This window comes from Pagrus pagrus (genome assembly GCF_965226575.1).
Source record: "Pagrus pagrus genome assembly, chromosome: 19".
NCBI classification, from domain to species: Eukaryota; Metazoa; Chordata; class Actinopteri; order Spariformes; family Sparidae; genus Pagrus; species Pagrus pagrus.
In genome coordinates, this window is record NC_140203.1 from 9,416,253 (window position 1) to 9,548,579 (window position 132,327).

The 132,327-nt window shown below is 40.5% G+C and overlaps 4 protein-coding genes across 6 annotated transcripts; all 4 read right to left on the reverse strand.

Annotated features, from left to right (window-relative positions):
* Positions 1-372: 372 nt before the first annotated feature.
* LOC311275246 (carboxyl-terminal PDZ ligand of neuronal nitric oxide synthase protein) lies at positions 373-51,616 on the reverse strand. 2 transcript variants are annotated; one of them, XM_084383606.1, is made up of 11 exons: positions 51,074-51,616; positions 48,956-49,027; positions 25,833-25,925; positions 25,556-25,614; positions 23,716-23,824; positions 22,139-22,280; positions 20,812-20,972; positions 17,029-17,184; positions 15,011-15,215; positions 12,770-13,091; positions 373-2,630 (listed from the first exon to the last, which is right to left on the reverse strand). In XM_084383606.1, the coding sequence occupies exons 1-11, from the start codon at positions 51,176-51,178 to the stop codon at positions 2,072-2,074; spliced, it is 1,983 nt and encodes a 660-aa protein (XP_084239732.1). In that variant the 5' UTR covers positions 51,179-51,616; the 3' UTR covers positions 373-2,071. The 2 variants fall into 2 exon arrangements, with proteins under 2 accessions (XP_084239732.1, XP_084239733.1); XM_084383607.1 differs by lacking the exon at positions 373-2,630 and adding an exon at positions 6,276-6,407.
* Positions 51,617-56,901: 5,285 nt separating this feature from the next.
* Positions 56,902-65,499, reverse strand: cacfd1 (calcium channel flower domain containing 1). 2 transcript variants are annotated; one of them, XM_084384121.1, is made up of 5 exons: positions 64,899-65,499; positions 62,302-62,374; positions 61,124-61,249; positions 60,786-60,893; positions 56,902-59,342 (listed from the first exon to the last, which is right to left on the reverse strand). In XM_084384121.1, exons 1-5 carry the CDS (start codon positions 65,005-65,007, stop codon positions 59,252-59,254), a joined length of 507 nt encoding a protein of 168 aa, XP_084240247.1. In that variant the 5' UTR covers positions 65,008-65,499; the 3' UTR covers positions 56,902-59,251. The 2 variants fall into 2 exon arrangements, with proteins under 2 accessions (XP_084240247.1, XP_084240248.1); XM_084384122.1 differs by lacking the exon at positions 56,902-59,342 and adding an exon at positions 60,344-60,573.
* An 827-nt stretch (positions 65,500-66,326) lies between these two features.
* ptcd2 (pentatricopeptide repeat domain 2) lies at positions 66,327-69,886 on the reverse strand. Its single transcript, XM_084382652.1, has 10 exons — positions 69,742-69,886; positions 69,351-69,443; positions 69,131-69,260; positions 68,813-68,930; positions 68,642-68,720; positions 68,458-68,549; positions 67,468-67,581; positions 67,297-67,371; positions 67,098-67,211; positions 66,327-66,776 (listed from the first exon to the last, which is right to left on the reverse strand). Exons 1-10 carry the CDS (start codon positions 69,869-69,871, stop codon positions 66,561-66,563), a joined length of 1,161 nt encoding a protein of 386 aa, XP_084238778.1. The 5' UTR covers positions 69,872-69,886; the 3' UTR covers positions 66,327-66,560.
* A 6,321-nt stretch (positions 69,887-76,207) lies between these two features.
* map1b (microtubule-associated protein 1B) lies at positions 76,208-98,527 on the reverse strand. Its single transcript, XM_084339693.1, has 7 exons — positions 97,668-98,527; positions 95,296-95,397; positions 86,897-86,979; positions 85,462-85,602; positions 79,910-85,112; positions 79,583-79,821; positions 76,208-78,632 (listed from the first exon to the last, which is right to left on the reverse strand). The coding sequence occupies exons 1-7, from the start codon at positions 97,849-97,851 to the stop codon at positions 78,477-78,479; spliced, it is 6,108 nt and encodes a 2,035-aa protein (XP_084195819.1). The 5' UTR covers positions 97,852-98,527; the 3' UTR covers positions 76,208-78,476.
* Positions 98,528-132,327: the final 33,800 nt, after the last annotated feature.

Genomic DNA, 132,327 nt, shown 5'->3' on the forward strand with positions numbered 1-132,327 from the left:
CCTGTGGTTGCATTGTTACTCAGCGGTTTAAACCCAGCTGTGAGCTGCTTGTTATGATTTTCCACTGCTTCACCTGTTTGAACACTACATGCGAATGCCACTTAAAGTGCATCCACGTCAGTCAGTGGATGAAATTATGTGTACAGAGCTGCAGCGATGGGAAATTACAGAGAAGGCGTGTATCAACAAAAGACGCATGCAGCGACAGGGTCATTTAAGCAGTAAAGTGAGCCACGGCTCCTTTGAATGACTACATACACAAACCATTTTCGTGTGCAGTCGCCCATAATCAAGAGACTGGTCTTGTCGTTTTCTGCATGTAACACAAACACACTCTGGATAAGAAAATGTAGAAAAGAAGACAGTTAAGTGTTGAAGTTCTTCAGCTATTCCTCTTTATTTTTTTCTTCCACACGTTATTGCTGTCATACCTCCCTGCCACGCGTGATGCTGAGAAAAGCCTCGTCTCCGGGTGTTAAAAGCTCCGCCCGTGGGCATTTCACACCTGCACCTTATCACCACCCCTCTCCTCACACCTCGGCTGCTTTTCCTCTCGCTTCCATTTACTGTTACTTCTACCTGTCAACTGTTACACCGGTAACCTTTATTATTAAACCAGTAATGTATGACATGCTGCAAGTGTCTTTTCCTGGTTTTAATGGCTGCATTACATTAAAGTGGTGTACATTTTCTGAACTTATCAGAATGCTCTACTTGTTCTAATACTTCCCTTTAACCAGTAAGTCATTACTGTATATCCATGTTACTGATGATTATTGATCAAAAATCAGGTTTGGGTTAATATTCTGTGATACCATCAAGGTATTTGGTATTGTAATATCTTATCTTGAAAGCTTCATATTCAGTTCTAGGGCGGCAACAAAAAATTTTTTTCATTGTCGATTTAATCATTTTCTCCACTGACTTGTCACTGGATGTGACAGAGACACCATTCACATTACAACATGACACTGTACCATCACTTTAAGGTGAAAAAAAGAGATGGATGACACTAAAACAATATTCCCAATGTTTAGATTAAGCTCCATGTATATACAATGTCGATCTGTCCCGAGAGCTCGAAATGAAACCCATTTGCTGGTTATTCAAGATTTCAGACAGATCGTAGAAAATCCATCTGCCAAGCGTTCCAAATCCCCCAATTATCTTTCCATTGAGTTCATTTTATAACAGACTACCCACTCAGACAGGTGCAATCCAAAGCTTTTACTGCCATCGGCTCATTGTGTCGACTTTGCTCTCTTCCATTACCTTTTCTCAAAACTAACATATTTTAGGTCAATGTGGTAATTCCTTTACTTTGAGGGATTACAGCCGTGCTATCAACTGAATCAATGCAATTTGCCAGCGCTGCTTTAAGACCTACAAGTCTGAAAAACCCAAATACAAGTAGCACAAAACGTTCTATAACCCACTCAGCCGTGCTAATAAAAAACATACTACACGGCCACAAATGGATGTGCACACACCCAAACTACATCTGCTCATTTTCGTTCTCCTGTTTTCCTTTATCTGACTTTCTTGTTCTTTTCTCTCCACTCATCATCCAGTCAGGTGCTTTACAGACTGCGAGGCTCTTCCCAACATCACCAACGTTTGCATGATCATCGTGAATAAAACCTGCAGAAATTCATATATCCCACAGTAGTTTTGCGCCACAGTGAAGCATCATACAAAACAACGTGTAATGTCGACTACTAGCAAAAATAAAATGTGTTCCCTCGCTGGCTTTGAGTTCTACGGTAAATTACGCGTGACCTTAACAGTGCAAGAACTGCTACATGTATTCTGCTTAACATTCTAGTCACTACAAAGTAAATTAGATCATTAATTTCATTACAAAAATACTAAATCTGGCTAATAATTTATACGATAGATTATTCTTCAGTAACTATTCTATGTCTGTATTGTGTCACAAGTGGACGAGATAATTAAAGGTCCTGAAATGGAGCCCAGTGCAAACATAGGAGGGTCTGACAGGAAGTATTGCATTAAAAAGCTGATTGAAGGACATGGTGAAAGGTCTCCAGGGGCCCGTCAGCTCATCCCCCTAACTCCGCTGTGGGACGTTAGGGTCCTCCTGGCTGCTCTCCAGCAGCTCATCCTCAGAGAAACTGATGTGAAGGCAGGTATCATTCATGGGAGAGGAGAAGGGCAGTGGGTGCTCAAAGGTGTCCGAATGTGAGACGAGGGCGAGGGGCTCGGCGGGAAACGACTTGGAGGGAGAGAGAATCGCCTCGCATCTCTCCTCCAGGGGACTGTCACAGCCGCTGGAGGCCGTTAGAAACGTCCCGCGGTCCCCAAAGAGGTCGTCGTCATCGCGCAGCGGCGACAGCAGGGACTTGGTCTCGGAGCGCACGCCAGAGTCCTCGCTGGCCGAGCAGGAGCTGCTCTCGCCGTTGCTGAGCGAGTGGAAGTCGGCCGACGACAAGGAGCTGGGGGTGATGTCTGGGAACGAGAGGCTGCTGCTGCGGCTGGGGGCCACGTCGTTAGAGCCGGTGACCTCTGACACAGCTGGGACGTCCGACCCCGGAGACAAGGTCCTGCTGGCCCGCTTGCGGTTCATGGAGGGCGGAGGGGGGTCGAGTTTGGGGATCGTCTGTTTATACCTGCCAGGGAGAGAACAGAGGCACTGGTTAGCGACAAAAAGCCTTTATTTGTTTATTTTATCCCCTTCACCAGCTTTTATTGATAAAAAGATGTGCTGTGCATCCATGAGGACATTTTCATTGTCATTTCAATTTGCTAATTCAGATTCAGCACGATCATCTCTCTGTACCAAGCAGGTGTATGAGAATAAGCCTCAAGCCGGTTTTCCTCTCCATCAGTCACATTATACCCCATTAACCTGAGCGTACTATGACGCTAGCCGTTACTAGACGAGACAGTAACTCCCTCTCTTTCTCTGGCTGCCTGGGGTCTGGGGACTTATCTACATCCCACAGCTACCCTGCTGAGAAAATACAGAGACGGGGAAAGAAAAGAAAGCCGAAGAAAAAAGAGTGGGGGGTAAAGAGGCGAGGAGAGAGCTGCAGGCTTCCCCCCCCCTCCCCGTACACGCACCAGAAATAGCTCCACTGCAGTGTCTCTGATTGTACCACAGAAATGCACCAGAGCGCACAACCACACACAGTCATTCTCTGAAAATGAGTCCTCCTGACACACACCCGCTAACGAGCCTCGCTTCCTCCCCGACTCCTCCCACCTGCACTGTACTGGTGGCTGCTAACTTCGTTCCCCTGTGAAATCCGGTCTGTGGCTGAATCTGGTCTGGGTAATGAACTTGCTGATGTATTTACTGTCTCTGCTTTCATACAAGGTCGGTGTTGCTGCTACAGTAATGACAGACCTCTGGTAATGGTGCAGGGAAACCATCTCCAGACTTAATTATCCACTGTTTCCCCTGCTAACAAATGGAGACGCAAATACAGCGATGTTTGGTTAAGCTCAATATAAACTCAAAAGATACCGATGTCACGAGGGGTATCATCAGCTTTTATTGTTGTAGTGCGATGGCAAAAGGGATGGTGGTGTGGTTGGTTAGTCACTGAAATATCTCAATAACTATTGAAGGGATTGCCTTGATTTTTTATAAATACAATCATGGTTACCACCGGATGAAGCAAACTGACTTTGGCGTTTAGCTGACTTTACTTTAAGCAAGCCGGATGCTGGAATTGGAAAATATTGGATAGATTGACATAAAACCTGGTATTTATGCTGCGTTCCAGACAACTCATAATTACTTTACACTTCAGTGGGACAAGATGGTGGTCTCTGTGTTTTAAGTCATTGGTGCTTGGAGCTCACACAGTGAAACTGGACATACAGTGTTTTCCAGATCAATACGAAGATGTCAACCACATCCATCCCCACCTTGTTGCTACTACTACATGTACCCTGACACTAATACAAAAAATGCACTACGTTTATGTATATAAATAACTGTATATATGTGATATGTCTGTGTAGCATGAAGGAGTCACAAACTTTTATTTTGTTATGCAACCCTGTGATTTTTAACGACAAATAAATCACTTTGAATAATTTTCCATGTCCATGTTTATTTTATCATTGGTTGGCATTAATTCTGTTTTGATGGACTTGGCTGCCACAAGAGATGTATATTTGCTGATTTTATCTTTCTTTGTCGTTTTACGGCCTATCATACTGGGAGAAATGTTTATTTATTCCTCTGGTGGATACCGATGAGGTACCAATATTATTGTGCGTCCCCATTAAATATCTTCTTAAACTGCAATCTGGTTGCCTGGGTTTATCTCTAAGTTGCTATGCTGTAAATCTGTGTGTATCTTCTAGTGTTGTCCCTGCTCCCATTTACAGCCTTGCAAACAACAAATCTTTGTGTGGGAAGAAGGTTTTGTTTAATTTGAGGAAATTACATCAGTAATGTGACAAAGTGACAGAGTGGCCCACATGGTGCTAAAATTAAACCCTTGGCTACTTGAAAACGGTCCAGTTTCAAGTTGGATTCGGCTCTGGTTTCTTGCGTTGTTAGTTTTGAATGTGAATGTTTGTGCTGCCAAGTTTTGAAGATGAATCTGCAGCTGGATCAAGGAGCTGTCTGCCTCCCTGGACTCGTTATCATACCGTTGACTCAGCGCTCCTCTTCTCTGTCCCCGTCTCCTCCCGCTGTGTCTTTTCTTCCCATTTTTCTACCTCTTGCTTTATTATTTCACCTTTAACTCACCATTCATCGCTCTAGACTCATTCAGCCTACCTGCTGTTGTCTATGACAAACCTTTGTGCCAAATTTTAACCTTCAAAGAGCAAAATGTTCTTCAGACCTGTACAATAATAGATATTAGATGACTCCAGGTGACTAGAAAAGGCTGATTTTACGTTGCCTAGAGCCCACATTTATTCCTATCTGAATCTATCCGAGGTTGATCACATATACAGTATTTCCTATGACTGCTTAAGAAGATTTAGAAGATTTCTATCCTTCTATAGTATAGTTCATACCCCTTTCGTTGTCCTTATAGTTGTGGTGTGGACTCCGCCATCCACTTGAGTTAAAAAAGACTTTTAAAACTATCTATGTAGTTATCGTTACTGTTATAGTTATTGCTCTTGGTGTGGACAACCTTTAATCAGGTTTGTTGAATACAATTCTATTCTGATCTGATGTAGGAATTCAATAACCTTTTATTTTATTTCAAGACTAATTTTGTTAAATAAGCCAAAAATAATATATCAGTTGGTTGATAATATCAGCCGATAACAGCCCCTCAGATATATTGTTATCAGCGTATATGTCCCCTGATATGCGCCGACATCAGACCTTTTTAATTTAGTCATTATAGAGCAGATTAAGATGCTCGGGGTAATTTCTGATTAGTAAATTCTGAGCGAAGTTTACTGTTCAAGTGACATTTTATACAATAAAGTTTACTGTTAAACTGTAAAATTAAATATTCTGACCCCAGTAGTATTTCATAACTACGATTAAGGGATCATTGCAAAAAATGTAGTGGCCAATATATTGAGATCGTAACTTTAAACTTTCTAATATCAGTATTGGCTCCAAACAGTATAGTATGTGGGACTCTGCTGCTCTGCCGAGGCTGGGCTTATTAACATTCTCCACTTGGAGGGCAGTGATTTGGTGACATGCACGTGACAAAAACCCACAAACACTCGCACAAACATAAATATAAACGTCAGTGTAACACAGTGAGTATAAGACAGGTACATCAAGATGTACTTTTCTTTTGCCGCTGCTCTGACAGCTTTACCGTTCAGGTGGAACCTGGGCTGACAAGATAATACCAGATCTTGACAAGAACATTTGGTCTATTTCGGAAAAAGCACCCTGGACAAAACAAGTCCAGCAAAAGGGTGGAAAAGAAAGCACAGACAGCGCTACCATGCATAAGACGTGTGCGACTACTGATCAGCTTGATGCTAATGTGGTTATGAATTTGCAGGACCACATCCGCATGTAAATGGAGGTCATTATGCAGTCATTAGCAGAGAAATCACTGGTGAGACCGACACACGAGCCACCCACACTGTTCACCCACCACATGCCTCGTCCCATGCTTGTGCCACAGACACTGGTTCTACATGCTGGTAGTCATGAATAATACTCACATAAAGGGAGGAGAAGGGGCAGAGAGGAGAAGAAGAGGAGGAGGAAGAGGAGAGGAAGGGGGCAGTGGCAGAGAGCACCCCAGGCTCCCAGGGAGAGGCAGGCTGGTGCAGCAAACGATGAGAGGGACGGGGATGAGGGACGGGACGATGGAACGCATGAGCTCGTTGGGTGTTAATCTGGGGTTCAGTTTGTTTGTTTGAGCAGACTGACTGGGGAAATGAGGGATGGTTAGAGGAGGAAGAGGAAGAGCAGCAGAGGGTCCTCACACCTGTACCAAAGAGAGGCAACAGTTAGACTACAGCCGATCAGGGAGCTACTGTAAAGCTGCATTCTGTTGAATTTGAACATTTCCAACTTCGGAGCAGCCAGTTGTAAGACAGCAATGTAACTGTGAGAGGAGCTGCTGGTTTCAGAAATGTTTCACCCAATTCAAAATTGTTCTTTTATTGATAACCTCAACGTTACCAAAATGGAAACACGAAGGACGTCGGAGTCTACGTTACGGTCACCAAAAAATTTTGTTTTGTGAACTCACAATGACCTTGACTTTTGACCACCAAAATCTAATCGGTTCATCCTTGGGTCCAATTGGATGTTATTTGCCAAATTTGAAGAAATTCTCCCAAGGTGTTCTTGAGTTATCGCATTTCCAAGAATGGGACGGATGGACATGGAAGGACGGACAACCCAAAATATAAAGCCTCTGGTCACGGCTATCGTTGGCATGGAGGCAAAAAAAGCCAGCTGTAAGCAAAAATCAAAGCAGTAGCAGATTCAAAATGTAATCTATTTCTCACCTTGTGTTTATTTTTGGGGCTGATGCCGACATTATATATAAACATATCTGAATGATATATATAGGTCAATATACTACAAATTACCCTAACCTTTTAAAAGAGGAAAACAAATATCGGCTGATTATTTCATTTCTTTCATATACTGGTTGGGCTATATTTTCAATAGTCAACCCACTGTGCAGGACAGAGGCTTTTGACAAGCTTTCCTAAAATCTGGCTTTTATCCATGAAACAGTGAAGGCTGTCTTCACTGAGATGTGTTTTGTTGGAAAGCAAGACTGGTAACAGCACCTGAAATAACTAGCACTGAACACACCGTGCATCACAACGATACAGGTCAGCAGGTAGTTGGTTAGTTTGTCACATTTTCCACACTCGGAGATTGCAAAAAAGAACAAAACACTCCTGTGGTGGGTTACCAGCAAAAGCAGTTTCTTCTGAATCAACCAAAGGGCAAAGCACATGTTCATAGCTAAAGGGCAGGACAGAAATGTTTATTTTTTTAAAGTAACTGGATGTTATATAAAAAATTGTTGAAGTGTTTCACATTGTACCACAGAAAATATTTGTCCCACATTTGGTTTGTTGGGATCTGGTCACCCTACTGTTCTACCACCCCCGCAGGTTGGTCCTGCCTACATTAGTTAACCCTTTACTGGTTGTATTTGACATGTTTTTGATGAGAATTTATCATTTTTATTTGATGAAAAATATCTCCTGGGATTATTTGACTAGTCGACGTCTCTTTGGGTGTATTCAAAGACTACTAAAATGCAGTGAATGCCCTTATGAATAAAAAAAAACACTGTATTTTTGCATAATTGTTAATCTTTTGTCCCGATGATTCAGCTGGGGGAGTTTGATACCTATCAAGGCCACTGAACTGTGACTGAGCGAACTCTGTCTATTGACAGAATTAATGGGACTTTTACAAATTATCAGAGGTAACTGAACATACAGAAACAATGTGATGGGTTAAAAAGCTTTGCAAGTTACTGTTATTTTACCCTAAAATGAAGGCCAAACAATGGGTATCCTGGAGTCAGAACCACCACTGTGATGGTTTAAAGTTTTCACTTTTTGTTTCACAATTAAAGGTCACATGAAAATCAATATAGAGACCAAAACAGCAAAGGTGTTTTAGAAGTTAAAACGAACGCCCACTGTGTCGGTAATACAGATGACTCATAGGCACAGCATGTTTTTTTTGCATCACCATTCACCAAAGAGGACCGAAGCACATTTTAGCAACACTTTCTGATTTCAAAAACACCCAGTAGGAGCTCTGCAGATCAACAGGTGGAGACAAAAGGGAAACATTTCCAACTTCCTATTTAGTCACGTCTCTGAAAGGAATGGTTCCCAGTCAAATCCAGTACACAGTAGGAGGTTTAAACTCAAAGAAGGGACTCTGTGGCTTTTTAAAAGCGTCTTTCTCTAGTAAAGAAATGAACACGCAACACCAATCTGAGAGTGTGTGGGATGATTGTGTGGGATGTTTAAGCATGTAGGTGGCGAAGAGAGTCTTCAAGAGTGTGACGGGAACCGCTAAGTGTCTGCAAAACTTTAAGCAATTATATTCGAAAGAGCATCTGTCAGATATTACTCAGTGACTTCCCGGCTCTTCTGATATCACATTCAGCCTCACGTGAGTCGGAGAACACAAATGAATCTCTGAAGAAGACTTTCTATCTCTGAACAACAAGTGTGTAAATCCAGCTGACAGGATCGGCTGCAGCCAAACGCCTGCAAACATCGTCCATTACAGTCTGATCACATCTCTGAAATGAAATTAGTGGCCAACGAGGCTGCTGGTGCAGCGTAGAGGACGGTGCTAATGATGAAGAGGGAAAGAAGAAAAATGACAGAGGTGGAGGGAAGATCTCCAGGTCAGGCCAGGAGATGTGATTATGCAACATATACGGTCAGAGTGTGAAAGAGGGGAGTCTATACCATGCCAGAGGAAAGCATGACTCACTTGTGATTCACGTATAGTTGAGTGTTCATATAAGCTCGTCGCCATGTGTGTGTTTGCGCTCTGTGTGGGCATGATGCATGGCTTGAGGGATCTCAATGTTCGTCTGGAGATATCTCAACAGCGAGCAGATAGATTGTTACGAAACTATGTACAGATATTCATGTTACCCACATGATGTATACTAATGACTTCTGTGATTTCCTCAGTTTTCCTGTAATGCCACCACCAGGTTTTCATTTGCAGTTTTGAGTGAAATTTCTCAACAACTATTGAATGGACTGCCCTGAAATTTGGTTTGCACATTTATGTCCCCCTCAGGATGAATTCTAGTAACGTTGGTTGTCCTTCACGGGGCTCTATGTAACAATTTGAAGCAATTTACATGTATTACTCGCTTTTTTCTTGACCATATGTGAGCGGATTGTAACGTGACGTGGCTGTTGACTCTTGTTTTCGTGTTTTTCAGATGAAGAGGTGGATGACTCGAAAAGTTGCAAATAACAGGGTGCAATGTTTTGCCCACTAAGTGTATTTTAAGAATACTATTACATCCTGTTTTGATCCTACTTCCACTTCTCTCTTTGTTGTGTAAAGTGTGACTCACTACATGCTCATATATAATGTTGGTATGCCAACATACCATATGCAGTGATCATACAGTACTCGAGTCAGTGGGCCAGCTGGAGAGCACGCATGGATATGATCCATGTTGGGAGATAACGCCTGCGTGATTTAAAGCTAAATTGCCGTTATAATGTACAGTACAAGTGAACAGATTCCATTGCTCTGCATGACCAGGCCTGGACCCAGGGGGAGGTTGGCTTTAGGCAGGACGAAGAAAAAGAGGAGGAAGAGGAGAGACGGGAAGAGAGAGGGTGGCGGAGGAGTATCCGTCTGCTAGTTTGCAGGACATAAAATAAAGCCACTCAGGCTGTAAACATTGATTCGCCGTGGAAATCCAGAAAACAAAAGCAAATGGAGGCAGTAAAATTTGCCGTGCGATGGGGGGAGGGCTGGTATAGGAGTCCGACTGCGCCAGAGGTAATGCAAAGGAGTTTGGCGGGGGAACACAATAACACAGAGGAGCTGAAGTTTCCATCTCTTTTTTTCTTTATTTTTCCTGTGCTTCAGTACTCGTTTGCATAGTCGCTGCCCATTTCTCTGTTGCAGCAATAACCCGACTTTTCATTATTTTATATGCCATTTGAGTATAAACCCCAGCATAAGATTTTATGATATCTATTTACATAAAGATGATGTCACTCAGGAGAGGAGCCAAACAAAACAGCAATAAAAGAGGGGGAGGATGGCAGAAAGGGGAAAGTCACTTTCAAGAAGAAGAGCACAATGAGTCTGGGGTGGTATATTTCGACATCTTTTCTCAAGCCTTTGAGACAGACAATAGAAAAGCCCAGGAGGAAGAGAGGCAGACAGAAAAAGAGATGCCGCTTGTTACATAATTACAAATACAGAGAAGAGAAGGGGGGTTTCAGTCCGGCGTACTGCCAGATGAAACTAACGTTCAGATGGAAACGTACAGTAACAGATGCCTCTCTTTGGAAAAGATCTGAAGTTTAGTGTTTCCTTAATTTTTTTTCCCCCCACATGTTCAAGCAAAAGAGGGAAAAAAAATGGCATATGTCGTGGGTAGAGTTTCAGGTTGTGAAGGGATGGGAGCTGGGATTGGCTGGGAGTCTGTGCTGCAGGAAACCACAGGATGTGAGTCTGGCTGGAGGGAGCTCAGACGAGCGCACACAAAACAAAGCAGACGTTCCGAACAACAGAATGCACGAGCACGCCAAATACACACTTCCAACGACTTTTTTCTCCTCGTCTGTTTTGAAAACAACTTTAACACTCCTCTGGGCATTTCACCATGGATCACTTTCAGGGAGAGAAGCAGCAGGAGGGGAGACAATTTAAGAGAGAGGATGAGAGAGTGAAGGAAGGGGATAAAAGGAAAACGACTAAAGAGTTTGTCCTGCTCAAGAGCTCTGCTTGATCTCATGTATGGAGTGTTTTATTGTATTTTTTTTTTTTTTTACTATAGCTGGTCTTTGTGATGGCTTTAAGGAGATTAAAAGCTCATTAAAAAGCTCATTAAAAAGTAATTACATGCCGTGGCTCCATGTATGCATTCAAGGTAAGAGCTGCTTGTGTACCACTGAGCTGCATGAAGAGCATTCAGACTCTAAGTCAAGAAGTGCAAAAGAGCACTCCACGAGGTAAAATGTGCGAGACGGCGAGAAATAGAAGCTCAAACATCTCTGGAAAGCAAAAACACATTCATCATAAATTATTCCAAAAGAAAATGATTCCGTTTAGTGTCTTGACTCGCTCGCTCCTCCAGTTATTTCATGGAACAGAAACACCGAGTTAAAGCTGACGTGTTTTTTCTTAAATCTCATTCTCTCTCACAGGCGTCTCTGAGTCCCTCTTTCAAACTCAAACCTGATCCCTTCTTTGTTTGTCTAACCCGAACCCTTTTCTCCCTGTGTTCTGTAATCCCCTGATTACAGTCACACTTTCATTAGCTGGAGGCTGTTTCTGCTGAGTTGAGCTGTTCTCCCCTAATAACACTAAAAGCTAAAAGGCTGTGTATGTCGCTGTGCAGCCCTGTTACTTCAAACACAAACTGACTTGGTACAACATCAGGAATGTGTATGCACGTTAAAGGAATAGTGGGAAATATTTGCTTTTCTGGCAGAGAGTTAGACGAGAAGAGCGATATCACGCTTCTGTGTACCCATTAAGTGTGAAGCTGTAGCAAGCTTAGCTTAGCATTGGAATCAGGGGGAAAGAGCCAGCACAGCTCTGTATTCAGTTAACAAAAAAGTGTTACTAATCGACACGTTTTAAGTGACAATTCGCTGTTTTACGGGCCGTGATGTGTAAAACTATTTCTCGGCTCGGATCATTACCTTCCTCGTTGCCGCTGGCCGCCTGGCTACTGCTGCTCAGAGGCAAGAAATAGTCTGGCAGAATAACCCAGTAAGACGCTGATTTGCCTTTTTAAAAAAAAAAAGTTTTTTAAGTTTTGGTTCAGAATAAACAAACAAGATATCTTATTTTATTTTGTTACCTTTCAACAGAGCCGGGCTAGCTGTTTTTCACCTGTTTCCGGAGGGTTTCAAACTGTGAGGCGTGACAACACGGACGGGTGTCAGGACAGTCAGAGGTGCTGTGTTTGGCCTGTTGATTAGTCATGCTTACCAACATTTGGAGCTACATAACAATGATGGACATGGAGATAATGATATCCTGGAAAAGTCTAAGTCACACTGAATCTAAAAAAATATGTGTTTCATGTTTTCTCTACTGAGTGAGACCACAGAGAGAGTAAGGATGCTGCATCAGAGCCGATGTAGCACATTTTTAAATTAACTAAAGTTATTTGCAATAGGACACAAATAACACAGACACAGATAGTATCGGCCCTGATAATTGATAATATACATATTATTAGTTTTCGTGGTGACTTATGCGCCCACTCATCTGCTTAGAAATCACAGAAAACAGACTCTACGTAGAATTGCAGGACTTGCCTAAGAATAATCACGTTTTTAAGTTTTATTCGGGATCAATGTAATCGAGTACTAGTTGTCTGTACATCCATGGGTGCAACACGAACAGGAACTGCTAATGACTAATTCGGCATATTTTTAATGGTGCCAATCTGCCAAAAATGTAAACAAATACAGGCTAAAAATATGGGGCCCACAGTTCACCATCTGACTCCATGGCAACATTATACTTCCTGGTCTGTAAATCTGTCGATATAGAGACCGAATGCTGAGGCATGAGAGTGGCAACTCTCAGTCAGAAAGCAAGTGAGTGTATCGCATTATTTCTTACTTTTCATCCATGCTGGCAGAGTTCCTCAACGTGAACGGGACAATCTCATTGCACGAGTTCTCCTTGTGGTCCGCCATCCCGTTGGCCCTGATGAAGGGGTCCAGGTCTCCGTTGACTGAGGCGTCTGGTTTGGTGCTGTTCTCCAGGTTGAGCAGGTTCAGGTAGGACTCGGCGCAATCCACTTGGGAGGGGGAGAGGGGTGAGGTTTGGACTGGCCATGCGGGTGTGGAGGTGATGAGCTGGTCCAGGGTCTGGTTGAGTTGATTCTTCAGATTCAGAGACAGAGACTTTGCTGATGGAGAAACTGACGACTCAGAGCCACCTGGAATCGAAAACACAAAAAATAAGTCAAGAAGATTTGAACACAACCTGTTGGCTTTTTCTTTGTTTCCGTTTTCTAAAATCTCTCTGAGTGTTGATTCTCATTACAGAAAGGAGGAGCTGGCACTGTGCCAGAGCAGCACTTAGGTCCACCATGTCTCAGATTAGCAAGATTAGCATTTTCAATCAGAGGGACTAACATGATTAATACAAGCATGAAACATGATGTGTCATTTTCAACAACTACAAATAAACTACAACACAAATCCCACACAGCTCTGTCCACTCTGTGTGTGTGTGTGTGTGTGTGTGTGTGTGTGTCTGTGTGAGGTTATTCATTATTATTTTGGCAAAACTGACCGCTCTAAATACAAAACACCCTCCGCCAAAAATCCTCTCTTGGGACAAAGTGTGAGTGTGAGTGTGAGTGTGTGTGAGCGAGAACCAAAATAAAGGCTGTAAACACTGTAAAATGCTCACAGAGTCTGTGAGTATGAGATAATGCTGACAGAACGCCTTCAAATCCACTCTGATTACATAATCTGTTATTACTTTATTATGGAGATGCTATTGTGTATAAAATCTGTTGTTTACACACATTGTGTTACACAGAGTAAACGTGCCGTCGATGCAGGGCCCTCTGCTTATGTAAAAGTGTTAAATTAATTGGGAGTAATCCCATTCTGGAATAATTTCTGTAACTGACACAACTACAGCTGCAAATTCACTTTCATGTACACTCAGGGTTCATTTTATTAGGTACACCTGTAAAATCTAAAGCAGTCCACTGCAACTGCTCATTGATTCTACCTTTACAAAAGGTACTGTCTAACAACTTAATTTAACTATATATTAATAATTTTACCATAAATATTTATGTATCTATATCTTTAATATTTTTCTTCTGATTCAGTCCTAAAATATGAGTACCTGGAGCTCCTTTTAATGTAGCTCCGAACCCGTTTCTGTGTAAATGTGTTTTAATGTGTCCTGGCTTGAGTGTGATATGTTGTGCTTTCATTTCTTCATTCTTTTGCAGATTACACTTAAAAGGTAGAAAATAAAGTATTTTCTGTTTATATATTTGTATGGGTCATGTTAGCTGTGTGGATTTATGGATTGTAACTACAGTCTGTTGGTTCAGAACCAGGCTGAAAAAATATCTCAAAGATTATTGGATGGGTTTTTGTGCAGATATTCATGGTGCCCAGAGGATGAACCCTACAGACTTTGGTGATCCCTGACTGTTCCTCGAATGTCAGGTCAGAAGTTGGAAACTTTTACAAGGAAATTCTGGCCTCTAACTCTGACTGGAAAGCATCATTTGGTCTCATCCGGACAATAACATCTGAAAGTAGCTACATGAACTGAAAAGTGTGATTGTTTATGCTTTTGTAAAATTAAGATTCTATCAAAATGACCAGAAAACATGTTTGAGCATTAACTCGCACTCTTTCCTTGTCATCATTAAAATGTCTGGGATTTTGCCTAGTCCTAATTAGATGTGACTAGTCCTTTGATGCTGTGATCTGGACATCTTCAACATTTAAACATCCCGTCATGATCACCTACAAGAAAACCTTAAATTAGTTTTGCACCCGGAGAGAGGAGTAAGTTCTCTCCTCGGCACAGATCAAAGCAAAAAGCTCAATTACAGGACACCCAGGTGGCACATAGGGAAAACTTGTGTTCACCTGCGGATGGGGTTCAATTGCCTGCAGCTGTGTTTCTGTCCTATCAAACACACCTGACCATGTTTCCAGGCAGGAAGCCAGTGAGGGATCATGGCTTGTGTCATGAATGACTGGAACATCTCCTTGCCAACAGGGGAGTGAGCGCTGACAAGGACTGCAGCACACGGGGAACCTGACCTGACATGAGATCATCTGAGGGATTACACTGTTCCCACCAGTCACTTACTGTGCCCGTTAGCTTGAGGCTCCTGTTGTGGCTGCTCTGCTAGTGTTGTTTTTGGGGAGCGGGCCTCCAGCTCTTTCAGCTGCTGCACGAGCAGTGCCAGGTGCTGCAGCAAGTCCCTGTTCTGCAGCAGCAGCTGGTGGACACGGGCCTGGGCCTCCAAACGAGCAGCGGTCTCTGCTGCCATCTGATCCTTCAGCAGCTGCACCTGGAGTGGAAACAAAGGGCAAGGTGTGTTTGTTTGTGTGTCAACATTTCTGATTCGACTCATATGCAAAACATAGATACATTAAAGTGCGTCGTTGAATTCCCTTTTTTTTCTGTCTCATGCCTCAAAGTGATGATGGGATGACTATTTAGGTAGATAATAAACTTCCAGGTTGATTTTTGCTACTGCAGGACTATCAACTGGATCAGACATGAAATACTAAAGTAAAATATTTATTTCTGTTGCTCAGATGCTGCTATAAACATAAGGCTTGATCATCACACTTGAGATGCTTTGTTGCAAATGCATTTTTGTCTCAGCACCACTTCCGTTTAATAATGCTGCTCTGACTGTCCTTCCATTACTGTGTTGGTGCTGCCCCCTAGTTGTACAGCAGCAGTAAAAGACATACAGTACAGAGACAACATTGTGGTCTCATGAGGTTAATAACACAGATTACTGGGACTGTACCGTGAATAACAGACTGACACTTGAATCAGCGAGCCATGATATGGTTGCAAAAATGAAGTTCACCTCCAAAAGGTCTCTATTCTACAGAACAAATCTTTTGATCCATTATCTAAGTCTAATCTAAATTGTTCTCTGACCTGTGTTCATGACTTAATAACAGGTGAAGAAAAGGTTTCGCCAGGATAATTCAAGTACCTTTTTTTTTTCAAAACAGAAAGAAACCTACATCCTACACCATGTTCTTAATAGGGTTTTGTTTTGTTTTGTTTTTTTCCACCAAATGCAAAAACTTCTCTCCATTTTTTTCACAGATGAAAAAAAAAGTACAACCTGTCAGAACTTCATGACAAAACTACATCAAAAATGTAATGTTTGTCTCATTTTTACCCCCGGTCTCCTAGCTGACTGAAATAGATACGAAGCTTTGTAACAGACTGAATAAGCCAAATAATAGTTAATAATTCATGCCATGCTGGATGAGCTAAATCCACAAAGTGAGTCAGGATCTGGCAGGCTCAGGCTCCTGAGACTGAAGTCAGAGTAAAAATAAATGGTACATGCAACTGGCTTTTACAGACAACAGGTGACCATCAGGTTTAATTTATACAATATTGATTATTTGGTTCCCTTTTCCACAAGAGAGATTGATTTGAAAATTGCCTAAGGGAACTTAATTATATATACAGTATATAATAAATGTTTGTGTATTTATAGTGTAACCAAACTGACTGGAGCCGAAACAATTACTCATTTAGTGGAATGTGTAAATATGTAGTAACAATAGTGAGTAAATGCCACAAATTGTCAGTAACTTCTTGAGTTTTAAGTTCTGACATGACTAGATTTGCTTCTTGTCTTTGTCATACATCATTGCAAATTAAACATCCTTAAGTTTCAGACTTGTGGTGAAACAAAAACAACAAGTGTTCCAACGTCCTCTTAAAATCAAGTTCAAGGACCCAACGCAGCATAGTTTCCGATGCGGATCAAAATGACTTACTGTTACAACACTCAGTATTTGTATAATGAGACTAGCAGGCTTTACAGAACCTCAAAGACAACAATAACAGAGACGGAGAGGCTTGAACGTCTGAACTTCTTCTCTGTGTTACCGTGATGGCACATGCAGAAAAAAACATCTCTTCTGACACAAAATAAAACATTTCAAGCACTTTCAAAAACCCATGTGTATTTATGTATATTTTTAAGGATTTCAAGGACTCAAAATCTTAAATCTGAGCTTGTATTGTAGTTGTAACACAGTAGGGGGTTCAACTGTAGTCATAATGTGTCTTCAGTACAACCTGCACACTGTGTATGATCTCCTGTGTCCTCTTCCTACCTGTGCGACGGCCACCTGTGTGTGCTGCTGCTGCTGCTGCAGCTGCTGCTGGAGGAGCTGCAGGTAGTGCTGTGATGCCAGTGGAGTGAGAGAGCAAGGGCTGCTGGGAGAAACGCCTTGGGATGTCACAGTGAAGAGGGACCTCCGATCCAAGTCCTGACAAACACACGGATAAACAATAAACAACATTATATTAATTGAAGGAAAATAGTAGGAAAAACAACATACTTTAAGCCTGTACCCACAAAAACCATCAAAAACACAATGGACTTCAATGCTGGCCCACACTGCTGCAGGTTTTCAGCCTTTCTACATAATCGGCGCTATTTTTAGACCTCAGACACCAGATGAATGCAATTAACGAACCAGTAGGATGGAAACCACCCAGTCCTCCGCGTCCATGAGACCAGGACTGTGACCCACTGATCTGGAGCCCCCGGAGCCCGACTGTAGCTCCTCACTAGAGCTCAAATCATCTCCAAGCTCATTATCACACCATACCAATCTTTCCCCTCTGTCTCCATTTATCTCTCACAGCCTCCATTTCTCAGTGGATTTTGAGGTGAATTTGCAGAGAAATGTTTCCTGGAGAAGCAGGAACAGCTTTTCACTTCATCCCCTTCTCTCATATTGGAGGGACTGACCAAGACAGATGGATTTTGGGTGCTTAAGTTGTACATAAACACAAAAAATTCATGTTTGTATAACTGCACTACTTGTCATGTAAAATGACTTGGCACAGTGCTACACAGTTTAATGTAACTCCTACATCACACCGCTAGAGGGCGAAGTAGTACACTGTAAGTTCAGCACATTCAAAGGGAGGCTGGCTTCTGCCTCAGGGACACTTTAGAAATAAGTGTGAAAAGAAAGTGCAATTTAATTTGGCACTCTTAATTTCTATTTCGGATCATTATCAACAATTGCTGCAAGTTATAAACACTGCAAAACACACGCTAAACTAGACGAAAATGGAACATGGTACCGAGGATAATTTGCATCGGTTCCCGTTGCATGCAGATTTTCCATATTGCCGCAACACATTTTTGCCTCACACTGGTGGGGAGCTAAATGTTGCTTTTACAAAAGCAATTAAAAGTTGTTAAATTAGGCTTTACTCTCCTTTTACAGACAACACAAACAAAGCAACGAGCAGATTACAGGCTCTGGAAAACTTCACCATAAAAAGAAAACAAAAACATTTGTCCTTGTTATGAAGTGTTTATCACTCAAAAACTCAGATAAACAGCTTCATTAGGACTGTGTGTGTGTGTGTGTGTGTGTGTGTGTGTGTGGTTTGATCTGATTTAATTGACAGGAGCCTGAAAACAAAAACAAACAAGCCACCAACTGTCACCAGACTTCAACTTGAATGTTGCTCAACCGTAATTGGTGCAGGGATCTATGTGACATCACCTTTTTCAAACAGACCCCCACCCGCCGAGAGGAGCTGAGACGGAAAGCAAACACACACATGTGAAACAACTCAAACTGTTCTAATCTTTGTGCTAATATACTTTAGGTTCGAATTGTTAATATAGTAAAAAGCAGAGCGAGGAAAATAGGTTTTAAGGTCCTTTAATTGGTTTGAAAAATTGTCGATTCAACACCTCAGATGGTTTTAGAGGTGTTTCTGTTATTTTGTCCACTCTTCTTGTGGAGTCTATATTGTTTGGCCCTTATTTTTCCCCCCGGTATCCTGATCACTCATTGTTCCTACCTCCATCTCTCTTTTCCCTCCCGCGCTCCTTGCTTATCTCCATAGAGCAGATGTTGGTGAACCCCTCTGTGGGATTATGGTGGCGTTTCTCAGAAATCAAAGGGAACGGACTGGGTTTTGGGATTAGGTGTCCCCCTTTTCAGAGCCAGCAGGAATATTCAGGTTTCCCCACTCTCTCCCTCTTTCTCTCCCTCTTTTAGCAGCATGAACACAGCTGTACCACACTCGCTCTGGTGACAAATTCAAAGGAACACATCCTGACACACCAAAGCCTGCATGTTTGCATCTACTCATCCTGTCACAAAATATAATAGATGATCTTCAGCTCCTAACTTCACGAGGAATTAAAGTATGCCAAATCTCAAACGTGGAGAAACAAAAATGTGGTCTTTGTACCTCATGCAAGAGTGACCAGGTTATTTCCTCCCTAGTCTCCGCTGCCAACTCAGAGCTGCAGATCAATGATCTGGTCAGGTACTGCAGTAGATGACAGAGCACTATACTCTACTTCCTTAGTTCAATGAGCCATTTGGCAGCACTATGCCTAGATAATAGCATCAAACACCACTAAAGCAAAAGCAGTGAATCAAGGCAGAGGATAAGTCCCGCAGCTATGAAGCCAGAAGCAGTCTGGAGTAAAGAAAGCTGTAATCTGTGTCAGTCATAAAGAGGAGAATTCACTCCAACTGTGACGGAAACGACCTGTCGTGAGAATGTGGTGTTCATGATGCGAGTTTGTGAATGTGAGGCTGCCCTTGACATGACAGAAAATACAGGAGTGCTTACTGAACACAAAGGCTGTCGGCTGAAGCCTTGGTGTGTGCTGATTTGGTCAAACTGAACTTATTAAAAAGTACAGTTTACAAAGTACAGCCAATCGTGGGCCGTGAACTTTTGGTATTGTACAGTGTCTCTGCGGGGGTGAGCTAGTTTGTAATACCACATGAATCACAAACTGCTCGTGTTGCCAACTTGGCAATTTTACCTCCAGATTTAGCAGTTTTTATGACTCTTTTTTAAAAGTGTCCCTAGCAACAAATCTCACATTTTCTCGCAACATTTTTTGGCAGACCTCACCTCCTCACCTTTAAAGACGGTCCCTATGATTTCTCAATAAATGTGCACTCCTGCTTGCTCATAAAGTCTGTGACTCTGTAAGAGGCAGCATGTTCAGACAACTAATCATTAGTCAGACACAAGTGATTTTAGCTTGACTTCATATTTTCATTTCTTTTTACTACCTTTCATTAAAAAATGGTTGCTATGACTGCCAAAAATCACACAGGCATTTGATCAGTTGAGGTACCAACGCTGTTGCTTTGCTCTGTCCCATGATTTGAGTAATGTAAGGAACGCCCTCCTTTCCATAATGCAGGATGAACACATCACCAAGTTTGTGAGAGCTGCCCATGACTCAGCAGCTGCTGAAACAGAAGTAATGTCTATAGATGTGTAGGTAACACGTCAGCATTGTGCACGGTGGGAAATACGTAAGAATTTCCACGCGTTCACCCGGGTCTTACGTTTAGATCAAAGCCGAGCTGAGCCGAGATGATAAAAACCTGTGTCTACCACAGAGTCCATTGACCCGGGTGTAAATGCCGAGTGTGCACATTCCCACGGCACACAAAGTGGAAAAGAGGTATTAGCAGCATGATGAGTCCTCACAATTTCTGAATGTTGTAAAGGGACAGACAGCTTTAGTCTTACTGGTAAATAACTAAAAAAAAAAAAATGCACTGTATCAGCATTCATAAGCTGTGGGGCCATGACAACAGTGCTAGCTTTGTGATGTCAAACAACCGCAGCCAACAAGAAACACAAATCCACAAAAACTTAATGTCCAAAAAATGTTCAATCCTCTTAATGAACAAGAGGAGAGGAGGTGAGCAGGATTCATGTCTGCAGTTTGACTTTTAAACATCTCCATTACTTGACCTTTGAAATACTACAGAGAACAACTGTAGACAGTAATCATATATCAACCACCGTGCAATGTACTCGCAATCTTCTCTTCTGTGTGTGTGTGTGTGTGTGTGTGTGTGTATCCTGCAGTCTCTTACTATAATGGTCTGTCCGGGCTTCACCACGTTCAGCTCAGCCAGACTCTGCAGGATTTCACTGACTGCCTTTTCACACAGCGAGGTGCCGGTTGAAGGATCTTCTCCTCCTCGTTTTCCGTCCTCCTCTTCCTCCCCTTGCTCTGCTCCTGTCAGTTTACGACCTGTGAGTGAACACACAAAGATAAGATGCAAAACGTTTCCATTAACTCTGGGGTTCATGTTTGTTAACTTACTGCGCAAGAGTCTTTAAAAGGCGTGCAAACATGGCTGCCTTCATTTCCACAACTAAACCATAAATTAGTGCTATTTTAAGCACATGCACAGTGTTTTCTCCTCTGTCTGTCACACAACTGTAGCTCAGTGCCACAAAACTATTCATTCAATGTGCAAATTGCACTCATTACTGGTAACACTGGCAATCACCCTCCTGCATTGTCTTATGACGTGACGGTTGTAATTACAGGGATGTTGCCCTCCGTCACGTATGAAATAATCGCAGCATGAGGCCTCAGAGAACACACAAATCCAGATTATCTTGGTGTTGTCCCTTCAATCTGTTCACATTTCAGTGTAACCGGACATCTGTGTCGTCGCTGTTTGATCACTGTGATTAATTAATGAGCTAGTGATGTTTGATGGTTTGATTTAGTCCATAAAGAGGTGTGTAATCAAACTAAACGGGCGAGGTCGAGCTTCAGGAGAGAGACATGGACAATGAAGGCTCATAAACATCATGTTTTCCAAAATAATTCTCTGTGAAGAATTGGTATCATTATTCTTCAGTAAAAATGCAACTTAATGTAACATCAACACCCCACATTAACCAAAATAAATGAATAAATAAATAAAGTGCTTGAAAATGCTACTTATGACCAACTGAAGTGAAAAAAGAATAGAGAGAATACCTTTTAAAAATCTAGCATGAAAAAGTTAGCAAAGAAGTTTGATTGTGTGTTGTGTTTCTTCTGTTTGGCTGATGAATAGTTGTTGGCTCTCTAACAGTTGGAAGACTCACACAGGCAGCAGGTGTTTGCTAAACAGAAACTTAACTGTACAAACAGACTCTGGCTCACAAAGTTTGCTGAAAATAAAGCCAAATAATCTGTTCACAGGGACTTTTCAGGAGTTTGTTCCTAACTTTAAATACCTTTTTAAAAATAATGTAGTATTTTGTTTACTTTTTACACACTCATGTACCCTAACCCACGAAAATTAGCCACAATATAATAACCCAAAATGTGTATTTGTCTGCGTGTGTTTGAAAGGCCTCTCCAAAGGCAACACTGTGCATAGCAGATAACAGTAAATCCCGTCAGGAAAGCCTCACCTTGGCTGCTCGGCTCCTCTGTGGACTTGTCACTCTCTCCGTCGGCCTGTCCGTCTGCATCCTGCTCAGCATGCTGCAGACTGAGCTTATGGCACACCTCAAAGGCCTGACCCACCGTCCGCACAATACGCATGGCCTGCGTCTGACAGGGAGAGAGAGCAGGGAGTGGAGAGGTTGAGATAAAAAGGTCAGTGTTTAGAAGAGGAGCGAGGAGGTGCACTTAACAGTTAGCAGAGCCCTTCAGGCTTTTCACTCCGTCAAACACCACCGCACGTAATTTCACTGATCACTTCCTCCTGTCTGCTTTAAGACAGTGAAATCACCTGCTGTAGTCTTCGAGCAGACTGAAAATAATCACACCCTCAGTCATCCTTTACATGCAGATGAATACTTCTGTTTCAGAGACTAATAATAAGGCTTCTGCGGAACAATTCCCATTAAGACCGACTGATAATAACAGGCCTCCGAGCCAAGACGGCAGAACAACAGAGCAGCTTAGACTGAGGAAAGGTAAAGAGATGCTTGTCTCAAAAATGCAGCTTGTCCTTGGGTGCAGCTATTCTGTATTCACTGCAGGTTATGGATCTGCAGTGGTAAGCCACAGGATATTAAATAAGCTGCCCGCTGGAAATTGAATTTAAGATAAAATTTTAAACCAAATTGATTGACTGAGCTGACATTAACGGGAAATTAATTCCTAAAGAAAAAAGAAAAAAAAGAAAAACACAGAATACAAAAAACCCTCAGTCATAGCTGGCTGGACACAGTAAAATGAAGCAAGTCACAACCAAGTCTGAAGGACTGTATGTCCCACAGTTTACAAAACACTTGCTGTGTACAGCTGGAGGATTTACACAAGGGAGCAATGACATCAGCAATTTGAGTGGTCAGATGCACGGGTTATTCTAAATACGAGAAAATGAGAAACACGTCTCATCGCTGCATTAGAGTTAAGATGAAGCTGCTGTATCTCTTCTTCCTCTTTGATGGGTTTGTCCCTTATCATTGCTGATTGACAGGTCCATTTCCAGTTCTTTAAACTGGAGCTCTCACAGGTGATGATACACAGGGCAGCACTGAAGCTGTGCCATGAAGCCTCTTCCCCATAAAAGTGCTATGTAATGATACAATCCCTGTATCTGTGGTTAGATGTCGAGGGAATAATTGAACATTTTGGGAAATATGCTTATTAATCTTCTCCCCAAGACAGAGATGAGAGGATTGATGCCACTCTCAGGCCCGTCTATTAAATACGAAGTCACAGCAGGGAGATGCTTTGCTTAACTTAGCAGAAAGACTGGAAGCAGGACGAAACAGCTGTAAGCTTCTGTTTCCAGTCTTATGCTAAGCTAAGTTAGTAATCCGCTTGTTTATAATTAATGGACAGACATGAATGGTATTGATCTTCTAGTCAAATTCTTGGCAGGAGAGCAAATTGTCCAAAACTTTGAAGAATTTCTTTAAAGGATAACTTCACCCAAAAATGAAAAGTCAGTCATTATCTACATCATTGTCATTATTATTTTATCTGTGTATGTCTACAGAGGTGTATGTGTTCGTGTGGACTTTTGTTTTACCTTCTTCTTTGACTTGAAGACATTACATCTGAAGGAATTACTGGAACCATCTCTGGCGATGTAGCTGAAGATCTTTAAGTCTTGGGAGTCATGAGACACGTAGAAAATCCTGAAAAACATGACACCAATTACGCAAAATTACAAAAACAGCAAAATGTAAAAAGTTAATTCATTTTTCATTACTTTATCCAGACATTTTGTTACCATCACTGTCCTCTAATTATATCAAAACCCAATATAAAAATCGGCAACCGAGGACCAACCTGGTGCTGATATAAATCAAATGGTAATATACAGTGTAACACTTAATACATGGCACCACGACGCTGTATACTCCTTCTGTCTTATACTGTACAAGTATGCCATCCCGTCTGCTTCTGCTCTCGCCAACAACCCTGCAACGCTCTGCAGTAAACTGGCAGAGCCAATGGTCGGCCCTGCATCTCAATCTGTAGCTCCACTGCTATAAAACATCGCAACTGGAAGGAAGGCAAAGAAAATATGACCATCTACTACTGGAAGTCACATGATACAGAGTGGACTATATATCCACTCTGCATCAAGACATGGACACAGAAACACACACAAGGAGAATTATATTTAACACACACAGGCCCTCGATGAGGCGTGACTTTGCTAAATGAGACCCTCACACAGAAATATGCATAAATCATAAACACATACACAAACACACACACATACGCATGCATGCACGAACGCACGCACGCACACACACACACACAAACTCGAAATGGTTAGATGTTGAACGTTAAGACACTTTTAAGTGGCCGCCCACTCCTTTCCATCTCTGAGATTTCCATTTCCATGCAGATGTTGCCTCACAAGCTATAATTGCTTATCTTAGCCAGCTCCAAAAAAAAAGAACAACAAAAGAAAATCACATTCAATCATTCCTCAGTCCTCCAAACCAAAAATCGTGCGAGTGTTCAGAAGTGACTGACAGCTTCACCGGCCCGTTGCTGATTGGTTGACAGGCTGCATCATCACGTAAACATTTAGGGTGGGATGAATTAATTAATTTTCTTTGGGCACAAACAAACTTAAACTTTGCTAGTCAGATGGTTTTAATTCCAGATAACTGTGAATATAATCTGAGAGTTCCTCCCCTGGAAAAAAAAATGGCATCCCTTGAAAGTATAGAAACATATGCTCTACCAACTACAGGCACAAGCTATAGATTATTCATTAAGCTGTCGTATGAACGTAGCTGCATTTGGCACATATATTCAAGCACATTAGTCCTGCATGGTAAAGAACATGGGATGGCCTATAAAGAGGCAAGCCTCAGCTTCATCCTCAGAGGCCAAGCGGAAGGATCTAATTTCCACTGAGAGAGACATACAGTATGTGTTATCTGCAGTATGCTCACAGTAATTACTCCTGTGAAAGCTAACAAGAACATGCCGAGTGCAAAGCACAGACTGGAACTTATATCAGACAGTTTAATCCCCTGGTTGTAAAAAGCAAGTGGCAAAGATAGCAAGACTTTTCATTTGTTCACATACATTATTACGCTGGTGTTACCAATTACGGCGGACGTTTCACAGGAAAAACTGCTCACTATCTATAGAGCGCTGTATAGTTACTGCTAATGCAATCTGAACACTTCTACTGCTGCAGCTTCACATTAGCAGCATTTAACTGGTGAAACGCGAGTTGACCTTTACTATGAAGTGATCACAGGAAACAGAAAGAGTGAGCTTAGCCGCTATCGTTCATCAAAAATGGTCGACAAAACAAGACAATGGTCATTTTAGGCATTTGTTGAACATATCAAATTGACATTAAAACACTGAATTAACTGAGAGGTGTGACTGACCTGTATATGGGATCTTGCATGATCATCATCTTGCTCTCGTCCCATGTCCATTCTTTTCTCTGTGTAAGAGACAAATGGTTGTGATTACACACTGATAAAGCATCTTATAATAAAGAAGTTATACCTTTATCATTACTTAAATGCTAAAACTGATTCTCTTTTGAATTCAACTTTAAGCTGACATTCGTTTCTGGTGCTTACTTTCTAAAAAGGAAAGCGATACCTTTATATATAGTTATATATTCTTTCTTTTGACAGTGTGTCTGCAGTGACCTACCTTCTGTTTCTTCCTCAGCATCACCTTGACTCCATCCACAGACACCACAATGCTGACCTTCTTCTTCTTGATGTTCTTGGCCTTGAATTCATACTAGGAAAACAGAAAAGAAACAGCAGATGAGAACAGCAGTATTATATATTAATAGTATCTCAAACTTCCTGTATGAAATAATAACATCTGTAAAACATTCAGATGATTTGATCGCAGCCGATTACACATAACTGAACAAAAAACGGCTTATAAATCAATCATAATCTTAAAGGAGCTTGGAAACCATTTATTTTATCGTGGCATTGATTTGACAAAATGCGAGGGCTGCAACTGATGATCATTTTCACCATCGATTAATCTGCTCAACACTCATCATCACACAAGACAAACAAAACCAAGAGATCTAAACACTGGAGAGACATTCTCAAGACATTTTGCCTTTAGAAGTTAACATTAAACACTGTGCTGCTGCACATTTGGCTTGCTTTCAGAATTAAGGGCATACGTAGGAACAATCTGTCAGCATTAAAAAATGATCTGCAGCGCACTTTAATCCATCAGCATCTTTAATAGCTTGGCAGCTCACAATAGGAGCACTGATAAAGTCTGATGAATATTTGTAGCCGAGCCAACTATGAAGACCTCCTCTGTAGCTCTCGGATGCCAGTGAAATGAGAGAGGACACTTAAAAAAGCTTGATGAACGACAAAGTTTTACCTTGAATGTAATGAGAAGCAACTTCCCAAAGGTCAAAATAGCAAATTAATTAACATTTAAGTAAAAAAAACCCAGGATGTAGGCTTGACTCCACTCTGTTTGCTGAGTGGTACACAACAGCTGTGTCTGCACTGAGCGACTAACGTGTTTCCATCTCGTCAGCTGGCCGGGCTCTCTGCTCAGGAACTTAGCAAGTCTGGCCTGTCGACTCACATCAGTGTCACTTTTAAACATGATGCAGAGTTCAGCCCTTGTTAGCTACCAGCTATCAGGGCTACAGTAGGACTGCGAGGCCAGAGCCATTTATCGTGTTGCAAAATGCAGTGGTTTGACCCCTGAGCTATGAAGCTGACTTCAAACTGTGGCCTGTACGAGGTCAAATAAGAAGCAACGTGGAAAACAGCTTTCTGGCTTATCACAGAAAACATAATAATAGTTAGCTAAACAGCAGCTGGACAATGAGTTGAAACTCACTATAAAGCTCTAAATCTAAGCGTAGCTGCAGATTCAGGTGATATTTTTCTGTAGGATGATCATTTCAGGCAAAACCTTTTTCTAATCGTCACAATGTTTTCATTGCATTGACTGTTGTGGTTGTTGTCTTTTCAAACATTGTTTGTATTAAAATATATATTATATTTCATTTTCATTTGTTTTCAAGTTATATTCTGCACTAAATCTAACCCGAAAACCTCATCCGGTCCCTCGCCCAAGTCCAGACAAACCCTTTTGCCATATTTTTCTTTAAAAAAAAAAATAAGTAAAAGTTTTGATTATTTTCCGTGGCTTTCCCCAGAAAGCCATACATATCCAGTCTGCAAGAATGACGAGGTTAAGGGAAGAAAAAATACGTTGTTTAAAAGCAAATGGTAAAATGATTGCCACTATGGAGACGAGGGCGAGGGTAAGAATACAAAGACGGGAACATACAGTGGAGGAGGTGAGCAGATAGGAGGAGACAGAAGGAGAGGAGGTGAGGAGACAGCTGTTGTTATGTAAGGACCTCCTGCAAACTGTGACCTTTTCATGCGGCTGCACAATGCTGCCATGGAACAATTAGCTGAGCATTGTGAACAAGTCAAGGCTGACCACACGTGATTTTGAGATAGTTTGGCTTTTATTTGTCTCGTGTGAACATAGGATATGTCCCAACTGTCTGTGAATGTGTAGCACAGACTGCCAGTCACGACTTAAATGATGCAATTTTTGTCACATTGGTTTCCATACCTTCTCCGCTGCTAATTTTCTGCTTGTGTCTATTTGAAATGCCCTGCTCTCCCTGCCCTGGATCCATGGTGATTAAAGTTTCAGTCGCTAATTATACAGAACTGAGTCCTGAGAGAGCTGATTAAATGGAGAATAGGTTTAGAGAGTGAGGGGAGGAAACACACCACAGAGACGGAGCGAGACGCGAGCCAGGGTTTAGAGAGCAGGAATGAAGGACTGCTCTTGCAGCAAAAGGGAAGTGGCATGGTGGTGAGATGAAAGCAATGTCTTCAAGTGTGAAACCAAAAACCAGGCGATGAACGTCATTTATCTCAACTGCAGTGTGCTTAAGAACCAAAGTGCAAAATCCACTGATATTCAGGGTACAGTATTTGCTCTGAGGCAATTGGAAAAAAAGGTGACTGAGCAGAATGATGATTTTCAAACTGCCAAATATGGAAACCCGACACAAAGAAGAGGCAGTAAAAGGTTATCAGACGAGATTAAAATATGACTGAATGATTTAAGTCACAATATTTCCATTTCAATATTTACAATAGGTAAGATTTTTTTCTTTACCCTTCAATCAACTGGTACATAAAGAGAAGAGGGAAGCGTTCCCTGCCTTTACCTCAAATAAGCTGGTGAATAAATCAAAAATGTCTTTTACTCTTCAATCCCTTATCTATCCCTCTCCCATAGCTATGAGATACGCCCCAGAGTTGGTGAGCTTTTGGTTCATAGATATCATGTCTGAGACTTTCCATACATTGATAAAAACAGAAACTGTCAAACTGCTGCCTTCAATGCATCTGAAGAATTTCACAAAACACATCTTTCTTCATTTTTGTGTCATTACAGCGGAAAATTTGAGTGTATGGTTGTGACAGTGTGTAATCAATGATCCCTACGTAATCACCCATTACTTACTATGGGATAATATGGGTTTTACTCAGTGTTCTAATTTGCTCTATTGACTTTATTTAATTGGTGCTCCAAAACAGGAAAAATGCATCCGGAAAAAAATATATATATATTTTTTAATATATATTAATGTTGTTTATCCAAAATTGTGCAGGAAGACTCATTGGGATTATCTTGACTGTGTGTTAAAACGTGGTTACGTTTGCCATATTCGTCCAAAAAAACACATATCTTCTTGGATTTGAAGATGAATTGTTTGCATGTTCAGTTGCTTTGTTGTCTTTTTCTTCTCTATCTTTTTGCTGTTTTTGTCATCATTAATCCTGAGCACTACAATCAAAACAGATCAATTTCTTCCATATTTCCCCATCAAGTGTTTTACATTTTCCAAATGCTAATACAAGAACTGCAACTATTAATAGTCGATCAACAGAAAATGTATTGACAAATACTTTAATAATGAATGATCAAGAGTTTTTGCCATTTTCTTAAGCAAAAATGCAAAATATTCTATAGTTGCACCTTCTACATTGTGAGGATTTGCTTGTTTTTACCAGCTTTATGTTTTTTTATGATGATTTTTATTGTAGCTGTTTAACTGTAAATATCTAGTTTAGTATGTATCTAGTTTTTTTTTTTTTTATCATTATTTTCTGACATTTTATACCAAATAAAGAAGTGATTGACCAAGATTAGGTCTTAATAGGCTTAATCAATAATGAAAATAATAGTATAGTTAGTTATTAGCAGCCATGGCTTATATAGGCTAATCAATAATGCTCAGGGCAGGGATTGGTCCAAGGTGTGTATGTATGCATGTGTGTGTGTGTGTGTGTGTGTGTGTGTGTGTGTGTGTGTGTGTGTGTGTGTGTGTGTGTGTAACATCAGTGGATCAATCAAGAAGACTGTGTAACTAGTTAGCTTATTCAAAAATACTGCTAAATTAAACATAGCTTAAACTTATGGCTAAATTAATCTTGTTTAGCCAGCAAACATTTATACACAGAACTGCACGAACAATTGCATGTGTTACTCATTCATATAGGCTACTATACTGCATACTGCTTCAGAACCATCAAATCAACTCTTGTAACAATAGCTATAAAAAAATAAAGCACTTTAAATGGCAAGCCGAGGCTAACAAAGTTAGCTAGCTATGAGCCCAAATGCTCACAGCCTGACCCAAAGTTTTAGGGCGCCGGATCCAAAAACTTGCTGGCAACACCAATGAGAGAGGGTATAAAGAAAAAAAACCAACACAAGCACTTTCCATAAATAGATGAGCTACACACTACGAAGGCTACAACACACAACCTTTCTCAATACCTTTGCTAACACATCAGTGTCATAAAACACACAGCTCCTGTATAATTCAGTTTATGCCAGGATTCTGGTGAAGCAAAATGGGATTTTGCAACTTCATTCAAAATATGAAATTTTAATATTTTCTTTGCTTAAGTGCCAAGTGTTGTGAAATATTCACGCTTTTAATGCACTTGCATTGTTATGGTTTTCCTGTTACCGACAACAGGACAAAACAATTAAAAGCTTGTGACACGCGTTCCCTGAGGCCTCAACATGTCCGGTTAGAAAACTTTCAGTACAGCATGAAAATATTTCTGAGACTACAGATTCTGACACTTTCTGAATTATGCTAGAGAAATTAAGGAGGGCACAGTTGAAGGAATAACACATGAGCTCTCGTGTATGACTCATATGTGGATTGAGCGGGCGTGCAGAGGATACGAGCTTTAAGTTCTCAGAAGCACTCTTCAAAGATTTGTCTTAGCACCTTAAAACTGTGACTCTGATTCTGACTGCGAGTGTTGCAGGGCTACAGCAGCGTTCAAGCTTAAAGCAAACCCTAGTGAGAGCAGTTATTCCAAATCTCTCTCCGTCTGGATGTGTGCATTTAAGCCTTCAGACTCATCAGTCTTTCCAGACAGCGGAACAAATTTCAGCCTGCGTTCTTCTCTGCAATCTATTATGAAAGTGTCAGACAGAATAGTGACGGCTGTTGCTGTGTGCGACAAAATGAAGGAAGGGAAAGCCGGCTCTCGGGAGAATTTCTGAACCCAGTTCAATAAATTTTGCTGCTTTAATACAGACGTGCAACATATTACAGCATCAGACCAGAGGAGACAAGAGGCCATTCACTTTTTATTAGCAATAACAGAGGAAGCCAAGATAATAGAATGTGATGTGACAGTTTCTTTTAGTGGCATGAATAACTAACAAAGCTCAACCATAATGACATAACATCTTCCAAATCAGCTCTAAGCTTCTTTGAGACCTCAATTTATGATTATCAGATTAATTGTGATGGCTGTGGAATAAGAGTTGGCTTAAATCTATGTTTTATCTCAACAACTAGTGGATTGATTACCATTAAATTATTTCATGCATGGTCCCCACAGGATGAATCCTTCTAGATTTAATGATCCTCTGACTTTTCCTCTAGCACCACCGTGAGGTTTAACATTTGTGGTTTCAAGTTAAATGTCTCAACAACTATGAGATGGATTGTAATATAATCTTTTACACACATTCGTGTTCTCCTCAGGATTAATTGTACTAATTTCCCTTAACCTTTCATAGCACCATCATCAGGTCAAAACTGTAATTTGTTAAAAACTTTATTCCCAAATATCAGCAAAATTGCAATTACACTTACATGGTCAACATGGAGATGATTAGCCATTAGATCGTTGACATTTTACCAACTAAACATCTCTTAATCGTCTCTATAAACAAACTTCATCAGGGTTGCATGACCTTCACCACCACTCAGCTTCTTACTCCAGTATACTATACACACTTTTCTATAAATTGCTCAATATACAAGTTAGAATTTGAATAGTTTGCAAATAAAGTCTGCATGTAAAGGTGGGCTAGTGACTTGATGAGTCTCCATGTTCAATGTAATGATATTTAATGTCCCCAACAACATCTGTAGTCTCATTCAGCCATTCATTGTTAGGGACCATGTTTTTAAAGACACGTAAAGGCTTTGTAATTCACATGAGGGGGATTTACTGATGTAGTTTATGTCATAAAACAAAACACCTTTTGCAGAAAACTCATTCAAAACACCCACTGACTTCAAGACGAGGGAATTGGAAGTACAAGTACTGGTTTTAGGACTCATTCCTGTGGCACTGACAAACCAAACAATTTTAAAATCATGATTCCAAGATAAATTAAGACCTAACCCCGTCCACATACCATGATGGATAAAGAGGCCTGAGTCTCAGAGCAAACTGTAGAGGACGACCGTTTGGTTATTAAGGGTGTCTCCAATGTTATAACGCTGTCGTCCTCCTTCCTGTAGAGACTGTAGTTCTAGGAACAGAGCTCTGAGTCATTATATGGAAGCAGCTGATACTGTAAATAAACCTTCTGGGCTCTGAAAGGTACCTGTCAACAAGCTCCTAATGAAAGTCCTTCAGTTAATGTCATTTGGTTCATGCTTGAAAGTCTGACTTGAGAGAATCTTAAAGGGAAAGGTTAGAAAAGGTCACTTTTTTTTTCTCCTCCTGCTTTTCATGGATATTTTTAGAGTGAATTAATGTGCAGGATTAGGTTTTGCAAACCAAATCATGGAATAAGAAATTATGGGCAACCCCCCACTCCCGTTGGCTGATCCTGAAAAGCAGAGGAATGTGGGGTGCATTGTGGGTCATTGATGCTCCCCTGTAGTACCATTGATTCCATACAGGAGTACACAATAGGCCCTATAGATCGCAACCTAGCAACCCCTTCATTACAATTCTCAGGATTTGGGGAGTTCCAAGGAATTTCACGTCTTTTTTCCCCGATCGGGTACACAAAGAGACGACTGTTGGGAGCAGAACTGAGCTGAGAAACACAACAGCTGTCCAAGCAGCCTGGCATTTAATGTGAAAAGACACTTCTTGGAAATCAAAGTAGCAGGAAACAATTTGAAATAAAATTAGCACATTTCTTTTCTGTTATACTCCAACTGTGAGTGCTAATTTTTCACTTGTTTTGGCAACCAGGCAGCTGCTTCTCACAATGTCCCATTAATTTAACAAAGAGTCTTGAGCTTTAATCACTGCTGCTCAACTAGCCTCTCACCCTGCGAGCGGTATTTTTCAGACAGGCCTCTCAGCCTCGCAGCCAAACGGGGAGGACGGAGTGACTCCCCTGACGCTGGAGAGGCCCAAACCTCCGGAGCGAACTGGCACGTCTCATCATTAGTCAGCAGCACTGTGATAAGGGAGCAATTACCTCAACAGTCGCCACGGACGACGACCTTGGCCTAGATCTGCGACGGACTGGAGATTGTGTTTGTGCACGCTGGTAGTGTTATGTGTAAAATAAAAAAGAAAGAAAGAATAAGATATGAGAGCTGGATAGCCAGACACATTTTTTGAGTGTGTGTCTTCTTGAATTTAGATGCTTGCTGGTGCCTGTCTCTGCCCACACGAGCGCTTTCCGCCTGAGTGCAGATATTATCGATTGGACTCCCGGGCTCAAGTCTGTTGGCAGCCTCCAGTGAGCAGCAGCAGCAGTCTGGTCCTCAGGAGACAGGGTGCTAAGAGGAATCAGCCCGCTCACAGGGCTGCTTAACGAAGGCTTCTGCATGACAGCACGGTTACACGCAAGACTGCAATTTACTGCAAGGGTATAGAACAACTGAGGCTTTTATTGTGAAATACACTTTTTCCAGTAGTTTCTAGTTTTGATTGAAGAGCTTGGTTTTTGTTGTCATATTTTGTGGGTTTTTTTCTAGCTTGTTTATTCTTGATTTCAGTGGTAAACTCCTGGAAGATAAATAAGCAACCACAGCTGGCACTGACACTGCACCAGCTCCATCTGGGAGCTGCAGCTGTGACTCTTTATATAAATGACTTTCATTACTTTGCACCGCAAGTGTGTTTATAGTGGCTGACAGACAATATTGATCAATCCTGGCTCGTGTTAATACGTCTGGACAGAGGCATTGAAGGAATCAGAGCCGACGATCTCTGGGCAGCCATTACACCAGACCATGTGGTACACTTAATTGATCATCGTTAGGTCCTTCAAACTCAAATTAAAGCAGCAAGGTCAGACAGAAACGTTGCCACGGATGAAAACTCGTGGGATGAGTCAACCCGTTCCTTTGGAGAAGAATCAACTCCACTTGAAGCGGGCTTGTCAGAGGAAAACAGCTAAGGCCCCAGAGCGGGCCCGGGCAGGCACTCCTTGAGTGTTGGCGCCCTTGCAGTGAGAATGGACCCACGCCTGAGTGACTCACTGACAGGCACAGTGAAAGGACAGCCAGTCCCAGAGCGCTGACGGCGGCTACTCAGGGTTAGTCACATGGGACGTAGAGGAAATACAAAGGAACAACCTGAGCATGCCAAACACTCAGGCAGAAGGTGCTCAAGGATACACTCAAAGTATGAACATCCACATGTGCACTCAGGAAGAAACCACAATAATTATATATATATATATATATATGTGCTGTCCCAGAATGTTAACATTATTTCACAACTTACAAAAATTCAAAGTGATGTAACACTGACTTATAATCTCATCTGTGACGTCGATATGTTTCAAATGCATAAGTACACCTGCAGCCTCCAGCCTGACACAGAAAATATCATCGTAATCCTCTTCAAAATTATTCCACTTGAAGACAGCGTCTCCTTCAGAAGTAAATCTGAGTCACAAGAAGCTCCAGTGAAATTAACAACAATGAGCCACAAATTGTGAGTAGATTTGCCAGGAAGCAAGATTTTAAATCATCTCAGAAAATGACTCAGTTTCAATGAATACAATAATTAGCATTAGGATAATTATTATGATGTGTATTATCATTAGTTAAAACAATCCTAAAAGAGTTTGTTGAACAAATGCTTTTTATAATCTCACAAAATAACAAGTCCTGACAGACATGAACCTTGATAGAAACTTGAAATCAAGTCATTTGGTCCGAGTTTCAAGTCCTAAGTCATTTGGTCCGAATCTAAAGTAAATCCAAAGTCATTTGGTCCGAATCTAAAGCAAGTCCCAAGTCATTTGGTCCGAATCTAAAGCAAGTCCCAAGTCATTTGGTCAGAGTCTCAAGTAAGTCCCAAGTCATTTGGTCCGAATCTAAAGCAAGTCCCAAGTCATTTGGTCAGAGTCTCAAGTAAGTCCCAAGTCATTTGGTCCGAATCTAAAGCAAGTCCCAAGTCATTTGGTCAGAGTCTCAAGTAAGTCCCAAGTCATTTGGTCCGAATCTAAAGCAAGTCCCAAGTCATTTGGTCAGAGTCTAAGGTAAGTCCCAAGTCATTTGGTCCGAATCTAAAGTAAGTCCCAAGTCATTTGGTCGAGTCTCAAGTCCCAAGTCATTTGGTCAGAGTCTAAGGTAAGTCCCAAGTCATTTGGTCAGAGTCTAAAGTAAGTCCTAAGTCATTTGGTCCGAATCTAAAGTAAGTCCCAAGTCATTTGGTCTGAGTCTCAAGTCCCAAGTCATTTGGTCCGAGTCTCAAGTCCCAAGTCATTTGGTCAGAGTCTAAGGTAAGTCCCAAGTCATTTGGTCAGAGTCTAAAGTAAGTCCTAAGTCATTTGGTCAGAGTCTAAAGAAAGTCCCAAGTCATTTGGTCAGAGTCTCAAGTCCCAAGTCATTTGGTCCAGTCTCAAGTCCCAAGTCATTTGGTCTGAGTCTCAAGTCCCAAGTCATTTGGTCCGAGTCTCAAGTCCCAAGTCATTTGGTCAGAGTCTAAGGTAAGTCCCAAGTCATTTGGTCAGAGTCTAAAGTAAGTCCTAAGTCATTTGGTCAGAGTCTAAAGAAAGTCCCAAGTCATTTGGTCAGAGTCTAAACTCAATTCAAGCTAAGTCAAGTCTCTTCACCTCCCAAAGATTCTGCAGTCTTACCTGCAGTTTTCGATCTTTATAAAGAGAGAAGACAAGGAAATAGTTCCTGTCTAATAATCATTTTATTGGCCGATGTATGTAGCTGGTTCAAAAAGTATGACAATGAATTGTGTTTGTAACATAATTGATAATCACTGAAATAATATTTTAAAACACTTAACTTAAAACATCAAAAGAACAAAGACAAGTCACCCAAGTCCTCCTGTCTCAAGTTAAGTCAAGTCCCAAGTTTTTAACCTCCAAGTCCAAACTGAGTCTCGCGTCATTTATTTTCTGTCAAGTCAAGTTACAAGTCATCAAAACAGTGAGTCCAAGCCCACATCACAACGACTTAAGGGTCATATCAGTCCACAGCAGTGATGCACGCCTCTGTTTTCTAAAGCTTGTAAATAGCTGTATATCATTTATAAAGTGCTTCACTGGCTCAACAAGCGAGGCTGTCTGGGAATCATTTAGTATTCATCCAGCCAAGAGTATAAAGTATACAATATAAAGTCTTTTTGGCGGCGGTTCGTGTGTCTCGCACATTTTTTTTCAAAGACCAATCAAAACAAACTGTTGTCTAGATGCGAACATGCTGGCAAGTAAATTTTAAAAAGCATTCTGCAGCAAGAGGTTAACACAGGGACCGTGGTGATTAAGAGATGCTGAGCGTGCCTCTGTCCGATGCAGTCGTCTGGCAAAGCAGCAGTCAGAGTAATAGGATTACTGAGACGAACGCTGTCAGATCACAAACCTGAAAATCCCAGCACCCAGTGCAGGGGGGGCCACACATCACCGATCTACATGCAAATACTTTAAAAATAGTCCAAAAATACTGTGTTTATGTTACTTTATAGTCAACATGTGGAGTAGTAGTGAGGGCAGAAGCAGAGTCTACACTTTGAGGGTTTTGAATAGAGACATGTTTAACATCCAGCTAATAAATAAAGCCTTACATCAGTCTAAAAATTATCATATTTTCCAAATGTCTTATATCAGGAGAAATTACCCTTCAGTGCATAAAACACAAAGAGAATTATAATAACCTAGACTAACCTGGATATATTACGTACATACATATCTGTTGCCAACCTGTAGCTCTACATGTCCACCATCACAAACACAAATGTGAATGGACAGGACACTGGGGAGCCTACAGCTGGTGTGAGGGGTGAAAATAAACCAGGGAAAACAAGAAAGTAGGTGACTAACCATTTACTAAAACAATGTAAGGTCTGAGGCCAAATACAACTGCCTGATTAACCACATGTTAACCCTGTTTCAGGGGGTTAAACGTGGGGTGCCATCTGTGCCTCACATGCAAACATGCCCCTCGGAAGAGGCTTTAGGAGTGTGTGAGAGCTTTGAAAGCTCAGTCATGAGTAGCCCAAATCCTTGTCTGAGAGGACCGAGACAGCTCGTCATGCAGGCGACAACAGAAGGTTGTGCAAAGTGTGTCACTACACTGCACTCATTGATGACAGCCACCTCCTCTCTACTCCCAGTTTTCCCACTCGCTGACTTGTTCCTTCCAGTTGTCAAGGTAAATATGCATTCACACCCAGGAGAAGTGCTAAAATCATGGCACACCTACAAAATATGTGGAAAAAAGGCAAAGTTAGCTTTTTTCATTTGTTGGCCCTGTATCACTGAGGCTCTTTGAGTCACAGTGAGCAATGCACCGCAGCAGATTAGAGGTAATCATATAGATCAAAAGCTTTTCGTGCAGAATCAAAGGAGATGAGCAGTTGTTAGTATGGAGTCAAGATCAGTGTGCTATTTTCGTGATAACACCCAAAACCAAGATGTAAGGGTCTACAGTCGTAACTGCTCTGTGGGGCTTAACTTGCTAATATAAACACGCTAACACGCTCATAACGACAATGTTAGCATGTTAACATTTGCTGATCAGCAACAACAAGTACAGCTGAGGCTGACGAGAATGTAATTAGTTTTGCAGGTATAAAGGTTAAAGGGTAACTCCACCAATTCTACAAATTAACATGTGTTAACAAGTCTTGGGGAGAGCTACTGCATATGTGAAAACAAGTAGTATAAGAGAGTTTTGTGGCTCCAGAGGAAACTGCATTAAATTGGATACATTTCTTCCAGTGATGTCACTCACTGGCTAAGTTGCATTGTGGGTAATGTAGGAGCCAGATTTTGAAAAGGAAGAAGAATTCCTGGAATAAAAAATGGGGATATCTCTGGTTCCACTATAAGGATTTTGATCAATTACTGTCCACAGTGAGTCCAACATTATTATAGGAGGCGCCTATTATGCAACTGTGTGACATCACGAGAGGCAATTTATAAGATCACATGCAGCTTCCTCACATATGCAGTAGTGCTCCCCAAGACCTGTAAACACACTTTAATGTGTAACATCGATGGTGTCATTGAAGCCTGTTTCAACTACATTTCAGTTTCTTATTTGGAAAGTGAAACCTAGGATGTGACAGGAGGGTTTTAAGTTTTGCTACATATTCAGGACATTTAGTTCATGGATGTTGACCAAACCTTCAAGGATGTTTCGCTTGTAATAATAGAGTCCAAACGTTACAAGTTTGGTGACAGAGATCTCTTTGTTTCATAGCAACTGTAACTGTGACCAAATATTGTTTAATAAGGTTAGTTCAGTAATACTTTTAGCTGGGATAATGGAACAACACAGTCCTGTATTAGTTTGATGAATCTCATGTAGGTGATGGCACAGGGAGAAAGAAACAAGCAGGCAGACAGAGATCTGAGGAGCACAGGCTTCATCTTAACCCCCGAATGCACACAGAAAGTGAGAGAGCAGACACTAAAATCCAAGTGGGATCAAATTATTCAAAGGAAGCACAAGAAAAAAGTACAAAGTTTGGGAAATTGAGACTCTGTTCCAAAAATATGCTAATGCCTCCAGTGCATATGATTAGACAGCTTATGGGCTGTCTCCTCCCTCATTATCTATTCAGGTTTTCTGCCCTGATGGCTCGATGCAAGTGGAGATAACAATGAATGCTGAGAAACAGTTTCCCAAACTTTCAGTGCAGAGCAGTGTGTTATATAAACAATACTTAAGTTAATCAAACAGCACACATTCCTCCTGTGTCTGACTTTATTTGATCTGTTAAAAACCTACACCGCCTCTGTGATTGACGTTAATGACAGGAGTTTGACAGGCAGGGACATGGTCCTCTGTGAGACCGAGACGTTGTTAATCTGAGTGACAGTCTCATTAGCCTTGTCATTTGGACAGCAGAGAGTTTGTTATCTTGTTAGCGTCTGAGAGGACGGCAGAGTTCTGAGGATGAGCAGCAGCAGTTTATTCACATCATTTATCCAATTAGAGTCTAACGGGGCAACCGTTGTGTCCCTAATGGACCAAAGCAAAAAACACAATATTATTGACAAGTCTTGGATTCCTAAAAACATCCGTGAACCTTTAGTGGAATTTTACAGATAAAATGAGTGTTTCAACAGAAAGACAAAGTGATAAATTGTAGATAATGAGTGTAGTGATCCACTTCTTTACTATCAACAGTTTTGATTATCGCATTCACAAGTATGGGACTGATGGACAAATGGACAACCCGAGACATAGTGGTTCACAAAAATTTGAAAAAAATGCTTATCAAAAATTTCTAGAGCTCAAAGTGACGTCTTCGGATTGCTTCTTTTGTCGAACCAACAGTCCAAACACTCTTCATCTACTATCATAAATGAAAAGCAACAAATCCTTTTTAAAGAGGCTGGAACCATTTTTTCTCACGTTACAATCAATGATGCTGGATGGCAGCCTGCATGTAGGATTCCCAATCATGCAACAGTCGACCAACATCCACCTGAGGTCGAGAGGAGACTCAGCTGACGTGGGTTGACCCATTCATTCAGTCTGAACAGGATATAAGCCTGTCTCCACATGGAAAACACAATATTGCTTCATTAAGGGTTTTAAAGTAATCCGAAATAGTCAGCAGAAAGACGTTACGGCTACAAACGCGTTGTGTAGGTAGCTAAAAAGAGGTTTTGACAGCAGAAGTCAGTAGCGATTTAGCATCAACTTGATCTCAGAGCTTTTAAACCTCAACAGCTTCCTGCGTGTTTAAACCAACACAGACTTGAGGAGCACGAGGAGTAAATGTAGCAACAATGATGAAGGCAGTGAAACAAAAAGAGAATCAGAGTGTAGGGAGGAGGTTGAACGGTAGGAGCAGGAGAATGAGACCTTGGGGCTTTCTGTGTAGCACGCTGGAACAAGATGAGAGAAGAAGTGAGATGAATGCGTACACACATATACACAACTGCACACACACACACACACACACACATACACATACACACACACGACTCCAAATAACATTTAGAAGTAGGGCAGCCTATCTGCCAGCTCAAAAGCCTGCAGCGCTTTCCTCAATCATTATCCAACAAACGATACCATAATACAATAGGCCTAGTTTATCTGCCTACTCATGCTAAGAAAGAAGGCTTCCGGGCAGAGAAGCACAACTTGCACACATGAAACTTGTTTATTTTAAGAGAGTTTCTGGCAAGATGTTCACTTTAATTTGTGTGAATATGATTAAAAAAACACTTTAGCCTAGTGTTTTTCAAAATTGAATACCAACCTAATAGTGTTAACTCTACAGATAAGGCGACATAGATGCTTTTCCTGTGCAACTATCGTCACATATATTCAGAGTTAATTCCTCCAAAGTTTGAGCCCATCCTTAACCTGAAGGCGAGATGAGAAAGACGTGTTTTGGCGACAGAGCTGGTTGCCAGGGAGACCTGAGGAGCGGCCTGACATTTGTGGTTAATTCAGATCTGCGGCATAATAGCGAGAGGGAGCGAGGGCTCAACAGTATCATTCATCAAAAGACGAACTGAGGCAAACCATGCAATTGAAATTCTAATCTAATTCAAATCTAATCGTTCTGTTGGGACGATCGGGATGACCGAGCCGACTTTGTACATCAACAGAGATCAGATCAGAGAATTACTTTGACCAAATGTAGACACAGTGACCTGCAAGAGGAAGAGAGAAAGTGAAAGAAGACACAAATATGTGTGGTTCTTACAGCAGCACGTGAAGCACTGACGTCATGTAGCCAGGAGCAGATGCAGATGATGATAAAGAGTTTCACCTGCACTACAAAAGAAATACACTTCAACTAGAATAAAAGTCCTCAGCCTTGATAGCATCTCTGTGAGGATGTACTCAGGACCATGTTCACCATCTTAGTTTAGCGTGTTAGCATGCACGTACAGTGTTGTCGTTTTTCCTGGTTTTTAAGGCTAAATTAAAGTAAAGTGATTTAATTTTCTGAACTTACCTGACCGAGATTTCAAGAAAAACATTGCACATCCCAATATAGCCTCAAAACATTGCAATATTATTTTAATAATATTGGAATTAATCAGATTGTAAGTCTTATTTTTTCCACCCTTTGTGTATATACAGGACGTTTTGACCTATACAACTCTCAGACAGTACTCTATGCTAATCCAAGGGCAAACATGCACCCTGATGCAAATGTGCTCACATGACTGCATGCAGGTGCAGGCACACACCAACAGCACACCCACATGTGCCCAGATCCTGGTCTGTTGACTTTAGTTGTGTTTGTCCTTCAGATTAACCACAGGCGGATTTGCAGCAGGCAGCAGCAACAACAGTAGCGAGCAGGTTTTGTAACCGTTCTGATGAGTTTCTGGTTATGAGCTCCACAGGGACCTTTACACTGTAATGAACTATAAGCTTGGACTTGCTGACATAATGCATTTCTTCCAAAATAGAGTAAAAATAATACTGCCTTTATGTAGCTGACCTGGTTAAAAATGCCAACCTTGATAAGTCTGTGCAACGTTTGTATTTTCAATTCCAATCTGTCTTTTTTTTGTTTTTTGTTGAAACAACTGAGTCATACAAATCTATTTTAGAAAGTAATGATTTTCAAGTCTTGAAATGTTACAGACAAGACACTCCTCATGCTTCTATCCAGTATATACAGCAAACCAAAAAAACACGACTCCCACAACGTTGCATGCCGAGGCTGCAGAGAGCCACAGTCAGGAGAAGTCTGCAGAAAATGTGCCTCCAGGCTCTTCAGCAGGATTGAGTTCATGGCTTTAGAAAATGTCTTTTCCTTTAGGATGGGGCTTGTTTTGGGTGAGTGTGGGGAGATCAGGGTGCATAAGACTTGACTAATTGTAGCGCTGAAAGACATGGCAGCGCCTTAGGGCAGATGAAGAAAGCCTGTGTGGTTTGTGTATGCGTGCGACATGATGCTGGTTGTGGAGGCAGGGACCACTCACCACCTGTCTGTCCATCCATGTGAGCAACGACCTGCTGTCCCTTCAGTACACTTATCCAGACACACACTCTCACACAAAACTGTTGAGGAAAAAAAATGCCCCACAAAAAATTTGCAAAATAAATTAATACAATTTTGACTACACCAGGCCGTTGCACACCATGTCTGTTTTATCACACTACGGTGGCTCTGAACAGTCAAACTACCCTCTAAAACCCTTTAACAGATGCAAAATAAGGCAGAAAATCGAACCTGTTCAGAAAAAAATTATGAAGGCAGAAAGTTTTGCAGTCGTTGTGTAAACATGATAGACACAAAATTGGGTCGTATTTATTTTCAATCGTGGCAATTTTGGATGAAAAATCAGACTTGGTGTGCGTCCTTTGTGGAGGAACCTGTTCATTTCAATGGAATCACTGCAACCAGCGCATTTGTCTCGTGGGGACAAAGTAAATTAAAGTTGGGCTTTTTTGTATCAATTTTGGACAACTTTATTTAAAAATAGCAAGCTGTCTTGACAGCATCCATGCAGTGCAGTGTATAATCAGGAGTTTGCTAACTACACAAAATTATAGCCTACTAAGGCCAAAATGAAGGAAGCCATGTTTCACAATTCACTTTTTTTAGCTTTGAGACTGGACCAGTCCAATCAAATATCGGTACCGGGTTCCAATCCTGTACTGTTCTGGTGTGTTTACATCCCCATAGTGCTAAAACCGGTGGAGCTGGTGGCCGAGGACGCCCGGGGCAAGTAAACGCTGAGCTCGAGTGAGAGTAATGCCTCATGCAATCGTCCGCCCAGGGAAGTGAAAAATAAATGTGTCTAAAGCAATGTTACCTGAAAATAAACTGTGCGCTGTGTCGCTGAAACGGAGCTCGTGTGTTCGCCAGGACTGATGAGAAATATCTGACATAATTTAGATAGCTGAGATTAACAGCTGGTGGTGCTAATTTTATAAGCGGGCACATTAAAACATTGCAGAGGAAGAGGGCACGATAAGATAACCTGGACTAATTAAATGAGAGCCAGTCAAACCTCCAATGGTGAAAACACACAATGGAAATACGCCATTTGTGTTTGCTTCTTGTTATAATCTGCTGAACGTTACAGTCTCCATAACGCTGGAAACCCCAGGTGGATGGAAATGGATCTTATGTGACCAAATCAGACTCCTGATGAATTTCACTGTGACACTTTCACATGTGACCGAGCCTTTACAGAGCACATCATGCAGAAGTGCACTTTTACACACTGATCACCGATTGTGACTTGTTTTCAAGTGACTGTTAATCAAGAAGAATGAGACACCCGTTCTCTCTGGGTTTGCATACACAAAGGGTGACTGCACCCTTTCAAAGATGAAAGAACATCTAATCTGGTTCACATATAGGTCACCTACTATGCTCTTGTACATCTGCCATTAAGAAAGCATGAATACAAAGTGAAAACAATGCCCCCCAATATGTGTCATGTCTCCCTAAGTACAGCATATGCCTCAGTGCAGACGCAGAACAACACCCAACCGCCCCCTCTGTGCTATAGATCTGTAACCCCCCTGGAGTTAAGCTGTGCTCTCATTTCTCTTTTGGTTTTCTGGGACATGCAGGGTGCCTTATTGTTATGCAAAAATGTGATTAACTGATGATTAAGAATTGTTTATCGGGTCCTGACTCCTGTTCAGTTTTCCTCGTGTTCATGGTGTTTGATCGTCGTGTGTTCACGTCTAACTTTGGAGCGAAATCCCTCATTTGTGTATTTCACGCACAGTCATGCATAGTCACATGTGACGTTATCACTATTCTCTCAGTGTTGTGTGTGTTCTGCAGCCTTCAGGCATGGGTAAGTAATTGTTATGGCTAGCTGCCAAATTCTGACAATACAGAAGGAAGTGAAAGAGAGAGAGAGAAACAGATAGCTAGAGGAAGTGAAATATGGAGATTTCTGTTACTCTGTGGAAGTTATTTATTTCGGCTGCTGCCAAATTAGTTAACTGCTGCCACAGGGTCATATGGCCAACTGACAGCTGCTCACATGACCATAGAGAAGTTATTTAAGTGTTTTTATTACATATGTTTTGCTATATCTCAACTGTACCCAAGAATCAAGCCCAACAATAACTAAAAAGTCATTCTGTAGGTATTTTTGAGTTTGTAATTTCCTGGAAAATGATTAAATGTTGAGGTAGCATACTCATTTTTTGTCCAATAAACACTTTCTTCATTTTTATGATGCCGCTATAGGTGTGTAAAGGTGTGTTTCGGGGGGGGCAGTTCTCATGGACTATTGTACAAAACCACACCAATTTTATTCACTGATTTGGGTGAAACTAGTCCAGTACCTTAAATGGCAAGCGACTTCACGCACATACAACTTAACATCCATACAGGTATAGTAGTATCAGACTGGTGCTCGGTATCGATGCACAAAGTTCAGTTATCAGAATTGTTATGTTGAGTTTTCTGTTCAAGTTTTAAGCGTAGAGAAGGAAAAGGGCACAAAGTGAAACTTTAGTAAAAGTGTACAGTGTAAAAGTTTCTGCTGCAATCTCTGACAGGTCTGGAGTGCCTGTTTTCCCACTACATCCCTCTTGACTGTCAGAGTCATGGCAGCTTAACATGCTCTTAGAAGTTTTGACACAGACTCAGCGGACCCTCGCTGAAATGTAGGAACCGAACCAAAAAACACGAGGTTTGTTTCTTTCTTGCACAGAGATTTTCTCATGAGATGTTTAAGACAGACAGAGGGACAAATGCAGAAAGAAGGGAGCCATGTAATTTCCAGCGAGACTCTTGGCAGTCTGAAGAAGGAGGCTGCATCCTGACGGACATGTGAGGGAGGCTTAAAATCCCATTAGGGCCGATCAAAATTCAAAGGGATGCATGCATAGCCTGCCCTCAGCCTAAAATCTATTCCTGTCAGCACTGAGTAGATGGCAGAGATGGGCTAAATTGAGACAGTCTATTCTGGTAGGAAGAGAGTGAGGGGATGAAAAGAAAACAGCAGTGGTGGGAGGGAGAGGAGGGGGTAAGAGAGAGGGTAACGGCAGAAGAGAGAATAGCCTTAAATTTGTTTTCTTTTGTAGAGAGACAGTGGCCTTTTGTAAATTGTTTCCCAAAAAAATTCCAGTATATACACACGTCCTTTTCTGAGGCAGTGAGCTGTGGACGGCTACACCAAATCTCTCCATTTGGGAAGCGGCAACGCCAGCCTTTGTCATTCCTCGTTAATCAATTGCGGAGGCTGTTAGAATGCAAGGGGGCTATCTATTATGGAGCACTGGGGCTCACACACACACATTAATACATACAAATACGCGTGTGAACGCATACCACTGGGGTGGTTTCTATGCCACTGGTCAAACTGAATGAAACAAATTCTTATAAACCAACACAGTGGGACCAGTCAGCCATAATGGGAGAAGGTTTAACAAAAACAAAACCCTGAAAAGATCCACAGGGTACAAAACTGTCTCCTTTCACTTTCTCGCGGTGGGAATGGCAGGTGTGTGTGTTTGTCAAACGGCTGAGGATGGCTCCTCTGCTCTGTCAGAACCCAGCCTCACTGCTTGTTTAGAGATGATCAGGCCGTGTTGCTCTCTCTTCTCATGTTTGCTCCTGTTTCCTCACATCGACTGAGACTAAAGAGATTAGCTGAGGGAGATGAAACGACTATGGCTCTGCCAGCCACCAACCCCTCTCGCTTCCAGGACTTCCTCTCAAGTCTTTCTCCCACTGCCATCAGTTCATTCCTCACTCTCTTTAATCACACTCAACTCCGCCGAGTCTGTGCGCGGTCCCTCGGCTAAAGGGCTGCTCTTTTAAATTAAAGACAAGGCTTTCGGCTTTTGTGAGGAGAGATGAGGAGAAAGTCAGGAAGGCCAGTCAATATTCATCTACACAAAGCTAATTACATTTGACTTGGCAACCGACCCTGAACGCACGCGCCTGCCCTCTAAAAATGCTCATGTGTTTGCATTCACACAGTGTAGGCACAGTGTGAGAGGGTTCAACCCAAAAAAGAAGTTCTTGGCTGAAAAATACAGTCGTTGCTTTCGCATGTGTTTGGAACAAATGGGACGAAACAGCATGTGCAAGAACACATCCAGAACACATTTCCAAAGACCGTGTAACGATTGAAAGAAGAAAAACACAATCTTCCTTTTTACCAATGAAAAGTTGGACTCAAAAAGAGTAAAACCCTTGAATACTTTTTAACGGCTAATGTTAGCTTGCTTTAGTTAGCAGACTTCAGACCTATATTGCTGTTGTGTAACTGATATTACTGAGATAGTTCACTGACTGTCCACTGTTTCGCTACAAACTAGCATTTCTCAGAATATATCTTTGTTTTTCTTGCTTGAGGTCACATTCCTTTTTTAAATTCAGTGTAAAATCAAAAAGTAAAACATAAAAGACCAAATACAAAGTTCATGTCTTTCTGTTAAATATGAGGATGCTGGCTTGCCATGGTTAGCATAGATTAGCACAAAACTGGAATTGGGGGGGATACAGTCATCATTCTGGCTGAAACATTTTTTTAAAAAAATCAACAATTAGCATATCTACTGGCAGGTTAAATCTCGTTTGTTTAATCAATACAAAACCTGGCAGAAAAAACAACTATTTGTGGTTTTACTGGAGGTTATGCATGGGACTATTTCTTAGCTGGGTGCACTGACTTGTCAATGAGACAATGAACTAAGCGTATTTCCCAACAGGTTGTACTATTCCTTTAAAGTAAGGGAAGCTAAAGGTAAAGGAGGGAAGCTCCAAAGACATGGGGGCAGCATATCACCAGAGTAACCGACAACTTTGCTAGCTATGACTGACTGTAGGTAGCTTTCGTTAGCTAATAACCTCATGGCTCAGTACGCCGAGGAGCCGGTGGCCCTGGAGTTTGCCTGGACTCAGATCACAAGAGGAGTCACCATGGGTGACGGGGCACAGGTCAACTGGATTTGGCAGCCTGATGTGAGGATGAACACGGCTGGATACCGAACTGGGACTGAACACAGCCTCCAAGACCGACCGAGGTCAGTTTGACAACAGGGGATACAGTACGGAGGCGATTTACATTGACCAAGACTATGTCTTTGGGGACGACAAAACGCGGAAGGGGGTGACGCGAGAGTTGGACATCAGAAGCAAGTGAAAACGGCGTGTAGAGGTGGAATATTTTCACATGTTAATGTCAGCAGACGCTTCACAGTATACAGACGTCTGTTGAATATATTGGTTTCTTTTTTGAGTGCTCCTCTAAGCCCCTGCGCGACCAGAACTTCCTACTGATGCCTTTAAAGCAACTGACTCAAGAAAATAAAGGGAAAATCATTTTTCACACGCTCCTGCGACTGCAATATGTGTCCACAGCGGCTGCTGCTCAGTAAAAGTCATCTGGTCTTGCTTTAAAGATTAAACTGCAAAGATGACATGACAGAAAACCAGAGTCATCCACCGGTCAGTGTAATAACACGAGACTATAAATAGAGACATCTCTGTACTCACTGTCAGCAGAGATGACATTAAACACACATGACAGATGAATAAATAAGAGGTTGTTTTTTATAGATTGGTCAGTCCTATCAGCCCGACTCTCTTGTTTACATCAGTCACAGGGGACTCTATAGAGCAGATATACTTTACAATAGGCCGAGAGTTTCAACTTTAATACACTAACTCATTTATTATTCATTCAAGGCTTTCTTCGGCCCTCGAGGGAACACAATATACAGAGACAAACAAACCCAACATGCACTGTATGTATGCATCCACGTGTGAGCGCACACTCATAGCGCTAATGAAGTACTGTGTGTATTTTTAAATGGGAGCATGGTATAAACAGATGCTGGTATTTGATGTGAAAACAACTAGGTCTTTTTCTTCAGAGAGATAATCTTTTTTCTTGTAGCAATCAGAAGCATCTTCCCGTCCTGCCTGCCTGTACTTGCTGTGTTACGCTGTGCCTCAGCCTGCTGTGTATCACCCAGATGATCATGTTTACTTTACAAGCTTATTTATATGTCAGTTTGGGAATCTCAGGGAATAACAGCCGCTATCTGCACACTCAGCCCATTCACACACAGACTCAAAAAACTGTCAGGCTTTGTCTCTGCTCCATAGACCTACTTTTTGCAGATTTGCCTGAAATATCTCCTATGAACAGGGGGGTTCCTCTGATTTCACACACACACACAGTTTCACACTTAAAGCAACAGCTCGGCCACCTACAAACCCACTATTTTACACTACAGGAGAAAAAACAAAGCAAGAGTCTCGGATTCCCCCCAAAAAAAGTTTGAACCTTGTGCCTCACGATTCATGTATTTTTCAGAGGCTACATGCACATTAGTGCTCTTTAGTAGCTCAAAAAATGAAATCACACATTTCTTCTCTGCACATTCACTCGGCTGGGCTTAAGAGGCTTGTCGTGTCTGAACCAAGCTCGTCTAGTGAGTCACATTTAAATAACAGAACCACCCCGGCTGCCTGATACGGCTTCTGGAGGAAAATGCTGGCCTACCGGGACAATGAGAGGGAAAAATGATTACATGATCCCCACAGTAACGCCACTGATATAGCTTCATGGGAAAAAAAACTCCACCGAGCCTGACTATGATATAATATGTGTGAAAAACAAGGAGGAAACGGGTCGACAGAGAGAAAAATTAGGCTCGTGAACTCAAAAAGATTCTAATAAACTATCAGTTCAACACAAGGACTTTAATCAAGGATGTGATAACACACACACACACACACACACACACACACACACACACACACACACACACACTGTGCCCTTCAGCCTCTCAAACACATCTAGGAAGGGCTATTCAGCAAAGAAAGCCACACAATCAAGCCTTCTCTTATTGCTTTTTCCTTTCGACAAAACTCATCCCTGCCTCGCTTTTTCTCAGAAGTCGTGCTCTCTCCCGTCCATCCAGTGAATGACTCACTATTACCTCAATAAAAATGTCATCTGACAGCCACACATTCTTTGTATTGTGTGTGTGATTACTGTGCTATGCTTAAGATTCAGTCCTCCATCATGGACCAATCCGCACAGGACTGAAGAGGAGTGTGCAAGCGTGTGTGATTCTGGTCTTAAAACACTTCATGCCATCTTACCCTGATTCTCCTCATGGCCGCCACGATCTCCATCCGACTGTTGGGCCGGGGCACGTCGAGACTCCCCACGTACTGTAGTAAACAATCAGAGTCAGAGACGTTATCCCACACGCCACAGATGCACAGTTAATTTGCCGTGATGGTACATAACAAACTCAGTGATAGCATGTGTTAAATCGATTGCTATTATCACTTAACTATTCAAATTCAGCTGCTCCTACAGTGAGGTCCAGATGGTAATTTTTTTAGGCTTTTATAACAACAAAAGCTGCCTACTTACTGTCTCCAACATGAACCGAATCTCTCACAATAGTGGAAAAAGGCTTTAAATATTTGCCATTGCAGAGAACCTGATAAAGCAAATATTTTGATTGAGCTTGTCCTTCTTAAGAAACTCTTTGTGGCTTGCATATATTCAGGTGTGCTACTGTGTAATTAGGGAGCTCCAGGGAACATGGTTGCTTCTGCGGTTGTTATTTTGAATCCTGTTAATTTTCTAAGGGCATAAATGAGCAACACTGACATTAATCCATCTTTTTATTTCATTGTTGGCTTTAGGATTGGGCAATATAGAGTGTTATAAGTGTTGTCTTCTCCTGCTTTTAAGGGCTGCATTACAGTAAGGTGATGTAATTTTCTGACCTTAACGTCTGTTGTACTTGTTCTAATACTTGCCTTAAAAGGTGCAATATGTAAGAATTTTGGTTTAAAACATTCACAAAAAGTGTAAAGAAACAACAGTTCTGACATTATGTCAAAGACATCTACAGTATGTGTTGTTTTGCAGAGATGCCTCCTTGAGTTAGCATGCAAATCAGCTAGTCTCTAGACAGTTTGTACCTCAAGGGGTAACAGTCCAATAGTAAACAACACCAACACTCCTCAGGTGGCCAATTCTTACATATTGCACGTCTAACCCACATAGTCATTATCTCCCCATCACTGTTGATCATTTATCAAAAATCTCATTGTGTTAGTATTTTGTGAAAGCACCAACATGCACCACTGCAATATCGTAGCAAGGTATTTACTCAAAGATATCGTGGCATTTGAGGAGATTTCAAAATATCTTGTATTGTGATGAAGCCTAAAAATATTGCAATTAGGGTGGTTGCAACTTCACCCTAGAAGGACTGAAAACAGGTTGTTTCTTTTGCATTTATGTAGTTTTGGAAAGGGAATTTTAATTGTTAGAGAAAGATCTTCATTAAACAAACTAAATAAACATCTCTCTTCGTGTTCATGACTGAATAAACTGAATAAACAAACTCACCTTAAAAAGGACAACACAATTTCTTTTTACTTTGTTTATATGTGGCGGACCCTGCCACCTGTCTAGCTTCAAACAGTGATCTGGGGACCTTATTTTCCTCTGAGAACAGCTTGTTTATTCATACCTCAGTAATAGTGTAAACATTCAAATTCTGAGTTTGAATTTCTTCTCCAAAACTACACAGTGCCCCTTTAAACATATCATTTCAGAACATAATACATCCTGACAGACTTGAATCTTATTATAAACGTGAAATATACATATTTTTTCAGTAACAGTGACACAGTAGAATTCAATACCCTAGTTAAGTGAACGTATATGGTACGATTACAGTCAATAATCACACTTTAAAGCGGTATATTGCTACAATGCAGCCCTAAATGGAATAAAGGAATATTAAGAGAGGAAGACAGGCTGAGGTGGGATTGCTACCCAATAAAATATAACATATAAGCAGCCTTGTTGTTGAACTTTGGACAAGACACTCTCTGCTTTAACCCTTTGTGCCACTGTGCACTGTTTCCTGCTGTGACCTCTGCCTGTGTGAATTATCTCAAAATAAAGTTGGTGTGAACACAGCCCGTGAATTCCGTCGAGCTGCCTCCCTGAGAGCTTAATAATTCAACGACTTGTGGAGGGAAAACCTGAAAATACACTCAGTTCGGCTCACTTTTGAGCCACAGTGAAAGCACATGTGTGCGTGTGGCCGCTGCCGTGCGTTCAAACTTCATGGATGGATCCGGTGCACCTGCCGCCGCGCTCCAACACAACACACAACACACAACACACACACCGCGGGCTGAAACAGCGGCAAAACACGCAGGAAGCACATCATTTCACTTCACCTTGGCTTGGAAATGAATCCCATGCTGGTACGCCTCTTCGTTGTGGAGCGGCACCCTCGAGTCCGCCACATCGTCCACCAGGTTGTACCTGTTCCTCGCGGGCATCACGCGGGCTCCAGCCGACGACCCCCCCTCCTCCTCCTCCGCCGTCACTGTTTAACAACTAACCCGGTGTGAGACGCTACAATCCCGCGTGAGAGTACCGCACGGCTCCAGGAGTGACTTCCCGGTGGAAACGCAGTCCATTGTTGTTGCTTTGAGCTCCAAAAAAGGTCCCGTCCTCCTCCACAGAGGGACAGATTTGGGCGCCCCCACCTCTTCCTCCTCCTCCTCCTCCTCCTCTCCCTTCTTTTATTTCTTTCCCGTGACAATACACACCGAGGGACACTTCAGGATTTCCTTCCTGGAAACGCTTCTCGTGAAATAACAGCGTGCAGGATGTGTGTTTTCCAAAGCCACGGGGTGGGGGGTCCGGCGTTTCCTCTGCGCAGGTGATGTTGCTCTCTGTGGGTGATTTTTTTGAATCCCGTCCTGTTGGTGGTGCACCCGTCTCCCTCTCCTTCTCCCTCTCCCTCCCCTCTGTCTCCCTCCCTCCACAAAGCACAAAGCAAACCCTCATTGGAGCAAAGTTCCCAAGCATGATGCAACCAGGAGCTGAGAGGAGAGGCCCTCCACCCCCCACTCCCCCACTCAGGAGATGAAAATTTCATACACCAGGGAGACCAGAGTGGTTTGTCTGTGGGGGAGAAACTCTACAGAGAAATAAAGGAGGAGGAATTATTCACAATAGAGGCTTAAAGGTGCTCTATGTAGTTGGTTTTTTTTAATTAACTGATTTTTTTATGCCGAAACAAATTAAATGAACAAACTGTCTTTGTTTTCATGATTGAATAAACTTAATATAACCTCATTAATATTCTAAATATAAAAAAAATTAACTTTAACTACACATGTGATCAGTTTATAGGAAAAAATGAATTGTTAAAGATTTAAAGACCCAAAATAATTGTTGCAGCATTCTCATAAACAACTGAAGCAGATGGGGACTTGATTTAAAACATTTAACACATGACCCCCAAGATCCCAAACTGATTTGAAAATACATTATTTTATTTTTTTAAGCTGAAATCTTCACTGTAGCTGAGAAGCTAAAAGCGTCAGCTCGCAACTCGTCTGAAGTGGGTGCGCAAGCTCGACCCCTGTCAAGGGTGTAAATAACATCTTTTCAAGTCTTTTTGGGATCTCTGGTATTCGACATACTTTGACTATGCCGGAAAAGCTGTAAAGAGCCGTTAACGGTTTAAAACAAGTCCCCATCTGCTTCAGTTGTTTAGGAGAATGCTGCAACAACGCTGTTCTGCTGTGAAGCTCCAGAAATGTTTTGTGGGCTGCAAAACTTCAGCTGACTTTCCATCAGCATGAGAGTAAGTAGATAATGACTGACTTTTCATTTGTGGATGAACTTATCCTTTAAGTCCACATAGGATCATAAGATCAAGAGTTATAAGATACGATGCATTGTTAAAGGCTACATAAAGCAGTTAAAGTGAATTCACCTCGACCACCTACAACATTTAAGCCCTGCGTACATGTATTATCATATAGCATTCCCTAAATTAAACAACGTATTTTCACTTTCAGACTGCGACTGACTTTGTTTCCTATTACCTCATTCTGCTGCAGGCTATGAGACTTAAGCTGTTTTACTCAATATAAATCTTTCGCGTTGCATTATGCTGATCAAACAGCTAAGACTCATCACACAAGCCTCATTTGGTTGTTTGCATCATCCTTGGAGTTTCCTCACAGGAGCCCAAACGAGTCTATTAGTAGATAACAAGAGCCCAGTCACTGAACAGCCATTATTACCTGCATGACAAATAGCTTTAATGACATTTCTGTTTGGACAATAAATTGCTGTTTGTTTGTCATATAGTGGAAATGATGGAGTGCTGATAGTCATGATCTCCAGCCTTTATTAAGCTTCCACCTCTAACCATGTTTCTCTTATATTATACTTCTGGTATTAGCAGTAAACCTATAATGCATGTGCAGGCAAATAATAAGTCTGCAAGTGGTCCCCCGGTGTACTACCAGTAGAAGTACTGTCTTACATAATCAATTAAATACACAGTTAAATGATTAAGACTAAGACATAGCTGAAATAATGTAATGGCGCCCTCTGTTGATTACTCACTATAAGTCACTGAAGTTAATATGCAATTTTGACCATATTTCCAGATATATTTTTAGAATTATTAGTACATATAAAAGAAAGGTCTTCATCTATAGCTGCTACCGTTACATTTCACAGGCAGAAGATACTCATATGGACTAATCCTTGAAAATAAAATGAATTACAGACTATTAAAAATGAGAAAAACGCAGTTGGGTACAATTAAATCCCACAAAACTGCGCTAAAAGGGCAAAATATTAAGATTTAAAAATGATAAGCTTTATGGGTGAGAGAAGCTGCATCACATGGGAAGAATAATGCTGACTTAATGTGTTTTTAATTGAATGTTGAACATTAAAGAGGTCATATATGGTTTGGGGGTTTCGCCTGTCCTATTTTTTGTGTTGTGTTGCATTTTTGTGCATGTAAGAGGTCTGCAAGGTGAAAAAGTCAAAAGTCCATATCAAACGATGTTACTCTCTCCCAGAGAAAACACTGTTCCTGCACTGCCTGGTTTGGAGTTGAGCCTTTAATTCCATAACTTAAGTGCGTCATTATGTAACAGGCGTTATATAAATATATATATTTATTATAAAATATATACACTCAGGCAGTCAGCAGACATACAGATGCTACTGCTGTAGCAGTGTTATTTTAGATCACACTACCTTGCTTGGCATTGCTTGCCCTACTCTGCCTCTGATTGGCTACATCCTGCCCATTAAGTAACGTGCATGCGTAACTCTCACCAAAGATTGAACAGAGGCGAGGTGTCTCACCTGTAGCTAAAACGGAGTGTTCTAGACACAGTGTAAAAAGGGATGCTGCAGCAGTGCACCCTATGATAAAGATAATGTGTTTTTTGAAAATTAAAGCATGTAAACTTATTCTACTAGGACCCCCAAATAAAAGTATGAACCTGAAAATTTGCAAAACACAACTTCTTTAACTTGATTCATTCATTAAACAGGCAGGAAAACAGTAAAAACATCCTTAAAAAATACTTTTAAACATCCTATCCACATGTGAGGTAATATTGTAATGTTTAATACTACCCACTGTGATGTAGACAATGCAGTCTGTTTGACTTGTGTGCAGTGCATCACTGAACAAACTGCAGCCATCCACATAAAACAATCCAAGTGAGACGAGTGTAACAGGCAGGGAGTGGTTTATTTGTTGACATGCCCACATGGAAAAGAGCTCAAGATTTTCCTTAAATGTCATACTGCTGTGTTCCAGGTTGCAAGTCCAATAGACATAGGGAGTCTGACAAAGTGTCATCAAAGAAAAGTGGCCGCCATGTGAATATGGGCTATAAAAAAAAAGTTAAACTGGAAACCACCTCACCCTGCTGAAGGCAAAAACGTTCAGTGAATAAAGTATTTGAGATGACTCAACCACACACCATCCATTTTATCCACTTTTCTGCACATAAAAATGCATACAGTCGAAGGGTTAACTCCCCACTTCAGCTTTGATTAATGGTACCAGACAGTTCCCTGTCTCTTTTTGGAAAATGTGACAAATGATAAAAGACGGGCTGTCAGTCATCCATTAGCAATGCCTAGCAAGAGATTCCCACCTGGCTGCATCAGTGGTGTGTCACATTCATCTCTACATCGGTGAAGTCGGACGGATTTCAGTCTCGCCATCTGATTTTTACAGCAATCATAGCAATATGCCACATGTATCATATGTCAGTCCATTTGTAAAATACATCAATGACAGGTATGTTGAGCCAACAAAGAAAGTGACAGGCATAGAGCCACTTTTACTGGAATATGACCAGAAATGGTGAGTAAAAAAAGATGTTCACTAAAAGAATTAACCTCATCTTACATGTAAACACTGTAAACAACCCATCACAAACCAAAAGGAAGCATCGCAGTATACAAACAAACATGAAAAACATGAGCCCTCGGGTAACCTGGATTTCTGTGATGAGACTGACGTGTTATGAAGAATTCTTCAGCACTCACGGCCTGAAATCCTCTTTCATATGTTGCTCTTTGATCATTAATAAAAGAAAAAATGAAAGAAAATTCTCGACACCCAGAAGTATAAACCTTTAAGAAGATTGTGAAGGTGCTAAGACTTCTCAAATGTTAGACTTACCTTACAGAAGTTGATATTTCTGTATGCAGTTCCAATAACGCTTACACAACCTTCTTCTATATATAAAGGAGTTGATCCTCTGTAAATACAGGCAATTTTACTACACCGAATATTTATCTGTACATGACTCGGCCCTGTATGTATCAGCATCAGGTGTAACTACTCAAACCTAAAAGGTGTCTGTCCTATGCATGATATCAGTAAAGGAATGACTTTAATATCAAGTCTTTTCTTTTGTTGTCTCAGTCCAAAACGCACCATTCCTTAGCAGTTTACATTTGATTAGTCTCATATCCAAAGCAAGAAGCAAGGCTATAGCCAAAGTAATATTTGTTTAATAGAAACGGGAGTACTACTTGTATCCTCTGAACTACAAATTAATTAAATGCTTTATTTGAATTTGCCCAAATAGCAATCCAGTTCCATTAATCACAGGTCTGGTTTCAAGAGCCATTCATGTCACAGACACTGTTTGATGAACAGGGGGGGAGACAGAATAATGAAAGCATCTCATTGAAAAGGACTGCCTCTGAAGCAGCCTCATCGCAATTACAAACACTGTGGGTCACATTAGGTTGAATACCAATTAGTGTTATTTATGAGCTAAAAGGGAGATCTATCAATCATCGCTTGATTTGTGAGTTTTTCAAAGCAAACACAAGACAGATATCCAAAAAGACGATCAGTGCACAAATCACAGGTGCACTGGTTTAAAAAACCCCATTGACTCCACTTGCTTTGTGTAACTTGGATGTTTGCAAGAGAATTCTGTAAAAGTAACAGTATTTGCTATTATTCATAGATTCTGGATGTATTTTTCTGTGATGGAGAAGGAATAGACATATATTCAACACTTCAAACTAGTTAAAAACTTTTTTATTTTCTTCGGAAAATCGTGCCAGACAAGATTATTTTTAGATATAAAACATATCGTAAGAGGATTTAAATTGTCACGGTAACCGTCATAAAAGGTATTGTCTGAAAAAAGACTTTCCTTTTGTAATATCATATCATAATATTACATCAGATGTTTGTTTGTTTTTTTTACGTTAAAAGCTCCCATTAATACACATGCCTACAGTATTTGATTAATATCCCACTCTGAGTCACAGTAGTCACAAGTGATATAAGCTTTAATGACTCCCAACTTAATCTGGGTGTGCATGTTTCGCGTTACATGCTTGCAATGCCCCTTGTTCCCCAGCTTAATATCCTTTTAATGTGATACATTAAGGAGACATTTCAAGGGGTTTTATGTTCTGGGCAAAGATTGTTTCCCTGGGTTAATACGTTGAAATTACCACCTACAGCTTACAGTCTGCTGATATTATACTCCTTGAAACCTACGCACTAAAATTGCTGGCAAGACAGTATTTATGTTTTCACAAGTGAAAATTGTGGCCTGCTGGTGGCCTGAGCACAAAAGTCTGAGGATAATTAAGGTCAGAAGAATTTTTAACCACGGGGGTGTTGGAGGAAAAGTGAGGGAGGCTGGCTGGCCCAACAAAACATAAGAAGCAAACACCATGGTAGTAGTAGCAAGTTTGTTTAATTCACTTTATGATAACAGGATCAGGATTCACATCAAAACACACATTATACACATATCCCTTACAGCGAAATATGCTCCGTACACCTGCAGATGTGAAATCATTCAAATCAAAAGGAGTCTTGGATGCAAGTCACTGCAATTAAATAAAGACGGATGGCTGTGAACGAGGAAAGAGGTGGTTTTGTGTTTCTACATCTTATGAAAACTGTAGTGTAAGAGTGTGTAGTGTCAGACTGTAGCATACTGCTGGTGTGTGTGTAGTGTTTTGTCACTCATGAATGCTGGCTGAGCATGTTTTCAATGTTTTACACATGCTTACTGTACGCAAGTTACCATAAATCTAGGATCTACGCATGAACTACTAACGCTTTGCATTGGTAAGTATGATACCTGAGAGCTGGTGGTAATGTGTCAATAATCCAGCAGCGAGTAATAGACTTAAGATAGATACGGCTGTAAGAGGTACGTGTAAACAATTATTCCCAAAGCATCCTCATTACACATGACACAACAGCGGCAACGCAACAAAACAACGCGAAAGGTACATTGCTGACCACTGCATACCTCATTTGAGTGACGAAGGCAAACCACGGCTCTGATCATTGTGTGGGATACAGACCAATTAGTCCCTGAATCAAGACACTTCCCCTCATTAAATAAATTTTATCAACATCAATAATTTAATGGGTTTTTGGTAGAGTGTACTAATTATGACTAATAATAAATACAACAGATATTCAGTAACGGATTCCCAAAAAAAATAGTACATGTTTTAAAAAGGAGAACAAATAAGCTCACATTCCAGTTTTACATTACACAATCTGCAGCCACAACCTGGCTACTGGCTACTTGATCACGACAAACCAAATGTAAACAAGCTGTCCAATGCACTGAAATCTTTTAATTAAGTTCCCTATATACCAGAGTCTGTGCTACCAAAAGTTTAGTGCAGGAATGCCACAACTGAGCTTAAAACCAACTGAAATAAAAAAAATGAATATATGAAAGCATTAAACAAAAATAAAGAAACTGTCTTTATCTTTGGGTATACCAGATACATTCCCCCAATGTTCAAAATATTTATAATGCCTTTCTTTGTATGTTTAAAATGCATTCAGGCTGAAATTCAGAGTTGTGTGTAACACTTTAAAACCATAATGACTCTTCTTGTTTTGAGGGATGCTCAATACTCAATACTGAAAGTTTGGTTGATTCAGATTAAAATCTTTAGTTGAAGTCTAAACATGAAATCAAACTGCCTCACTTTCCTCATCATGTACTTGCTTAAATCTAACCTAAAACTTCTAAAATCGTCAACACAAATATTACTGTCCTATTGTAGCCTGCTGATATGCAGATACTTTCAAGTGGCCCAATAAAATACAACTCAAACAAAGGGAAAAACTTGAGGAAACATTTGAGGTTATTTACAGATTTGTGATAACTGTCAAGTTGAATAATTTCATTTTCAGGCAGTTTCTTTTAATACAATTGGTAATCTAGTCCTGGTCAACACAAATAAAATGCTCAAATAGAAAAAACAAAACTTCTGTCATCAAATCCAAAGCTCAGTCTGTAAGAACCTAATAAGACCCCTAATTTTGAATGGAAATTTAACTTTTCTAGCACTAGTTTTCACGGTTACCTTGACTTTTAATGCAAAAATTGAGATTTTCTCGTCACATACATTCAATGCTAAAGGTAAGTTGGTTGAATTGGAAACCCCACTGCCTGTGATGATAATGAGCTTACAGCTGCAGAAGAGCTACAATATTAGGGTGTCAATGTCATCATTTCACTTATCCCTATCCGCTCTCTAAATCAGACAACTCTGAATCACAGCCTCAAAGTCGAACCGAATAACCTAAAGTCACTGACGTACATTTAGCAATCACAATCATTTCTATTCGGATTTCCTGAAAGGCTCTTGGGCAACAAACAAAGATGCACCTCACATTTTTCGTGCAAAAACAAGGTTTACAACTGACAACAGCAACAAACAACAAAGGGAAAAATACAATAAATATAACTCGTGAGTAAAATCATAAAACAAAATGTATAATCTGAGGTATCGATTCACAATGAGAGACCCCATTTACACGCCAGGTACCAAATAATGGACTGAACCCAACACCAATCTGTTTGGATACTATCAGGTCAGGACAACAAGAATGCAGCAGCTCAAGAAAATTAATAAACCAAATACCATTGTTATGTAGTGATAGAAGTGGGAGAGAGGAAAGCACGGAGTGAAGAGGTACGATGGATGGAGTACAGGGAGAAAAATGTATCTGTAAGAACTAAAGAAGAGAGAGTGGGAAGGCAAGTGCCTCACTCTGGAGCCCCATTCGTCGTTCCCGTCATCCTCTCCTCATCGCCCTGTTTCTGATGCTGCAGTCTGGCATAAGTCACCGCGTCTCCCCTGAGAGAGAAAGAAAAGGAAGGAAGGATGCGAGAGAAGGAGGGTAATAAAAGGTTATGACAGGGGAGAGGTGGATGGCAACAAAGGAAAAGCGGGTGTGACAAGAGAAGACGAAAATGTTAGTTGCGAGGTTATTACACGGCGCACCTTGTCACAAGTTAATTTACATGAATAAATAGGCTCATTAGGGTTGTTAGGAAGCATAAAATAAAATCGTATTAACTGATTAGAATGTGGAACACCACAGGGCTAGAACAGCGACGGCGGATTTTGGCATTGGAAATAAAGTTTGGGATTGAAATTAAAACATGAACTGAAAAAGGAAACACTGGATGTTTGCACTTGTATTTGGAAGAATTACAGTGGCACCGACACAAATATGGTGAAATACTGACGCCGTAAAAAACCTGTTACTGTAAAGTGCCAGACATGAAGAAAAGACAAAAGATTGGCATTGAAAATCACATCAAAATACAAAAAATATCAAAATTAAATAAAACATTTCATATTTTCATAAAGTCTGTGTGCAACTTACTCAAATTGCAATGTTAAAATGCCAACGTTTTTGTATTTTGATGAGATTTTCAGTGAAACAGTCAGTATTTTTTCAATGTTTCAACAACTTTGTGTCAGTGGAACTTTTTCAGTACCAAATATTTGTTTCAGTGCCTATATCACTTCAATGTTTCAATGCCAAATTTCACTGTCACTGTTCTAGTCCCATAGAGTACTGCATTTAATATGAGAGCCTTTTAAATGTGACATTTTAGTGATTTTGGACACAAGACAGTATTGTATGGGACTTGAGCGGTGACAGTGTATTTTGGCATTGAAAACATGTATTTCCATAAGTTGTATTGGCACGGAAATGTATATAAACTGAGAAAACTGAAAAATAAAAGAAGAAGAATCGTTTCAAATAATGTTGATTTTTTTAATGGATTTTCAATGCAGTGCAATCTTTACATTTTTTTCTTCATGTGTCTTTTTTAAGTGACAGATTTTTAACACTGTCAGTATTTTTTCAATGTCACTGGTTTTCAGTTTCAACTTTGTGTCAGTGTAACTTTTTCCAGTGCTGAATACTTGTTTTTAGTGCCAATACAGTTCTTTCAGACACAAATGTTTCAATGCTAATATTTTCTTTTTCAGTTCAGGTTTTGTTTTCAATGCCAAAATTCACTGTCACTGTTCTATTCCCATAGCATACTCTTTAATTTAATATGAGAGCCTGTTTTAATGACATTTTAGAAGAGTGTTTTTTATGAGTGAGACATCAAGAGATATGAGTAATTACAAAAAATCCATACTGTACAGCTTTTACTCAAAAAGACAGTCAGAATAATTCCATTTTATAAAATAGCTGATATTTTCTCCGATTCATCTTAAAAGCTTTGATAAGTTACTTCATTACATGTAGCAAACTACTAACAAACATCTTACTTTTTGCCTAAAGACGCAAGGCCGTACAGGACTCCTGTAGCAAAGGCGATGGCGTTTCCAAACAACGTTGTAAAGGAGAAACTCAAGAAAACGGGGAACAGAGCCATCCTGAAAATAAGCAACCGAAGGGACATCCAACAAGGGACAAAAAACAAAAGTCAGTAAATCATATTAAATACATGCTGTAGATAAAAGAAATACTTTTCCCAAAAGTATGTCCAACAGCTTATGCAATGTTAATAACTATCAGAAATTCACATTCCAAAAACTTAATTTTTTATACAGTGAGGTACAGTCTCCAATGACATACACCATGTACAATGCATAGTTGTACTTACCCACAGTAGAAGATGGCTTTCTGCCAAGGCTTGAATTTGTCTGCTCGGGCTGCTATTGCATTAGCAAACTCTATGAACTGGCAACAAAATGGGACTTCGCATAGAAACAGCACGAAGGCATTCAACCTTGAGACACCAGGAGAGGACACAAACACAGCAGTGAATCATCTTGTGCATTTCGATCTCAAATACTCTACAGCTGTGGCTTAAATGATGGAGGTCTGGAGGAATTTAAATACAACAGCAGAGAGGCAAAGAAGCATTATTCTGTCATTGTCATTATTCAGGGTATACAAAATGGGTTGGAGCACTCGCATGTTTACCGTCGTGGAAACATCAAGAAAGTTTCCACAGTGAGATGGTTAGTAGAATTTGGGCTGCAAGTAATGATTGTTTTAATTATCAACTATTATTATTAATTATTATCATATATTGTCTTCAAATGTCACGTTTTGTCAAATTAACAGTCTGAAACCCCAACATGTTCAGTTCACTATCACATCAGACAAAGAAAAGCAGTAAACCCTTGGACTGAGAGGCTGGAACCAATCAATAATTGGCACAAATACAGCTGAGTTTCCTGTATGTGCTTTAGTCCTCAAATTCTGAGCAAATCTGTGCAGTCTTTGCCACAACATGTTCATGGTAGGAATAACTTTACACCTCTGTCATTTGAGCAGTAGGTGTGGCCCCATGGCTACATGAGACTGCTGCTCACTATCGACATAAGATACAAACAGAGGAAAGCAAATTAACAGGTAATACAGGTGTATAATGCATGATACATAGTTCAAAAACTGTAAACCTGCACAGTAAAGCTCCAAGAGATCATTCATGTTTATGATAGTTTGTATGTGAATAGAACCAGCTGTCAGTAACCAGCCATACTGCTGCAGAAAAATGTTTGTCTTATTGAATAGATTAAATGATCATCAGGATGTTTTGTAACAATAATCTCACGTGTGAAGTATTCTGACAGCTACAGTAAATGGACTTAAATAAATAAAGTTGAGGAAACAGAGCACTTCGTATAATAAATATATGTTTTAGTATGTTTATTTATTTGTTTTTCTCCTGTATATCAACACAGCATATAAAAATAACTCGTCTTATGGAATGTGAATAATCAAATTTATACATGCTACATTAAAGTAAGCGTAACGGTGGTAAACACTTACACCATCCATACTCCTGCAGCGATGTTTAAAGGGTTCACAGTGACACAGTTCCACACTCCTGAGACGGCGCAGGCTGCATGAATTGGACAAGACAAAAGCGGGGGGCCGTTATTAAGATATGACACATGACAGATCACACCATTATACAGAAAGTATTAGCTATTGGTATTTTATTTCAGATTTTTATCCCTGAAGGAATATTAGATCTTAAAATGATGGATGTGGCTGTTAAGAGATGAAAACTACATACAAGCTTTCATTTATATACTGCTTGGGTGGCACTGCCTGTACACTATTAACACCACGAGAAAATCAGCAATGCGGAACATATGGAGCACGTACAGCATGTGGAGGCAAAGGCACGACAAGAAGAGAAATGTCCAGAGCCACAGCAGCACACCACTTTTAAATAATTTGGCTTTATATAACCTTTGTTTCAAATAAAGTAATTTGGAAACTTCTTAAAAACAGTGAATAGGATGTCGGAATCCAGCTCTACTATCTAGATGTAAGAGCTATAATGAAACATGGTTAGGCTGAAAATTAATTACCAATATCAAATTTGACACACTAATTACAACTGTGTCAAAATGAAAGCAGGCTACATTTTTCATGTAATTTGTTTCAGACAGATTATTTTAATGATAATTCAGAGTATTTTCAATAAAGAGATTTTTTTTCTTTAAAAGCTTATGCCATGGTTATGACTTGTCTTAATTGTTCTATTACTTTTTCACTGAGCTCCACAATCAGGGCAAACTGGCGCTGCCTAAATCCAATGTCTGACTATATTGTCTAAAATATGTGTAGGCTGATAAATGAGAGGGGTATATTAACACCCATAAATTAATTGGTAGGTACACCACTGGCTGTGCATTCACAGGTTGTGAGAAATCTGTGAAAAATACATGTCAACGTTCTACATACAGAAATCTTTGGTAGGCTCCGAGATAAAGTGTGATATAGGGCAACATCAAGCACTGCAGAATTGTGTCAGCTTAAGCAATTAACACAACAGCAGTACATCACCTAATGGTGTCAGTGCTAGAAGTAAAAAAAAAAGAGCCAATTATCAGTTTTATTTAAAGGCACATAAAGCAATAAACAACAGAAGATGTGATGTGAGGTGTATCTGCTGTTGTGAATTTATCGCTTATAAACACAATGAGGTCACATTGGTCCTCTGTGTGTGTGTGTGTGTGTGTGTGTGTGTGTGTGTGTGTGTGTGTGTGTGTGTGTGTGTAATCTGTAATTCTGGCAACATGAAGCCACAACCTGCCGAACCTGCAGCTACTGAAAACAAAGTCATACTGATACTGGAATTTCTGACTTTGATACAATACAATAAAAAATATTGATATTCAATACCTTGTTCAATGCTTGAGCTGTCACCAACCTCTTGAAATTCCTTTATAGATTAGATTTTGGTATGTTTGTCCTTTAGAAACTCTAAATTTGTTACGTTAATGTCTGTCGTCAGTACTGCTCTGTAGCTTCGCTTGCTTATGTGCATGCTTGTATCCTTTGCCTTTTCTTGCTCATTTGTCTCAAATGCGGCCAAACCGCACTCCTGTCCTTTACTGACATCCCAAACTGCAGTTGCCATCTTTAATGAGCTAACACTGCAAGCTAACTGGAGTGAATGATAAGAAGAGAAAGCAAGAAGGCACAGCAGGTACCGGTGTATTGATACGGCAGGAAATTAATATTAAAACCGTTTCAAATTTAGAGCTCTTGAAAATATCGATATATCGAAGTTAGAAATTACAGTATAGTGACAGTGCCATTTGAATGATTCAGCATGGATATGTATCGATGAATGGATATTTCTGTCTACACTAGTCTATCCACATACTATATTTGAGAGCCAGGACTTTAAAGCAGATTCAGGCCAGAGGTCCGGATAGAATAAGGGGTAAGTAAGTTTGGCCCAGACGAGCCCACGCTGTCACAAACAGTGGAATAACCGTGTAGCACATCCTGCCCCTTTAGACCATCCAGCCTCCTTAATAATACAGAGCCCATTGAATATGCAGTGCTCCAGGTTGTTAATGTGATACAGGCACTGTGACTCTGGTGTCACTGAGAAGGAGACAAGGACAGAGGGCTGCAATGCTGCTGGAAAACTGCAAAGCCAGCAGTAAAAAATCACTTCTGTCTCACACTTAACTCCTCAGGGAAGAGTCAACATACTTGTTGTGAGCTGTGTGTGCTCACATCATACAGTTAATTTAGGAATAATAAGGTGTTATGGAATGAGCAAGCCTTGCAAACAGGCGGTGCCCAGCAGTGGCTGCTGCAGTGAGGGGACAATAGGCTGTGACAAAGCTTTTGTCTGGGCTAGCTCAGCATTTTAAGTATACATGTTTGATTGTTGTTGTTTTTCCCCCCCCAATATAGTGATCTGAAGCCCTTTCTGTCGTGTACTTCTATTAGTAATACAAAGCTAAAGAGTCCACATAATAAACGGTATCAAGACATTACATTTGCTGCTGTGGTAAATAGTAAATAGCTGTAGCAAGATGTGGGTTCGTGTGGGCTCATCATTTATTAAGTTATCAAGCCACGGAAGAAACAAGACTTTGACAACTACTTACATATTCCTCCCAAGACCCCAGCTATTTTGCAGATCCATCGGTACCACCATGTCATGCCATCATCCTCCGGAGTGGCTTTAGTGGACGGTGCAGTCTCCTCAGAGCTCATTGTTTTTGTGTAGCGACGTTAGCTAAAGCCAGTATTTACAGCTGTCAGCCCGAGACCACCTAAACAAAAGCCAAGTTAACTTAGCTAACTCAAACTAACCGCTCACTCGCTTTTTACAACGACACAGCGGCTCCTATCAGTAAAACTAGCTGTAACTTCTACTTATATGTATTTTTAAAAATCTCTTCTGTTCGTGTTTGGGCGAGCTGACTGATGTTACCAGCGGCTTTTCTCACAGCTTCACCCCGTCAGTTACAACCAGCTAACCGGGCTAGCTGATGCTAAGAAGCACCGCCACCAGCTGCCGCTAGGAGCGTCTATCACCGCCGCATCCGCCCGAAACTCCCCCCTGTAAGCCTATAAATGACTTAAAACAATCCCGGGCTCACTTTCCTACTGTCTTATTCCTGTCCACTAACGTTATAGCTACCCGGCTTGTTTGAGTTGAAGCAGCCGCCCTGTTGTTCCTCTACCTGGCTGCTGCTCAGTCGATGTAAGCGGTGCATTGTGGGAGGGCTCTGGTATGCGTCATGGTTTGTTTACATGCTGCTCAGATGATCAAGATTTTAGGATTGTGATGAATATTTTACTATATATTTGTGATTATCTATAAAGAAAAAAAAGAAGATAATAAAATGTACCCAAAATTCCTACCTGAGTGAAGATAAAGGAAAGATATGGTGCTAAAATAGTGCAACAAAAGCACAAGTTAGAGTTTATTATAGCATTTAGGTCTTCTTTGGATCTATGCGCTTATAATGAGGATCTTTAAATAAATATAAATGTAAAGGGGTTTATTACCTATTAAGTAACACTTGGTACACTGACCTTAATTTGAAGTATTACCCATTTCCGGTTAATGATGTTATAGAAAAACGTAGTAAATTTGATCAGAAAAGTCAAACATATACCTAAATACCTCAGATTAAATTATTCTAGTTAAACCATTAAGATGTTAGAAAAAAAGTTTTATACTGTAGACTGCTGAAGCCTCATGTTAGTTTAAGATAAACATCAGGACATATTTTTTATACAAAACAAGTATTGAATTTTGACCCCCACCACCTACATTGAAAGTGACCTTTTAATGGCCATGAACCGGAGGAATGATTACAGCAAGCATAACTTGTTTCAATGTTCATATGGATAGCTAACCATTGTTTCAAGGCAGTCTTGAACATTTTGAAAACCTGATTCATCCCCATATATGAAAGCAAAACAAATAAAGCACATTCATAATTAAATATCAGATTCATCTTTAATCACTCATTCACACATATGTACAACACATTCTTCCCAAGTCAATTAGTACATAACTGTCTCAGCAGCTTTCTCTTGAAGTGTGTGCTGCACAAACATGACCGGAGACCTCAACATTTTCACAAGGGAGACAAAAAAGGGACAAATCTGTAGAGAGAGACTGTCTTTGTTTTAGGAGAGGTAGATAAAGCAATCGTGATGAAGTCAGCTCTAGGCAGAGTGAGTGTGTTTGACTGGTTCTGTTCAGCCTTAATGTCAGACCCTTTAGTTGAGGCGACGGCACTCAGCTTCTCTCACTCCGACAGCAGAGTGGATTGTATTGGCTTGAGGGTCCTTCGGCTGATCCTCCTCTCCTCCATTATTGGCTTCCTCTTCCCTGTTGGTGTGCGGCAGAGCATATCATCGAGGGTTAGCTGGGTCACCTGATCGGATTGCTCGAGCAAAGTCAGTACCTGCTCCACTTTCTTCATGTGCGGTCCGCCTTCTCTCCGCAAGCGCAGCAAATCCACCTGAAACAAGTCGCAAGACACCGCTGTGGAAACTGTCTCTCTGTAGCTTGTATTAACTTTTTTAAGGAAATATTTCCAGTCCCAGTGAAGGATCAGACCATTTTATTTTTATGTTAGGTTTTCCCTTTATTCTGTTCATAGGAAAACAGTAAAACATTTTATAAAAATATCTCCAGAACAAAAGCACTAATATTAATAGCAAGATTAAGTTTAAACATTTGCCTAGCGCATCTTGAGCTAACCTGTGTCTTATGGTGTTATTTTTTTAAACCTATAAGTTGTATTAATGTCGTTGCTCTGACAGTCCAATGTTTGACTTACCACCTCTTGAGAAAATTCAGGCTTCTTTACAAAAGAAGGGCTTTTAGGCAACATGGCTGCAGACAGGATGGAAACGGCATCTGTCACTGCTCCTGACATCGCTAGTAATAAAACCTAAATCACAATAAAATAAATACATTAACACTGAATGACGACTTCAAGACATTATGTATACACACCTTACATGATGCAACCTTACCTTCAAATTTAGGCATAATCTGCTGTCAATACTCATTATTTGTGAATACAACGACTGTGCCTTTTCAATGTCATTCTGGAACAAATACAAAACAGGTGATTCATGATATTTTAATATTTTCCACATCTTTCTGCATGAATGAAAGGAACAGAAGGAGAAGATATAACTCACGTGTCGAAGTGCTAAAGCTACAGCAAAGCAGTAAGCATGTCTGGGGATGACGTGCCCTTTGGTCTGTCTGTCCTCTATCAGAGCAGTGCAGATCTTGTAGGACTCTGTAGTGTTCTGAAAACAATAAAAACACAACCCTGACTGACTGTGAAGAGTTTTTAGGTATTAAAACATAATCTCGCCATAAATTTAACTATTGGGACTGTAATAAAATTAGGGCTGCACGATATGGAAAAAAATCATAGGGATTATTTTCACAGATAATGCTCTAGAAAGGCAAAGTCCCATCCCTTCCAATGTGCCCCATGGGACCTTATTTTGGAAAGAATTGTACTGTATTCAATGGTGAGAAACACATTTTTGATCCTGTTTGAATTGTGCAATGAATTACACATTTTTGTCAATTAAAAATGTAATTTTGCAAGTAAAGAAAGTTGCAGTTTGTTGTAAAGATCGTAAAATGATGTTTAGTTCTGTGTAAAACTGCTCGATGAACTACATCGTCTCAATATACGTCATCAGTACCAGCGTGGCTATCACTTTGTCTCAGAAAAAGTACTTAAAAAGGTGAAAATCACAACAACTTTGGACATAGATAACTGCAGTTATGTGAGAGAAAGGTAGTCAGTTTTGTGAGCTCGCTAATATGAGGTGCAAGACTTTAAGGTTTCTCTTATGGGTTGGGCAGGGCTTCGCCTCTATTTTAAGATAAGATTCACAATTGATGATGACCCTTTTTGCATCACAATTTTCATTTGTACTGAAAAAACTATTACGCTTACAATGATTTGTGCTTTCTTAGGGTCTGTGCCAAACAAACAAGTTTTCTTACATTTAGTGAATAAGATTTCTAGGCCAGAGCATCTCTGCAGCAATACAGTACTTCATTGTAATCTTTCTTTGTCTCGCTTGGGCATATTGCAGTTTCAATAATATTTCAATAACTGTGCATCCCTAAATAAAATAACCTTCAATTAATTTGAACATTACCAGTTTATAGCAGGTGCCGATCGCCAGTGTCATTGTGTCTTTATTAAATGGTACACCTTGGCTCCTCATGGTTCTTAGTACCTCCAGGGCCCCTGCAATAGCCAAGGTTTGGAATATTACATACATGTGATAATAATTTCAGAAATAAAAAGAAACACTGTTCAAAGTTTAATCTGTCACTTACTTTCATAAGAGCCTTTTGTGAATAACATGTCTATGGCGATGTTGAAGGAGGTTGCATCCTTGAAAAATCCTCTCATATTCTGTGACAACAAATATGAGAAAAGAATCAATCCTATCTTTTTTTTTCCCTCTTGTGGCACTTTGTCAATAGTCAGTGTTTTGGTTGACTTACCTGATCTGTAAGTGTAGCAGCAGCCAAGTCCTCCAGACCCAGCTCATAGCACAGTCTCATAAATAGAGGACCAAATTTGAACTCTCCATGTGCCAAGTTTCTGTTCTCTGCATGATACCTTGAGAGTGCAAATAAAATAAGTATCTATATATAATTCAGATACTTGAGGACAGTCAAAATGATAGTGGATGGGATGTAATCTCCTTCTATCTAATGTTTGTGACAGAAAATGCAAAGAATGAACAGAAAATATGTACATTTGTTAGTGCTAAAACAAACAGTGCTTTACAAAATTGGCAATAAAAGGATGAACTTCACCTATAAATGGCATCTCTGGCTATCATCATGTCATCTGCAGACTGGCACAAGTGAAGCAGAAGCTTCAGCTCATCTCTCAATATCAGCTCATTCATTTGCATCTTCTCACTGAAGAGCTCAATATAATTTCCTGTAAAATGAGGGGAAACAATGAGCTCTTATGCACCAACACACATGACAGAAAAATTCAGCTTGGAGACAGTAGTGAGAACTACATTACCTTTGTATCCAGTGACAAGGTGAGCCACAGCCAGCTTCCTTTTCTGGAAGTTTTGTAGTTTGATAACATCCTCTGACAACAGGTGCCTCTTAGCTGCAGAGAAAGCAGTTTTAATAATTCAGATTAATATAAACATGCAGTGGTGTTGTGTGGTAAAACTAATGGTGGGACAGTTTCAGGGCAAGCAAACATTAAAAATCACCTCTATTTTAAGGAAAGCTCAAAGACCCTTGTATCATCATTTAGCATAGCTTGCTATCTTACGATGCCATAATGTAGGTTATTTACATGGGGCTGCTGTACGTTAGCTTCTCTGCCTGTAAAGCAGCGAGTTTTAATGGTCACTTGTGTATCCGACAGGACACAAGTTGGCGAGTTTTATTCGTCTTACCTCCTACACAGCCTTCAATCCAGCCTGGCTGTACAACACTACAAAACACACTTTTGGAGGACTCACGAACCAGCGACCGACAACATTTACCGAGCCTGGCCAGCGCCATATTGCCCACTGACTGTACCATAAAAAACGACAACAAAGGGGATGCTATCGGAGATGTTATAGCGTTTTAAACTACCAAATGCTGCCTGAAATGGCCCAATATTAATTTGAATAAACCAGTACCCAATAATAATTTTGATTTGAGTTTGACATCGTTCGTAGCTATTTGTTTCAATTTGTTTTTTATTTTGTAATGCGCAATTAGCAGTTGGTATCATCCAATATGGCGGCGCCCTGTGATCCGGTGTTGTATCGAGCTCATGGATCTATAATATAACCTCCTTAGAGCCTCCTTTCATATTGAACAGAGAGAAACAGTATCTGACAGTAACTCTACAAGCTGTCAGGATGCGTTCCCCCTGTTGTAAATGGTCAAATTTAAAGATATCAGCCTGAAAATCACAGGACTTGTCTGTTGTGGGGAAAGAAGTCAGCAGTATGAATTTGAAAGATGTGTGAGCCTCCTTTCATATTGAACAGAGAGAAACAGTATCTGACAGCAATACTCCAAGCTGTCAGGATGTATTCCCCCTGTTGTAAATGGTCAAATTTAATGATATCAGCCTGAAAATCACAGGACTTGTCTGTTGTGGGGAAAGAAGTCAGCAGTATGAATTTGAAAGATGTGTGAGCATCTTTCATATTGAACAGAGAGAAACAGTATCTGACAGCAATACTCCAAGCTGTCAGGATGTGTTCCCCCTGTTGTAAATGGTCAAATTTAAGGATATCAGCCTGAAAATCACAGGACTTGTCTGTTGTGGGGAAATGAGTTAGCGGTATGAATTTGAAAGATGTGTGAGCCTCCTTTCATATTGAACAGAGGGGGAACATGTCTGACAGTAATACTCCAAGCTGTCAGGATGCGTTCCCCCTGTTGTAAATGGTCAAATTTAATGAGATCAGCCTGAAAATCACAGGACTTGTCTGTTGTGGGGAAAGAAGTCAACAGTATGAATTTGAAAGATGTGTGAGCATCTTTCATATTGAACAGAGGGGGAACAGTATCTGAGAGTAATACTCCAAGCTGTCAGGATGCGTTCCCCCTGTTGTAAATGGTCAAATTTAATGGTATCAGCCTGAAAATCACAGGACTTGTCTGTTGTGGGGAAATCAGTCAGTAGTATGAATATGAAAGATGTGTGAGCCTCCTTTCATATTGAACAGAGAGAAACAGTATCTGACAGTATTACTCCAAGCTGTCAGGATGCGTTCCCCCTGTTGTAAATGGTCAAATTTAATGATATCAGCCTGAAAATCACAGGACTTGTCTGTTGTGGGGAAAGAAGTCAGCAGTATGAATTTGAAAGATGTGTGAGCATCTGTCATATTGAACAGAGGGGGAACAGTATCTGACAGCAATACTCCAAGCTGTCAAGATGCGTTCCCCCTGTTGTAAATGGTCAAATTTAAAGATATCAGCCTGAAAATCACATGACTTGTCTGTTGTGGGGAAATAAGTCAGCAGTATGAATTTGAAAGATGTGTGAGCATCTTTCATATTGAACGGAGAGAAACAGTATCTGACAGTAATACTCCAAGCTGTCAGGATGCGTTCCCCCTGTTGTAAATGGTCAAATTTAATGATATCAGCCTGAAAATCACTGGACTTGTCTGTTGTGGGGAAATAAGTCAGCAGTATGAATTTGAAAGATGTGTGAGCCTCCTTTCATATTGAAAAGAGGGGGAACAGTATCTGACAGTAATACTCCAAGCTGTCAGGATGCGTTCCCCCTGTTGTAAATGGTCAAATTTAATGATATCAGCCTGAAAATCACAGGACTTATCTGTTGTGGGGAACTCAGTCAGTAGTATGAATATGAAAGATGTGTGAGCCTCCTTTCATATTGAACAGAGGGAACAGTATCTGACAGTATTACTACAAGCTGTCAGGATGCGTTCCCCCTGTTGTAAATGGTCAAATTTAAGGATATCAGCCTGAAAATCACAGGACTTGTCTGTTGTGGGGAAATGAGTTAGTGGTATGAATTTGAAAGATGTGTGAGCATCTTTCATATTGAACAGAGGGGGAACAGTATCTGACAGTAATACTCCAAGCTGTCAGGATGTGCTTTACCTGCTATAATGGAGCTGGATTTAAGACAAATATGATAAAATAGCGATTTATATTTAGCCTATAAATGAATGAGCATTCTTCCAAAAGTCCATAACATTCAAAATGAAAAGTCTCTCACAAATATAATATTTTTTATTGATAGAAATAACAGTAGTTGGTTGTGTTAATAAAGACATAAAAACACAAACATATGTGCTGTTGTCCCAGTTTAAAAATATAACTAGACAGTCATGAAATTTGGATTTCACTTCTACAATTCAACATCTTCAGATAAAACTCGCTAACAAAAGTCAGTTTTGAACCTCAGCTCTCTCCACAGCGCCTCTGTAGCACGAGCACAACAGCTCGGGGGCGAGCTTTTTGTGAACGCGCGCTTCCTTCGCCCTTCGTGCCATTTCGGAAGGGGGCGGGACGAGCGGAAACGCATCTCGACGAGGAAACCGAGCTCGATACAACACCGGCCCAGCAGTACAGCACAGTACTTTTTAATACCATGTAATTTATGTTACCCTCGTGTATTTCGTCTCTGTCGCACGAAGTTGTGGTGTTTTTTTGAGGATCATGTTGTCTTCGCAAGAAATGGGACAAACATTTTATTAACAGACCAACGCCAGCAGTTTAAAAGGTGTTCATATTTTAACCTCCAGGTGGTGCTGTTGCACTGCACTAAAATGACGTCTGATGACGCTCATGCACATATACGCAGTTTTGGGCTTTTAGTAGTATAGTTTGTCGTGAATACAGCTATAATACAATGCATACTATTAGTTTAGTGATATGAATTAACTTTAAATGTATAATAACTAATTATACCCATTGAAATGAGGTAATAATAGGAAAGGGCACTCTGTAGGCTATTTTAACAATCCATTAATTTGACTTTAATTTTGAAAAACGCATGTTTTTCAGGGTTGTCAAGTTAACTTCAAAAGTGCAAATGAAGTACTCTATAGGGAAATAGCTTCATATGTGCTCTCAAATGTACTTTATTTACAGTATGTGCCTCAGTAAAAGTCCCAAGAGTCTGGTCTTAACTTGGCAAACCTTACCTTTGGTTTGGAATAATTCACTCAAACACCACATACAAAACATGTTTTATGAAAATTGAGTAAAAGAGTTCATGTATCTCAAGAGACTTCTAGGGTTAAAGACAAAGAGTCTTTATTTTTATCACACATCATACGATCTACAGCATGCTGAAACTGGTACTCCCATCCCGAGGGAGCACTGAGCATCCGATGTACAGTACAGTGCCCTGGGACCAACTCAAGATCGAAGCCAGTGCCTTGTTCTTGTTCACTGACTGGAGAATTAACCTAATGTACATGTTTTGATGTTGTTTGGGGGGCGGACTCATCATCAAAGTAACCGAGATAAACCCACACAAGCAGGGGGAGAACATGCCACCACCACACAGAAAGGCCCTGCCCTAGCCAGGATTTGATTCCAGGACTTTCTTGCTGTGGGGAAACAGTGCAAGGTTTAATTAAAATTAGTTATTTTCTCTTTTGAATATATCTGACAGCTGTGGTTTGGCAAATAATTATAATCCAACTCCCCCCTGAATTTATACAATTTTGGGTAAAAGGCTGTTGAAACCGTTCAGAATTTCTTGCACAATGATTACTTTTGGTCCAAATGTTATGTTGGAAAAATTGAAAACTACAAGTAGTTCTATCATTTCGGATAAACCTCTGCTCTACTTGAGTATAGGAGGCCTCGGTGAACACCAAACCCTTGCTCTAGTTAGTGTACCCATTGACCTCCACAGCATTACATAACCGAGGACTTCAATCCTTACAAAGGCCTGCTGCAGAACTGTGAATATCACAAAGGCACACAATGTATGTGTAAATTTCATCATAAAAATCTAATGTTCTTCACACAGGATTTAATGATGAGATGTGAATTTCCACTGCAGCCATTCGGTAGATTTCTGCAGAAACATAACTGCTAAACTTGCTGCCATTTTGAGAAGTGAGCTGAATGTAAGTTGTAAAAAAAAAAAGAAAAGAAAAAGCATTACAATGATTGAGGTGCTTCTTAAATTAACTCCTAAGATAGACTATCTCGCACAGAGAAAATAGGGCTGGGACAGGGAGGTTCCCCACTGTTGCCTTGGCAACAAGATCTCAGCCCATCCAGCTGAGATTGCTTGCTCAGCCAATCAGACACAGGGTCTTGGATAATTTATGGTATCCTGCAAGGTGTATGAGTCTCTGTGGGCTTCCCTCTATCTCTCACTCTGCATATGTATGTGTTTGCATGCATTTTAAAACAGGCTTTCCCACATTCAGCTCATCTACAGCTACAGGTTGAGGGTTTAGTGCAGAGGCAGCTATTGTTAAGGTGTTCAAATACTGCATAATCAAAAGGGAAATGCAGCTCTGTTTGTAGTGCGGTCTATTTCGGTACACAGACTTTGATTTCCCGGACAGCCAGGTTCCACTGACAGACAGCAGCTCTTACATCGTCTTTGATTTATCCCTGTGTGCACTTCCCTTTGGTTTTGGAAAGCGCCCGGGGTGTCCCATCATCATTAATAAATGTCCCCACTGAAAGAGTTTTGGCACAGAATAAAAAAAACAGCTGGTACTGATTAGTGTGTCAGGCTGAGTGCCACAGTTGTAAAGTCACTGTCCTTGAAAGAGAATTAAATAGGTTAGCTTCCAGTGGTGGAAAGTAACGTAGTACATTTACTAAATTGAGGTACTTTACATGAGTATGTCCATTTTATGTGACTTTATACTCCAAGGACAGACTTGTACTTGTGGAGTATTTTTCACAGAAAGATATCAGTATTTTACTGAAGTAAAGGATCTGAATACTTCCTCCTCTGCTTTCATCTATAGCAAGACTTGTGATTAGCATTTATATGCATGGTGCCTGTTCACTCAGTGGCTGACTTTGTACTGAATCATAAATGCTTGTAGCTGCATGTTAGCTTTTGATAAATGGTAGGAAAGCTTTCTCATTTGCATAACTCCTGTATAATAATGTAGTACTACACAGACAGGCGTATAAAGCTTTCCATTTACTGGAGTGCAGTATATTTTCTGGAAAAGCACTGAGAGACATCAGACATGTGCACTCATGGTCCCCCCACTGTTCAACAAAGGATGTTGAATTGTGGAGACATGTCCTCTTATCCTGCTCTGCTCTCAGTCAGTCAGTATCCCCAGGGCATCTGATCTAAGAGGTCATTCAGTTCACCACACACCACACTCTGTGATGTTATATTCTCATATATATATTTATATATGTTATTTTGTTATGCTGTAAAGCTTCATATATTTTATTAATTGACATGTTTTTTAAATCACTTTTTTTTTAATTGAAAGCAGTTTTTACAGTTGAAAGCAGCACATCATGTTCTTAGGTTCAAGCTACAGATGCATATCATGGTACCCACAACGAAGGATATGCATGTTAGACATAACTGTATGGTCATATTCATATTGTAAGTTGATTCATAGGCGATGAGTTGTGGCTGCCCAGTATTCCTTCACAGCTAGGATGAAATACATCTGTACACAATACAATAAAAAAATAATCTAACTTGCAAAATCAGGCAAATACCTTTTCTGTGGAGAACAGGGTCAAAGCACATGTTACATCTCTTAAGATTAAACCAGAAGAAAAAATTAGCACCAGTCTCCGTTTCTGCTGTATCTCTATGAGGGAACATAAAATTTGTAGTCTATCTTGTCATCAAAACAAAAGTAAAGATTGCAAATGAATTGCATTTATTTGAATCATTTATTGTTAAACAACATTTTAAACATTGATCTAAATGAGCTAACAGTTTAGGCAGACCTCTGGTTTTCAGTAAGCTTATTCCCTAGGTGGAGGGCATAGAAAATAAAAGCTGCAAATCTCTGTTGAGTCCATTTGTAGCCAAGCTAGCGTCGAGAGCAAAAGTCAGAATTCTGAGAAAAAAAGTCAGATCTCAATCAAATTTCTCAGAGTGGTCACCATATGACTTCAGAATACAAAATGCCCCTTGTTCTCTTTTCTGCAGTGACCTCAAGTGAATCATTCCCTGATTAAAAGCATGAAGAAACTTCTTGCTGAAGGATCTGAGCTTCCTCGAGAAGAATAGTCAGACTGAGCCTTCTCGAAAACAACCTCAGTGTTTAGGGGTATTTAAATAAGATGAGGTGGCCAGTAAAATTGATAAGCAGCTGTAAACTCTTGGTCTTGTTTTATGTGAGTAGAATTGTAATTTATTATGTCTCTATAATAAATTAATACATTAAAAAAAGACAAAAACACAATTCCTTATTTTTCACAATAGATTTTATTGTGGTCGTTTTTGTGTTTGTTCTTTAGTAGTGGTTCCTCTTCTTACATCAGATTCGCCATATGGTTAGAGGAAATATTGCACACAAACATCAGAAAGCACTAAGGAATACTTTCACTTGAAACTAATTGCTATAGGTTACATATGAGTTTGGGGAAAGGGGAGCAGAGAGGATGCAAGATCACAAGACAAATATACCACACAGCTGCAGACAAACATTATTAAAGTTCTCCCAAGAGAAAGATAAGGAGAAAAAGGCAGAGATAAATAGAAAGAGAGAGAAGTAGAGGGAGTGTAGAGAAAGAGGACAGAGAAAAGAGAAATGTCGGTTCAAGAGAAATGTCGGTTCAAGAGAAATGTCGGTTCAAGAGAAATGTCGGTTCAAGAGAAATGTCTGTTCGAAGTTTGTAGGCTTGTTGTTGGTCGTGGTGTTGGTTTGAGGTTCCCCCTGCAGGAAAACTGGTCTGTAGTGATATCATGAACACCTGACATCGCTCAGAAATATCTGGTGAGCTCGGTGAGTCGAGTGAAGAATAGCCCCAAGTACCAAAGCCTGTAATTATCTGGTTGTGTTTTGTTGGATGTTTCTCCAGAAGCTGGCCTGTCAGCGTTGACCTGTGGCCTCTGTACTGTTAGTTTGGTTTGTGTCATGTTTGTGTTTAAAGTGTCGAGTTTTTGTTTTACATACTTTCATCTAAAACGCACAAGTCACTCACTCTCACCTCTGTGTGCTGCCTCTCTCAAGACTACGCCGCTACCGGAAGCTGTTTCCTTTTCATCCTGGCTTTAGAGTTGAAACTCTTCTGTCACATGAAATGTTCAGCCTCCCAAAATGCTCACGTCAACCTGAAAAATCTACACTGTGCTGCACCCACAATCAAGTCTCATATCGATACAGTGCCATTGGAAATCGCTGGAGTTACTGTAGTGTACAATGGCATGGCACAACTTGCAAAAATCATAAAATGCTCCTTTATTTAGCCCTGTTGTTCTTAATGCAAGTCTGAGCAAAATCCCCTTAAAAAAAAAAAAAACAAGAGAAAATTCTAAAGTATCGTAACTCATGCACATCTTCCAACCACTCCATCGGCCACAAAGTTATTTATAATTATAGTACAATGCTTTAGAAAAACAAGACATTTTAAGGTTTATGAAAATATCCTGCCTCACCAGCTTTTACACTGGGAAAAGTCTAACTTCCCCATAGCACAATGATTACATAAAAAACAGGTATACGAAATAAGATCTGGTTTTCTCCTTTTGAAATAACTTAAAATCTGTAAATAAAACTAAAACCTCTAAAAGGCGTCAACATTGTTAGTGGGAAATGATTTTACAGAACATTCTGAGGCAACTTCCTGTTGCCTAATGTAAAAGGCTATCTGGACAATCAAGCAGAATAAATTAAATGTAACATAATAAATAAATATTCACACATCAGCAGCAACATAAACCAGATTGGAAATACCCCAAACATCCATTTAAAATCAAATAAAATCCAGGAACAGTTTCACAACGGCTGGGGCACTTGGTCTCGCCCGCAATGAATATGAAGTCAGACATTATATTAATGCTAATTAATGTTGAGCATCCTTTCAAGTTTATTTATATTTGCCATCATTCAACTTATGTAATCATTTAACAGTCTTTCTTAGGACAGACCCTCTGATGTGTAGAGTTACCTGCCTACTCATCTGCTAGTTGCACCAGTTCTTTTACATTCATTTAGACTCCCTAAGGCAATAACAGAAAACATCTTGTTTTATCCTTTGGTGTGGATAACAACCATTATTCATGAATATATCATACGCAGGGAAGATTTGTTCCTTGATGGCAGTTAAATTGATTAAAAGTTCTCATGCATTTTGATCTGGGGATGCAGAAGAAACTCAATACATCAACAACAATTATTATTATTATTTGATCTGTACTAGAGTTAATTGGACAATAATGGCTTGGCTGGTTTTTGGTTTCTGATTTCTGATTTCCTCCCAGTTACAATCCACTTACACCCCAAATCAAGGGTGTTTTACTTTAAATCTAAAACATTGTCCTTTGCCCCACAAAGCTAATTTGTAGTCCTCATTGCAGATTTTTTTAAGGTTTAGTACACAAGAATTATCATTTTAGCATATAAGTGTTTAAGTGTCTGCTTAGGTTTTATGCTACGTGAATTTGTGATCTTGCTCACATAATGATCCCTCCCATTATCAGTCACTAGGCCTCATGACGTCTTGCTGAACAGGCCTACATCTCAATCTTACAAGCTGGGAAGGACTCATCCTGCATAACAACAGTGCTGCTGCTGGCCAGGACCATGATGTTGAGCTCCTGCTGCTTGTCGTGGGTCTCCTGGTACCACTCCCTCATCACATCTGTGTCGTGGGTTGGAATCAGAGTGACCTAACACCAGAGAGGAGGGAAGTTTCATTTACCAAAATTGATCTTGTCTTTCTGTCTCTTCTTCCCTTCTCATGTTTGCATGTAGAAATCTGTAGTATTTCTGACACGGTTCAACAGAAAGATTGAAAAACTGAAAGATATGTTTAGTATAGTGTAGTAAGACACTTAGTGGTGGGGACGTTGAAGTCATGCGACCACAATGTAGTCAGTTTATTTTACTACTGGTGATTGCATTTACGCAACGTTAACTTGCATTACTAGAATTACCGCCTTGTGATTGTGTGCCTACGCGGACCAGTCAAGTTGCTGTTCCTGAGCCATGGCATTAAATAATGGGAAGACATTTTTTGCAGAATATTATGATGTCTCAGTGAAGCTGAATTTTGACCTTTTGGATATACATTTTCATCATTTCATCATTTTATCCAATTAGACATACAGTATGTGTACAATTTTATCATAATTATCATTTGAATTGTGAGTCATTTTCAACTTGGCCACCAAAATGTAATAAACTAATCCCTGAATCCAAGTGGACATTCCTCCGAAATTTGAAGAAATTCCCTCTCAATTCTGAGATACTGTGTACACGAGAATGGGACGCCATGACCTCTTGACCACCAAAATCTAATCAGTTTATCTTCGAGTCCCAGTGTATGCTTGTGCCAAATCTGAATAAAATTCCCTTAAAATGTTCTTAAGATATCGTGTTAATAAGAATGGGACGGACAGATGACGGATGAATGGATGGATGAACAAAAGGAAAACATAATGCCACGGCTATCACCAGCACAGGGGCTTAAAGATATGCATTTCTCTTGTTTGAACATTGTAGAAACATTCAGGATAATGAAAGTACACGACTCAACAAAATATATAACAAAGGACGAGCCACTTAAGACATCTCATTGTAGAAATGTTAAATTATATCTTAAACACTTGAGACTCACCTGCATGTTGTTGCCCCACTGGGCCTTTCCTTCCAGCAGAGAATCGAGGACAGCCCGACTGGGCTCCTGAGCTGTCAGATCATTGCCACTGACCACGTAGTAGGAGGAGCGCACCCGCTTAAAGAACTCAGCATCCACATTCTTGGCACTGCAGTGATTTGGGATATAAACCAAATCCATGTACATGGGAGGACAGTTCGGCAAAGATGCCCCGCCTGATACCTTTCCACTGCCAGTACCTGAAAGAGGCAAAAATATACCTTCCTCTTAGATCACCTTTCAAAAATATGTGTAGTGTTTGTGTAACTATAAGTAAATACTTCTCACCTGATGTGGCACTTTTTACACCCCTGGATGCAGAGGTATTGGTTGCATTTTTGGCATCTTTCCCTTCTCCGACAGTCTTCTTTGGAGAGGCAGTCTTTGAGTCCTTCAATTTCGATAGACCAGTCTTCCTGGCTGGTGAGGAAGACTTTTTCACAAGCTTTTTCTTCTTGGGCTTTTCTCCATCTGTATTGGCATTGTGGAGGTTTTCCTCAGCCTTGAGGGCCTCTGGGTCCACCATGCAGACATCATGGTGGCCTGAGGATGGAGCAGAGTCCCTGAGTGCAACCGGGGGAGGATCAGCATGCCTGTATGTCAGGGTTCTGTCAGTAGGGAGAGTCTCAGAGTCGTCTTCAGAGTCAATGTTGGCATCTGCTGTAATAGAGGGGCACTCCTCTGTGCCAGGTGGAACATCTGAGTCTGTCTGGGAGGGGGCAGATTCACTGATGGATGTGGGTGGGGTCTCCTCACATTGCTTGGCAGAAAGCTTACCTCCTGGGGGTGGGGGCCCTCCTCCTGACTTGGCCAGAGGCTTCTCCTCATTCAAGGCATTTTCTTCACTGATGAAGTACTCTAGAGGGTTAGGGTTGATGAAAGATGGGGATAGTTCTGTCTTGGGGTGACGGTACTCACATGAGGTGACTAGGCAGAGGTCGACATCTGTCTTTGATGGAGCAGAGGGGCTCCTCTTAGTGGAGTCTGGGTCCCTGGAGCCACAGGCAGAGTTGTAATTACATGGATCAGAGGAGAGAGGTAGATATGATGGAAAGGGAACTTTAGGGCTCACAGGGGATTTTGCCTCAAGTGTAGAATCCTCACATTTAAAGGGGTTGGTCTCTTTCATTGGGGAAAAGGTCTCTTTCATTGGGGAAAAGGTCTCTTCTTTTGGAAAGGTAAAAGAGGATGATGGTGAAGCAGCTTTTGGAGGTGAGGGTGACTTGTCGTATTTCTGCTGTGCGTCAGATTTATCAGAAATGCTCTCTGCAGATGGTGAATTTGGGCTGCCGCTGTCTTTAGCCGGAGGACTTCCTAGCACTGGGGATGGCTCATTGTAATGGGGCGAGTGGGTTAGAGATGATGCCTTTGGTGTAACTGGAGACTTTTCTGTCTGCTCAGCCCCGGCTTGTGGCAACTCTGTCATTTGGCATGGGGTTGTAACAGAGGGAGTGGACTGGGATGCATCTGATGGGGTTGCAGATGCAGCAAGGACTGAGTCACTCTCATCAAAAATAAAAGGCTTATCCGTTGCAGAGTTTTGTTCATCAGATTTTTTTCCATCTGAAGGGCTGTAGTCAACCTCAGTCGGGCCATTCTCTGTGGCACGTGAGCTGCTTCCTAGAGAAGGGTGATCTGGGGATTGCCTACTAAAGTCCAGGGCTAAGGAGTGGTCAGGGGACTCCTGACCAAATTCTATGGACATGGTGGAGTGCTCTGGGGATTTTGAGTCCTGCATGTGTGTTCGGCTTTTAGTTTTTGGTGAGGTGTCCGGGGAGATAGACATGGGCCTTGGGCTGTCTTCCTTGGATGGAGATCCCTCGGCCTCTTGGAAGGTGGTTGGGGTCTGAACCACGGAGACAGACAAAGAGTCGTCGACTTCTGTTGAGTGAGGAGACCCTACCTCAGCATGAAGTGAAGGAGAGTCAGTGGTCGGTTCTGGTAAGGAGCTGGTGGCCAGAGAAGCGGTGGATGCTGAAGCTAAATGTGAGAATGTATCTTCTGCTACCACTTCCTCAAGAGGGGTTCCTGACTTGTCTGATGTGGTACCCTCTGAAATGGACATTTTGCTCTCCTCTTTAAAAGCTGTGAAAGGATTAGTGTCTGATTCATTCTTGGTTGTTGGTGCTGAGGACAAGACTGAATGGCTGTTTTCTTCAGTTTTCTTAAGATCGATATCAAAGGGTGACTTTTCCGTCTTCGTTGGGGAATCAGTTGGAGGTGGGCTTTTTGGGGAGGACATTACCTTCTCCACAGGGGAGGAACGGTCTGGTTCTGGCTCGTAAGGCTCTGGAGTAACTCTATTGGACAAATCCTCTTTATCACTTGTGACCTCCACAATTATTGGACCCTGTGCTTTGTCTTCGGACATTGGTGGTAGAATTCCTGCTTTTTCATCTACTGGTGACTGATAATAAGGTGTGTGACCAGAGGACTGAGGCGAGGTACCTCCTTCTAATGTCTTGTCATCTGGGCTGATTGAGGAATCAGCTGTTGCTTTTGCGCACCCTGCCAGTGTTGTGGACAGTTCTATTGGAGCAGCAAACAATGATGGAGCATCAAACTTGTCCTTGCGGTCCACTGATGGAGAACGTATAAGTGGTGATGTTGTGGAGGTTGAACTGAGTCTGGTGGGGTCTGTGGGAAACCCTTCAGGTTTCTCTGAAGAGGGAAACTCCTTCCCGACTTTATCCTCTTCTAGCGATGAAGGGGGAGATATCGTGGAAGCGGAGTGGTCATAGTCGTGGCCTTCTGTTGCATGACTCTGAGAGTGATCTGACCCAGGCATATCCTGAAGTGGAGACAGCCTCTTCTTATCAAACTCTCCAGATGTTGGTGTCCCAAACCTGCCAACATCCTGTGAAGGAGATTCATTCTCATCATTGGTGGTTTCGTCGCTCATAATGTCCCTTGGAGTCAACATCTCATCCATGGGTGTAGGCACACTGGAGATCTCCATGGTGGACTGAGTGTGGCCAGAGGTGACAGTGTAATCTTCAGGGGGTTCATCTCTGTTCTCATCATCCGAGGTTACTGATCCCTCAAAGCCAACTGGGAGCATTTCATCATGGATCGATGCAGCCGGAGAAACAGGTGAGGACACTTTGGGTGAGGCTGATACAAACAGACTAAGTTTCTCTGTTTCTTTCTCGCTTACATGCTGATTTTCTACATTTTTATTTGTCACATCAGCATTGTCTTCAACAGTATCTCCTGGTTTGACATCATTTCTGTCTTGGTGTCCATCTTCACTGGGGGTAATCTTATCTTTATCTGGCTCCACTCTCTGTGGTTCATGAACTTCTTCTGTCTCTCCCTTCTCTTCGTATTCCCCTCCCTCAGATGTCTCCTCCATTACAGTGCCTTCATCCTCAAACTTCTCAATTACACTGCCATTGAGCTTTCCCTTGAGAACTGGTTCTTCTGGAGTCACGCCGCTGTCTCCTTCAGCCTCTGTTGTGGTTATTCCCTCATCCACAGACTCTAGTGCTTCAGGTGACTCTTTGGTTTGAATTATTTCTTCATGGTGGATCATCACAGCCTCTTCTTCCTTATTTTGTTGGACAGTCGCATCATCCTCCATCAGCTCTTCAGCTTTGAGCTCCTCAAAATCCTTGGTGAGGTCCTCTGGTGTGGACATCAGAGATCTTTCTGCTTCTGCATCCTCCACAGCAGCAGCAACAGCAGCAGTAGCAGCAGCAGCTACAACACCAGCTGCAACTTTACCACTACCCACCTTTGTCTCCTTCTTTGTCACTTTTGTCTTTCCTGTCTCTTTTAACTTTGACGGGATTCCTGCATCTTTCTTTGAGGCACTGTCTTTTTTCAGCGGCTTTGGCTTTGGTGACGGACTCTTTTCTTCACCCGCAGCAGATGTCTTTTTTATGTCTTTAGATGGCCTTTTGACATCTTTCTTTAGCTCTTTCTTTTCTTCCTTCTTCTCCTTCATTGGTGAGTCTCTTCTTATATCCTTTTTGATAACTTTCTTTGCCTCCTCTTTCTTCACTTTCTCATCCTTTTTAACGGCTGCTTCATCTTTCTTTGCAACTTCTTTTTTCACCTCCTTTTTCTTTTCCACAGACACTTTGCTCTCCTTTTTAACAATCTTTTCCTTTTCAGCTTTGGGCTTTACTTCAGACTTCTTTTTTTCTGGGGTATCATTTTGAGCTGTCTGCTCTGCCTTTGCTTTTGACTCTTTCTCAGATACCTTTGCCTTTTCCTTTTTCAGCGGAGCCTTTTCTTTTTTCTCCACCTTTTGAGTTTTTTCATGAGTTGATTCTGCATCTGTCTTTGCCTTTTCTGGTGCTTCCTCCCTTGAATCCTTCCTGAAGCTTTTGATCGGTGATGGCTTTGGGGTAGACTTAAGGCTCTCTTTGCTGTCTGTTCTGTGTTTCATCTTGGCTTGCTTTAGTGTTGGTGTTGACGGCATAGAAGCGGACATCGCTTTTTGAGTGACAACTGGCTGTTTCAGGAAGTCCAGGTGCTTTAGTTTTTCTAAACCTTCAAAGATGTGATGCTGGGTGGCATTTCCAGGAAACAGGACACGCACAACCTTATCTGAGGGATTTGCAGGGTGCCACACAATCAGTGAAGAGATAGAAGTCAGGTAAGAGACAGGGAACTCAGACTCTTTTCCATTTGGCAGCAGGATGGAAGCGGTGTCTTTTTCACTACCTGTCCACTGCTTCATGAAGTGCTGCATCTCCTTGCTGTTCTTTGATGGATTGAGCACATACATCTCAAGCTTCCCAACACCCATTTTCTGAAAAAGTGTGAGCGGCTCTATGGTGTTTCCAACAGGCTTATGCAAAGGCTCTATCCTCAAATTTAGTTTGGTGAGGAACTGCTGAGTGAACCCTGCCTCCTCAACAATCCTCCGCACTCTGTAACTAGGTTCAGGGTTATCCAGGTTTTCAGGAAGATTCACAAACACAACACCAATATCTGGCGAAATCATGTTTTTCACAAAGTCGCTGTTAGCTGTCGAACCCTGTGACTGTTCCTCCTCAAGCTCTGCAACCTTCCTCTGCAGCATGCTATTGATGCCCGGCAGGTTATCGTCACCAATGTGGGTCAGGAGAATGGAGTCCACCCTGTCCAGATGCCTCACCAGCTTCCAGAAGCATGACTTCCTGTCCGAGCCACCGTTAATCAGCATGTTGAAGCCATTGACAGCAAAGAGAGCCGAGTCACCACAACCAGCAGGAAAGATGTAACAGCATGGTTTGGAGAGCTTGAGGAATCCACCGGAGGTTGGTGGTTCCAACATGTCAAATGGAGATGGGATCTCTACTGATTCGGATAAATACTCTGTGAACTCTGAGAGGCCCTCCATCTCAGGGAGAATAAGAGTGGAGTTTAGTTTCATGTTAATGAAGTCCTGCAGGTTGTGTTTGTCCAAGTTGGAGTTTTTCCAGTCACCTTGTTCAGGGCAGGACAGTGTAAGGTTGGCTTTGTTTGCTGGGTGAATGGTGCTGAGCAATTCACCAATCTGTGCATGAGAAAGATAAAATGACTTTAATTTTTAACATAACTGCAGTCTGTGATGAAATTAATTGCGTTTTCCAATCACAGTCTCAGTGTATGTGTGTATGTACATACTTGTACTGTGGGTGTTTTTAGACTACCATGCAATGCTAGAATGGGAGCTTCTAGGGAGGGAAACCAACAAAGGCACAGACAAGAATATATGCTTTTTCTATCCTATGCTCACTGACCATGGATTCCCTCCATTAACGTAAAACATGAAAACTGCCAAAAGTTAAGGTTTTTGCTTTTTCAGGGCAACAAAATGTGTGTACGAACATGTGGAAAACTATGATATGGCAACGTTGGCTCACCTCCTGGTCGGTGAATATGTCGATGAAGTTGAAGAAAGAGAAAGATCCGGACTGAAGAATCAGCTCCCCAGTGTTTTCAGAGCATTGCCCCGAGAGAACCAGAAGCTTGTGTCTGGCCGTGTCTGAGATCATCAAACGAACCTGGAAAACAAAAGAAGATTTTCTATGACAGCGTACTACTGACCTTTGGCGAACTTAAATGGACATCATATTAAAGAAACATTGAGAACAGCATGTATGGCACATGAAAGAAAAACAAGTATTTTATCTACAACCCAAGGTGGGATGCTGTGTAAATCATAAATACAACAGAATGTGAGAATTTGCTCTGCAGCATGCTATTGATGCCCGGCAGGTTGTCGTCACCAATGTGGGTCAGGAGAATGGAGTCTCCTTACCCACATAGACCCACATAGACATTCCTTCTTAACATAGACAATATGTCTAATGTTTTACCTCATTAAGTTTATTGATTGTTGAGACAGGGGCAACAAAAGATGGGGAAAGTTGTGAAATGCTTAAAAACACCTGTAAGGATCATTCCACAGGTTCATTGGTGACAGGTGATAGTATCATGACTGGGTATGAAAGGGGCGTCCTCGAAAGGCTCAGTCGTTCGTAAGTAACGATGAGATTTCCCTACATGTACTCGGGAACATTTTGTACAACCGTTGTCTGTACACAGTTGATTTGTAAATGATTGCATTCCGTTTTTTATTTATGTTTTACGCAGCAGCCCAACTTTTTTGGAATCAGGGTATTACTGCCTGCAAAGCCTTGCTGCTGCAGCCATCAGCTTAATGATTTTGTGTATTTGAAATACCACCAGCCTAACGTCACTCAAATCCATTAGCTAATTAGCTGACTTGCTCGCTTGCCATCCTCACTGCTAAGTTTCCCTTTCATCCCTCTATCTCGTGCCTCTCTCCCTTTCCATTGGTCTTTTTTTTTCTACTTCACCAACATCAGCTGGTACGGGCAGCTGGCCAGGTCAATCCTGCTGGGCTCTCAGATATTATTAACGCACAGTTTGACTGCAGACATGGCTAGGGGGTGGAGGCAGCGCTGAAATGGCGCAGTGAGACAAGAGAAGTCTCTACACTCCTGTATGTATTTCTTCCCATCAAAATGCAAAAAGGTAAAAGGCTGTACTTGTTATTCTAGCAGTAAACAAGGCATTAGTCTTGTCCCTTGAGCTCCTAATTGCTCCTACATTTTTATTCCAACCAACAGCAAACAAATTAAATAAAGAGGGTGGATAATTGGCCAAACATGGAGGACAGTCAAGGCTGAATAATGATGCTTTTAAAGCTGTAAATGTGTGTTTTTTTAATGGATTTGTGAATCTGAGGATGAAATACCAGGTTACAGAAAGAAAAAGGCAGAAGTTATGTTAATGTAACAGATTGTCAACAACAATTATAGCTCATTTTACCTCTGTGCTGACCGCGTCATCTGAAGGGTTGATAAGCACCACCGTCTCCAGGATATTACTTTTGTGGTGAAGAATTCTCTGCCCTGCAAAACGAAAAAGAAAATAGTTGCAAATGAAAAAATAATAATTTCATGGTCACATAATTTCATCATACCTAGAAATTGGATTGTTTTTAATTTCATGCCTGTATGTTGTTTTTGACACGGTGTTAATGATACTAATTTTACTCTCTAAAAAAATGATGTTTGTCAATATGCAGCACATAACGCAAATGTAATGATTTCTTAACAGAATGAGAGTTTGTCACTCCTGCATGCCACAAAAACGTAGAACATATTTATTTGTGCTATAACATAAACACAGGAAATAATAATGTCATATTAGAGATGAAAGGAAAATAATTGATTAGACAATCAACAGAAAATGTATCTGAAACCATTTCCATTTGATTTAACTTATTTTCTATGAGGATTTGTACCTTTAATTTCTCTTATGAGATAGTAAATTCAATATTTTCAGGTTCTGGACCGTAAAGTGACATTTAAGACATCATCTTAGGGATCATGAAAGTAATGTATAGTGCAACATCTTTATAGACCAAACTTTTAGTTGATTAACTGAGAGAATAATCGGCCAATTAAGTGACAGTGAAAATAATCCCGAGCTGCAGCCCTACTGTGCCTAACAAGCAAGTTTGTTGAAATGATGCGTTGCATGTGCCGTCAAATTGAAGGAACTGGACTTGACAATTAATTTGGACTCTTGTCTGGTTTATCATGTTTCATGTCTACACTAATATGATATGATAATATTTCAACCAACCAACAAAAGCCTCACAATTACTGAAACATTCACCTTCTTTTTTCATCTTTAATGTTCTCATTATTTGTGCTAGTTTCCATTAAAATTAGATTAAACAGTCCTGATGAATCTCCACTGACCTGGACTTTATATGGGGCGAGGCTCAGCACATTTATCAACTAATTCATCAAACCCAGTCGGTCTGGCAGCTCTAATATGGCTGTGTAAATGTTAATGCGGAGAAGAGCTCTTCATCTCTAAGATGGATGAAATCTCTGGAGATGCAAGTGCAACACACCCCTTATACCCTAAATCTCACTCCTCAGCATGAAAACCTGTTTCAGCATGAAATCACTCCTCCATCAGCCTTTGTTGTAAAGACATCATAGTGTGCACTGTGTTTTAGGTAATGATGATAATGCATTTTTTAAGGCGTAATTAAACAGCATCATTACAGTCCTGTCATTAACTTATCACCAGGGACACATGACATTTCTGTTTAATTTATTAACCTTGCCATAGTAATTTGTAAACACTGCACTGCAATATTACTTTATACAATCAATTTGGCTATTTATATTTATTTCTGGCCACCCATGTTAAAATAAAAATATCTATTAATGCAGATTTAAAGTAGTGATACTGGAAGTTTAATCAAATTTCTTTAAAGCATGTATCTTTCAGTGGTTATGCATTGTGATAAATAAATGGCAATACATTTTATAAGAGAAAAAATGTCTGTCTGTTCTGATTATTTTCATTATTAATTATTCTACTGATTATTTTGTTGATAAATCAATTAATTGTTTGGTCAATAAAATATCATAAAGTAGTAAATTAATTTTCCCAGAACTAAAAATGGCATCTTCAAAGATATTCAATTTTCTGTCACAGAAGAAGAAAACCAGCAAATATTTCCATTCACAAGCTAAAAATAAGGGATTTTGTCAGTTTGATTCAAATGATGGATCAATTTCTTTCTGATAATTGTCTAATCAGTTAATCCCCTAATCGTTTCAGCTGTACTTGACTTCCCTAGTTGGACAAAGCCAAAAAATACAAACAAGAGCCAACCATTTTTTGGTCTCTCTGTATAATAATTGGGAATAAATATGGATAAATCCATCACACCTTGCCATAAGTGACATTTTCCTTTCATAATTCAGAGCTGTTACATAGAAGATGGACAGTGGGGTGTGACAGGCTCATAATCAATCATCCGAGGTTATGGATGATTGATTATGATAATGACCTTGAGCCCGCTGTGTGTGTGTCTCTGTGTGTATTACGGGGTTATCCTCTGGTCCAGCTGACATGGACAGGTAATCATTATTCACCCCAACACTGCTCACTCAATCCTTCTCTTTGTTTCTTCTCCTTGTTACCCAATTTCTTTTTTAAATACATTGAGCGATGAATTCCCCCAACTGAGAAAAGACTGTTTTAATTTTGACCATTTAGATTTGATTTCCGCTGGTATAAACCCAAGTAAATGCTGCCACTAGCATTCTGAGAATAAGACAAACAAGAACATTTTCCCTGTCAGGTTCAGAGGGCACTGAGGTGTTGCTTGGATATAAGCTTCATATTCAGAATCTTAAGATTGCAGTGTGTGCCTCGTCTCCAGAGACATGATGCTGCAGCAGCTATCAGCCTGCTGGGCCGATTCCTCCATACATATTTCATATAGTAGATTCTCGTTATGGAGCACATAGCCATTAACCCTGCCACATCCTCCCCGAGGGCTGTCAGTCCCTCCATATGGAAGAACTCTTTCATTCATTGCTGTTAATAGTAAAGTGGCTTCTATACAGTGCATGACTCTTCACCTCTAATATTCTGGGGAATTCAATGAAGGTAGAAGTAATGACTGAATTTCTACCCCTACCCTGCCCCCAGAACAGAATTGTAAAAGGTAGTGGTTCAAATCCCCCCCTAAGACATGGAACAACCCTTGACAATGGGCCAACAATGGGCCATTGTTGTCAATGCCATGCTGTGATTTCTCTCGTGTTACTGTGGCAATCCTGATATTATCACAGTGTCATTTGCCATTTATCTGGTGGAGAAACATGGATGCTTATAATTCGTTCACAACTTCACACTATTAATTAAGTAATCAAATAAAAAAAGAGCAGCGCTTCATTACCTGTCTACTAGCGGCGCTTTAAAGGCTAACATTAGCAACCCGTGCTCCCACTTGTACTAACATTAGAGGAGTGGTATCAAGTGCAGCGACTTCACTGCTGGACCTTAGTTAAATTTCTGACATTAATTGCCATCAAAGTAGGTATGCAACATCGAAGTATGTCAAAATGCCGGACTGTCAGTTTGAGGTCTATCATACATACATGAAAACCTAATGCCATTCCTGTTAGCTTTAGTGCTAATTATCAAATGTTTGCATGCTAAACAGGTGTCCCTCACTCAAAGCCTCTCTGTCCAGCACAAGGCCGACAACCTGTCCAAGATGCTGGCGTGACGTTGGAGCTCATTGGGTCAATGGAGCACTGGACTTAAAGGAAAGTGCCTCTTGTATTTCATGCATTTTGCATTTTTTGTCCCGTTAATAATTAGGTTAGTCACCACTTCATGGGTGTCGGGTCATAGAAAGCAAAATTAACTAAAACTGACATCCCTTGTTCTAGCTGATAAAGTCTGGAGACCAAAATGTTGAATACATTATTAAAGCTGCTTGTCATAAAAGCCTACTGCCATTGCATGGGCTTTTTATTAGGAGCTTGCAGCAGAAATTTTTGTCAGTCTAACACCACCATCATCAAAATCCCAGTTGACTGTGGGGGAAACCAGCTTCACTCAGCTTTGTTCCTGAAAGGCAGCAGTCTTAAACTGATGACCAGAGCTCCTCCATAAGAACAAGCAAAACGTTTTTCACTGGTCTGTGAAATGAGAGAAGAATCAATCATGGAGGTCTATCGCTCATCCTGTTCATGATACTGTACACCAGCCATGTCTGTAATTGCTAATGTAATAGAAAAGCATTTTGTTGTCTCTCTGTGGGCAACGCCCTGTTTACAGCCTTTCATGCTATGAAACTGAAAATACAGCAGTCTGAATTAGGACTAGAGAAGCTCGAGGCAGCCACCACCATCACCCTGCCAAATTGGTGTGTGTCCACGCTTACTCGTCAAAATATGACAGATTGTGCACTGGAGCCTTATTGACCCTGACAATTACCTTGATCGATATAAAAATCCTTAGTGCCCACTGTGTCTCTGTCTCAGCGGGAGGCGAGGTAATGTGACATGCATCACTGAGCATTCTCCTTCTGGCTGAATAGAAAGCGCAAGACTGGTGTAGCCTGTCTGCCACAGACTGAACCAGACAGGGGAACATCAATGCGGATGGCACCGCACCAAAAATAGATCAGTGGAACAACTAAATTCAGCGCCTCCTTCATTTTGCATCACAAAAGGACCTCGCACGGTAGGATTATGATCCTACCTCCTCAGGTGGATGCCCTGTATGTGTCAGCACCTTTCTCTCTGCTGTCACTTCTTTTTCCAAAGCGACAGAATAATTGACCACGGTGACTTTCAGCGGCAAAGATGGGCGCCCCCTGAGAACAGTTTTCAATGTCACTTGCTCCCGTGTCCCTGCACAAATGGATTAAAAAGGGAACCCGTATGTCTGGGCATGGAGCTAATGGCACTGCCACTGCCGATAAACCAGCTGAACCACAAAGCAGTCAATCACCTGTGTTGTAGTATTGATGCCATTAAAGAACATTCAGTTTTAAGCTCCTTTACTTCCATCTTTAGGAATTAACATGTCGAAACAAGTGACAACATGGCAGGTGAAACACCATGATTACAAAATTATTATGTCTTCCAGCAACCTGTTTCTTCCCCGAGTCCTCCAGCTATGAAGATGAAGGTTAATGCGGTTTGATAGATGTATGACTGATCAATCAATCTGCTGATTTACAGCTACAGAACCAATCAGTCAGGATCAGTTGTTTAAGATACTGAGAGAAAACAGGATCCTATTTTCAGGAAATATCAGGAGGATCTTTATCACGGACAAATTAATTTGTGAAAGTCGACACGATTCTTTATTACCATCGATCAGTGAGTGGATTTGTGGTTTAGAGACAGCCATTTACCTCTCCAGTTGCTGCAGAGGCTTCAGTGCTGTCTGCAGGCAAATCTATACGTAACCAGAAGTATCATATATGCATCAGGGAGACACCAAGGCTCTCCTGTCCTGCCCCTTTTTTTCCTCCTCCCTGTGGGGTCCAGGCTTACTGTGCACTAACGCAGTGTGATGGACGACATTTCATCTATCAAGCAGACAGATAATTGCATTGGTCCTCCTGCGCCTAACACCACCTGCTGGTTTGCATTTCCCTGTAATTACCAAGCTCTAACCATGAACCATGAACCAATACAGTACAAGCTAAAGGTAAACATAAACAACTCATATAAAGATATTTAATTGATCCTTTTTGACAACGATTGAGGAAATTATACCTAACATCCAAATGAACAATCTTCATCCTGAAAAAAAGCGCTCGTTTGATGTTTTGAGAGAAATTCTTAAAGGTATAGCTCAACATTTTGAGATTTAACTTGGCTTTGTTGGCGTCAGCTACATGAGAAGATTGATACCCTACTCGGATATTTTTCCAATAAATACAAGGCTACAGCCAGCAGCTGGTTGGCTTAGCTTAGCATCAAAGGGAGAAACAACTGGCCTGTGTCTGTAAAAAGGTCACAAAATCTGCCTACCTGTCCAGCAGGAGCAGTGAAATATCTGGCAAGGGAATAAACTGTTGTTTTGATCTCTAAAAAAACCCCTAGTCATACATAAAATTAAAAAATTAACAAATTAGATGCAATATTTTAATTGGTAATCAGAAATAATTTATTTATCCCAGAAAGGGGAATAGATAAGATAATGTGAAGTTAATAATAAGAAATAAGAGTATGTAGGAATAAAATATATTAAAAAATATATAAAATAACTGTAAAACATACCTGATGAAATAGAGAAGTGTGTCTTATGCTTCACTATAACTACAGTGTAGATAATATTTAGTATTACTACAATAGGTAATAATTGACAATAATTTACAGTATAAATAAATGTTACAAACAACAGTATAACTTACTTTAGCTTTTTAACATGCTGATGGATTTTGTTGCTTTTTGACAGAGACAGACTTGCTGTTTCTAGTCATTATGCTAAGCTAAGCTAACCAGCTGCCTGCTGTAGCTTTATATTTATTGGAAAGATTTCCAAGTAGGGTATCAATCTTCTCATCTAACTCTCGACAACAAAGCAAAGAAGTTACATCCCCAAATTCTGAGCTATTTCTTAAAGAATTACCACAAAACATCAATCAAACAGTAGGCCTCGAGTGTGTTTTTCATGACAAAGATTCTTCGGTATTTTGTGTGTCATCAAATGGTACAAGGGTAATCACAAGTTTATATTTCAAGCAAGCTTCTACAAAAGAAAACTTAAAAAAACACAACTTCATGCAGGGGAGCTGTTCTAATAAACATAAAAGGCTTTTCAATGTCAAGCTAAATATCGTAGTTTCTAGAAAGCGCTTCATAAATCAGTTGGTGTATTTAAAGTTCAAAGACAGTGAAAATCCCCCCCTTGAAGAAGAGACTTGGCAAAAAGCCTGAGGCGCCGAATAAAAGAGAACAACATTATTCCAGTTTTAGTGCTTACACAGTATTAACTCTCCATGTCTTGACTTCATTAATTCTCTGATCAGAGCTGCATTTCCATCTCTGTGTTGCAGCTTTTTAACCACTCGCATCTATCTTCACCCTCCCGACGTACTCTGTTTTCCTCTCTAACACCTCGACCCCCTCCCTCCTCTGCTTCCCTGTTTGCTCTCCTCTCTTTTTTCCCCTCACCCTTTGTGTTCCCCTCACCCTCTCTGTTCCCACAGTCCTCTCTGTTCTCCTCCCTTCTTTATTTTCATGGACAGACACTTGCCACTGGGGATACCACGCTGCTAATTACTCCCAAATCAACTGCGCATCCAGCACTGGGTTGCAAGGCAACAGCACACATGGAGGAAGAAAAGAGGATGAGAATGGAGGATGGGAAAATGGTAAAAAAACAAGGTGGGATGAAAGGGAGTGGGGATTTGGAGTCTCTTTGAATGCTATCACAGATAAAACACCATGTTTCCCCTCCCTCTCAACCTATTGCATCCCCCCACTGTAAGCCTTTTAAGAGATTTAACACAGGAATATTCAAGTAAATCACTCGGTTGAGTCTGCAGCAGCAGTATGAAGTATGAAGCCCTGCTGGTCATACCCAGTATGGAGGAGAGCCAAGCAGAGGCTTTAACTGCTGCTGCCACCCGTCAAGGCCATACTGCCCACTGACAGACCACATGTCCTGCCACACTGGATCTGCTCCATCTTTATGGAGCCTGTCCCTCACCTTGTACATGATACACCTATAACAGGACAATGCAACAAAATGCTGAGAGGGCATATCCGGCGGTAGGTAATAAAACCTCCTCACTTAGGGTGCTGTTATATCTGACAGTGTACGCCGCTGAAAAGTGCAGCGTATGAATGTATACATGCTCATGTACAGTTTAGAGGTACTCGTACTTTACAAGTGTATTTCTGCTCTACTTGATTTTTTTTTTTTCTTTTTTTCTGCCAGCTGTATCGTCACACAAACAAATTCAGCTTTTAAAGGTCGTGTGGGATCTACGAGGATTTTTTTTGAGCAGACAGGGAGTACAGTATTGTTACTGCCATGTTGCAGTACCATGTTCAACCCAGAAAGGAGCAACCAGAACCTGGATCTAGAGAGGGTTTTTGCATTTTCATGTAGGAATATTTAACTAATTTTAACATTTTCTAATATATAATTTTACAAGTTGACAACCTGTCTAATTCTTTTTCTTCAAGATGCAGACAACTCATTTGCATGCAGTGACACGCTAAGGGTTCATATTACTTTGAGCAGTAGCAGAGTAATATAACACATTTTAGTAGGATCTGGGTAACATTACTACAGTTATTGTGTCCAGAAACACGTTGCCACCCGAATTGAAGTGTTTTTATCCATGCCACTCCACTTCTGCCAGTGTGCCACCACAGAGAATATCCCCCAAAGAAAAACTGTGTTGCCAAAATGGCTGCAGAGTCAGACTCAACAATGTCAAAACTGGTATACCTCCCTTACTATGAATTGTGTATTGGGAAGCTGAATGAACTCTCTACAGTGGCAAGTAACACATGTTTTAAAGTATTCATAACTAAATAAACAAACTGTCTATGTTTTCATGACTGAATAAACTACATTTCATACTGTTTTACTTTGTTTATATGTGGCGGACCCTGCCACCTTTCTAGCATCAAACAGTGTTCTGGGGACTTTATTTTCCTCTAAGAACAGCTTGTTTAATCATTTATGGAAAAAATAAATATTTCTGAGATTGTATTGTTACCTCATTAATATTGTAAATATAAAAATTCAGAGTTTGAATTTCTTCCCCAAAACTACGTAGTTTTATTAAAGATGCAATGGAAGCTGTTAGGCATTAATCATCAAATTATCAGCGAAAAAGTCTTTTATTTCCTGTTTACCTCTGACATCTGAAGAGAAACGAGCCGAGTGTCTGGAGACAAACAGCTTCAGCTCCTGGTCCAGGTTGCAGTCGATGAGGTTGGTGTCCCATGAGCGGATCCCTGCGAGAAGAAAACAAAGATGGGAAAAAATAAATCAACACAAAAACAATCGAGAGCAAGGACACGGAGAAACACAAGGAAGAAAAACATATGTTAGCTTTGCTGTCTGAAAATGAATCAATGCACTCAGCAGACATCACATTGCCAACACACACTTGGCAACAGGTCTAACAAATGTGCAAAGTCTCACCCTCACCCACCCACACACACCCACACATTTATATCACTGATCATGTATGGACTTGTTACCGGTTTGGCAGGAGAAAATAAATCTATAATAGGAAATATCTATAGCACTGTTACTGTTTTGCCACGGGCCAGACGCACTGGCTGCCTCCACTCAGCTGAGTCATGGTGCTATCATCCTCTCATCATGATTATGCAGAGTGAAGGCCTTCTGAAGGCTTCATGAAGTTAGGTGATGGCATGAAGTGAGAATGGGATTTAAAACAAGGAGGATTTGTACATTGTTTGTTTAAAGGGTATTGCAACCGTAGGCCTGAACAGAAAACAATGGGTGTGTCAAGGCATGACACGATATTAGAATTTCATGCCACCATTATCCTGTCCAACATGATTGCGATCCACGATATTATCCCAATAATCATCAAAATATTCTTCAAACGTTAAAATAAAAACTAAAATTGCCCTTAACTTGCACGTTGTTGGGAAACAAATATTTTAATTGAATATCTTAAATAATTTTTTAGTGCAAAACAATCAATCAAAGTATCGCAATCCACGATAACATCTTTTATCGTCTCATCCCTAGGTGTGGCAATAACATGAGAGCATTAACTGTTTAACATCAGTGACAGTGATGACGAGGGTAAAATGTTGTTTTTCCCAGTCCGATCAATAAGATACGGAAGTAGCACGTTACATGTTTTGGTAGATGTTAATCGCAATAGATCTGAAGAATGAAAATTGGAAATAAATTAAATTCAAGAATGAAACAAAAGCTTTTAAAGTGCTCGGGAGAATCAACTAAATCCACAAAAAACTCCATCTGATGAGGAAGACAAGCACAAACACCAGAACAACTACTGAAGGGCCTTGTGTTTTGATTTTCACCAAGGTCAACAGCAAAGATTCAGGCGCAATATCTGACGTATATAGTTAGGGCCAAAATAATAATCTGTTAATTTATAATTATAGACTATAACCACTTTGATCTTAATCTCAGATGAAGCAGTTATTTAACCACATCTGATTTGTGCTTGTCTGTGAAGCAAAGTGCAGGAAGAAAATAAATAACAGTCATCATTTCCTCTTTTCATCTGCCCTGACTGTAAAAAAAAAACCTCTCTTGGTTTTACAGCCACACAGTAACTGCGCCATATTCTCCTCTCTCACACTCAGGCCAGGGGAGGCAGCCCACCACAGCAGCTGTAGCGCTTCCTAAAAAAAAAACAAAAAAACGCCCTGCTCGGTTTGAAAATCGTTCCTCGTGGCTTTCCGTAGGGACCGCAGTGCGGACCGAGCCACGCCCACCAGCCGGTGAGACGATGAGAGAGCTGGATGCGGAGTGATGATGCTGATGCTGATGCTGATGCTGAGAGAGATGTTCCCACAGGATGGACGGGGAGTTAATCTATTCTGTGTCAGGCGCATTTATTCATCTCTGTCGAAGCTTTCTCTGCAACGAGACATAAAGCTGCTGCCGTTTTTCTTCCTGAGTGTAAACTGATGCGTGGGACCCTGAAACAAAAGCCTGACGCACCTGAATTAAATCCTGGCAGAGTGCTGTGCGCGGATAAAAAAAAAAAAAAAAAAAACCGCACCGGAGCCAAAGAAAAGCGATTTGTTGCATTATTGACGCATAGTCCGGATTGAACGCTGAATCATTGGTGTCAGCTTCATTACAGGACCTGGCCCCACGTGTTGGGATGACAACAACTGGGCCTGCTGACATTAAAAGGCGATGACAGAGGGCGAAAAACAATAATAGCGAAGTAAAACAAATAAAACAAATAGGGAGGGAGACAATGAATAAGATGCGAGGAGCGTCTCTGGCGACATCTTATGTTGAGGTTACAGGGAGGGGCTGTTCAGTATCATGATCCCTTCAAGTTCAAACAGGCACCAGATAAATGAGATATCACTAATGATCCGTTAATATGCGTAATTGGCCCAGACGTGCGTAAAAACCCGGCGCTGCAAACAGGCGCGTCGACATCCTCAAGATATAAAGACACCACTGCTGTAAGATAAACATCTCTGTTTAAGTTGTCGTGAAGTCCAGCTCCGAGTGGCCTCCACCCACCTACCTCTCTCTATGTCCGCAATAGCACACTTCAGGTGATCCTCCGTGACGATCTCCCCGATGACCACCAGCAGGTAGAATTTGCTGTCGTTAAAGTGCTGCGAGGGGCTGGAGGAGGTCGGGGATGCCCCGGTGTTGCTTTGACCGCCTAAAGTCTCCATTTCTGCGGATTCTACCAGGGTGGCCATCCTGTCCTCTGTCTCTCTCGCTCTCTCCCTCTCTCTGTGTCTCGTATCTCCCGTACACAGCAGCAGACTCCCAGCAGCAGCAGCAGCCTCCTCCCTGTTAGTGGTCTCCAGACATGCAAGTGGAGCGTTGATAGGAGTGGCCCTGGCTTTTTATACCAGCAGACATTGTGTCATATTCGGTAACCGGGGAGAGAAGAGGGCGCCGGGGCTTTTTTTTTTTTTTTCGCACACTCACTCCGCAGCTGATGTCATCCGCAACGAATCAAACGCCTCCGGAAGTCACCGAGGTTTGATGCTTTGTGTTGGACATGTTCATCACTGCTCGATGATTACAGCCACAAGTGTTGTCGGGCTGTGGGGTTATTTATTGGACAGTTTGAAAACACTTACAGCCCTGAAAAAAGACGTGATGTACAGGATTCAGTTGGTTTTAGGAGGTATTCAGGGGTCTGGGATGGAAAAGGCTGATGCACATTCTGCATTTTCTTATTTCTCTCAAATAATGAAAAAAGAACTGTGAACAAGGCTTTTCTGTATCGATTTTACATGCAACACCTGTGAATTTTGACCTCACTTACAACTGATTGTATCTTTCAGGTTCCCTTATTTCATGGCAGTGTAATACTTATTTGCTGGATCATCCCTTCTCCTGCTCTCTGTGTTTATTTCATTTGTTTTTGAATTTAAAAAAAAAAGGTTTAAAGGGTACCATGTCGTTCTGGAGAAGAAATAAATAAAAACTCTGAATATTAATGAGGTAAAAAAACAAACACAGAGATATTTCATTTTTCCATAACTGAATAAACATGTCGGTCTCAGAGGAGAGTAAGTCCCCAGAACACTGTTTGAAGCTAGAAAGGTGGCAGGGTCCGCCACATGTAAACAAAGTAAAGCAGAAAGCAGTGTGGAATTATGTTTTCCTTTAAGGTCAGTTTGTTTATTCAGTCAGTGTTTGTTTATTTGGTTTCTTTAGGCAGAAAAAAAACAGTCGAAGAAGATCTAACATCCCCCCAAAACTACATAGTGCACCTTTAAAATAATTTTTTTGTTGTTGTTTATTTTTGTTTTGTGTTTACAGAGGTGATGCTCCTCTAAATAAAATCCCAGAGGTTTATTCTCTGCGTACAACTGAATGCTTTGTTTTAATAAGGTGACCAAAGGATCATGAATAAGAGATGTATTCTAATTGTGGGTGATACTTTATTGATTTATTTATTTTTTTGATTGAAATTAAATGAAAATTCCCTGGTACATGGTATAGAGTCTGATGTGGATCAATAAACCATACAACAAAAAAGAAAATACCATAATATACACATTTAAAATGACATTATTGTCATGATTACAAATCAGTTTCCCGAAGTGAAAACTGGACGTGATGAAGCTGCCTTTAGCTTTTACCTCTCAAATGTGGAGCTCAGACTTGAGACAGTGCTACCTCCTTTTAAATACAGGCTAAAGACCCGTTCACCTTTATTTCTTTAAATTTATTTTCTTTTTATTCTGTCTAGTTCTCTCAGGCTTTTTACTCAGCTGTTTACTTTTGTTTTATATGGCATGTATTTCTGTGATTGCTGTTATTGTTTTTTATTTTTGTAATTATTTTTTATTCATTCACTGGTGTAATCTGTAAAGCACTTTGGGTTTCCCTTTGGGTAGAAAATGTTCTACGTAAATGAATTTACCGTGTCTTGCGTAAAAGAGTCAACTGAAGGAGAACTCTTCACATCTTCTGGAACCGTGTTGCATGCTTTTACAGCAAAAAAATGTCTATATATATATAAATAAAAAGAATCTGTATGCAAGAGTAGGTAATTGTAATTTTCTTAACCTCATCTCTTTCAGACCTGGAGTAAGTTCAGTGGCTTTTCTCTGAACCATCTAAATTTTTCTATATATTTTATTTAATAAGGACAGCAGACTGAACTTTACTCTGCTGAAAGCCACAGTTTTATACAAACAGTGCCATATAATTAAATTGTTGTACAAAAAAATGTACTGACATGAATTAGAGTTGATTTTTTAGAGCGTTCACAAAAAAGGGAAGTAACAAGTACAGAGATGACAGAAAAATGGTCATTGTCAACCTCTTAAACCCCGATAGATTAATCTTTATTTACTCTTATTTGATTTAACCTAATTGTAGTTTAATATAATGATTATTCAGAGGAATTCACAGTCAGGAGACGGGGCTATCGTCTAAAAAACATCAGGGCTCTCTTTAAAAGTTCAAGCAGACATTTCTCTAAACAGATTTTTGATTAACTTATTATTTATAATATTATATATATTTGATATTTTTAAATTTTTTATAGATAACTGATGTCTGATCACAGTATCCAGCTATGTGGTTGGTCCCTCAACATCTAAAGATGGAGTTTCTCGAGATTCACTTCAAAAAACAAAATCCCTCTTTGATTGTGGAACGCCTCCATTCATCAAAAAGCAAGTTTTCATGTGAAAGAAATATGAAATCAGAGCGCGGTTAAAGATGAACAACTACAAATGGAAAGTAAATAAAAAGAGGAGAGATCACAGGATTCCAGTCTGTCATGTTTTGTTAGAAAGGGGAAACAGTGTGTGAGTATGTGTGGAAGTAAAATTCAGCTGGCGGCGAATAATAACCGATTCTATGTTATGACGGAAACATAAAGGATGCTCAGTCCTCCCAGGAGGATAATCTAAAGCAGCAGATGAAACTTTGCCCTTTGTGAGAGCAGACAGACTTCAGAACAGCAGCCGACTGTTGCGAGAACAAACTCACATATTCGACAGAGACGGCACAGGATGCAAAGATACTAACACAAAAGGACACACACACACACACCCTGACTTTCATGCAGGATTTCCCCCCAGCGAGCCTCATTGATGTGATTCGGTCTCATGGATGGGGTCACTGCAGGTGCGTTATTGACTTTTAAAGAAAAGGCTATCAGGAGTCCACTCAGCAGCTTCTGATGTGAATATTTCAGGGCCTGTGTGGCCTGGTGGGCCGGGCACGGCCATGTTCTCCTCAGGCCACGAGAGGTCGAATCAAACATTCATTATACAGCTGGGAAAGAAGGGAGGCATTAAAAATACAACAGGCTGCCACCAAAAGTCTCCCAGACAGACAATGATGAACGTGTGTGTGTGTGTGTGTGTGTGTGTGTGTGTGTGTGTATGTGTGTGTGTGTGTGTGTGTGTGTGTGTGTGTGTGTGTGTGTGTGTGTGTGTGTGTGTGTGTGTGTGTTGTTTTTGGGGGGAGGACTGATGAATAGGATGGCTGTAGGATTTGTTTGCCCTCATGCACTTTGTGTTTGTGTGTAGACAGGCGGCTCAAAAAGTGAACATGGAGGGATTTTAATAATTTAACAACCTTAAACCCTTGTGGGTCTTCCAAAACATCAAATCCTGTGATGCCTCGGGTCACTCATAAAAACACCAGAGACGTGAGACACAGCGTTGGGAAGAGCAGAAAGATTTATTCAGCAAAGAAACAAAACACAACAACAAAGAGGGACAAGTAAATATACACATAAAGACAAGTTATATGTACATATGTGTTATTATATGTCTTTCACATCATTGTTTCATTTGTGTTGTCATGATTTTAAATACTGTTTGTGCATATTAAATCATTTTGCAGCACTTTTAACGATGCATCTGTTCTGTCAGAGCTCTCTTTGTTCCACAGTGCTGCTCGCCACACCTCTTTCAGCTCACGTATGCTGCTAATGTGACACAGCTTTGCTAACACTAAACTACAAGCGCAGTGTGGATGATAGTTTCAAGTTGGACCATTTCTTTCCTTTTACTCTGGCAAGTGTTGCTTGTCCCCCAGGGGCCAATTTAAAGTCCTCTTGTATTCTTATTCTTTTGGACTGAAATGTGACAGCTTGGACGAGCAACAGACTAAACGTACGACTGCAAACAGTCAGAACAGTAAAAGTGGGGCTCAATTAACAGATGACTTATTGTTGCACATGCTGAAGAAGAAGAAGAAGAAGAAGAAGAAGAATTGTTTTCCTGCATGGTCAGGCATCTGTGTATATTTCTGAATGCTCCATCCTTACATCATTTTATTGTTTATTGCTTGTCCTCCGCACTCAACTTAAAATAAAGGCGATTGTATTTAGGGTTTGTACATTTTGTGTGTTTTTATGATCTGTTGTTGCCTATGTTTTATTTATTTGTTGCTGTTTTTGTGGTCTGGTGTTATGATCTTTTAATTCATTTTACCTGTTAATGACTTTGTGACCTCGCTGTGTTAAAGGTGCTCTATTAAATAAACGTGTACCTGCTGTAAGTGGGACACAGGCTAAATCAAATGTTTTAATAATAAATACCTACAAAGCGACATAACAACATCTGATATGACAGGGTTTATTTGTTGGCATGGAGACAGCCATCTGCCCTGACTTGGCGTGGGGCCACAATTAAGACCTCATTGCCGTGGTGCTGCTGGAGAGAGGAACGGCGCGCTGGCTGCATCTCGCCGGCTCCTCCTGTGCGGAGCTGGCACAAAATGTTCACGATGGCACAAATTAACATTTATATTAATTGCAATATTGAATATGTTAATTTCAGTCATACACTTTTAATTGCTATGGATCAGCACAGACCTCGAACATAGCAGTTGTGATTAAAAACATTTAATGTCAGGCATATGTGTGCCAACATGCAGAACACCAACATCCAGCAGAGACGCAGCCAACAGGCGCCGCGTGTCTGAAGTACAACTGTTCACCTTGAGAAAGGTTGATTTTATATTCCAGATATCACGTCAGTATTTGACTTCATGTTAATTATTTGTTATATAATAATATTTCAGCTTTCATTTTCACAGCTGTGATAATTAGTTACATTGCAGATTTCAATACCAGACACCAAACACGTAATCAGTTTAAACAAAATATAGCATAAGATGCATTTTATTTATTAAACTACTATTTTTTATTTTAGTAAAGGAGATTAACACTTTAATGCTGGCACTGAGTCCTCCATCACATCCATATTCCTCTCTTTAACAGTTACGCCAGCCGTTGTTTTGTCCAAATTATAATATGCAACACAGAGCAGTGTAGAAGTATACGTATGTGTATGCAATGAAGGGCAAGAAAGTGCATCTTTATATCAAAAGAGGTCTGAGATTGTAAATTAAAATCAGAAAACAAACACTGGTCCTGCACAATTCTGTAGAAAATGTGTTTTATGAAGGGAACCAGAAGGGAAACTGTTTTTTCTACAGTAGACACTGTTTTAAATATAGAAAATAGGTCTTGAAGCAAACGCAAGGACAAAAAAAATCCCGCAGAGGAAAGCACAGGTGCAGAGACTACGCTCCATCACTGAGGAGTCCCTCGCTCTGCTCGCCTGCATCTCTGTGGTATTTCTCTGGGCCAGCCGACACCCTGCTGAGCTGACAACACCAATGTGTCAGCCCATTGTGTGTGTGTGTGTGTTTGGGCATGAGTGTGTGTGTGAGAGAGAGAGAGAGAGAGGATGTGTGTGAGTGTGTGGGCGTCTGAACATGCAATTGACCGAGAGAGACAGAGACGGAGAGGCAGAGGGGAAGCGAGGCAGAGTTCAATCAATCATACGAGCAGAGAGTTTTACAGCTCAGTCGTGTCACTTTGTACAGTTTGTATACAGTATCCAGTACGTCACAAGCAGGATTTACCTTCTCTATCAGTGGCAGGTCTTATCCTGTGTCCAGGCAACGACTGTTTTTAAGATCACCAGGCAGAAAATAGTGGTGCCTGACCTGTTTTTGTAGACGCAACTCACAAAGACAAGCTCCCTCTGAGCACAGCAGTGGTGTGTGTGTGTGTGTCTGAAACAGTTGAACCCTGCTGTGTATGTTTTGGACGATTGCTGAGCATGGTCACTGAAGATTATTGGCCGTGCTAGTAGTGTGGCTGTAGTGATGGCAAGGTGTGTCTGTCCATCACTAGCAACCCAGTCGCCACAATAAATGCCGGCAATTCTGCAAACTGTGGATATGTTGAAACTTTACATTTCTTTATGTCACAAGTTTATGTTTCTTTAGGCTCAATTTTTAATTGTATCTTGTGACAACACTGTGCTAATGCTCTGGTTAGGTGTAGGCATAAAAACCACTTGGTTAGGGTTACGAAAAGATCGTGATCATGTCCAGCTAATGACACTAATGCACTAAAGTAAGATAGTAAACATGGTAAATGTTATACCTGCCGAAACCAGCATGTTAATTCTGGCATTATGACATTAGCATTTAGCTCAAGGCGCTGCTGTAGAGCCACCAGTGTGGAGAAAATGCACAGGCTAAGGAAGCTTTTAGTTAAATATATATGAAAAAAACAGAGCGTTCTCACCTCAGCTCACCTTTCTCTCTCCTGACCCAGTTAAGATTCAGTACGCTGCCATTTTGTTGATAGACACTTTTTAGTTTGAGATAAGGCATCTGATATTATTCAGGCTGGCATTTACAAGGTAGAGGAAACAGAGTCACTGTAAAGTCAATAGCCTCCCACCATGAACCTCTAGTCTGCACTTTACTAAGTGATCTCCAGCCGTGACTGAGAAGGAAAAGGTATTATTGGCTATACGGAGAGGCGAAATGGCTTTTTGGTTACAATCCCAGGAGGCATTAGCTCTGATTAAATGAACAGAGTAATATCCGGATGCCACGGAGGTTTCAATACTTCAAAAAAAAATCTGCGCATCACTGTGGTGCAGAGTAGAGCAAAGTGACTGTTCAATTCTGAGATGACACGGCAGAATCAAAGGAGTCACGTTTCATAATGTCATCTGTTTTTAGTCTATTGGAGATTGATTTTAGTTTAGACCACACGGGCAGCTGGTCAGTATCCTGCAGATGAGAGTGCAGAAGAGACTTTGCCGTAGTTAGACTGACAGCTCCCTCTTGTGACGATGACAAAGGATGACACGCTGACCTCCGAGGATTTCAGTTTGTGTTTAGCAAAGATTAGCAAAGATAAAAGATTATTTAACTATGTGAATACAGACTTCAATATTAATACTTATATTTTTATTGCGCTTTTCTAGAAATTATGATGTTGCCGCCCTTTGGTCCAACAGTATATAATATTGTGCTCCCTTTACCACCATAGAATGAATAGAAAACAGTCTTTTATCATGCATTTTTAGGATTTCTGAGCTCATTCTTGTCGTAGATTAAAAACTGCTTATTTTAACATAAAAAATGTAAATACTTCCTCCACCACTGCTTAAGTTAAAGGCTATACAACACTACAAAAATACTCATTTACAAGTAAAAGTCTAAGTATTATCAGCAAAATGTTCTTTGAGTATCAAAAGTAAACAAATTAATTATGATGAAAGGTTATATATATATATATATATATATATATATATATATATATATATATATATATATATATATATATATATATATATAGTGAATTGCACTTCAGGGCCACCGTACATTCAACAACTGGCTTCAAATAAATGTATACAGAGTTTGTTTTATTTAACTTGTAGAGAAACTGTATTGGTTTAAGAATGAAAAAACTGTGATTGTTTGGTCATTATTTAACAATAGGTCTATGAAATAAATATAGTTTTCATTACATAGTTTCAAGCTAGCGAGTAAAAAGGAGACAGTGATGCAATGTTACATTACAAACTTAATCTGACAGTGTTTTGATTTATTACTCTTTATTACTCTCCGGCTGTTGAAATGTAAAAACATTCCACTGAGCTGAGGTTTGAAATATGATCCCACCATGAACAACTTTGTCCAGAAGTGACACTTGAATGAATTACACACTGAACTGAGGATGTAATTACTACATCCTCTCTATAATTGACAGGTAGTGTTGATCTTTCGTTTCTGATGACTGAACGTTGTGTGAGTGACCTGTTAAAGTTGTGAAATCAACATTTTTTGCCTGTTGCTGCCTCCTTTTTACTTATAGGGGAACGTTTCGGCTCACTATCTCTGCTCTTTATCTCTCTGAGTCACTATTACATCACAGGCTTCACCCTGATGAAGCCGCCATCATTACAACATGCACTTCCTCTGTGATTCTCAACTTGTCATTACCTGAAAGTCAAGCACACACACAGAGAGAAGAGGTTTTGGCAGTGACCTCTACATAAATTACAGAAAGCACAGAGACGTACAATCTGTGAGGTCTTGTTTCTTTCACCACAATAGGTTTTAACTATCAGTCAGCTCTTTTTCCACAGGAGCAATTTTAGGGAGGCGAACTGCGAAGTCAGCATTATCTGAATTTCTGAGCCTTTATTTGTGATTAAAGTACAACCAGAGAGTGGAGCTGTGGTGCCATAAGATGGAGACATGACACCTGCTGAAGGAGAGGAAACTACTACATCCTGTGAGGCTGTGTGTATTTCTGTACATCTGAAACACTCCTCCTGAGAGTGACAGTTTGACACTTCTGGCAGTTTAGGAAAGCAATATTTTCAGATTTGATTTCATGGTGAAGGTGTTGCATGTTACATGAAGTTTGTGCAGTACAAAAAAAAAACGGTTTTATGGTAGTTTATGTGCAGCAAGAAGACTTCAAGTTGTTGCTGCCTCTGTCTCCAAAGAGTTGAAGCTAACGCTCTGTATGTTTTCTAATTTTTTTGCCGAGAGTTAGAGGAGAAGATCAATATAACTTTATCTATAATAGCAAGCTATCAGCTAGTTGCTTAGCATAAAGACTGGAAACCGTCTTTGGTATAAACAGTCTTTATGCTAACATTAATGCTAACAATAAATAGCCTACATCATGTGTTTAATACCTACAAAAACACATTTGTAAAAACATAGACTTTTCTGTGTGGACCTGAAGTCTCGTCACACATACCTTTTTAAAAAACAGCATATATCATGCTAATAATTGAGCTATAAATGTGCTAATAGGCAGTTTTCTTCTTTCAGGCTAGCTGTTTCCTTGTTTCCAGTTGGCTAAACTAAGCTAGTCTGACTTACCGGATGTTGACTGGTGGTGTAAAGTATTTCCTGGGGTGCTACTGCTGCTATCTGTATCCTGTTTTCGAAACCTCCATCGATGCGTAAAACAACAACACCATAACTCCAAGCTAGCAACCTACCTACACAATGAAACTGGCAAGTTACTCTAACGCTAACCTTGTCTTTAGCAGGGGATTTAGCCACTTAAGTTTGGGGTTAAACGCTGCCCCAGGCGATTGTGAAACAAGCCAGAGCATTTCAAATGAGAGTTGGTGCAGCCACACTTTCTCCGGTGCTGACGCAGTGCTGTGGAGATAAATTTGGCTATGCGAGATTACGTCTAAGAATACCAGCTGCCAGCTGAAGATTCATTTTTAGCAAACAGACATGGCTGTGTTATTCACCTTCTTATCAAGTGTTGGGGCCTCACAACATGGTCCTATCAATAGTGGGGCCTGCATGTACACCAAAGCCTAACACGCAGCCTCCACGCACTAACAAAGCCTGTAAACAAAAGGGAAAAGGGCACCGAACGCGACTTCCAGTAAGTGACACCTGGTTGCTGCATTTCCCCAGGTTTGAAACTGCCCTCTCTCAGTGCTGATGTTTGAGCTCAGCCTCGGGAGGCAGGGACTCGATGTACTTCTGTGCATCAGCCCACACGTGCACTCTGCTCCGTGTGCCAGCTGTTTCCATTTCAACGAGGGCACTAAGACAACAGTGGTTAACATTTAATCCACTGACACCAGTTCAGTGGAAATTCTTGGCACCTGCAGGATACGGCAGGACCCTTCCCGACAACTCACAGTGTGCTGGAGCCAACTCAGCTTAGCGATGTACTGTAAGTAAACCAAAGGAAAACGCAGAGATCTCATGTCACAGAGTTTTCTCAACCAAAGCAACAGCAACAGAAAATGTACTGACTGGTGGTCTTTGCTGGAAACCACTATAAAACCCATTAATGTGACTTGTTTGCCATTTATCAGCGTAAATGGAAGAATTTATCATTGAGTTCTTTTTAAAGTCATGAAAAATAACATTTAAGTACATTTTAATATGCTCTCATGGGCCTAACAAGGTAGTATAAAATATAGCTGCATGATAAACACCAAACATCAACCTTATATTTTCCATTAAAGGAAAATGTAGGACTAAAGACGTCCCCTTGTCCCCTTTTTGCTTCTCCACCTTCTTATTTCTAATCAGGTCAGACCTCCCTGTGCTCAGAACAAAATGTTTGTGCCGAGGAAACTCTCACAAACTCTCCATACTGTGCCGTTCCCTGCTGTGTGGCTCTTTGTTCTGGTTCCTGTCAGTTTAGAGGCCCAATCACTTCTTATCTGCTGTATGTACCAACGAGTCGATTGATGTTCATCCAAAGCTCGTACCCACACACACACACACACACACACACGCACACACTCCTTTGGCTGACTTTATTTTGAGCTGTCTTGTGAGACCGTTCAGATAGGTATCAGTGGGGCTGCTGGGTTATTTTGTTTTCATGACCATTAGCTGTTACCATCGTAACAGCAGTGCAGTGTCAGTAAAACAAACGCCTGCATACTATTTTGAGCTTCTCTGCTCTAAACTTTTTGATTGCAACACACAGTCGTCTGATGCAAAGATCATTGTCATCTGTTAAAAAAACTTAAAAAGCAAAATGCTTTCAGCTACAGCTTTCAAATACAACATTGTTTGCATGTACGCTGTTTGGCTGACAGCTGAGAGTAATAACTCACTTTTGATAACAAGTTATGAGTAATATAAATATTAATACTTTTCAAAAGAGAAGTAAATAAAAAGTAACCGATTACACTTCCTGAGTAACTTGTCAATCACTGCTACACAAGTGTTGATCTTTGTTGCTATACTTGGCTGCAGCTAGCCACCATGAGCTCTGGGTTCAGTTAGCCATGGAGCCTGTGGCCCTAGAGTTTGTCCAGACCAGGACCTCGGATCCAGTTGAGCTGGGCCCCGGTGCTCGTTTGCACTCGTGCCAAAGAGCACCGGGGCCAGGCTCAACTGGATTTGACGCCCTGAGTGTGAACACGGATGGACAGGAAATGGACAAGACATCTTACTCTGTGAATTGAGGATTTTTTTTTTTTGACTAAATGCAAGATGACTGTGAGTATTTCATTTCTTGACCTTTTGTGAGTTTAGTTTATTCATTTATTACCCAAAAAGTTAGCTTATAGCTCCCAGCTCAAGCTACGGGGGCTATCTGACTATCCTCGCTTTTGATGCCAAACTTATCCAGACTAGCACGACTATAGACATGACACGTCATGATCAATAACGGGGTTTGGTGATATCAAATGAAACAGGATGAAAAATAAAGCTGCTATAATAACAATCTATCAGATGGCTTTCTTACTCATGCATGCAGAAATGAGCAGAGAAGTTTGATTAGTCGTGACTTCACAGTGGCTCAGGTCTGACATCTGGGTCAGACGCAGTCGTATCGAAGCGACACTGTAATGCTAAACATAGATGCCGAGTTCATGTGGAAACGGCCTTAACTGGAAATGTTGCCCTTGAAAGGTTCATCGAGAGACTTGGACAAATAAATGATTGCACAACCACACATATCAGATTCACAGGATTTACAATATTTACAGTAACATGATCACGTGTATACAAAGTCATGAATCAGTAAAAAGAAACACGGAGACTCAGACAGTTAACATATTTAAAACTGTCCTCATATTTAATTTTATGAACTGTTTTGGATGCTTCACGTGAGGAATTCAAGCTGTTGATGAACACATAAATAAACAGTTACTAATACCAGTGCGTACAACTACACTTTAGTGCATTATAAACCATTTAATACTTCTTTATATTCAGTTTATAGCTGCTAAATGAGGGGTTGAATTGAGTGGTACCCTGTGTGATATCCCTAACCAAAGACAATTTCAGCCAACACTAAACCACCAATATCAAAAATCCAGTCGGGCAGTCAGTTGCTGAGTCACCTTTGTTATTTGAGCCCGCGAGATTTATGTCCGCAACACGTTTTTCTGTGGGTAGCCGGGCTGGTGGTGTGACCGTCTCTCTGCGTTTTCAGTTCTCGATTCCCAGAAGAACAGTTGAAGGAAGGAGCAAGCTAAGCAAAACTAGGTAATGACACAACACAAGGCTAAATTAAAAAGTGGGTGTTTGAACTTTTGACTCTGTTCAAAGTTCACAGTTTTTTTTCATTGATGTGATGTCATCCGGAACTAATGGCTTGCTCAGCGGGTCCAGATTTCAGAACTGAGGTGGTGATTCCCGCAGCCTTTTTGATCACTTATGGAAGTCCATTCACCTCCATGATTTCCAACGTGTTTATGAAAGTTTGTTTGTTTTGTTTTTTGTTTGTTAGCATAACTGAGCGAAGTGAAAAGTTTGATGGTATATCTAGCTAACATCGATAGCATGTTAGCTGTGTAACATGTAAAGTGCATCCATAGTGGTTCATACATCCTTTCAACAAAATACTCCACAAAACATGCAACATAGGCTGCTCACTTTTATGCTGCCTTGCATTATTGCTCCTGTTTTTGTCTTGATAATGCTCCACGCGTAAAATAAAAACAGAGACAATTACCCTCTCCGATGTAGTGGAGTGTCTGTCCATCTGTAAAGAAATGTATTTCCCTGTTTCTTCTGTAATAACGGACACAAACACAAAACAAAACTTTGTGGAAACGAGGTGCAAACACAATCGCCCAATTCAAATCCAGCCCCAACACTCTGCCCCTTACTACCACTCCATCTGTGCATTCTCATGGAGGGTCCGCCTCATTAAGTGTCTTCCAAACCAATCAGCCTTAAGTACGAGTACGTAATAAAGCCCTCCAACGCTGCAACACTGCATTGATGCAGGCTTTTAAACCACACTCTCCTCAAGCGCAGCACCTCTTTTGTGTGAAAGGAGGAAACGCCACATACCTACAAATGTGAGTTCTGTGAGGTTATTCCCAAAGGATAATAAGTTGCCTTACCTCAAACAGACATTTGAGTATTTTTACGCGCACATGATAGAATGGCTGTGTTGTGCAATTTCAGGGACTGTGAAGAAAACGACCACTTCAGCAGATGAAGAATGGCAAACAAAAACATGTTCAACTCAGCCAAAAGGAGTGTGGGAGTTTCTATTTATTCATTAATAATGTTTCCTTTCATAAACTTACCATGAATGTATGAGCGTCCCCTGTCATTTCCAACACACCCACATCTTTGCCAGGCTGTGTATTAGAGGGGTTGTTTTTGTTTGTTTTGTTTTTTTGGATGAATATTTATTCAATTACAGTACCCTTTCTAAAATATTTTGGGTCACAGGTTTAACCTTTAATGGCGAGGTGTCCCCAAGACAGGCCTGTAAGAAACGAGAGAACCTGAGAAAGACAAACGAGGTTAACGATTCATCGCTATCAAATTCAACTACTGCAACTAAAGCTGTTTAAAATGCTGAACAGAGACTTTCTGACATTGTTTGCAAAAGGAAAAAGAAGGCTGTCCACTGGGTCTGGAACTGATCAGGGAGAGGAAACAGTGATAAGACCTCCCGTCCTCATCGCCTCGTGAATCAAACCTCACCATTTTCAAAAATTACTGAAATGTCGCCGCAACCACCTCTCCAAGTCCCCGAGGTTTTCTCTGTATAGACGTGATGATTTTAATGTGTCACATGACCATAAAATCTCATTCAATTTATGTACATGTGTCTTGTGTTTTCATTTGCCCTTTCGTTTGTCTCAACACAACCATACCCAGACTTTGTGTATTCTGGTCTGTGTGGTAAGGCCGGCCCAATGTTATTGTCTTCTGCCACCGGGGGATGCCAGCTTGTTACTGTAGGGATCTTCCCTCAGACCCCTCAGCCTTTTTTTTTTTTTTCTTGTCAGAGTGTTTACAAAACCAAGTAAGGCCAGCTTTTAAAAGGCCGAGGGACAGACATCCTTGGGAATGTTTTTCAAATTCGTCAGGGCAAAAATCGAGCACGCACTTTACGGTCACATGGGAGCGAGTGGCTGCTAATAACAATTTGTCTGGTTGATCCCAAAAAGAGCCACCGAATCGCTTAATCTCACTTCTCATCCAATGTGCCTGTGCCAGTGGAACCACGGAGAGTTGCTTGTAATCTCTCAAGTCATCGAAATAAACAAGAGTTTAGCTTGAAGAAAATGATTTTGTTGGTTAGAAATGATGCATTAATGCCATGCAGATCTCTGGATCTCTTCTTCGCACAGAGGTTTTGAAGCATTGCTGCCTGGAAAAGTGTGTTTGTGCACTTCCCCACTGTTTTAAACTAACTAGTTTGAGGCTTTAAGGAAATAAAATATTCAGATATGATATAGTTGAGACAAACATAAAGAAAAATACTACTTGGCATTGGTTTACTGTTTTCTATCTTAGCATTCGGTGTAAAGAGTTGTTTTTTCAAAGAAGTGCCGGTGCGACAGTCCAGCTGTCTCCTGATCCGTCATTCCAGCGGCATTACACATGGCAGCGAGCCTTTCACAGCTCTTGACAACAGCAGAGATTAAACCAAATGCTCACTCGACAATCTCAAGAAGCGGTCCCACACAGATAACCCCTCCGCTGTGACAATGCAAGGCGGTGAAAACACAAATGGCGACACAGAGAAGTTCATTATCTCAAAAAATGCTCACTGCGGAATCAAAGAAGCTTCAAATGCTACCACTTTCTCTGGGAAATCATTTATCTTCAGCAGATCACACAGTTAATTATTTGGCCTGGAGTTCAGGGTCAGGCAGGGACACCAGAGCTTGCATCCTGATCACAGACATGGTCCGGCCAGGGTCATTCAAAGTGCTCCATGCAGCTCTGACTCCTTTCCCACGGAAACAAGGAACAGTAGCTCAGGAGAGGGCAGACGCAATCTGCTGCAAGGCTTGGCAGTGATGATTCTTTCCATGTCATATCAGTGTGTCTTTTTCATGTGCTGCTTGTCGCACTTTATTTAGATGATGACATATTGAGTATGTTTAAAATCTCACAATATATCTACCGAGGTCCTCGTTTTAAAATAGAGTGTAAGAATAATTTGTAGATAGTTTGACATTGACAGAAAAATGCTTATTTCCTGTTTTCCTATTTCTTAATCTACTTCATAACCCCAGATCAGAGGCAAATCCATGACCCCGCTTTTTTGTGCTATGATTCCCATGTGTGAACTGTTCGAAGACGTGATCCAGCAGCCTGCCGACAACACCACAAAATCTGGGTGAGTCACCGACGTACTACTGCCAATGAGAGCAGACCCTCCTCTTCTTTCTCCCTCTCTCCTCCTCCTCCTCTCCTCTGCTGTCATCTTATCATGCATCTATTTGTACTGAGTGGGTGCAATAACAGCCTAAAGTTTCTATCAGACGCACAAGCTTTTAAGGATTTGCAACCGTTTGGTCCTTGCTATACCACAGTGCAGTTATTAGTTATGCAGCCCGTGCATCCAAATCCATTCTCTCACCCGTGTTATTTTCCTTAACGTCCTTGTCAATTTCAGTTAAGTGTGAGCGGTAAAGTGATCTGACAACTCTGGAAGTCACGTAGCGTGGCCAAGGAATTAGTAGGTTAACTTAGCTTAGCATAACTACACTAGAAACAGGGGGGAACGGCTAGCCTGGCACAAAAGCTGCAAAATCTGCCTTTCAACACCTCTAAAGCTCACTAAGCATGTAACATGTAGTTTGTTGAAGCCAAACTCAAAAGTGTGAAACAAAGGTTTTATGTGCAACAAAGACTCCAGGAAGACACTGCTTACAGACAAGTAATACTCCTTCACATAACCCCACGCGTGCTTTTTTTACTTTCCTGCTGAGAGCTAGATGAAAGAATTGATAGTTTAATCCATAACGAAACATTTTGCATGTTTCCTGTGCAAAAGCCTTCATTTGTAAAGTAACTTGTGAGTAAATATGTCAGATAATTAAAGTAAATTAAAAAGATTGAAAAAAAACTAATGTAAAAATGAAAGATTTGATGTAAATTTCCCTTGGAGATGGGAAAATAGAAATAGGCATGAGAAAATTTAAAAAAAGGAACCTTACATGTACATACCGATCGACCTGTGACTCCTTTTACACAGAATCTGCATCTTAAATCAACAGGATTATGACAGATACCTCTTAACATCACAAGGATGTGGTTCGTATAAATATCAAAAAAAGGGATGAAGTGTTTAAACACGCAGAAATTTGTTTGAGTTTTTCTCCCTTTTGTCCTGAGAAGCTGTTTCACCCGTTTGCCCTTGCAGCACATTTCACAATATAGATCTCCATCTCCAGAACGTAACTTTCCACCTGCACATCATCGCTATGTCACATGCATTCCCTGCCATGTCTCGACCGGTTGTCTGGGCAAAATGCATTCAAGGATTTGTGGCAAGTTCGTTCTACAGAAGAGGACCAGTTTCACAAAAAATACCGCCTAAAAACAAAACAGACTTTTAAACAAAAAGGCAGTTATGGGAATGATTTGCTGCCAAGCCCTTTCATGTTGCTCTGGAAAGAATAGCAGTGTTTTACAATGAGAGTGATGAGAAAATAGATAACTAGGAAATAATGTGGCTCTATGTTTTTCCTGTGAAATAGACTGGCTCAGGCAGTTTGTCCAATTTGCTGTCAATTTTCCTCAGGCTAGTGATCCATTCATTCATTTCTGCACCCTCGCTTGTACATGTACGTATCTTCATATCTCTCTCTACCTCCTCCTGAACTGTCTCTTTCCCCGTAGTTTCATCCTGCTTGTTAATACAAGTTGCAGCTGCTGAAATGTTTCTTTTTCTTCCAAATCAGCCGCTGAGACGGCTCAATTGTAAAAAGGTTCTGGGTGAGTAGATCAATTCCAGTAATTCCCGCTTGTGTTTTGAAAAAACTAAACTGATAATTAGCAGATGTGACGATATGGGCTTGTAATCACAAATAACAGAGATAAACCCGACTAACGATCAAAAACAACATACAAGTAGTAATTTGTGAAACCTTTCTTTAACAAGAAATGATCTTGTGATTTTATCTTATCTTAAAAAATGATATAACTCATCTGGTCATTTCCCAGCTGCGTCAGGGTATTAGAGTTTGTGAACTTTGCATGAGCTTTAGGAACTGCAGCATCAACACACTCCCACACTGCATGTTTGTCTTTGGTCGTCAACCCAGCTTGTCTATTCCTGACTGAAGTCTCATCTGTGCTGGCCTTATATGAGGGGAAATCACAGGGCAGGTGCCGTCAATTCAAGTTGATCACATCAGGTGTAGAACCTACTTAAGCAAGGGTTTTAATGCATCTTTCATGAATTGCACATAAGCACACTGTCTGCAATGATCTTGAGACGAACTTCAAGTATAAACATTTTTACGGCTGAGGTTCCAAGTCTTGGTTCAAAAATTCAGTCTTTACTGACCATAAAGAGCATTTGGTGGAAGGGTAAGCAGCCAGAAAGGGCAAATAAAGTCAATGGGGGAAATGGCAAAGGTAGGGTCAGGAAAAGAAAAACATCTAACAACCAGGGACACTTCGTGAAATCAGACAGTGACTTTACTTAAAAAAGAATCGAGGAAACCAATTACCTCCAAATTATCAATCAGACTAATTATTTTAGCACGCACAACTTTAATGTAATAGTCTACTTTACTTGGTAATTTGGAAGCAGTCTGCTGCCTGACTTGTTTAAGTAAAGTCAGCTTTTAAAATTTACAGTGTAGGAAATGGCTGAGACACTTGACACAAAGGTACTGAGACAACCCGATACTGCAGTGAGGGGGAGTGTTAACGAAACACAGGTGAGCCCAATCAGGACAGTCAAGACTGGCAGGAAACACACACACACACACACACACACACACACACACACACACACACACACACACACACAGAATGAATGAATGTGTCCACCATGAAATTAGGTTTGTACTGTACAGACTGACAAGACACTGTAAACTTTAATCTTCTTTACTGCAAACCAAATACATCTGTGGTTAAGACTTGGTTAAGACTTCCTTAACCTTCATTTCTACTTATATTTTCCATAAATGTCTGATTAGATCACCGCCTTCACAATGTTTTGGCCACTTTGGTTCGAGACTTGAAATCACTGAACAAATATTGGATGGAGAGCCATGAAATGCAGTACAGACCTCTATGGTCCAAAGAGAATGAATCCTACTGACTCTGGTGATCCCCAGTGCCACCATGAGCTTGACATTTTGTGGTCTTTGTTAAATTACGATGTTGAACCCCTGTAAAATATTTGATCTAATGAGCGCTATCATAATGTAAAAACTTCAATTACTTTTAATGGTTTATGATCACATACCTAAACTACTTAAATTCCCACCACATCACATTTTTTTTTTAAAAAAGTTAATGTGGATATTCTTTAAAAACTGCATTATTTCATGTTTTCAAGGTATCAGTGTTCAGGAGATGGACTAGATGTAGCAGCTAACTGAGAGAGAACATGTACATCTATATTTACATGTAATCTGTATGGTGTGATATAGTCAAAACAATTTCCAGTACATCAATGAATGCAACTAAAAATACCAACTGTGAGGACTTTGATGCACTGGGTGCCTCAGGCATGAGTCTCTGAATTATTTGTAGACAAATAATATGCAAACAAACCATAATTATATTCTAATGTTTGTAGCATTTAGAAAAAGTCAGGCTTATCAATTAATCCGTATAAAGCCCTACTGGAGAGCAATTATTTCCGTTCCACTCTTACTAATAAACATTCACATCCCTTGAAAGGATTCACTCGAGGGACAGTAGTGGGTGGTCATTCGTCTGCGTGTTTACCGACAGCAGGACCGGATCGGCCATCAAGAGCAAAAAACTCTGTGACTGGGAAAAGGTAATAAATGGCATCAACAATAAGTCATGCCACGAAAGCCTTCACATTTATCATGACATTTAGATAACATGAAAATCTACAAGTCATGACTTATAAGGTTTAGATTTTGGTTCCTGTGAGCAGCAGCGGGAATCACACGATCACGTCGTCTGGGATTTAAAAATCTTGAGAGATTGCACAGAGGTCGAGAATCTTAAGAATTAGGAGAGGAATTTGCTGTCACATACACAAAGGAATATCAGCTCGTTGGGGTTTGGCTTTGCACAAATTCAGTGACGTACATGAATGTCTTGATGGGGACAACTTGGCTTATAGTTGTGCATAACCCTGCATACAAATAACGTCATTATACAATTAATCATCAAAAGAAATCTGGTTAAAACCTATTCCCAAGCCACACAAATATGCCCAAGTGCCCTGGAATGTACCACTTTTCGAAATCCAGGCCAGGTCAACGGTCTCTCTAGTAGGCTTTACTGGTGGTAAATAAAGTCGGTCATGGGAACGTTTGCAAGGTGGCAATAATTCACGAGGGAGCCGAGTTGAGAATAACACAAGCAAGAGCATCATTGTCGGTAAGAGAGCCTTTTACCTGAAACGTATTCGATTCCAAGTCCAAGTCCAGCAATGTTGGAAAAATGACACAACATGAATCTATCAATGTGCAGTCTGAGGTCAGTAAGAGTTCACACGTGCAGACAAACATTTGCCAGACAAGCTGACTTGTAGTCACATCATTAATGTGTATGGGAGCCCAAAAGTGAAAAATAAAATTGATCAAAAATAACATGACACATTACAAATACAAATTAAAAAAATTGCCAACAAAGACTACATCACAGAAATATTACATTTTTTTTTTTTTTCATATGTATTTATTTTTTTGTTATTTATGATCACATCATTAATGCCTTTTTTTAAATTTCTACATGTATTTCCACATCTCCTGAAGGATGGAGGATATGTGGAAATAAATTCAATGTAAATAAATAAATAAATGTGAAATAAACTACTTAATACTTATTTTCAATGTCACTTCTTGGCCCCCATATCTGTGATCATTTACCATATAGAGATAACAATCACTAAATATATTTAAGTCTAAAAATGTTGGCCGGGTCTGCATGCATGTGCAGCAAGGAACTAAAATGTGTTTGAGAGAAAGCTTTCACAATCTCTAGTCCTCCCTGTTTACAAAAGGCTTAACAGTTTCAGATAAACTACTTCCATATCACAGAAATATATTTCGTAAGAGCTCTAATTCCAGGTTAGCAGGTCATATGATGCACTGACACATTTAGATTCTCTCACACTGTTGATTTAACCTTTAACACTCTGAGAGGACTACAGAGACTAAAGACACAAGGGTGTACACGAGCAGCCATGTGGAAAGCGGAAAGTAAATTATGACCTGTGGATATCCTTGTGTAAATTCAATACAAGTTGATCTCAACGCAAGCAAACCTTCATGGAACAAGTGAACACCTAGGATGAGAATGACAGCAGAGAAAGTGACAGCAAAAATATTTGCCAAAGTAACTGTCGCACTACAGTGGAACAATTGATGGACTGGAAGTAGCTGGGAAAATGCGGACATATTGATTCATCTAGGATTTTAGTGTTATGTAGGCTGTCTTATATTTCCTCCCTCTTCAGACATTTTGACATACATGCTATAAACTACTCAAAAAATCTCTAAAAATCTTCTAACTTTTGATTGTTTCAATTCAATCTTGATTGTCGAGCACTCTGCTGTCTGACGTCTTTAACTGAAACGCCCTTTGCTGTGGTTGCATTTGTCTGACACACACAACGGGAGTTTCAAAAGGTTTAACAAACAAGACAAACGGACTAATTCTCCATTAAAGCACATAGTCCTCATGCTGGTGATTTTTTTTAAAGGAATCTTTGGGGTTAAATATTTGAAAGGGAGATAGACATGATGTCATGTCTCACTACTGGATTCCACCCACAGAGGAACTTTAAATCATAAAAGTCTCACCGTTTTTGGAAACCACTAAACCCACATATGGGAGGTAACAGGTCACAGCATTTTTTACTTAAACTTGACTTTCGTTCAAACAGATAGGAGTGAACAAATAACAAGAAAAGCTTAAAAAAAAGCTAGAACATGACCAAAAGAATGAACAAAAACACTAGAAACTAACACATTTTGTCTTGTATTTATTCCTTGAAATAGAATAATGCACATTGTTTTAAGTGTTTTTGTGAGCGTGTGTGTTGTTAAAGGAACCTTTTGGGTTTAAATATTAGAAAAAAGATGAAAATCCATCAATCACACTCGAGACTGGGGTGTGCAAACTTTGCTAACCAATTCCACCCACATAGGAATTTTTAAAATCTTCCCTAGACATATCTTCCCACAGCCTTAAACGTCCATCATTGTGAATTTATGACCTTTTCTTAACCTTTTATGCCTTTTAATATTCTCATAGTATTTGAAATGTGCTGCCACTTGAGCAGATACGACTTAGAGCTTTGAGCTTTGTGAGGATTTTGACTTGTCATGGCAGGAAAAGCACAGCTGTATAAAACAACTGTAAAAATGTCTGTCACATTTAGTTACACCTATGAGGTGCTTAAATAGCATTAGCACAGCTTTTTTATAGGCTACTATATATTCCCTTAAGTACACATTGTCAACATATGGGGAGTGTGGGAACTTGAAAAGAGCAATTTGCAAGGTATGGCCAAACGTTCTGTTTAAAACATTCAATTCATTCAAGTAAAAAAAAAAAATGAACTAACATTATCAACAAAGTGTGAAGAAACATCCCTGTTGACATTATGTCAAAGACATCTAGGTACTGTGTTGCAGAGATGTCTACTGATGTCCATGCTGTCCTCAAACTGGCATCTGTCGGTCTGGGAGGTTGAGTCCGGTCCCAGTCTGGTGTCCAGCCGTGTTCACTGGGAGGCTGGTGAACATTGACAGCTGTGATTCCCCGTAACGTTGCATTGCAGGCAGACTTACATCAGCTACATAGCTACTTGTAGCTACAGCCAAAGAGTATAGCGAGCAGCAGTAAACAGTTAAGCTGCCCACTATAGTTTTGGAGCTGCCTTTGAGCTCTGGCCATTTCTCACACATTACACCTTTTTCGGTCTTTAAGGTCAGCCATGGTAAGCCACATGAAGTGCACGTACAGCTATGACACAAAAACAAGCTCTTTTAAAATGCTGCAGTCAGATCCAAGAATGGGAGAGTCATGTTCTCATGAGCATCAGAGGAACTTGATGGAGCATGAAGTTGAACTGCTCAGCAGCCTCGGACACACATGGATGGCAGTCACACATTGCGCCTTCACTGAGGCAGAAAAAGACACTCCTTGTGTTTTCAGGAATCCACTGTTTGTTTTTGTAACAATGCACCACAGCTGGGTGATGGAGATGGATGACGACTGCATGCGTGGTCTTTCTCTCTTTCTTGTGTTTCTGTCAGTTTTTCAGCTCAACCTGGCCGAGCTGGTCTGACACTCAGGAAGCCTCCTGTGCAAGCTGCCCGGCTCGAACAGGAAGTGCTTTGTTATTCTCTGCAAATATTTCATCACTTTGCCTGCAGGCCCCAACGGCCTCCCGCTAGTCTAAAAGTTACATAAAAATGCACACACATATCGCTGCCTCATACAGTATGATGGAGCGGTACATCTTTCACACAGCGTGGGTGTGAACCACTCCTTTTTTATTCATTTTGTCTTGCTACACAAATTTCATTCTGAGTCTACCATGTTTGCTGTTTTTACTGCATGTACACCTGTAAATGTAAAACTGCTCTGACATACCTTTCTGCCTGAATATTTCTTTATCATCATGAAATCAGGTCGTGAAGTCATAGCGAACTGCATTTGATGCCATGGGGAAAAAAAAAAATTCCATTCAATGAAGAACATGACCGTCCTGTATTGAGCAATAGCCCAATATCTAGATTCACACAGCTGATAAAAGGATTTGTTTTGATTTCAGGCCAATCTTTCACGCCAAACAGCTCTGGTAAATCCACTTAACACAACCTGCTTCGGTCCAAATAACTGTCAGGCGGAGTTAACATAGAGGAGCGTTTAGTAGCTAAAGAGCCTGATACTTACCAGGAGAGCTGGTGCAGACCAAATAAGAGCTAATGACATGAATGCTAATGGAGCTCTTTGTCTGCTGGACTTCTAAATAGGCAACGCAGTCATCATATCAGCCTTAAAGCATGTTTTGTTATTCTTAAATGGGCCAAAACTGAGACTTAATGTTGGACCATCATTTTTTTGTTTGTAATGACGCAAAATGGTACTCTCGTAAATTGACGGACTTTCGGCGCAAACCGTCACTCTGTTCCAAAAATAATAAAATAATTACACAAGTAGCCAACTTTGGCTTGCTGGCCCTACTTTGGTCAGCCCAGCACTAGATTACATTAACTACTACATTAATATGAAGCACCAGAGCGGGAAAAAGACCACTGGCCTTTTAGAAGGAATGACTTCAGTTTTTCTAGTGTGTTGTTCATCAAAACAGAGTGCTGCTTGAGCAATGTTTCTCTTTGGCGCAAAGTAAATTATTTTGCTGTCGTTTCCCGCAAAGCTTGGTTAAATTCAGACGAATGTAAGCAGAGAGTGATTTGTCTTCTCTCTTCCCGCATTTTCACTCCGACTTCTCGATCCATCTCCTCCTCCCTGGCTCCTTTCCCTCTTACTTTTCACAGATAAAAGCCACAGATTTGAAGAACTGTGCAATAAAACTGAATAACGCAACATGGATCATCTGTTCAGCCGCACGGTCCTATCATATTTCATCTGCAAAAAGACTGCGAAAGCTCTTTTCAGCACGGGAATCGCCGAATGAGTCAGTGACAAGATCTGGCTCTACCAATTTCCCAACCTGCTGGGATCTGTTTCCAATAAGCAATTGATTGGGTAGGGTCCGCACAGAGAGCCCACATAACGTGCTGTTCTCCAGACATTTTGACCCATATCCTTTTGCTTTGGTTTAATGGGGTGTCAGAGACGAACATATGTCGAGAGGAACATAGTTTTTAACAGATGGACAGGAATCATACTCGCATGTCAGGATGTGAGGTCCGATGTTCGTAGAAAGTGGTTCACCTTTCGTCCTTGTTCCAATAAACACAGCTTTCTATGACCAGGCAGGGCAAAACTCACATTACAGACGTATCCTGTCCTCACAAACACAAACACGCTGGCATTGACATTAAAAGAGGAATGCTTTGTCAAGGAAGACATTAACAAAACATGATGTTTTATGATCATTAGTATACATCATGGCTGTTTTCGGGCTTTCATATCAGAGTTAACATGTTTTAACTTTTGTGAACTAATAATTCTGATAAACTAAAGCCGCACAATTCAACCTTCATAGCAATAATTGAAAGAAATTACCACTATTAATGGTTCAGCTCGTTGTAATGAACGCACAGAGAATTCTTACTAACTCTGATGACTTCCTAGCTTTGTTTTAGCATCTTTTAGCTCATTGTTTTGATTTTTCAAATGATTTTCTGTCTCAGAACGCCGTTCCCTCCTGACAGTTGAACCCCCGGAGCGAGGTTCCCAAATGTCCAACCACTAGGAAAAAATAAATGTAAAAAAAATCTGCATCACCATTAAATTAAGATCTAGCAAATGCAGTGAACAAAATACAATAACATTCAATACAATAAAAGTCTGCCAAGAGTCAAAGCAATTTTAACTAAAAATAAACCAACTTTTCCACCTCGACTGAAACAGCCATTAAAAACAGGTGCTTTGTCTTCAAAGTGAACCAGAAGAAAAGTACAGAAAAACTGATACTAATCCTTTACAGTGTAGTAGTAGAACTTGAAACACACTGTGTTTTTGCTTTTTTTTTAATTAAATGTGTCCTTTACTTCTGGTGTGACAGATAATCCACATTTACTATCTTTATCTAACTTTACTCACTTTCCTGTTCAGCCAAGTTTGAAAATGTTCCCTTTATCAGCAGTTCGGTCGATATTAACAAGTGTATTCTGAAAACTAATAGCCAGATTTCCATGAAATTTGTTGTGTAATGCACCCTGACCTTATTATCCAGTGTCACCATCAGGTCACAATCTATATTTGTCTGTGTGCAGTCGTTGTGATATTAGTATCATGTCACTACTGCTGAAGACATCACAACTGAAAACTGAGCAAATAGAAAACCAAACATTGTGGATGCATCAGCAAAGCTTCATCTTTGAATGCAAGTCCATTTACCTGTTATCCATCTTTAATGTTGGATCAAATTTTATGTCTATGCAAGTGCCAACAAATATTCATTTGATAATAATTCAACAGTTGCATGGTAATCATAAGGTGTCTAGAGTTTAAACATGTGTACAACTTGTGTGCTTCAAGAAGAAAATCCAGTTTGTGGACTTGAGTAATATCAACTTGCACTTGAGTAATATGACACCTTTTTTTTCTTTTTTAAGTAGCTATGGCTCATCAATACTGCTGTAGATTTGCTGAGCACGTCTACTTACTGGAGGTGGTAACCACAGTCCACACTCACTTCACATAAACTACAAAAATCCCCAGAGTGAAACCGACAGATCAAGTGGCATAGATGGATGTTTTTACTTTTATGCAGCTTGTTTGCCTATAAAAAGGCCTCTTTTGTTGGTTGATGGATGTGTGAAAAGACAAGTGCCTGAGGAAACCCAGGAGAAGAATCTGAAATTAAAGTGATTATTTACCAAGACATAGCTGGCATGCAAATAAGTCTGAGCGCCAGTTTATTTAGACAAAGGTTCCTTGTATGTAGCAGCGGCTATTATGTTATGTTTTGAACCTGTAGGATGCCGGAGGGATAAAATGATGGAAAGCGGCAATAAAAAAAACAAGTCATCGTAGTTTGAGGGCGCTCGAGTGAGAGAAAGTCAGAAATTCCCCACAACATGAAACAAACAAAGTGTGCAGACTTGACAAAACACACTTGAACATTTCTAAACAGTCTAAGTGTCATGGTGAGCAGAGTTTTGTAGTTCCCGTTATCATCAGAGCGTATTTATTGTCAAGGAATGCAGAACAGGACAGGTGTGGCACTGTGGTATCATAACAGATGCCAACACCCACTGTTAAAGATGAATGATGGTCTCATTTAATTCGAATATGAAAATAAGACCTTCAAATTTAGAAACAACATCTGTTGCCAAAATGAAGGCAGGGGGTTCAACCTCAAATATAATTTGCTGTCTGTTGTTCTAGTGATTTCGACCTATAGAGCCAATATCCACAGAGAAACATTCAGTAAGGTGAAATGAGGCATCGTAACTTGAAGTGATAGTCAGGGGATACTTTATGGATCAATGTACATGTTGTGTCTTCTTAATTAATAGCTAGCCTTCTGTAGTTTTCAGTAGAGTGCTTCATACAGTCACCAGGGCTAAGCTAATGTCAAATGTCGAAGGTCAGTACTCCCTTACTGTAGGTTGGCTGCATGTGAGACAAAATGTCTTGTTTTCTATTTCTACATTTGTTAAAAGGGACCTAATATCTTTTTTAATTATTCACTTTCCTTCTGTGGGTTATATACATTTTTGTGCATGTAAAATGTCTTAAGCCATAAGTCCAACAGGAGCTCTTCTCTCCCACAGAAAACACTGCTCCTGAAGTAATCCTGCCTTTAATGCCGTGATTTTGTGACATCACACTATGTCACCATGTCACACACGTGCATAATTACAGCTATATTCACAGTAGAAGTGAAAGTAACTGGAAGCTGAAAACACAACTGGAGACACAGTGAGCGGTGCTGGCTCAGGCGTGTGTGAGCTGACCAATCAGAGCAGACTGGGTATTCAGGAGGGGGGGCCTTAAAGAGACAGGCGCTAAAATAGAGCCTCTCAGACAGAGGGGGAATACAGTGACAGTATGAGAAAAATTACGTGTTTTTTGAGTAGAAAACATGTAAACCTATTCTAGTCGTAACCCAAAATAGAATTATGAAACTGGAAATGAGCTTGATAATACCCTGTGTTCAAGCCATCACTGTCGCATCATACTTAATCCAAAAGAGGTAAAATGTCTCATTTTTAAAGGAGCTTTTAGAGTTTAAAGCTTTGTCCACTGGAGGACAACCCTTTCCAATGAATGCTTTTAAATGGCCCAATATTGTTTCACAACCTGGGTGGGTTCATGTTTGGGGTGGTAGCTGCAGCAACCAATCCTCACCACCATCACCAGGTACACACATGATCATCACCACAGTCTACACTTGTACTACAAAAATAACATTTAAACGCTATTTTAGGGTTCAGTGCTCAAAGCAATAAGCTTCATCACTCATAATATTCGCAGTGCGCCATGCAAAATGATGCCAACACTTCAGCAGTGTGAACAGCCAGGGTCAGACGAGGTCAACTGCGTGTGTTTGCTTAGGCTTGTCTGAATGTGGGTCAACCCAGGTTAAGTACAGAGGTATGACCTGTAGCTGTATAGGATGAAAGGTGCATGAAAGGTTTTGGCATGCATCTTAATTTGTTAATTATGCATCTCCCCGTCTCCGTTTCTCACTCAGTCTCACGTACACAAATACTGTGAAAGCTGTGGGACGTGAAGAACTTGATGTTTGCTCCTCGAGCTGCCAGAGGGAAATATTTTGCAACTGTCGAGACTTGTTCCTCTAAAGCTTATGTTAAAACCGCACCTGAGTGTCGAGCTGATGAGCATAATTATAGCCATAAGTGTCTGAGGTTCTTTATGAATGTACTGATTGAGAGGAAAAACCTTTGGGGGAGATTAAAAACAATGTCTAAAAGCAAACAGAAGTAGAAAAATACATACACAGAGAAAGATGCCAGGGAAAAGCCCAGTGCTTGTCGCATATTTCTCTTTCATCCAGGAAGTCAGGAAGGACTCCCTCTCTCCAAAAAAACAAGTGTCGGGTCAGATGTGTGACAGTTCGGCTTGCGTCCTGTGGGACTGCTGGGTCTCATCTTTTAACACTCTCTCTCTCTCTCTCTCTCTCTCTCTCTCTCTCTCTCTCTCTCTTGCACACACACACACACACACACACACACACACAGCTGACCAAACTGCAGCAGGCAAAGATAAAACGTTGTGATCTCTTAAAGCATGAGTTGTCAGGATAGAGAACATACGGTATGTTCCATAGAGTCAGTGCTGTTGGGCGGTGAGTCATGCCTCAGAAACGTTACATCTGTTCGGGGGTGGGATCAACCAATTACAATTATTCATGTTTCTGTAGTTGAGCGGCTTTATAGTCAAAGCGTATAAGCCTATAAGCACCTTTTTTTAGACCAAAACTAGTGATTTTTTCAACTCTCTGTGAGCAGTGGAAAATAAAGAAAACAACAGCCAATAAAGAAAAGTCATCTGGCTTTACTTTGCACTCTCACACATTTTTAACTCCCCAAAACAAAAGAAAACAATACTAACCAATAAAATATCTGTGACATTTTTTATTCCTGTTGTTTGATCAAAGTTACACGAGAACAACTCCTTGGATAAACTTTTAACACAATAACAGGCTTTGGGAGGACAGTTAAACATTAATATCACAGTTTGTTCATGGTGGTTCTTTTGGACACGCAGCCAGTATGAGTTGCACATTAATAACGAAGCTGTGGGTTTTGATATGTTATCAGATTGCCTTGGGTCAACCATTAACCTCCGATTTTAACACCATATTCGCTCCTGTAAAGGAAGGTCAGGACTAGATCCAGCTGAGATGGATTTAAAACAGTCTTGCATGTCATGCATAGGTACTGAATTTCTGTTTTCTTACATATGTAGTTAATGCATAGTTTAGTTTACTTAATCAACTGTCTGAGTATATGTCAGACAGATGATCCAGTAAACATTAAACAACATATTGCTGAGTGTAACCTCTCTTCTCTTTATAGGTCTACAATGATTTTTCATCATTATGTCTCATTTCCATGACGATATTGACATGTAGTTGAAGAGCGTACATCAGCGTATGCAGATGACACAGTTTTGTACGCAATGTCCTTATGTATCAGGGCCTCATTTGTGCTCACACTACTTGTGTGGTCACGTTTTGCTCTGACCACCTCCGGATATAACTTTAGTAATCTGATCTGATTGTATCATCACTACCACATGTTTCGTTTGGACCAACATCTAAATGTTTGTATGTAAACTGTGATATAAGGGTTGATGTTATATGCAATTGTTAAAACAAAATGTTTATGGATAGAAAATTAAAGCTAAATGTTAAATCCATGTGTTAAATATAAGTATTGAGTGTTAAATCTAAATGTTAAATCTAAATGTTTAATGTATATGTAATATATTAAATCTAAATGTTGAATCCAAATATTAAATGTATATGTTACATATTATATCTGTTAACAAAAATATTAATAATCATTTGTTTGCTAACAACTACATTGCATTGCGATATCTACCTGCTTATAAATGCTACGTAGGCGAGGTTGTTACCATGTGTAGATTCTGCATCATTAATTGTTTTAGGGATTGTTCAAGAGCTTTGTCATCAAACATAATCAGAGTTGTCAGTTTTCTGCTGCCAGCTGAGCGGCTTCTTGATCTTCTTCTCGTGTTTATGGATTCTCTTTTAATGACTTTCACAGCAACAGCAACTGATCCCGCTACTGATGTATTGTTTTGAAATGTTTATGGGGGTGAAATTCAGTATTTCAAATCCTCGTCCAAAGAGTTCCACCTTTAATCTCAGCTGTTTTGCAGGACTTGGGGAGTAATTTGACTCTCCCTTGGGGGGTTTACTCCTTACGAAAGACATGGGAAGTTTGTGTGGGATGTGCGATTAGCTGGACATTCTCTGGAACCGACACACAAATATGGACTGTCCCTCTCTGTCTTTACTGGCAGATTGAGAATTGTGCAGTCCCTTTTTCAAAGTTTGATTGAAGGAATGCAAGGATTGACAGATGAGTACAGACAAATCAGGACTTGCCTTTCAGTGATCTGTTCCCTTATTTAGAACAAAGAGGATCTTTAAGCTTTTATACGGCTCTCAAAGATTTGGCAGTCAACACTGTGTGACAGCAAAACATTCACAGTCGTAAACCTCATCAGTAAAATAAACAACAAAATACAGATCAGTACTTGTAGGGGAGAAAAGCACAATGTGATAGTAAGCTGGCAGATTCAAAACAAAAAACAGACTATTAAGATGGTTATTCATTTCCTCCTTAATCCCAAACATGTTAATAAATGGTAATGATCTATTGTTGTTCTAATTTAAGTGTTCTTTCACAGGGTTGAGGTGCAAGTGCACTTCAGCAGCCGATAAATTTCTTCATGGCGTTTTCATTAGTTCTCTGGGGAAGACCAGAGAGTCTGAGGCTTGGTCACGTGGCCTGACTCACACATGACCTTACCCCACAAAGTGGACCTGAGTTGAAATGTGGAGGGGGATTGAGGTGGGGTGGGGGGGGTTGGCTTGGCGATTAAAGCTCCTGGGGCAACTAAAAAATGTCTTTCTCAGGCTGGAACAGGACCTCTTTTCAGTTTTCCACGTGTAGAATCCAAACACGCTACAAGTGTTGGGAATAAATATATTAAAATAAATGTTCTTCAGATCTCCACATCATTTTGTTGAAATTTGATGTGGCTCTGCGTGTTCAATGTTTCTGGCTAAAAGATAATTACAACACAATTCAGCTGAAATTTCTATTGAATCATAGTCGTTATCTTAACAGATGGAGATCTTTAGGGTCTTCACTTCTGGGAAGGGAGAAAAAAGTATCATGAAATAGGAATGCGGCAGTATTTTTTTTGTTTTTTTGTTTTTTTTGTTACTGAGAATGATGATGTCCAGTTACTGGAAGTGGACCAAGTGGAGTCTCCCTGTGTTTTTATGTCTGCAAAAGGCAGGAAAAGCAGTGGTTAATTGCTTCACTAAATGTTGTCAGGATTCTGCAACAAAATTGCCATGAAAAAATGTTGGCAATGTACGTTTCTGTAACATTGATTGATAATTATGTTTCAACTTGACATTTCTTTAGGGACAACTTTCAATCTTATGTTGTGACAATGCTGTACTTATGTTCTGGTCAGGTTTCGGCACAAAACCACATGGTTAGGGTTCGGAAAAGATAATGTTTTGGCCTAAAATACCTGTTTTGGTCACCACAAACACAGCTGGGAATTGTCCCGTGGTCTCCTTAAAAATATACAGTGGTGTAACGCTTTCAAATGCAGATACACCGCGCTCCCACGTCAAAAATATCCAGTGGTGGAAACAGCCATCGGCTGGTCACAACAGCTAGAAAAACCCTCAGCCATTGGAAAACTTTGTTGATCCAGTCTGGAATGGTCAATTCAAAGAAAATCATCCAAAAGGTCTGGAAAAAAGAGTTACCCCCTCTTTTGAAACCTAGCTCACAAAATTCCCCAATACTGGCTCGGCAGCAGTCTCACCTGGCTTAAATCCAACAGCATCTCCTCCACCTTTATGACATCTTCTCACATATCATAAACATGTGATGTGAACGTGACACTGAATATATCGTGGAAATGTCAACATGATACACATGACACAAACAAATGCGAAAGTGTTTTGCAGAAACGGTAACCGCCAACATTTTATTTTATGACTGGGCTATATTCGGAGGCTGCAGATGCAGTATGTGGGTCACGTGAACAAACCAGTCTGCATTGTTTTGTTTTGGTTGATCAGAGAGTGTGATTTCCTTCCTCTCACACTGTGGTACATCAAGACCTTTCCCCCTCTCTGATCTTTCCTTTTGTTTGCTGCCAGCTACAGAGAGTACTTATTATTGGTATATTGCTGAATCCACCCACAAAATGCTCTGAAACCATCCACAGCACATGTTCAATGTTGACCAAACACTGGCAAGCGGTTGTTTGCTTTTTTGAACACTTACTCCAATCATCCATAAGTTAATTGGCTACAGCATGTAGAGATTTTACCCCACCTAAAATATTTAACTAATTTGTGAAAGAGCCACAGCAGACATGTCCCTGAGTTTACCGCATTGTTCTTGTTTTGCATGTTCAATGTTTTGCACCCATGGGTGTTTACGGTTTTTGTCTCTGCTCCCAGCCATCGTGCCCCAACAGTAAAACGCTGTGTTGCCACTCTATCATTGTGCCAAAGCCACATCAAGTGTAAACCAGACGGCACTATCTGGTTGGCTATCGTGTATGGGAGTAAAATAGCTGCTGCCTTGAGGGTAAAAAACAACCTGAGAAACTGTTATTATCGAGCCAAGGTGAAACTCTTTTAAAAATAACTCAGTGTATGATGAAAAACATGATAAAAAAATATTATATAAATAGTCTCTTCATGGAAACGGCTTGAATACCGTTCAGTTTGTTTGCGCACATTTTAAAAGATCTCAGGACTTACATGAGTCTCAATCAGGCAAATTAAATTGTGAATAAATGTACGATAAAGGGACTTAAAGGGAAGGTTCACATTTTTCAAGTCTATCTTAAAATGATACTTACAAGTCCATGTGTGGAGGGATTGTGTGCCATTACTTTCATTGGAATCAAATTAGAAAATGGGTCTCGAGCAGCAATTACATAGATGATAAAGCTGACATATAAGCACGTGAGTATTGTTGTAGGTCAGACCCTGAGAAAATGTAAACCGATCCTTTCTCTATCAAAACAAAACAAAATATGTTTGTCAAGTATTGTGAGAGGAGGACCAGTCACGGCATAGTCACGGCCCAGCTGATCAAGTCCGGCCAGCACTGGAGGAGAGAGTCAGGTGCAAAGCCAGACTTCTGAAGGAATAAACACCCGGGGTCACATTGGATTCTGCTCCGATCTGGGGTTTACTAACGGGAGGAAGCTTAGAGATTACTTTTGAATCATTGGGTTTATCAACCCGACTGCAGCAGCGATCTGTGGAGGTGAGCTTGATTGTCGGGTGCTTATGGAGGGGAATCGTTCTGTACTTGGTTAACATTACAGAGAGGAAATGGGAAAAAGAGGAGAGAGAACCTGAGTCTGGTGAGTGCTGAGTTCACTGATTGACCTGAATTCAAATGTGCTGACAAACACACCCTCTGCGCCTGCCGTTGCTCCCTATGTTTGGGCTAATGAACAGTAATCTGGCTGTGTGGGGCGAATAAACAATTGCTCAAGTAGTGCAATAAGCATCAATGATCATGCGGTAAAACTTGTTTCACTGGTTGTGAACACCATTAAACAACCACCGTTGTTGACAAAAATCTAATCGACATGACTCAGCATAAAGAATCATGATACGTTTAGTCACATTCTGTGATTTCCATCTTCACTCTGACTCTCTCCCGGAAGTTATAGCGACAGGCGACCAAATGAAACGCACCGTTAACTTGAGAAACTTTTGGGGTAACATAAGCACACACCTCAATAAAATATGTAACAACGTATTGTTGTTTTTAGACATTTTAACAGTAAAACAACAGTTAACATTATCAGAGGAATGACAAACCCATTGTTTGTTTGTCAAACGGATGTGTTGGCTCACTGGTATTGTCATTTTAACCAGTAAAGAGCTACTTGTGGTTGGTTGGTGGGAGCAGGCGGTCCTGAGGAAGGTGATGAAAAAGGATATTTTGAATGGAGCTGCATGAACAACTGTAGCAGGTGCCGCCACATGTTCTTCTGCAACCCTGCTGGTAGCAAAAACATTAGGATTGTGTAATCTTGAAAGCAGTACAAAATAATCCAGAGTGTGGTGTTTACATCTGCAAGTTCACTTTTGATGTTCTTGCTCGTTGAAGGATTTATATTGAAGTCATATGTGGAGTCATAACACACAAACTAGGGGGTTGTATTACTTTAAAGAGATCAATCAAAACCGTCAATGAAACATCACATAAATAGCAAAGACATGGTTGAGTGAGCTATAATTTGACACAGAAATTGTAGTTGCTACCTGTTTTGAAGTTCTCTATGTTCTAACTGTACGTTTGTTCAGGTTCAATCTTCTGTTTTATGTATGATTTTGTATTTTATCTTGTGACAACGCTGTGTTTATGCTCCAGTGAGGTTTAGGCACAAAAAGCACTTGGTTAGGCACAGGAAAACAGCATGTTTTGGCATAAGGAGAGCAGATAGCAGGATCCTCCTGTTCTGGTACCTACACTGGCAAAGGCAGAACAGGGAAAGCTACCAATTTAAGAGCTCCCCGTGATAGCTTATACCACCAAACAGGGCAAGCGAAGAAACACTTGAAGAAAAGAAAGACATTCCTTCCTCTTTTTTTGTGACAGAAACCTAACCCTGAGGTCAGAGGAAGTGGTATCTCTGTCAAGGTTGCGTTAGTGTTCGGCGGAGTACATCACACGTTTTCAGCATGCACCGCAGATCACGCCACCGCTATGTAACAGTGTACAAACACTAACATCCTGCCCTAAAAACATTTTGTTTACGCACCATCAATAACAGAATGGACTCATTAGTCATTCTCTGTTTGATTCAGTGAGCGCACTATCAACTTCCTGACTGGTGTCTTAACAAACCTTTAGATATTTATCTGCAGCTGTTGTTGGTGGACACAATTCGACGGCATCCAAGTAAAACATGATGCAGACGAATAAAAACATCTCCTGGCACTGGTGAAAAACAGCATCAGGAAATAATGTTCGACATGTACTCAGAGATGCTGCAGTGGTCATGTCTTAAAGCCGTGCTTGTACACTACCAAAAAT

Coding starts and splice junctions, on each gene's coding strand:
- ptcd2 (XM_084382652.1), bottom strand. CDS start 69,871: ATGGTACAGTCAGTGGGCAATATGGCGCTGGCCAGGCTCGGTAAATGT. Junction 68,550..68,641: donor CACAAAAGGCTCTTATGAAA/GTAAGTGACAGA, acceptor TGGCTATTGCAG/GGGCCCTGGAGGTACTAAGA. Junction 66,777..67,097: donor CTGAATTTTCTCAAGAGGTG/GTAAGTCAAACA, acceptor GACTTGTTTCAG/GTGGATTTGCTGCGCTTGCG.
- cacfd1 (XM_084384121.1), bottom strand. CDS start 65,007: ATGAGCTCTGAGGAGACTGCACCGTCCACTAAAGCCACTCCGGAGGAT. Junction 62,375..64,898: donor TGGGGTCTTGGGAGGAATAT/GTAAGTAGTTGT, acceptor CAATTCATGCAG/CCTGCGCCGTCTCAGGAGTG. Junction 59,343..60,785: donor CTTGCGTCTTTAGGCAAAAA/GTAAGATGTTTG, acceptor TTTCTCTCTCAG/GGGAGACGCGGTGACTTATG.
- map1b (XM_084339693.1), bottom strand. CDS start 97,851: ATGGCCACCCTGGTAGAATCCGCAGAAATGGAGACTTTAGGCGGTCAA. Junction 95,398..97,667: donor TATTGCGGACATAGAGAGAG/GTAGGTGGGTGG, acceptor TTCTTCTCGCAG/GGATCCGCTCATGGGACACC. Junction 79,822..79,909: donor TGTAAAAAGTGCCACATCAG/GTGAGAAGTATT, acceptor TGCCTCTTTCAG/GTACTGGCAGTGGAAAGGTA.
- LOC311275246 (XM_084383606.1), bottom strand. CDS start 51,178: ATGCCCGCGAGGAACAGGTACAACCTGGTGGACGATGTGGCGGACTCG. Junction 22,281..23,715: donor TCTTCAAGTCAAAGAAGAAG/GTAAAACAAAAG, acceptor TCTCCCTGTCAG/ACGCAGGCCATGCGTATTGT. Junction 17,185..20,811: donor AGCCCGGACAGACCATTATA/GTAAGAGACTGC, acceptor TGTGTTTGTCAG/GACTTGGATCGGAGGTCCCT.